Here is a 111,241-nt window from a genome sequence, read left to right on the forward strand (position 1 = left end):
AAATACAAGCTTTCTAAGAAGAGGGTGTTGGACCTCTCTTAGGAAAACAGGGAAGGTGCCCCAGTTTCTTCTGAGGTTGACAGTTTGCTCTGCTCCCCTTGCCTCCAAATGGACACAAATCTGCAGTCTTCTGCACTGGGGTCGTGGACCTCCTCTCTGGCACACACAGCAGACAAGACCTTTCCTCTGAAGCTATTAGCGTTTCCATCCTTCCTCTAGGGTCTACAAGGCCTGGCAGGCCTGGCATCCAATGACCAGGAAGCAAAAAACTCGTGGTTGGGGACCGGAAAAGGGCATCGGGAAAACCGCCATGCAAGAGTTCCGTGTAGGCTGGACAAGATCTGGCAGGGCTGACCCATCACCATGCCGTTATAAGAGAACCTTGTGAGGTTACTGCGGCCCATGCTCTTGGCCACTCGCACATGCTATTACTGCCGAGAGAGAGAGAGAGAGAGAGAGAGAGAGAGAGAGAGAGAGAGAGAGAGAGAGAGAGAGAGAGAGAGAGAGAGAGAGAGAGAGAGAGAGAGAGAGAATGAATGAATATGAATCACAAGCCTCTCTCTCTGCTCTTTGCTCTGATTTCCTCTGGTGACCCCAGCCTCCAACTTCCTTGTTACATACAAAAAGTGAGGAAGCATTTCTGTCCCGCCCTGAGAGGGGATGGTTGTTAGGGCATGCAGAATGCAGCCTGAGCCCTGACACGGACTCTCAACCCTTTCTCTGCCAAGGCCTCTTGGTACCCAGGCTCTCATAGACAGCTTCTTTCCTTCCCAGACTCCATCCTCCCTCAGTCCTACCTGATACGTAGCCTATAAGGAAGGGACTTTGCCTCCCCTGACATATCTCAAAACCAGGTGTAGTGGTGCACACCTGCAATCCCAGCACTTGGGGCATGGAGGCAGGAGGATCAGGGTTTCAAGGTTATCCTCAGCCACAGGATGATTCTAGAGGCCAGCCAGGGATACAAACGGAACAAAGACATGATTAACAGCCTAAGAGATGGCAAAATCTTCATGCTTTGAAACCCACCCTCCGGTAGGGTAGGGCTTTGTGTGCCCAGTCCAGTGTCCCAGGGCTGGGACTGATGGTAGTTGTGCAGTCATCGCTCCGGGTGGGCGACTCTTGAAACAAGCTGCTTCTACCAGGACCACATTCAGTTTGCTAGAAATAGAGACAGAGGGCTCCTCGACTTTGCATACAATTTGCATAATGTCATAGACACACTGTCTATTTTCAGGCAGTTTCCAGGTTCAAGTGTTGCCACTGCTGCCCTGAGGGGTGTCATGTCTGGATGAGTCTCTGTTCTTTCTCACCCACCCACTCTTATTGACCTACATCCCCGGCTGCAGGAGCACACGGAGGGGAGGGCTGCCCGGGGAGATGTGGCGGCGAGAAGCCAGGGCTTACTCGACTATCACCTCTATCATCACCAACAGCCCGACAGGTTGCTCAAGGGCAACTGATAGTGACTGATAAGATGAGGTACCCCAGCTCCCTTCCTGTCTCTGCTACCAGAACTGTGTTCAGTCTTCTGACAGTTTCAAAGAAGGAGAAGGAGGAGCAGGAGGAAAAAGAGGAAGAGGAGGAAGAGGAGGAGGAGGAGGAGGAAGACAGACAGACAGATAAATAGATAAACTTGGGCTTGAGCCAACTAGAAAGGCTTGCTTGCCCCCAGATAATCGCATTAGGGCAGCGGATCTGACCTTCAGTCCACCACTCTCCTGGGAGACCCCCCTCTAAAGCATCAGAATCCTAACTTGATGAATTTTGTTGTAAGACAGAGTTTAGAGCTTACACTGTTCTCCCTAGACTGACCACATTGACCTCAAAGCCTCCACCATCCTGCCCAGCTTCCCAAGTGCTGAGATTGCAAGCACGCGTCACTACGACCAGGCAGCGGGCAACACTTCTAAAGTATCTGATGCTTAGGAAGAACTCGGTCTGTGCCCCCTGCTCCCCTTCAGCATCAAGTCTATGCTGAGCTCCTGGCTGTCCTACAGTTGTGCCCTTCACTAGGACTGGGTGGGCTGACTATCACCGAGTTGCTTATGACATTAGCAGGTCTTTGGCCTCTCCTCTGAGAAGAAGGGGAACTGGTGGTTAAGAGAATTCTCACTTTATAGTGACTTGTCGTTGGTCACTGAGGCTCAGGACTGGACCTCCTCTCTAGGCTCCCTCCTGTAGACACTCTAGCCTGAGGTCCCTGTTGGAGTACACAGTACAGCCTTCGCTGAGTGCCAGAGCAATGCGTCTGGATTCTGGAAACCCTGAGACAGCTCAGTCAGGCTGATCTGCAGCAAGGCGCTACCCAGAATCCCCAGTCTCTGGCATCCAATTCCCCTGGACCTGCCTCATCCCTCCAGGCAGGCGTTTCCTGTTGATAAGGAGCTCAGTTACAAACACTGATAAAGAGATGAAAAAGGAAATCGACAGGCCAGGGTATGGCGGGCATTCGGTCTGCCTTTGCTACCCCTCTTCCTGCTTCAATGCCACCCTCCCCCCTCCCCGCAACAGCTTCCCAGAACTGCACAGAAAACCGGCCCCCACCTCCACTCCTATTTTGGAGGCTCCAGTCATTTGGCCCGAAGTCTTACATAGTTCTCAGAAGCCAGCCCTGGGAAAGGAGCTGTGGGGGCAGGAAGCACTGAGTGCCGGGTTCCCCCAACCCCAAGTCCGGGGGCAAGGGCAGAGGCACAGAAAGTACAGCCCCACAGGTTGGGTTCCATCTGGGCTCTTGCCTGCTTCCCTCATCTCCCTTTTCTCAGAGGCCTGGATCCAAAACTGCTTCAGTGGCCGCTGGCTGGTCTATAATTAGTAGATTTTTTTTCCATCATTTTAATTCTCGGGGTTACTGATGGGAAGTCTCGTTAATTTCCAGTCTACTAATTTGGAACCTATGATCCTTCAGGACAAATGCTTCAGGCAGATGCTTAGAAAAAGAAGTAAAGAGAACAAGCAGGGTTTGGATTTGCAGAGGCTGCTTTCCAAACGCTCTGCCTGCAGTTACCTTGATCCACCACCAGGTGGGTGAGGTGCTTCAGCCGGCCTCTGGGCTTCAAGTTGTCCTTTGGGAAAGAAGGTACCATGGTTTGATGTTGGATAAATGGACTAGATAGTTCTGTGTGCTCAGAGTTTAAAGATGAACGTCAGTAGTCTGGGCATGTGGCACTGTATTGAACAGTTGCCTAGCATACAGGTAGCCCGGGGTTCCATCCTCAGCAACACAAATAAAACAGAGTAAAAGGAGCTGGAAAGACTCACTGGTTAAAAGCATCGACTGCTCAGCCACAGGACCCATGTTCAATCCCCAGCACCCACATGACAGCTTACAACTGTCTGTGGCTCCATTTCCAGGGGACCCAATGCTCTCTTCTGGCCTCTGTAGGTACCAGGCACACTAGTGGTGCACAGACATACATACAGGCAAAACACTCATACATATGAAATAATAATTTTTAGAAATTAAAAATAAAATAAGTTAGGGAACCGGAGGTGGCACAGCCCATAAGGCGTCTGCCTGCAGAGGGCGCGGGTCCGTCCTCGCTCTCTCTCTCTCTGTGCGTGTTCGAATCCCGCTCGCTCCCACCCGCCTCCTCCCGTGTCTCATGGGAAAAAAAAAGTTTAAAAAAAAAATAAAATAAGTTTAAGGGGCTGGAGAGATGGGTCAGCGGTTAAGAACAGTGGCTGCCCTTCCAGAGGTCCTGAGTTCAATTCCCAGCAACCACATGGTGGCTCACAACCATCTGTAATGGGATCCGATGCCTTCTTCTTGTAAGTCTGAAGACAGCTACAGTGTACTCATATATGTAAAATAAATAAATCATATTTTTTAGAAAGTTTAAAAAGAACAACAACAAAATAAATAGCTCCATACAGTTTGGAGACTTTCCTGAAATCTTAACTATTTCTAGTCATGGTTACCGCCCGACAAGGCCCTCATCCTACTTTATGGCTCTCACAGAACTTTGACACTTGGAGGGTGAGTAAAGGCTTTATCCTAACTGAAATCTAGCCGACCAGTTATGAGCACCGGCTGCTCTTGCAGGAGGAGGCTTGGTCCCCAGAACCCACACGGCAGCTCACAACTGTTCATGACTCCTGCTGAAGAGGATCTGATATGCTTTGTTTTGCTTTCTTTTCTTTTCTTTTCTTTTCTTTTCTTTTCTTTTCTCTTCTTTTCTTTCCTTCCCAGGCCACTAGGTGTGCACATGCAGACATACAGGCAGGGAAAACAACTGCTTCAACAGATTTAATTTTCACTCTGAAGGGACTGTCCATACAGGCCCAAGTCACTGTTTCTCTAAGCACTCACTGCTTTCATTTGCAGGGATGAAGTGACGCTCACGGCCTCAGGCATGTTAGGCAATCTCTCTACTACTGAGCAAGAGGCCCAAGCCCCGAGGTTAGTTCTGGAAATGTACGCATCCAATACCCAGCTCTAAAACAGATGTGGATGGTGGGGTGTCAGCTCCCCATCTTTGTTGCTCTTCAGTCAAGGCTCTCAAACCCCCAAAGAAACCACTGACCTTAGTTTTTTATGCTTCTGTTCCTCTAGAATGGCTTTCTATTTGTACAAGTAGATTTGAACATGCATTTTTGTTCCTTGTCCCTTGAAATAATAAGTACGTCGTACACAATACCCCGTACCTTACTCTACCCAGTGAATAACATATCTTTGAGGACTTTATATAGCATAGATAACTTTCATTTTATTTTTAGCACTATGTAGTATTCCATTGTTTGTATCCATTTGTTTGGAAGTTTTGATTATTTCTGAATTTTGGCCCTTATAGCATGTTTAGCCAGTAAACCAAATAGACATCAGTTTGCTCTCTTCCGGTGAATCTGTAAGTTCTGAGAAGTGGAATTCCTGACAGAAGTCATTTACTCACACAACTAGTAAGATAGGAGATGGATTACAGAATAAAAGAATGCGGCCAGGCAGGCTGACAAAGGGAAATGGTGAAGAACTCAGAAGCCATCCCAGACACACCTGTGAACTGCTGTACACACAGGAAGCATCAAAAAAAAAAAAAAAAATCAATGAAGTCAAGCTGGGTGGAGTGGCCCACCCTTTAACCCCAGCTCTTGGAAGGCAGAAACAGGTGGATCTCTGAGTTTGAGACCAGCTTGATCTACAGAGTGATTTCCAGAACAAACACAGCTACACATAGAAATCCTGTCTGTCTGTGAATGTGTATATGTATGTATATATGATTGTGTGTTTGTGTATGTACAGAAATGCATGTATGTATGTATATAGAGTGAAGTGAGGATTTTCAAGGCTGAGGTGGAGGACTGCCTGAACCACAGGGAGTTCTTGTCTGAACAACAAAATGAAAGCATTTACAGAGGTGATGGATGAAAACAAGTGAGGAAAGCGTTCTAGAGCCGGCTGTAGTAACAGTTGTACAGTTGTGTGAGCATTAGAAGCAGTGAGCCAGACATGTCTCTCTGTGTGTGTTTGCAGATGCATGTGTACAGCAGCACGGTGAGACCACAGCCCAGGGCCACACAGTAAGACCTTAAACAAACAAATACACACAAAGAAAAAAAAAAATATATATATATATATGATTGGCAAAAGAAGAGACTGAATTCAATAGCACAATGCCTTTTTATTCAAGTGTAGAATGCATACATATTCAAAACAATGTTACATCCTTAACGAGGATATGCATATATTTCAGGACATGAAGCAGCTCATTAGAGGGTTGTGGGGTGTGGGGAACAGGAGAGATGGAGATTGAAATGGAACTGAAGAAGGAGCTGGAAATTATATTTAAGAAGGAGACCGGTCACCTTACGTAAGATAAGGAGACCATATGACCTCCTGATTTCCCCACCCCCATCCCCCCAGGCCTGTGGGGGGGTTGGGATGTCGGAGAATCCAGGCCACAAAGCTGAGTCTTGAATCAGCCACCCTTGTGCTCATGATCAAACAGGAAACAGAACAGAAGCAGGCATTCCCCGTGTCCTCCCTCACCTTGCTCAGGTGGTTGCTGGTGAAGCATTGTGATCACGCAGGTCAATGGGCTGGCCAGAGATACTCTTAAACAAAGAACCATAGCAGCTGGGCAAGCCTGCAATCTTGATGGTCTTGGCACTTGGAAGGTAGAGGCTGGAAGGTTGGGAGTTCAAAGTCATCCTCAGCTACATAGGGAGAGTGTGAAGCCAGGCTGGACTATAGGAGTGTTGAGACTTTGTAAAGATGATAGATAGAAGATAGATAGATAGATAGATAGATAGATAGATAGATAGATGGTAGATAAATAGATGATTGCTAGATGACTGATAAATAGTAAGACAGACAGACAGACAGATGAATGTAGATAACAAGCCTCCCAGTGGTAGAACATTATTCTTGCCCATAGGATTCCCGGCTTCAGTTTACAATGTTCTGTGCTATTCGGTGTCAGTGGCTCCCCAGTCCCTGGCTTTCTTATCTCCCTGTCCTCCTCTCCCAGGAGCTGCAGCTCAAGGGGAAAACCTAGGGTTACATGTATGTATTTGTATATTTCTCTAGTTCTATTTACTTGAATTTAAAAAGGGCTCTCTATCCTGCATTTACTGGCTGCTCCCTTCGGATCAATACTCTAGTTAGGTCTTTTGAGAAATGAAATTTACATTCACGCCCCCACTGTTCCCTTAGTTACAATCTCGAGCCATCAGATCTGCCTGCGGTGGCAATGGCCTTTGGAAGCACCTGCACCGGAACGGTTTTACCTTGCTGGAAGCTGTTTTCTGATGTAGCCAGTATCTTTAAAAAAAAAAATTTTTTTTTCTAAACTACATTTAAGCAGACTTAACAAGGTCTTAAAATAGATACAAAGTGGTTTTACCCCACAAGGGGATTCTTAAAATACTAACTACTGTTTTTAAGCATAGTCAAGTACTTCAGAACAGGAATTTACATTGCAAACAATTTCTATGATAATTACAAAGTATTCTTTCCCGATCCATAGGTAATAGTTTATGCTTTCATTTGTACCTAAAATGAATGCAATTGATTCTTTTTTTCTTAATGTTCACTCATTCAAAATGGCCTTTCCTTCAGGCCTGGTGGTGCACAGCTTGAAGAAGAGGTAGGAGGAACAAAGGTTGGAGGCCCTCTTCGTCTGCATAGTGAGTTCAGGGCCAATCTAGGTTTCAAGAGAGAAAAAAATGAAAGGAAGGAAGGAGGAAGGGAGGAAGGAAGGAAGGAGGAAGGAAAGAAGGAGGAAGGAAGGAAGGAGGAAGGAAGGAAGGAGGAAGGAAGGAAGGAAGGAGGAAGGAAGGAAGGAAGGAAGGAAGGAAGATGAATCTTTCCACCACACTTCCAGATTTATATTTTTAAAAAAATCCAGGTGTAAATTGAAGAATGTGAGGGAAAACACACAAGCTTGTTACAGTTACTTTGAGAAGGGACGGTGACTCTCAGCACCTTCAATCATTTTTTTTCAAACATTAAAACTTCCCCAACTGAAGCTCCCCTCACCGAAGGCCCAAGCGGTCCTCAAGGGTGGCTTCTCTCTTCCAGGGGCCTCACCCTGCTTTTTACTTTACTTATTTTATTTTATTTTATTTTATTTTATTTTATTTTATTTTATTTTATTTTATTTTTGAGACAGGATCTTGCTACATCTCTTTTACACTGGCCTTGAGCTCAGCGATTCTTTGCCTCAGCCTCCTGGAACACTTCTATTGCCCACCCCACCCCCAGGTTCCCTCCCCCCTCCTGTCCCCTTTATGGTCACATTATTGGAAGAGTGTCTGCCTGCTCACTCCCACTCACACCTCATCTCACTGCCTTCTGATTTTGCCATGGAAACTGATCTTTTGGAGGTTACCACTGGCCTCCTAGTTACTAAATCTAGTGGGCCTTTCTTATTCCTTCCGTCTTTAACACGCTGACCACGCCCGCCTCTGGCTCTCCTAGCACCCACTGCGCGCCGGTCTCTCTGGCACTGCTTTGCCCATTGGCTCAGAGGTTCCAGGTTAGAGGTTCTCGGCTCTCGTGCTGGGTCCTCTTCTTTTGCACAACCTTTCTGGGTCATCTCGATGTAATTTGGTGTTTATGTGTATGACTGGCCTCCAAATCCGTGCTTCTGTTTGTTTCTTAAGACAGGGTCTCATGTGGCTCAAGTTGGCCTCAAGTGCACTATGTAGCAGAGGGATGACCTTGAACTCCCGATTCTCTGGAGAGCTGAGAGACAAGCATGTACCTCTGTGCTTCATCTATTCAGTGCTGGGGATTGAACCCAAGGCTTTGTGTATGCTCAGTAAGCACTTTACAAACTTAGTTACGTCCCTGGGTGTCAAAATCTGTGTCTTGACCCCTCTGCCTTCTGAGCTTGAGGTCTCCAATCTTCTGAACGTTTCTTTGGCACAATCATGTCTGACACAGATCTCCTTCAACCTGTTTCACCCCTTCCTTGGAGTGACCTGCTTTAGCTCAACAAACACAACGTTCATTCATAATTATCTCTTCCCTCCCACCAGCTCCCCGTGCTGAACCTTGCCTACCTGGCTCCCTCTGTCTACCATTCCTCATTTCCCAGCATGCTTGGTTTCTAGTCACCTCACTGGTTCTGGCCCACCCAGTTGGAAAATCCCCCCTCATGTCATTGCCCTGCTCAGACCTGCAAATGTATCAACTCCTTGCTAACAGGCCCCGGAACCGCAGCCTGGGCCCCAGCTCCCTCCACAGTGCCCCTCCCCCATCATCCAGCCGCCTTGAAGTCGTCTCCAGCCCTTAGTTCCTTTTGCCTCCGGGCTTTTACATACTGTCCCCTTTGTCTGGGACACGCCTAGCCTGGCTAGCTGGCACTCATCAGTAAGCATGTGGGAGTCGAGATGGAGTGGACCTTGAAGGGTAGCAGACCTGGGTCTCAATTCCAGCTCTCTTGAGCTACATAACCTTAAGTCTGCCGACTAACTTCCCAGGACTCATCCGTAGGAAGGGGCATAACAAGACCTAGCATTCCTAATGTGTATTGGTTTTTCGGCCATCTGACCTATCTCTACCCATCTGAATTCTAGCCCTTCTTCCTCATTCATGTACAGATATCAGTGAGACCCAGAAAGTACATAGGTAGCACAGCTTGGCACCACCAGCTCCCACAGGCACCCCACAGGCACCCCACAGCCCACCCTCACACCCCACATGTGTCCTCAACGCACCCCACAAGTACCCTGACAAGCACCCCACACGCACCCCACAGTCCACCCCCAATCTCCTAAACTAAATACTGGAGTCCAGGGAGTCTCAGTGCTGGGCAGCAGAGAGGACAGATTTGAGTAACAGACTGGAGCAGAGGAAGCAAGGCCGGGAGAGGAAGAGGCTGCCCATGGGAGGTCTCCTCTGCGCCCTTGTTCCAGTGGCACTCTGAAGCTAACTGAATTGTGAGAAATTCTTTCATTTTTCGACAGGTGGGAGGAAGGGGGTTCCCTGGATTTCAGTGAAGTCTTAAGTGACTTACATATCTTGTGAAACCAACATGGTTGAGGCTAGGGATATGGCTTGTTGTTAGAGCGCAAAGCACACAGAGAGCAGTGGGCTACGTAAAACCAGGCCTGGTGGGTGGGCATGCCTTCAATCCCCGTACTTTAGAAGTAGAGGCAAGAAGATCTGGGGTTCAAGGAAAAACTCAGCTCTGTGGTGAGTCTGAGTCAAGCCTGGGCTACAGGAGACCTTGCCTCAGAAGCAAGCAAGCGAACAAAATTCATCGTGAAAATGAGGAAATGAACCAGGCGTGGTGCTCATGGCTATGACCGCAGAGAAGCGCTGGGAGACCATCGCTGCAGATTTGAAGCAGGCATGGTCTACATCGTGAGTGTGGGATGTCCTGGGACTCAGAATGAGAAAATAAAAATTAAAAAGTTTAAAGAATTAAAACCATAAATGAGGTGTTTACATACATAGTAGCTACTAATAAATGGAACTGTGCACTGAGCTGATTCTCTCCCCCTCTTCCTTCCTTCTCCGCCTCCCTTCTCTCCTTCCCTTTATGCATGTCACACACCCCACACCCTACCGCTCTCTTTCATCTTTCTCTGCCTCCCAGTCTGCTTTTTCATTTCCTTTACACCTTCTTTTACATTTGTCCCATACAATATATTTTGATCATGTTGTCCCCTCCTGCAACACCTCCTGTTGGGCCTTGAACGAGGTAACTCCATTTAACCTGCGACCTTCAGTCAGGTTACACACAGGTAGAGGGCGTGGTTAGCAAGTCTCCACCTCCAGAGACTAAAATATTAATGAGTTATCTAAAGGCCGGGAGGCGTAGCTAATTAAGTTATTCCCTCCCCTTTCCCCCCTGCCTATAAAGCCAGGGGAGCCTGGCTTTTGGCAGGGAACGCATGCCATCTATACCCATTCACCATGCCATGAACAATAAAAGCTTTGGAAAACCGGACTCCACGTGTCGCCTGGGCCTGTCGCCGCCAGGTTCCCAGCCTTTGGAACCTTGTCGCCGCCAGGTTCCCAGCCTTTGGAACCTTGAACTGCAGCCGCCAGCCCTCTGCGGCTGTGTGAATGTGTGAATGTGGGACCCTCCTCCACCGGCGGTGTGGGAAGCCCACCCGGGACCCTGATGCCAGATCGCCATGGGACCCCGCTGCTGGATTCCCCCCCACACCCCCCCCTGCGAAGTTTTTTTTCCCCCACAACCTCCCAGATCCTTCCCACCTCCTACCTACTTGATTTTACTCTCTCTCTTGAAAATAAAGTCTAAAAACAAACCCTACAAAAATTAAAATCAAAAGAACCAATGCAACATATATATGAATATATGATATATATGAGATATATGTATATAGGATATATATGTACATATACATATTTGGTGATATGTATGCATACATACACACACACACACACAAAGCACAATGAAACAAAAAGTCCACAAAAAAAGTGGAGTTTAGTTTGTATTGGCCAACTACTGCTGGGAATGGGGTCTGCCCTAGAGTGTGGTTGATATGCCCAGGGACACTCCGTTCGAGAAAACTGATTTCCTCTTTGGCAGAGAGTATCAACTACAAATAGCTTCTTGGTTCAGGGTGGGACCCCATGTCAACTTCCAGGTCTTGGTTCTGAGACCCTATCTGGTTTGAGTGTGTACTGATCTTGTGGATGCTGCGAGGTCTCTGAGTTCATGTGGGCGTCAGTCCTGTTGTGTCTGGGATACATTGTTTCTTTGGAGTCCTCCAACACCTCTGGCTTTTAAAAATCTTTCCACCTCTTTTTCCAAGTAGATTCCTGAGCCTGGAGGGGAAGGGTTTGATGGAGACATCCCATTTAAGATTGAGTGCTCCCAAGTCTCTCACTCTCCGTACATTGTCTTCTCATGGGTTGTGGTGGTTTGAATGAGGATGGACCCCGTGGGCTCATAGGTTTGAATACATAGTCTTGATTTGGTGGAAGTATTTGGGAAGGATTAGGAGTTGCAGCCTTGTCGGAGGTGTGGGTTGCCATTCCCAGTTAGCTCTCACCACCTCATGCCCGTGGGTCAATATGTAAGGTCCCAGCTACTGCTTAAATGCCAGGTCTTCTTGCTTGTTGCCATGCTCCCCACTATGAGGGTCATGGACTATAGCCCTTGGAAGTCACAAGCCCCCATATAAACACTTTTTTCTATGTTGCCTAGGTCATGGTGTTTTATCATGGCATTAGGAATGTAACTGAGACTGGGTCTCTGTTAATTCCTATCTACAAAGAAGAGGAGTCTCTGATGAGGACAGTGTGAATGTCTGGTCTATGTGTTTAACATATGAGCAGTCATTGCATTGCCATGCTCCTGTAGCAGAACAATAGTAGATTTCCCCCTAGGCCTATGACCCATCTAATCTCAGGTTCTTGCTCATTTTACTAGTGTCAAGTATGGGTTTCAAGTCATGAATGGAGTGGGCCTTAAGTCCAATACAAGAGTGGTTGGCTCTTCCTATAACATCTGTGCCACTATTGCCTAATATATTTTGCAGACACCTGGGTGGTCCTTCTTTCCTCAGGCTCCTGAATGCAGGGACTACAGTCGTGCTCCATTGTGTCTGGGCTGACAAGGTCTTGTATAGCCCAGGATGGCCTGGAACTTTCTATATAGCCCAGGATGATTTTGAACTCCCTCATCCTCCTGTCTCTGCCTTGTGAGTGTCGATATTATGGGAGTAAGCCACTGTGCCCTGCCTGACTGTTTGCTTACTGTTGAACAGGAGAATGACTGTATTTTGAAAATGAGGGAGGAAACTACACAGACTCCAGCCTACTAAATGGAAGCCATTTATGTCATTGCACCTGTACTATGTATACTTACCACTGTGGTACCCATTCTGTTTAGTGTGTCTGGTATTTCCAAGTTAGCAGCTCATGAGTGTTTAAATATTTCTACAGGGTTTGTAACGATTTTAATGATGGTATAATATTTAGGCCGGGCGGTGGTGGCGCACGCCTTTAATCCCAGCACTTGGGAGGCAGAGGCAGGTGGATTTCTGAGTTCGAGGCCAGCCTGGTCTACAGAGTGAGTTCCAGGACAGCCAGGGCTACACAGAGAAACCCTGTCTTGAAAAACCAAATAATAATAATAATAATATTTAAGTTTATCATGTAATTTATAAATACATACACACTCACATGCACATACACATGAACATACACACATATATTTCTTTTTTTTTCCAGCATAATCATGCTTTGTGAGGGTAAAACTATTTTAAATAAGCTTTCAGTTGGGTTGTTTTGTTGTTGTTTGTTTGTTTGTTTTTGTTTTTTGTTTTGAGACAGGGTTTCTCAGAATAGCCACAGCTATCCTGGAACTTGCTCTGTAGACCAGGCTGGCCTCAAACTCAGTGATCTATCTTACCTGCTGGGATTAAAAGCGTGTGGCAACCCACCTAGATAGCTCGGTTTTGTTTTGTTTTGGTTTTGTTTTGATCATAAAAACAGGATATAGTCCTGTTTAGGAATGACATTGCTGGATGTGGTGGTACAGACCTCTGATCCTAGCACTCAGGAGGCAGAGTTAGGTTGATCACTGTGAGTTCCAGGCTAGTCTAGCCTACACGTAGCAAGTTCCAGGACAGCTTGGTCTACAAAGTGAGAACCTGTCTTTTTTTTAAAAAGATGCTGATGATATAGTCAAGAAGAAATTATTTATAATTTCAATGAACTGAGAGGTCTTGTAAACATTTTGCTGTATGTCTTTCTAGCCCTTTTATGTAATAATTTTAGATTATACCATACATATTTTATAACCTGTTTTTCCCAACCCTAATTATATACCATAAACAGACCTTCCTGTCATTATTTTTCGGTGTGGATGTTCTTGAGGTTGTGCCCTGGGTCTTGTGGATACTAAGCATGAGTTCTACTACTGAGCTCCACCAGCTCCTACTAGAATTTTCCACAAGCACTTGTAGGGGTCCCTAACCTTACAGGGAAACTTCTCTCCCTGTGAACACCGACTTGTCCATGGCTTTAGAAACATGTTTGCTCATGGTATTTCTTTGGGGTGAATTTCCACAACTGGAGTTGCTTGGTGAAGAAGCACACGGAGGGGCTGGAGCCATGGCTCTGTAGTTGGGAGGTCCTGGGTTCAAGTTGAGGCATGTATGTGGGGACTCACAACAGTCTGTAGCTCCAACTCCAGGAGATCTGACAGCTGCAGCTTCCACAGGCACCCGCAGTCCTGTGCGCATATCCACATGCAGACATGCACAGCTACACACGATACAAAATAATAATCAAAAAATTTAAAAAGCATGTGGAGAGCCTTAAGACACTTGCTAAGTGTGAAATTAAGAGATGCAAATTTTATGAAATTCACAGAGGTTCCTATTGTATTGCTGTTCTGATGCTCCCAAGTGAGGAAGAGAAGAAGGTGGGGGGAACTGCCTTGCTCTCAGGAGTGGAATTTTAACAGGGGAAGATGGCCTGGCTTTTTGTCCCCTTAGACCAGTGGTTCTCAGTCTGTGGGTCACAACCCCTTTGGGGGTCAATTGACCCTTTCCCAGGGATTTTATATCAGATAACCTGCATATCAGATATTTCTGTTTCATAATAGTAGCTAAATTACAGTTCTGAAGTAGTAACAAAATAATTTTGTATTGGGGGAGGGGTCACCACAACATAAGGAACTGAATTAAAGGGTCACAATGTTAGGAAGGCTGGGGAACCGCTGTCTTGGACTTTCTCCTGCATGGAGAATTAGACGGCATGTTCCTGTTCTTGGTTCCATCCCTCCCCCCTCCCCCTCCCTCCTCCCTCCCTCCCTCTCTCCATTGCTTCTCAGCAGTCCCCAGCCTTTCTAGGCAATGGCACACTTCAAAGGAAGAGGCTTCTATTTTACTAGCTGCATGACTCTGGAAGTCACTTGTGCATCCGAGGCCTCAGTTTGCCCACCTGTCCCACAGAGCCAATTGTATCTGCCTGCATACATGTCATCGTCTTAAAAAGAAAGAAGAGTAGCAAATCAAATCTGAAACCCTGCTCCAAGCCCTGCATTTGTTCAGCCCCACGGCAAAGCAACTGTGATCAGCACTGGCCCCATCTTTGAAAAGAGGAGAAGGTAGCAGAGAAAGCCAGGTGGGGGGCATTTGCCTGTAATCCTGGCACTCAGAAGATGGAAACCAGAATAAAACTTCACAGCCTTATGTAGTTACATAGTGAGCCAGCCTGGGCTACATGAGACCCTGTCTTGAGAAAATCAAAATGTAGGAGGAGGAGGGGGCAGGGAAGGAGAACAAGGGGGAGGAGGGGGGGAGTGAGAAAGAAGGAGGAGGGGGATGGAGGAGGAGGGGAAAGGGGGAGGAGTAAGAGAAGGAGGACTGGGAGGAGGGGAAGGAGGGAAGGCGGAGGAAGACAAAGGAGGAGGAGGAAGAGGAAGAGGAGGAAGAAAGAAATGATTTCAGAGAGGTCTGAATCAAGGGATTTCAGCCACCTAACCACGCTGCTCTCTTAGGGCCCCCTAAGCATTGGGCTCCAGGTGGGGTGTGTGGGAGCCTCTTCAGACAGCCATCCCCCAGTGGCTGGCTCTGTTCTGGAGTTGTGATAGCGAGCCCCCTATTGTAGCGGCTGCAACCGCGGCGGTGGTGGGATTCCTTGGCTTTCATCTACAAGCCCTTTCTCCCCCAGAGCGAGGCTGCCTCTGCAGGTTCCCATGACAACTGCACGCCTGGGAAGGACCAGCTTGGGGAAAAACCAGATTTTACTGTAAGGAAAAAACCTGGCCTGGAGCCACAGACAGGGCAAGCTGGGACAGGGGCTGTGCTGGCACTGGGTCCTGGGACAAGGACCACAGAGGTGTGAACACCGGCTGGCTCCAAGCTAAGTGCCATGGCCCCACAGGTAGCATAAATGTGCCGTGAGCCTATGAATGACTTGGGCCTTATGAGGATCTTGTGAAGTAGTGCCTCTGTTATTCCTGCCTTATGGGTGGGAAGGCTGAGGCACTGTAAAGTTTAAAACTGGCAGCCCGTCTCTGGGACTGGCATTCTTGGCCTCTCAGAAGGCACAACTGTCATTTCTCCAGTCTCTGGCAACTGATAAAGGACAATTTCCCTCTGTTCTCACATACATTTTGCAAAAACAAAAATCATTATTTCACCAAGCCCGGTGGTGCACTCCTTTAGTCACAGCCCTTGGAAGATAGAGGCAGCTGATCTCTGTGAGTTCAGGGCCAGCCTGGTCTATGTCCTGAGTTCCAGGCCAGGCACAGCTACAGAGACCCTGTCTCAAAAGAAAAACAAAAAACAAAAACCCTCATTATTTCTACATTACAGATTAGGAGCCAAAAGGCTAGTGAGATTAAATGGTGGGCCCTAAATTGCATGTCTAACAAATTATAGATCTGGGGTTTGAATCATATCTGTCTACATCCAGAGGCCATGGTCTGTCCTCCACCATGTTTTCTAAAAATAGATCTACACCTTTACACTTTCCCATGGGTGCATTTACTCATAAGCCTTGGCAAAGGCCATGGCTGACTGGGATAGCTTCAGGGGCATGAATAGCTCTGTGCCTTTATCTCTGTTTCAATCCTTCCCCAACCCGTATGTGCTAGCGTATTAGCACACGTCTGTACACACATGCTCGCCCCCACAGGCGTAAATGCAGGCCCTGGCAGGCTGACGCTGTCCCCTCCCAGGAGAAGTGGATCAACCTACCTCACATAGGCCGGCAGGTGCTCCTGCCCACACCTGCTTGCCTCACCTGGGAGAGGCTGTTCCCAGGGCTATCTTCCCCAGCCCAGCTCATTCTGTGTAATCAGGCTGGGGCTTCCCGAGGGAGGAGAATCTTCCGGAGGCATGTGAAGCCAACTGAACTTTTTGAAGTCCTCTTCCTCCTCCTCTTCTTCTTGGTTTATTTATTTAATGTATGTGAATACATTGTAACTATCTTTTAGACACACTAGAAGAGGGTATCAGATCCCATTACAGATGGTTGTGAGCCACCATGTGGTTGCTGGGAATTGAACTCATGACCTCTGGAAGAGCGTCAGTGCTCTTAGCTGCGGAGCCATCTCTCCAGCCCTGGATTCTTCTTTCTAAATAGAGTGAGCATTTTGAGTAGCAGAGCTGGAGGCCTAGGCTACCTGATTGGGGAAGATCGTCATCCTTAAAGGATATTTTCTGTACAGATTTGCCAGTATTCAATGTGTTTTATTATCTGTATTCTGGCCAAGCAGTGGTGACGCATGCCTTTAATCCTAGCACTTGGGAGGCAGAGGCAGGTGGATTTCTGAGTTCAAGGCCAGCCTGGTCTACAGAATGAGCTCCAGGGCAGCCGGGGCTATACAGAGAAACCCTGTTTCAGAAAAAACAAGAAACAAACAAAAATCTGTATTCTGATTTTATTAGTCAGGAAATGGTGTCCTATGTCTTCTAAGGCCCGTGACTCCTATGGCAAGCGGGGTACTCTTAGCAACTGTCTATTGAGTCTACAGCAGATTAGTGAAGCCAGTCCCAAAGCAGGATCGGGACATTTGAGGAAGATGGTCACTGCATGAGGTTGAACAACTGGCATTATTGAAGGCAGGAAACTAAAACAAGTGTGTATGCTTTGTTTTCCTCATAGGGCAGGGATAGAAGCCTCCTGCACATTAGACAACCCGTCTACTTGGAAACTACATGCCTGGTGATCTAAAGACGCCGCTAAGGTCATAACCCTCCAGTCCCACTAAAAACCCTCTCAGTTAGTGGCCCGAAGGCCTGTAGTAACAGGACATTCCAGCACATTGGGCTGGAAGCAGGTCTAACCACTCACCTATGTCCTTGAGACAACCCCAAAGCATCAGAAGAGGGTCGGATACCCTTAACTTCCTCCAAGCCTTTGGCATCCTCTACCACGCATGCCTCAGATCAAAAACTACAGAAGAGCCGAAGAGCGCCCAGCGTACGGGAGAGCCCCGCAAACCTGCCACTTCGGTAGAAACAGCTTTCAGCTTGAATCCCCCGGACATCAAGGATCCCCAAAGTGGAGGAGGCGAAGGTGGAGGGAAGCCTGTAGACTGAGGGGGGGGGGCTAGCAAAGAGGAGGGAGGGAGGTCAGAGTGCGGGACTATGGCCAACTGCTTTCTCTCCTCTCTCTCCTGAGTCCCAGGCTCCTGAGCACAGCCGGAGCTGGGCCTATAGTCAGAGCTGGCTGGAGTGGCGGGTATGCATGCGGGCGAGATGACGGCGGCGCAGCACTCAGTCTGCGAAGTCCAGACTTCTGTCTCTCCCACCCCCTGGGAATTTCATAAATAAACCCCTGGACCTGTTCCAAGAAGAATTTCAAGGCTTCTCGGCGTGTGGTGTGTTTCCAGAAACACAACAATTTTACATGGTGCCTGGTGTGCAGAGTCCTAAGCGGCTGGTGGGGAGAAATGACGGCTGGGCTTGCTGAAGAGGAGGGGGGCCTGTTGGATCGGACCGGGTGGGTGGGGTTGGGTCCGATGGGCAGACAAAGGATGAAGCTGCAGTCAAGGGTGCTAAGCGATCTGAGCCTGGGCTCCCGGCAGCTGGCAGTTGTAAAACCTGGCTTCCCAGACACCCAGCCTGCCCCGGGGTTAGATTGGCCAGCCTCTTCTCTCCCACCCCTGTGCTTTGGCAGGATTCTCCAGCAGGTTTTTGAAAAGTGACGGGGTCCTAAAATAGCATAAAGTAACTCTCTCATTCTCTCTCTGTCTGTCTCTCTCTGTTTCTCCCCTCTTTCTTACTCTCTGTTTCTCATTCATATTCTCTCTCTCTCTCTCTCTCTCTCTCTCTCTCTCTCTCTCTCTCTCTCTCTCTCTCTCTCTCTCCAAAATGAAAATCAGAAAGGGAGAATGAGGAGTGGAGTAGACTCCAGGATCATGGTGGGGAAGGCAATAGAACAATACAAAAGAAGAGGGAAGAGCCTTTATCTGCGTGTTTGTCGACAGGACAGGGCCAGTCGCCATGGTGGGGATCCAAGTAGGTAGCTGGGATCCCAACACTGAAGTTTGGTCAGGGGAACGTAGCTTCCACTCCTGGACTGTGAACTGCCTGAGGGTGAGAGCTACAAGCTTACTCATTCCCAGGACCTAGGCCAAGGCCAGTCTCACAGACTTCAGTATGCACTCCAGGATAAAGAAATGGTGAGTGATAGAACACAGAATAGCACTGGCTAAGCAAGTGGCTTCAAATGTTAAGCTTGATAAGAGGTGACCCAGAGCTGGAGGATTCTCCCACCAAAAGGAACGGAATGACTTCTGCTGTGGTCAGGCTCCGAGTGATCCAGAGAAGGCAGACAGCACACAGTACAGACAGCACACAGACGAGGGGAGGGCTTCCTGGAGGAGGAGTCAGTCCGGAGCTGGGAGAATTATGTGGGCTGGTTTGTTTGCTGGGTCCTAGGCTTCAAGGACAAAGACATTTAAGTGAGGAGACAGGTGGAAATCTCATCAGGGAAAATACCGCCAGGCTGATCTCATGGATCTGAGGACAAGGCTGGATACCACCTGACTATGGGGTGAGGTCGGAGGGGTGTGTACACTGACACACCCATGAGCTCACCCCAGCGAGCCTCACTTTCTTGTCTCCTTCACCTTGAACCTTTGTTCTGAACTTCTTTCCCAGCTCAGTCTGGCTCGCTGCCACTTCCGGGTACCTGCCACAGGCTAGCTAAGTCATTGGCTTGTCTTGCCTTCTTAGTTCAATTACAAGAAAGCCCTTCCGTGGCTCAGCTAGCCTCTATGTTGCTTTTCCTGGGACCAGATAGCCAGCCCTGGTAACATCAGCAGTAACCTTCTGGCTACCATCCAACACCTCCCCCCACTTCCCCTTCACCCCTGCCTCTCACCTTTGCCCCCTCCACTGACACCTGCTTCCTTCCCCTGCCCCTGCTCCTGCCCCTTACTCCCCACCCCTGCATCTCCCCCTTTACCCCCCACCCCTGCCTCCCAACTCCTACCCTTGTCTCCCCTTCCTCTCCCCCTTATCCCCCTCCCCCCCACCCCTTGGAGCAGCAGGAATAGCTCTCTTGCTGGTGAGCATGATAGACCAGCAAGGAAGAAGGAGACTTTCTACCAAGAATCTCAGGGATATGGAAGGATAGGGAAGAGAAATCGGGATTACAGAGGAACTGTAAGACTAGGTATTCTCTGAATGACCTTGGACTGAGGCTCAGTTCCTCTCCTGTACAGGGAGGTGGATGGTAGCACTACTAAATGGTTGTGATCACAATTTGGGCAATCTTCCTGAGCAAGCTAGTGTCCAGTCTCTGGATACCATCTTTAGGTGTAAGGGGTTCGTCTGGATGAGTATAAAGTTCTTACCATATAGAAGTATTAACTACTGATCTGGGCAATGTCTCTGCTGAGACACTTGTCTCTGCTAAGTCTCAAGATTCTCTACTCTAACAGAATCAAAGCTGGGCATGATGGCACATGCCTTTAGTTCCAGCACTCCGGAGGCAGAGGCAGGCAGATTCCTAAGTTCAAGGCCAGCCTGGTCTAAATGGGGAGTTCCAGGATAGCCAAGGCTATCCAGAGAAATCATATCTCAAAAAAGCAATAATAACAATAATAATAAAAACGAAGTAACAGGACCAGACACAATGATTTAAAATTCCCTTTCAGATTTAGAACTTCATGACTCCAAGCAACAAAGATGCCTGTATGTTCTGGAGAAGACAGCTGAAAAGGTGCAGGATGATCTTGTGGGACACAGGTCCATGGTAGTATGACCAGAGCACTGGAAGGGTGATTGGGAGATGAAGACATTATAGCACCAGTAATCCCATGGTACTGTGAACAAGGCATGTAGAACAACAGTGTCACATTGACAGGAAGAAACTGTGAGTTCTCCACAGCAGGAGAATGACCAGGAGAACAATCCTGTTTGGCCAGTGGGCATGCTCAGGTAGAAACTCAAGTATGAATCATCACAGGGCTGAAGGCACAGGGCCTGTTTACCAAGGAAGCACTGAGGTAGAACCAGGTCAGTGTGAGAGCTGAAGGAAGAAATCCCTCCTCAAAAGTCCTGAGGTAGCCTCTGGGGCAGAGAGAGAGCAAGGAAAGCCTGAAGAAGGGTGTTCTTTAGGAATGCCACAGCTCAGCTCCTTCCTGTGGGACCTCTCCTGTACAAACTGCAGGCTGTTGACACCTTTGCTTCCCTTTGATATGCTTGGTTCACCTGTCCGTCCACCCCATAAACCCCCATAGGTCCTCAGCCTTTAGCTCCACCTTTTCTGGCTCTAAGGGATTCATCTGCTCCCACCTCAGGCTGATGAACACTTCCAGACAAGATAATGCTGTCACACAGGGTTCCTGAGAGCTTATCTTTACTTGCTGTGATTCCTGCTGGGCCCCCAGTGCCCCTTGGACATTCTTCCTGGTTTTCTGAGTCCCTGGATACCACTCTCACTTTCTCCATATCATGTTTTTATAAATTTTTTTTTTTTACATTATCAACACTTTCTTCAAGCAGACCCTCCACCGTAAGCCCTTATTACACCAAAGTGACTGTCCCTTGACTGGAAATACTAAGACAAGCTCTTGTGCTTACACATTTTCTCTTTGCTCACCTCCTCTCTGCTGTCTCTGAGATAGTAATACTCTCCTCCAGGCCAAAGCTGGCCCTTGTACCCCTGCATCTCAAGCCTACGTTCTTCGTCTCTTTTACCCCTTCAGCTTCCTGTGCCTTTGAAGTCCTCTTGGCTCCTTCACAAGAGGTGAGCTAGACTCTCTCCACTCTTGGTAGAGCAGCAGAACAAAGTAAGGTCATCCCTTTCACCTTGAGTGTCTGACATCTTTTTTCCCTCTTGTTTAATCTGGAAGTCGTTATTTTTAAATCGGATTATTTGACTCATTTACATTTATTATAGTCATGCATGTATCGGAATCTATTTTTATTATGTTCTATTTACTGCATATTACTGTTGTTATTTTCATTTACTTGTTTACTTCCTTATACTTTTTCAACCTGTTTCCTCTTCTCTTAACCTGGAAGTTATACAATCCTTTTTCGCTAGTGAATGAATATGTAACTCTGTAAAGTTTGTATGAAGTCAGCAATGACTTACACTTTTTGTTTGATTCATTTTTAAAAGGCATTTTCTATGAATAGATAGTTCTAAGTTGATTTATTTTTCTCTAACTTCTATTTGGTCATGCCTTTGGGGGGTGTATACTTATTGTAATGTTAACTAAAGAATCTCCTATAGTCAAGGGTTGATTCCTCTGGAGATGATTTGTTACTTTCTTTTCGGTACCACCATGCATAGGCAAGGTTACCTGAATCGAACTAGTGAGTGATTTCCCAAACTGTCTAGGTAGGGAGAATTTTAAATTAAAAACTACCATGGAGCTGGCTTGCATTTATGAATTCTCCTGAAAGATTTTTGTCCCACTTTCACCCAATGCCAAAGTTCAAGTCAGGTGACTTTTCTGTGGCATCTTGGGGGAATTCTTGGTCCTCAGACTAACTGTATTACCTTCTGTGGGGCAGAGCTTTGTGCAGAGGGTTTCTTGTTTGGATGGACCCGGGCTTTGGCTCCTCCAAGAAAACAGACCTGAAGTTTGTTTGGTGCACAAACACTCCCAAGGTGAAAGGCAGTCACCTGGCGCCCTCTTTCCACTTAGGTGTTTGTTCAATGCTCCCGGGTGTTGCTGTACTTTTCCTACAAAGCTTATTTCTATTCACCACACACACAGCAATGACAGACCACAGGAGAGATTCCAGCCAAGTCTAGCTCAGCGAGCTAATGAATTTAACGGGGCTACTTAAAGGAGCACGGGCCACTCAGAGGCAGATCCATCATGGAACAGTTCCCCGCCCGCTTAGGAGACAGTTCACGATAGCTGCTGTGTTCCTACAGACTCAGCAGCTTCACCGAAGGGGCTCCTCTCACCCGGACTTTGTGTATTCCTTATAGAACCTCAGGCAGGGGCCTCGTGAATCTTCCAGATTTTGCAAGCTTCCAGAGTCCCCTGAGGTTCCTCCCTCCTCCCGGGAGGACATGCTTCAGTTTAGTGCATGCGGCCAGACATGGACCCCAGGGCGCACGGAGCAAGTGCTCTACCACTGAGCCGCAGTCCACCCTATTGTTGGTCTTTTTCCCTTCCTTGCTTGTTTATTGAATATTAGGAGTTATTTTTCATAGCCAGCTTCTTTTAAAGAGAACAATCACCCCGAAGTCTGCCCCCACTCACGGGAAGCCCCTCATTCCACCCTCCAGTTGGCTCAGGCAGAAGTCATCAATAGAGGCTGGGCAGTGGTGGTCCATCCCTTTAATCCCAGCACTTGGGAGGCAGAGGCAGGCGGATTTCTGAGTTCGAGGCCAGCCTGGTCTACAGAGTGAGTTCCAGGACAGCCAGGGCTACACAGAGAAACCCTGTCTCGAAAAACCAAAAACCAAAAAAAAAAAAAAAAAATTATCAATGGGCTTACACCTCAGACCCAGGAGACCCTGGCTCATACCTTATTTTGCATTAGACCCTAGATGCTTGTTTGAAGCCTCTCTTCACTGTTTCCACAACTATGTTCTCTCCATTCTTTTTCCACTTCAGTAAGTCTCTCCTTCTGCCATATTGCTGTGCTCCTGGCTTCCAGTGCTCCCTTGAGCTGTATGAACATCCTATGCTGTGCTCCCGGCTTCCAGTGCTCCCTTGAGCTGTATGAACATCCTATGCTGTGCTCCCGGCTTCCAGAGCCACCTCTTTGTGGCTCACGTCCATGGTGCCTCCAGCTCAGGGTGCCTGATGGGGATTTCATGTCTCTCCTCCCGAACACATCTTTTCTACACTAGGTACCAGTGATCTGTGTCAAGTCACCAGAAGTCTTATCAGGCAATCCTCTCCCTCACATCCCACATCCACCAATCCTGCCTTCACCTCTTTAAGTCAGACTCTCGAGAATCCATTTCCCCATTCGCTGTTGCTGCCTGGAGTCTGCTCTTCTTCCTCTCCTGTGTAGGCTATGGAAACAGTCTCCTCTCTAGCTCCAGTTGTCAAAGTTCCCATGATCCTCTCTGGTTCCTGTTGTCAAAGTTCCCATGATCCTCTCTGGCTCCTGTTGTCAAAGTTCCCATGATTGAAATTCTGTATCAAGTTGTAGTTTATTTGGCTTAGCAAAGTGATCCTCTTTAAAAAAAAAAAAAAAAAAAAAAAAAAGATATATTTTATGTGCAAGTACGAGTGCTTGCATGCATGTGTGTGTATGTATCACATGTATACCTGTTGAAGCCAGAAAAGGCATTAGATCTCCCATAATTATATTACAAGTGGTTTCGAGCTGCCTGATGTGGGTGATGGGAACTGAACCTGGATCCTTTAAGAAAAAAGTGCTCTTAACCACCGAGCCACCTTCCCAGCCCTGCTCCATGCACCGAGACCAAATGTCTGAGGAGCACTGATCCTCAACCCAAGAACCAAGTGTAGCATGGCCTGATCCTGGTCATACCTAACTATTCCGCTGTTTCCTGCAGGGCGGAGTCCCCCAAGTCTGCCCCAATAAGTCTGACTCCGCAGCTTGTGCCACAGTGTCCCCAAGCCATTGTTGTCTTTCTTTCATGCTTGTCTGCATAGGAGGACAAGCTTCATGAAATCCAGGAACCAAGACATAGCAATGTGTATATGTCGTGTCTGGTATACTTTGGCTCTCTATAAGTGCTCATAGAACAGAGGAGTGCCTGCTGTCTTCTTGGGGCTCAGCTCTGTAGGTAAATCGAGGTGTCTTGATGCCTTGTGACCAGGATGGAAGCAGTAACACTATGTGATTTTGTCCCTGGAGCACAGGGTGGTAAAAGGTTTTTTTTCCCCCCTAAGAAAGTGACTTCTAGGAGGTCTGAGGGATTAGGTAACAAAGGGGCACAATAGTGGAGAGGGGAAGTTCATAGTGTGTGGAGGGATCTAGCCTGCAGTTTAAAGAACTTCAGTAGAGAGTTGCTACCAGGGTGTCTTAGGGTTTCACTGCTGGGAACAGATACCATGACCAAGGCAAGTCTTACAAAGGACAACATTTAATTGGGGCTGGCTTACAGGTTCAGAGGTTCAGTCTATTATCATCAAGGTATGAGCGTGGCAGCATCCAGGCAGGCATGGTGCAGAAGAAGCTGAGAGTTCTACGTCTACATCTGAAGGCTGCTAGCAGAATACTGACTTCCAGGCAGCTAGATGAGGGTCTTAAAGCCCACACCCACTCCAACAAGGCCACACCTACTTCAACAGGGTCACACCTTCTAATAGTGCCACTCCCTGGGCTGAGCATATACAAACCATCACACAGGGGCTGTGGAGAGAGGGAAGAAGGAGACACGGAAAGGTTGATACGGTAGAAAGTTACAGCTAGATAAAGAGAAGTTTCAGTGTGCCGCTGCACTAGAAAGTGACTCTAGATAATGAGAATTTCCACAGTTCGGAAAAGCCAGGGAAAAGGTGTCTGAAGGCTACACTGTAAAGATGTGATGTCTAGGAAGTTATGTTTACCCTGAATTGATCATACACAGTATATAGGTATACACAAATGTCACATGACACCACAAAATACAAGCGCTTTTAATTAACAACAAGAAAGCAAAGCCACGCCGGGCAGTGGTGGCGCACGCCTTTAATCCCAGCACTTGGGAGGCAGAGGCAGGCGGATTTCTGAGTTCGAGGCCAGCCTGGTCTACAGAGGGAGTTCCAGGACAGCCCGGGCTACACAGAGAAACCCTGTCTTGAAAAAAACAAAAACAAAAAAAAAACAAAACACAACAAAAAAAACAACACCAAAAAAAAAAAACTAGACTGAAAGAATCAAACAATCAAAGGCCACATGGCTGAGTCTTTAGCTATGATGAGGAGCACTAGAAAGAGGCATTCTTGGGCCTGGTCACAGGAAGGAGCAAAGGATCATGGGTGTGATCCAGACAGTCTGCCTTCTTGAAGCTCAGGGCCTAAGAGGGAAGGTAGATAGATGCCTTACCTGGGAGCTCTGACTGGACAAGATGTCCCACACCCTCACAACAGGGTGTGAGAAACAGAATTATCCCTTCTCCCCACCCCAGCAAATCTCATTTTTCATCTTCAGCTTGGTTCTTGGGAAAGCATGAGATGTCGCCGTTTTGAGCAAAGTGCAAGAGCAGCGGGCTGTGGTTTTAACAACCGATTACGGGCAAGCATGGGCAAGCCGCACCTTCTCTAAGTCTCTTTAGCCTCATCTGCAAGCGGGGCCCACTTGGGCAGGCCTCAGCCACTCTGCAGGGCAGTAGCAGCAGCAAAGCCGTGATAAGCAGAGCAGCTATTCTCTTTACGTTGATACCTTCCGTGCTTTACAATATCCTAACCAGTTCTCGCAGTGTCCCTCTGAGATCCCGTACAAATGGGTGAACTCGGGCTTATGGAGGTTTAAAAACCTCTCCCTCAAAGTTTCAGATGAGCAGACGGTGGGTGTGCTGATCTGGGGACCTAGCATTGAGGTTCTTATTCTCTGTGCTCAGGGTGACCTTCCTGTTCAGAGGTAAAGTAACTCTAGGCTCCCTCTGTAGACCCTGGTCTTGAGGTGGACATGGTAGCAAGGCATAAGAAAGGATGATCTCAGAGGGTGCGCAGTGTCCCCTTCCTTCCCAGCTGCAGGGGTACTGACCACACACAATTAACTAGTATCCCTTCTAAATGTGTGAATGTTCTCTTCCTTGGAAGCCAGGATCTAACAATACAATCAAGTTCTCAGTACTTGAGCAGGTCCACCTGTCACCTCAAACCTCCACAGAGGCAGGGGATCAGGAGTTCAAGGCCATTTTCCTGTATATAGTGAGCTCACAGCCAGCCTGGGCTACATGAAACCCTGCCTCAAAACAAATAAAAGGCCTGGGTAGATAGTGGCACTTCCCTTTAATCCTAGTTCCTAGGAGGCAGAAGCAGGGGGAATCTCTGAGTTCGAGACCAGCTTGGCCGACAGAAAAACTATATTTTGAAAAACAAACAAACAAAAGAGCAGGCAGGAAGGAAGAGGGACAGAAGGACCTGGATTCATACTGGGTCAGGGAGGGTCCTAAATGATGACCATCACTGCTATTCTGACAACAGATAATTTGTATTTATTGAAATTCTGTGAGCACTGTACACATATGTGTGAAGGTGTGCTCACTCACATGTACATACATGGAGACCAGAGGTCAGAGGTCAACAGTGGCCATCTTCCTTTATTGATCTCCTATCCATCCATCTATCTATCTATCATCTATTGTCTATTTATCCATTCATCTATCATCTATCAATCACCTATTGTCTACCTATTATTTATCTATCCATCCATCTCTCCATCTATCATCTATCTATCCATCTGTCCCCTGTCTGTCTGTCATCTATCTGGAGGTAAAGATGTGCGTTCCCCAGTGCATATGTAGAGCTCCAAAGACAACTTGTGGGAGTCTTTTCTCTGTGTCAACTCCAGTCATGAGGTTTGGTGACAAGCGCCTTTACCTGCTGAGCTATCCTGCTGGCCTACCACCTTACTTTGGACAGATCTTTGTTGAACTTGAAGCTTGGTTGGCTAGCGAGACTCTGAGGTTGGCTTGTTCCTGCCCTCCTACTGCTAAGGCTACAGATGTGAGCTGCACACCTGGCTTTTATTTTGGTGCTGTGGATCTGGACTTGGACTTGGTCCTTGTGGTGACATGGCGGGCTCTTTACCAACTGAGCCATCTCCTCAGACTTGGATGTGGGGACACAGGCTGGGAGAGAAGACTGCCATGTGAACATGGAGGTAGGAATTGAAGTCACGCTGCTGGAAGCTGAAGAGCGCCAAGGATTCTGGGAACTACCAGAAGCTCAAAGGGGAGAGGTCATTCCTGAAGAGTTTGATGGAATGTGGCCAAGTCAGCACTATGATTTTGGGTTTCTAAGCTTCAGAGTAGACAGAGAATAAATTTGTTATTTAAAGCCAACTTTAGTCCAGGGACCCTTAGTACTTACTGTTGGATCACAGCTGGGGACCTACGGGAGGACACAGCATAGTCGGGTAGACCAGTTAGACAGACTTGAGGAAGTAAGCTACTTCTTGGGGGGCACATGATTGAGGGTAAAAAGAATAAAAATAGTGGTGTTTACTCACCGAGCTACTCGCTAAGCGCCAGTTTGACTTTCTACTTGTATGTGTGTGGTACCTGGGGAAGGAGACCCAAAGCCCTGTTTTCCTTGGGTTCTTTGTGTTAGAGACAATTATAAGGTAAGGTGAGAATTACATGTCAGAACAGCCCCCCCCCCCCTTTTGTTTGTTTGTTGCATGTTTTTTTTGTTTTTTGGTTGGTTTTTTTGTTTGTTTGTTTGTTTTGTTTTTTGAGACAGGGTTTCTCTGAGTAGTCCTGGCTCTCATGAGACTCGCTCTGTAGACCACACTGGCCCAGGACTCAGATCTGCCTGCCTCTCCTCCCTTCTTTTTGATCATCTTCTCTATCCCTTGGTCTCACACATGAAACTATGCCTTTGAAAGGCTAAGATGTTGCCTGTCTTTTCCTAGTTGCTTGTCAGAAGCAGAATATAGATCCCAAAGTATCTTGTGAGCTCCTCAGAAAGACATGGGATCATTTTATAAATGCCTTTTATAAGCATTTCCTACTAAACTTGAAAGTTATATTTGTCTGGAAATTATTTAGAAATTACTGGGATATTTAAAGGAGAAATAAAAAATTATTTTGGCCTGCCACTGTAGCACACACCTTTAGACCCAGCATTTGAGAGGCAGAAACAGGCAGGTTCTCAGTGAGTTTGAGGCCAGCCTGGGCTACATAATAATAAGACTATGTCTCAAAGAAAAACAAACAGAAAACCCTAGTAGTAATGTTGAGTAATATCGTTTCCTTTTCTCCTATGCATATATGCATACATATCATCCACAAAAATTTATTGTAAAGGTTGGTGTTTGCATTTTTACTTAACATGGAGTAACATTTCCTCGCACCATTGGTTTTTGTAAACCGATTTTTAATCACTAGTGCTCCTTCACATGAGTGAGCCACAGTTTATCTAAGCTTCTATGATTGCTTCTCTAGTTTCCAGCTTTTTCCAATGATAAGTAAGCAAGGGAACATTTTGCGTAAATATTTAGCCTCATTATTTCCTGAAGACAGACAGGAGGAAATGCCGGGCAAATGCGATGCGTTTGGTGAGGCTGTCTGATAGGTGCTGTCACACTGTTTGCCAAAATGGTTCTACCTGCCCAGCACCCTCACCCAGGCTGTCAGCCGGGGCAGCCTAGCTACAATTCGAAAATACAGACGCTCGTACAGGTAGTTGTGTCCAGCGCGCTGCATGGGGGGTGGGGGGGGGGGAAACTCGCGGGGACGCCGGTTAGGAGACCCTGGCGATGAACCCAGCGGGACTCAACCGGTCGGAAGGTCGGGGCTGGAGGATGGAGGGCGGGCGCTGGCTCCGGCTCCGCCACTTAGCGGAGGGAGGAGGGAGACGATCGGTAGGTCGGCGGACCCGGCCTCCCCCGCTCTCGGCTCAGCTCCGCACCGGCACTCGAGGTTGGCCGAGGCGAGAGCCTCCGCCCCTTTAACAGGGACCCTCCCCTTTAAGGCGGGCGCACGCGCGCACCCGGCCCCGCCCTTCGGGGGCGCGCGCGGCGGCGGCCGCACCGGCTCCCGGGAGCTCACGTGCCGGCGCGGAGCGAAGGAGCCGGGCGCGCGCGTGCGGGCGGGAGGAGGGAGGGAGGGAGGGAGGCGCCGGGGGCGCGCGCGCGCGCTGGGCGCTGCTGGGCTGCGGCGGCGGTTACTATGGCGGAGTCGGCCGGAGCCTCCTCCTTCTTCCCCCTTGTTGTCCTCCTGCTCGCCGGCAGCGGCGGGTCCGGGCCCCGGGGGATCCAGGGTGAGTCCGGGGCGGGGGACGGCGCGGGATGCAGAGGGCCAGGCGAGGCCTCGCGCTCGCCGTGGGGCTCGGGCGCGCCCCCTCCCCAGCCGCTCAATATGGCCGGGCGGGGGGCGCGGAGGGCCGGGGTGGCGGTGGGTCAGCCTTGGGGACCCACGCGATTTTCCAGGCGGAGCCCGACCGGGGCGCCCAGGGGGTCGCGCCTGCTGCACCCTCCGCTCACAGCCCAGCTTCCTCGAGATGTGGAGGTCCCTGGCTCCTGCCCTTCAGCACGTCCGTGCGAGGGGGGTTATTCCCTGCCAGCAGATGCTCAGGGGGCGCCTTTTCTCCCGCCAAGATTGTGGGGTTCGGCGATGGGGTCTTGTTTCTCCAGTGTGTTCTGATGCCGAGAGCCTATGCGTACCCTAGGCTAGGAGAGTAGGGGTCTCTAAGGTTCCCTTCTGCTTGAGGTGCCTCCACCCTCTCTCCTTTGCCACCCTGATGGTCTAGGCACCGGAGTCACATTCCCCCTTCCTTCGTTAAGTCCCTTGGGTTCTGCAGGGCACCCCCTCCCACCCACCTCAGATATCCATGCCTGTAGACGCGGTTTGGAGGAAATGGGGCGAACAGGCCCCTAAACCTTTTTGGAGATTGGCCTCAGAACCACTCCAACCCTGTGAAACCCAGCTCCCCGGCTGTTAATCTGAATCTAGGTGTATTTGTATTTGCTTCCCTCCTCACCTCCCCCACCCCGCCCCAGGGGGCCCATTCAGTTAATCACTCCGAGGACGCTTTTCAGGTGAAATCCTGGAACGCTCTTCCAACCCCCCTCCCAGCCTCCCTCACCCCCTATTATTTAAAGACCCCACGATTGGACATTCTCCCTGGCCCTTGCCACATAGTCCCTCCTCCCAGCACCCACCCTCCACACACACCCCTTACCTTCTAACCATAAGGGCCTTGTGCTGGCCAGGTCCACCCCCACCTTTCCCACTACAGAGGTGGAGACATTGCTGTGGGACGCTACACTGGCTGTGTTGTTTATGAGTCTTTTGAGGCTGGGGAGAGCACATGAAACCCTAAAATATTTCATTTGGTAGTATTCTCAAATGTGCTTTGGCATTGGGGTTGCAGAGGAAGGTTATATTTGGCAGTTGCATCTGAGTGATTATTGACCCACAGATGGATATGGTGAGACAATTAGGGTTGTATTTGCTGCTCCCATTGTACAAAGCCTTCTGCTTTGGCTTCTCAGCCGCCCCCAACCTTCCAGCAGTGGAAGTTCAAGTGTGTGTCTGTGTGTCTGTCTATCTGGTGCTCTTCTACACACACACACACACACACACGATGCTCAGGTGTGTCTTGGTTTAGTAATTCAGACCCTCAGTAGAAGACACCACACTACTTTGGAGTCTCAAAGACAAGTTCGTTACCCACTGCTTTGATGTGCTCTCCCACAGTGGTGGAGCTTGTGCTGTCAGGGTCTTTGTTCACTGGCGAGTGTTTCTGTTAGGCACTGTTCTGAGTTCCCCTGTGTTGTGGCTCTGTCACAGGTAACTGAGTGGCGGAGACTGATAAACCCACCGAAGGTGGATGAGCAGCCTTACATTTGTGGGGAAGAGAATGGTTTTCATAAATAAGAATGTTCTCTGGGGCTTATGGCCCATGTTTTGGGATCTGTGACAGTGCTATTTCCCTTGTAGGGTGGTAAAAATAAGGACATTCCGTCTTCAGGTTTGTCGTGTTATGTGTGTATAAATAAATCTCTAAGTCCCTCCAGTGAAATTCATATCCTGCCTCTAACATCTCCAAGATTTTGAAACAGTCAGTTCCCTACTGCTTTGGTGTGTCTGTGGGCTTTTCTTGTTGCTAACATAGTTAAGAATGTTCAATTGATAATCCACCTGGTTCTGAACAGGGTAGAATTTGGTGTTGTTTTTGTATCCTCCCTAAAGTGGATGTTTGTTGGGGTGACGGTGGGTGGGCATAACCAGGAGTTGGGTTCTTTTTTTTTTTTTTTTTTTTTTTTTGGGTAAATGGGAAATTTGGTTGTATGTTCAGCGAACATTCTTCAAGGCCTCCAAACTTCTTGGCCAGACACTGCAGTTTTTTCCGGGATACATCTAGTTGCCAATAGTGCATGCTACACAGACCACTGTTGCAAAAGGCTTAAAGTAAAACGTCACTTCTGGGAAAGTAGAGGCTGGGATAACAAGAAGTTGATCTTTTTTTCCCCTCCCCTGCATTTCCTATACAGAGCTCGTCTGTGGGCTGGAGAAGTGACAGACCAGGGCAGTTCTCAGGCCTGGTGTGTGGACATCATGTGAGGGCAGCAAGAGGGAGGTGTCTACTAATTCATCAAAACTGGGGCTTAGTAAAAAGCCAGGACAAGGAGGAGGATTTTCACCCTGGAAACAGCATCTATTGGGTAGATGATGTGTTTTAAGACCTGTCTTAGGAATTTCCACTAGTATTATAAAATGTAAAATTAAGTTAGTAGCAGGAGAACATGACATTCGTGTTTTAAAGACAACAGCAGCAAGAGAGGCATCTGAGGTTCTGATAGGGACATTCTGCATTTCTGTGAAAAACCTAGAAATGTAACCCCAATCCCAGCCTTATAGCTTGGTTGAGTGGGTAGGGACTTGCAGTGCAGGGGAAGTGAGCTCCTGTAGAGGGACGGGGAGCCTCTGATTAGTTTGTTCAAACAGCTCCTGGGGCAGATGTGATAAAGCACATTAAAATGGCTACTCTGGTTAAAGGTTAGAGCCAGATGGAGGGAGGAGGCTGGTGCTCAGGGAACTTTGTTTAGTACAGGTTGTCCTTGAACAAGTAACTTAACCTGTTACTGCCTCAACTTTCCCTCTAGAAATAAAAAAGTACTGTTTATTGCTCCGATTGGAACATTGGGAGGCTGACTTACTGATAGGCAGTTGGCACGGAGGTATTTTTAGACACGGTTTCTGAGTTCACTGAATAAGCAATGTTGGGTTACTTTTTATCTTATGGGGCAGAATAACATACTTTGATTGATAGATACACCACATGTCAATGTGGCTCATTTCTGATTTTGCTTTTTGGTAGCCAGGGTTCAGATTTCCTCAAGTTAATTTCTGCCCTTGGCAGGCTTTTTTCTCACAGACAGCAGCATACCTGATCTAATGGAAGGCAGGCTGGAGGAGTGACCTGCTTTAGGCTTTATTGGTTGGTAATGTTATGCAACTCTGGGTGTGTTTATGGTACTATGTAAATGTTACATAAGAACATGGAGGCTGAGAGGTGGCCTGAACGAGGCTGTGAACACAGGGAGGTTAGACAGAAGGAAGGCTCCGTCCAGAAAGCCCTTGGGAGTCTGCAGGCAGGGGGAGAAGCTGCACCATATTTCCCTCTAGAAACCCTCTCAGATGGTTGTGCCTTTCAGGGGACTGCTGTGTTATAAATAGGTTTATTCTCCACGGTGAGCTAATTGTAACCTTGCTACCATTTAAGAATCGGCAGAGAGGAGGCTGCGAGGGGAGGGACAGGAGGGACATGCGTTGCTTTGTGCATGTCCTGTTGAGGCTGCTTGTTGCATCTTGGAACATGAGTTAGTTGCTTTGCAGTCTGTTCTCATAAGTACCCAGGAGTACATGGTGCCTTTCGGGAATGGAATTCTCAGCTCAGGGCACTTTAGACTTTATTTATTTATTTATTTATTTATTTATTTATTTATTTATGAATGAAAGGTAAATTAGAATACTGGTATGACTGTTGTGTTTTAGTTTTGAAATCTTTGTTTGTTGCTGAAGTTCAGCTTGGGACAGCAGTCAGCAATTAGTCTGGGGTCCCTCCTCTCTGTGCTGAGTTCTTATGTTGTCTGTTGGGGGGGGGGGCGGCTGTTGTAAGATCAACAAAAAGATCCTCTTCCTCGTCCAGCCTACAGTGCTGGTCCAGCTGCAGGTACTCTCAGCTGTCAGTCCCACCTAGACTAGGCATTCACATCCATAGAGTATCTGCTCTTGGGCCAGTCTAACTGGCATTTCTCTCAGCTTGTGCCATGGTGAGCTGGGTTTGAATACCTGCTTTCTGTTTCTGCCACCTCAGTGACTCTCCCCTGTATGTTACTTACCCTGAGCTTGGACTCCAGAGATACCCTCTCCACTCTTGGCTGCTGTGTACCTGTTGGCTTCCATCAGGATAAAGGGACATGGTGCGCCAGTGGTCCTGCAGAGCAGCTTCCATCCCCTGCCGTAGAGCCGCCAAAGTTTGATTTAGCAGTCAGTTTCCACCCCAGCAGATCCTACCCATGCTGCAGGTCTCAGATCAGGCCATGTGGCCATTTTTCCCTTTTCCTTCTCTCTATCCAGTCTCAAGCCTGCGTTTGCCTTACTGAATCCTTTGGGTTTGACATACTGAGAGTAACAAGTGTCGCATGCCTCTGATATCTACATAGTTACATATAGGAGATGTCTTTATTCATTCAGTTGGGTATGTGCCTAGAACAGCTTCTGGCATGAGGACATAACACTGAATAAGAGGAACAAAAGTTCCCCAAACCCGCTGTTGTGGAACTTAAAATCACAGCGGCTTAAATTCAATGTAAGTAAACACAGTTCCCAGCTGAGGCTTCAAGGAAAGTGGACCAGTGTGTGCCCAGTGCCCCCATCCGCCCTCTGCTTTATACCATGCACTCTGTAAAACCGCAGAGATGGCGTGGTAGTTTGTTCTATAAGGTGGCCACAGACACTGCTGACCAGAATGAGCTGCTGCTCCTCTAGGAGGCACAGGACCAGTTCCTGCAAGCCTCTGATCAGAGGTTTCATTAGATGGTCCATAGATAGCCCTGTTTCTCTATGAAGACGCCTATTTAATACGCAGGGTTGGCTCACACCATGAAACTAAAGCAAGAACAGTACTGTAACTCTTGTCTGAATCAAGCTTACCAAACACACTGTTCTCCCCAAGGCACATCACTGTCTTCTTGTGCTTGGGAACGCCAGACATCACTTCAGCACTCTGCTTGGAGACTGTTTTACATTGCAAAATCATCAACCAAAAGCATGGCACTAAGTGGGCTGCCAAGAGGACGTGTGTTTACCATATGAGAACCTAAATGGGAAGGCATGTCACCTTGACTGACCTCCAGTGGGAATGTGTGTACTGTGCTGCTGGGTCTTACTGTCATTTGCATATCCTCAAATGGCCGGAAAGGATTTCGAGCAATGTGTTTGGGGGTTACAGATAACTTTTAGCAAGCAGGCAAATTCATTTGCATGCAATCTGAATAATGGAGATCAATTTCAGTAGTTAAACATGTCCTAGAGGTAAATTGCATCATGTAGACTTTTAAGGACTCCTTTTTGTGTGTTTGTGTATGGTGTGTGCACATTTGTGAGCAGGCACACTTGGTCATGCCTGTGTGGAGGCCAGGGATCGATGTCAAATGTTTTCCCTAGTCACTGTCCACCGTATTTTTGGAGCGGTCTCTTGGATAGACTAGCTAGCCACCAAGCCCACAGGACCTGGCTGTCTTCCCCGCCACAACCTCTCCCAGTCCTTGGGTTATAGATGAGTGCCTCCACACCTGGCTTGTATGCAGGTGCTGGGGTCTGACCTCAGTCTCTCATGTTCACACAGGGAGCAGTGTGCCTATCTCCCTGGTCCCTAAAGTCCCTAATGGTGCCGCTGCATCTGAACACTTTATTGTTTTTTGGCAGTGCTGGAGTGGAACCCCAGAACTGTAATACACACACCTAGAAGTCCCCTAAGTGGATGTACATATCCATAGATTGTTTTAGCATATACTTAGTGAGCGCCTTCCATACACTGGGCATCAGCATAGCTGCTAGGGATGTAGCTGCCTTTCTTCAGAATGCCCGCCTGCCAAATGAGATGTACAATAGACAGTATACAAGAGGGTTGTGCTTCCGGCAGCCACCCTCTGTTTCCCATGCAGAGCCCTGGGACCTGATGTCAATCCACCTGAAACCAGTTATCAGTCTAACAGTGGTGTAGTTGGTCCTACCGCCTAGGGATTTGACAAAGAGGTCTCAGTCAGTTGGTGTTCAGGTAAGTGGGCTTGATGTAATTGAACTTGCCCTTTAAAGCCTCTTCTCAGTCCACTGCAGAAAGGAAGTCAGAGATGCTCCATCTGGCTTGGAACCCATGTCCTGAGCATCTCGTCCATACATGGCAGACACAGGAAGAGCTGAGAGTGGTCCTCACCTGACAGGAGGAGTAAAACAGTGCCTTGAGTCCTGGTATTCCCTAGGCAGTGGATAAGGAAGGGACCTTATCTTAGGGGAGAAGCCAACCTTAGCTGGCTCCAGTCTTGCTGTGTGTGGACTTGAGACCTGTAGAAACTGAGTAAAGAATAAAGGTCGTGTGTGTGTGTGTGTGTGTGTGTGTGTGTGTGTGTGTGTGTGTGTGTGTGTTGGCCAGATAGCAGTGGGCACAATGGGAGAATGAAGAGACGCAGCCCAGGATGTGGCCAGGAGCTCAGCATCCTGTTGCTAGGCCTTACATATGAAAGTCCTTTCGGTGGCATGGTGGCGTGGGCCATGGACCTGTCCTCCTTGTGGCCAGGAGGCTGTGGCTGGAAGAGCGTCTGGAGGTCAAGGTTGGAAGTTATGTGGAGGAAACAGGAACTGTGTACTTTCCAGATTAGCTTGGGTTAAAATGAACTGAGGTGTTCCTAAGACTTTGTGGAGGAACCCCTTCGCCCCACGTCCTCACGCATTGTCTTAGTATGTGTTTATAGATTGCACTTAACACTCAGACATAAGATTAAATCAGCTCGTTTCTAATGGCCCAGGCATGCCTGGTCCCTTCAGAAGTGAGAGGGATATCCTTGCCCTTGAGCAGTTTACAGGCAAATTGACTTTTCTTCTGCCTGTTGGAATTCCAGTGGAACTGCAGGGGTTCAAACCTTCCCATTCACCGAGTGATGGTAGCAGTAAAAGCCACCAATAAAAGTCTAATCTACTGGAAGTGCGGCTTCCTCCACACAGTGCCTCCAGCCTTTGAGACCTCCTTGTTTCTCAGCCTTAGCACTGAGGGCATAGGAAGCTTAGGCAGTGGCCAGCACCCGGTATTCTAAGTGTCAGGATCTGCTGGCATTGTAACCCTGCATTCGCCTCAGTCTCCCTCCCCTTCAGGGTTTTATTGTGGATGTGCACCTGCTCTGTCCCCCCTGTTCTGGGTCTGCTGCTTTCCTGTGTTTTCAGGGTCAGCTCTAGGCCCCCAAGTTTGCATGGTTAGTCTGATGTGGCCCTGCTTTTGGGCGTCTTGCTGCCCTCGTCTCTGGCTGGGACCTTGGCTCTGTTGCTGGCCTTTCAGTGTGGGCCCAGGGCACCTAGTGTTTTTCATGGCCCCATGCCTTGCCTGTTCTTCCTGGTGAGCTTCCTTTCTCTCTCCTCCTCACTGAGTGCAGTAGTGTCCCAGGGGATTTTATACTTCCGAGTTTCCCCTGGTCAGTGGGGCACCTTCCCTTGTGGAGAATGTTGGAGGCTCACATTGCCTAAGGTTCTGTTCTTCCTTCCTTTAGACAACGGCTGGACATAGAACCTTGTGTATTTTAAGTTCTTAATACATTTGTTTAATTGAATTCATTTTTCCATTCTCTTGGCAAAATTCTAGGCAAATAATTCCAATTCTGTCTTTCTGTGATTTTTTTATATATATATTTACTTTTTAATGTATGAGTGTTTTGACTACATGTGTGTATATGTACTGCATATGTGTTAGAGACCAGAAGAGGTCATCAGATCCATTGGAACCAGAGTAACAGATGGTTGTGAGCTGCCATGTGGGAGCTGGGAAGCAAATGCAGGTCCTCGCTCCTGTGCTGGGCAGCCAGGGCTCCTGTGCTGGGCAGCCAGGGCTCCTGTGCTGGGCAGCCAGGGCTCCTGTGCTGGGCAGCCAGGGCTCCTGTGCTGGGCAGCCAGGGCTCCTGTGCTGTGCCATCTCTCCAGCCTATGCTGTATTCTGTTTTGTTTTATTTTGATCTTTTAAATAAAAATAAATGCTATGGATATTTTTGAGTTTCTTGGACATAGTCTCTCTTTGGTTTCTGTGTGAGCTATTTATTACACTTAACGTTTTACTGCAGCCAGATGAACTGAGGCTCAGCCCCATTAGTCTCTGTATCTTAGTTCATTTGTTTGTCTGTTTATTTCTCCTTCATTACCTGAGTTGCCGGAGACAGTCATCCCTGTTGCTTCTGTCCGGCACCAGTGTGAGGGTCACTGCTATCTGTTGACAGTGTAGTTCCTGGGTCAGGAAGAGAAGACTCCCCCTGCTCTAGTGAACCAGAAGTGTGTCTACATACATGCAGCCAAAACAAACAAACGTCAGCCACTTTCTGTGTTTGTTATATACTAAGTTAAGGATAATAAACCAGATTCCTGAAGGTCTACCTGTGACTGAGCCTGTGTCAGGCCTCGGAGCCTTTGCACACACTCCCTCTTTCCTGGTAATGCCTGCTTGGCTGTCCCTCTGTGATGCGCAGGTGTTTGCCACCAGTCATAAGTTACACTGCAGTGACAGCCCCTTAGCACAAACGTCAAGCATCTCCTGTGAGTGAGAACAAAGCTTTCATTCTCTACACCCCAGGCTTCAGGGTGAACTTGTTTAAACAGCTCTCTGGGGTTGGGTTTGTCTCCAGTTGTATCTCGGACTGCATGGTGTGGGGCCGCTTTCCAGACACCTCTCTCTTGTGCAAGCTCCATTCCAAGATCTTTTCCAAGATTTGGAGTTAAATGCCAAGTTTATCAAACGTCTATTGTTAAGTTGGTGGGTTTGCCCCCAATACAGACACTCCCTTTATTACACCAGTGGCTCCCCTGCCCCGTCACCCCATAAGTGCTTTTCCACCACTGTTGTCTGGATACCACAGAGCATTGTGGCCTCTTACTGGATTGTGTGTAAGCACTCAAAACTGTGTGTCTTGTTTTAAAATTCAATTTTGATGATCATGAAGATGAAATGGGACTTGGGAGGGGGCAGTCAATAGCTTGTAATTACCTCCCTGGTGCAAGAGTTCCTACTTAACTGTAGTTCAAACTTTGGGGTTCAGTATTAGTTCCCAATTACTGCCTTCCCATCTTTTTATCCCTTGAGCAAACCAAACATTTATTTGTGACAGTTCAGGGTCGGATAACTCTGTTTTTATTGTCTAATTCAGATCTCTTTTTTTTATTTTTAAAATTTATTTATTTGTGAGGGATCAGTACACATTCCAGAGCACGTGTGTGTGGAAATCAGAGGACAACTATCTATAGTCACTTCTATTCTTCCCCCATGTGGGTCCTAAGAATTAAACTCAGGTCGTTGTGACTGGCCGGAAGTGCTTTGAATCAGCCGAGTCATCTCGCTGGCCCCCAGTTCATGATTCTCATAAGCATTTTGGCAGATGTCTAATGTGCAGTTACTGTCTCGTTTGAAGCAGTGGGGAAAATGGCAGCCAGGGGCTCTGGGGAGGAGCTCGGCTAACAGAGCCCTTGCTTAACATGGAGACAGCCTGGCACCACTTAAAACTGGATGTCCACTCAGAAGGGGACAGTTGGAAGTTCAAGGCTAGCCTGGGATGTGTGAGATCCTCTCTAAAGTAAAAGGGACAGTAGGGATAGTGCATGTTCTTAATCTGAGTGCTCAGGTGGATTCACTGACTGCTCAGTGCCAGGCCACCTGGTCTAAATAAATATCAAGTTCTGAACCAGACAGGGCTGCACAGTGAGACCCTGCCTGTGTCAGTGTGGGCTAGAGCGATGGCTCAGTGGTTAAGAGCAATTGTTGTTCTTGTAGAGTGGGGTTCAATTCCCAGTGCCCACATGATGGCTCACAACCATCTGTGATTTCAGCCATAGGAGATTCTGACCTCCATGGCCACCAAGCACAAATATGGTACACACACGCGTGCGCACACACACACACACACACATACACACATACACACACGCACATACACACACGCACACACACACACACGCACACACACACACACGCGCGCGCACACACACACACATATGCACGCACACACACGCACACACACACACACACATGCACGCACACACGCACGCGCACACACACACACACACACACACACACACACACGCACGCACACACGCACGCGCACACACACACACACACGCACGCACACACGCGCGCGCATGCAGGTGAAATACTAATAAAATTAATAAATCTAATATAAGTAAATGACAACATTATAATCTAGAAGTGCATGTAATTTACTGGGCTGAGACTTATCTGAGTTGGTCCAGTTCAGTATTCCTGCGTTTATCACACACTGTGCCAGGTAGAGAGAGAACAGAGGAGAAGGGGACAGGACCCGAGCTGCCCTCCGTGTGCGCTCAGAGATTACTGGGACTTGGGACATGGGGGAAGCCTGGAGAACGATTAGAAAAGCACTGTGCCTTTGATTTTTTTTTTTCCTGTACATTTGTTTAGTTTCTGTATTTGAGATTACATTACACAGTTTGCTTTGGGTGTGTGGATTTATGGTAGTTTTAAATTTTAAAAAGTACGTACAGCAGGATTTATTTATTGTAAGCATTAGAAAGTGTATACAGTGGCATTAAAGCCTTCCGAAATATCCAGTCACCACTGTGGGAGTCTCAAAAGTGTTCAGCACTCCGAGAAAAAAACTTTCATACGAAAATTCATTAACCAGCGTCTCTTCTCAACAGCACCTCCAACCACAAATCCGTGTTTGGAAGTGTCATCTCGATTGGGATCACATGACGTGGTTCCTTTTTCTACAGTGTTTTCCGGATCCATCCATATTGTAGTTGTGTAATTGTTTCCTTCCTGCGGCTCAGCAGTGATTCCATTATTTGAATATGCCGCGCTTGCTTACCTATTCATCAGTTGGTCAGCAATTGAGAGTTTTGTGAATTTCAGTTCTTTTCAGTATCAGGCTAGGAATGCACTTCCTGGGTATGTGGAAGTTCTTTTGGACTAAACTACATGGTGACTGTTTTTCATACCAGGGAACAAGCACACGTTTTCTGTGGTGCTATATAACAAACACTTGGATTTTGATTAACTTTGTGTGGGGTAGGAGGAGTGTATTAGTGGGAGTCCGTGTGTCCTTCTGCTGTGAGGGTCCCAGGAGTCAGACCTGGGGCCAGGCCTGCTGTGAGCACTCTTCCTGCTCAGCTGAGCCATCTTACTTCTTTTGTGTTTGTAAGGTGATCTTGTTGTGTAGCCCAAAGTGACCTGGAATTCAGTCCTTCTCTCCAGCCTCCTCCTGCGTACTGCAATACAAGGAGAGTTCATCAATTTTTAAGCCCACCCTCACTGAGTTGATTTGGTGAAGAGACATTTTTTTTTTCTGTAGAATATTCTAAGCCCAACTGTTGAAAAGCATTTGACCAGATGTATGACTTTGTTTCTGGTCTCAATTTCTTTGGTCTATATGCCTGGCTTTATGTGGTGTTTGATAAGTATGACTGTGTAGAGTAGAAAGTTTAAAATTGGGAAATGTGAGTTCTCCAACTTGGTTCTTTTATTTAATTAGGAAATATGAGTTCTCCAACTTGGTTCTTTTATTTCTACCTTCCATGGTTGTCTTGACTCTTCAGGATCCCTTATAATACTATGTGAATTTTATCATCAGCTTTTCCATGGGGGAGAGGCATTGCCACATGATGTCATTGATAGTAATGGTACCACGTCATCTCATATATATGTATGTATATATTTGATTTATTTATTTACTTTATGTAAATGAGTACACTGTAGCTGTCTTCAGACACACCAGAAGAGGATATTGGATCCCATTATAGATGGTTGTGGTTGCTGGGAATTGAACTCTGGACCTCTGGAAGAATAGTCAGTGCTCTTAACCACTGAGCCATCTCCAGCTTTCATATATATTTATAATGCAGGATAATTGGGGCCGGAGGATTGTGTGAAGCAAAAAGTAAAGCAATCTAGTCAATGAAAAATACACTGGGGCTACTGGCATGGCCCTGCAAACCTTATGCCCTGCATACTCACATACATCACAGACACTACACATGCACACTCACATCAGATACACATATCACATACAAACACATCACTCACACATACACACCACACATCATACACATCACACATATCACATATACAGACACATCACACTCAGGTCACACACATACACATCACATACAAACACATCACTCACACATCATGCACACCACACATCACATGCAAACATCATGCAGACACATCATACACTCACACAGCACACATACAGTATACATATCACATACTATTCACACTCACATAACACAGTCACATCATACACACATCAAATGCACATGTGTGCATACACACAAATAAAAATTTTCAAAAGATAAAGTGCATTAAAAGACCAAACCTGCCGGGCGGTGGTGGTGCACGCCTTTAAACCCAGCCCTTGGGAGGCAGAGGCAGGCAGATTTCTGAGTTCAAGACCAGCCTGGTCTACAGAGTGAGTTTCAGGACACCCAGGGCTACACAGAGAAAGAAACCTTGTCTCAAGAAACCAAGAAAAAAACAAAACAAAACAAAACAAAAACAAACAAAAAAAAAAGAAAGAAAGAAAAAGAAAAACCTAGCATACAATGTTTAGAATAGCCTTAGTAATTTTTACAGAGACTGGATATCCTACTGGATAATTCTCCAGTGTGCGTGACTAGAACTGAGAAGATAGTAGCAAGTGGGGGCTTTGATAAACAGCACAGGGTGAGACAGCTCATGGTGTGGAGATGTCAGACTGCAGACCTGTGGGGAGGCACAGCAGAAAGAGTGACCTGGTGGAGACAGGACAACCTGACAGAAGACCACTCACAAGATCTTGCCCTTATATGGAATCATTGGGCTTAGAAGGATATGATGCCAACCTACTGGCCAGGATAATGAGGCCAGACAAGCCACAGGATCAGATCAGACATGAATGATGGCAGACCATAATTATCAAAGCAGAAGCAGAGGAACCTATTTGTAGGGATGGGCATGATGGTTCTTGCCACTGAGTGTGACAACCTGAGTTTGCTCCCCTGAGATCCACATGGCCAAGGGAGAGGTCTGCTGCCTTCAGGTTGTCTTCTCTCTTCCATGTGTGCAGTATAGCATAGCATGAGTGTGCACACACGAACACACACACAGCAGATGGTTTTAAAAGCCCATTCTTAAGTCTTAGAACTAGTAAGGAAATACATTGATCCAGTCTTTAGTTTTGAATGGAATCTAGTGAATGCATGAGAGGCATCTTTGCCAAAGACTGTGCCTGTTGGGCTGGAGGAGGGCAGTGCTGAGGACACAGTACTTGCATTCGGGCCTGTCACAAATGGAGACATCCAGAAGTTATGTGCGTCATAATTTGAACTGACTCTGAGCATGGTGGAACAGACCTGGAGTCCCAGCAGTCAAGAGGATGAGGCAGAAGGAGTTGAAGGCTAGCCTTGGCTACATAGCAAGACCCTGTCTTGAAGAGCCAAAAATGGGAACTGGAGAGTTGGCTCAGAGCTTAAGAGCACTTGCTGTTCTTGCAGAGGACCCAGGTTCAGTTCCTAGCACCCACATTGTGGCTCACAACCATCTACAACTCCAGATTCAGAGGATCTGACACCTTCTGGCCTCTACAAGCACCAGATACCTACATGCTATATATACACCCACACAGGCAAGCACTCATAAAATAACATTTGTAATACATCTTAAAGAGCAGTCACATCTGAAGCTACCCGCCTCCCTAGCACTCAGAGGCAGGAGGATCAGGAATTTAAGGCCAGTCTGGGTGGTGGAAGACCCTATCTCAGAGACAGTAGAAAAAAAAAAAAAAAAGAATAAAATTGAATCGGATGCAAATCAGACCTTCAGATCTGAGTTTATAGAACTGCAAAAAGGCCACCACTAGGCATGAGGAAACCCAGAACACAGAAACTCCAGGATAAGCCACCCGGCTTCCTCAGCAGGTGATTTTCCTGAAAGTAGCAACATGGGTCTGACAAGTTAAAGACTTTTGGCCAAATGCAGTGAAACCGGTTTTTGGTTCAGATTTGAACAAGCCAGTCTTAGGCATCTGTCAGGATGACAGCGCTGACAGGCACGGGGAGGGGAGGACTAGGGACATGCTTGGTTAATTTGAGGAAGTGAGGAAGCCGAGCAGTTTAAGATACAACTTGTAGATGATTCTCAGAGCTAGCCTGGGCCCGGCTGCCCCTGCCTTGCTCTTAGAATCCAGGCACAGACAGCAGACACACGCCAGTCCATTGGCACCCCAGAGTATGTGGAGCAGCGTGGTTTTCCTCTGTCTTGAAGGGCTTTAGCACTAGTGATAAACGGCCACTTGATTTCTTTTGTGTTGGGGAGGGGTTGCCACAGCAAGCGTTCAGATCAGAGGACAACTCTCTGGAGTCAGTCCTGTCCTGAGAGGTGAGGTTCCAGGGACCAGGCTTGGGTCATCAGGTTAGGCAGCAGGCCTGCTTACCTGCTGAGCCACCTCACCAGCCCAGTGGCCATTTTTTGAGTAATGATTGAGTTCTGCTCATTCTATTCTGGAGACAGAGGTGAATGAAAAACAGTCTGATTTTTTGTTTTTGTTTTTAAATAATACTTCAGCTAGAACACTGTTGGTGACCCAATCCCTCTGTTAAATTCCAGAAATCCTGGCTGTTGCACTGAGATCCACAGTGAAGGTTAAGCTACCAAGGAGAGGTGACTGAGGTGGGGTTTCTCTAAGACCAGCAGCCTGCCAGCCTAATTGTTTGAAGGTTTTTAAGGAGGTAAAAGTGTCTGAATAAAGGGAGCGAGGCGACAGAATAGGAACTGTCCAAGGCCAGGGTCTGTGCTGGGGGCTGTCTGGGAAGTGGGAAGATCCGGGTTCCAGGCTGCCGTGTGTGTCACGTGAGTTCTGTCCTACAACTACTACAAGAGGGAACTTTGGCTGCATATGCAGACCTGCCTCTTCAAAACAGGGATGGGCAGCTACATCCGTGTGCGTGGCACGGACCGACTACGCAGAAGGAGGAAGGGCCAGACACTGAGGGAAGCTGCAGGAATACTCGGTGAGGTCTTTGGTCAGAGAACTAAGAGTGGATGTGACCTGCAGGGGTGAGAGTGTGATGGGGCTTTAACTGGGAAGGTGTCTCCAGTGGTTCTGAGAGTTAGGGGCCCTGAGCAGTGTCAGGGATTCTGGAGAACACCGTGGGTGCTCTAGAAACAACTGGGTTTGTAAGGTCCAGATGCTGCCGCCTGCTCACTTACCATTTGCAAGCCCCTTACCTTCTCTGAGGCCTTGTCCCACTACGGCTGCCTCAGAGAACTCGGATCACAGAATAGTGGAGTCAGCCTGTGCTGTGCACTCTATCTAATCTTATCAGCTGAGCATCATAGCGTCTGAGAAAGCCGGCCCCTTGTTTTTGTGTTATCCCTGGTGAACTTACTTAAATGGCTCAGTAGTGAAACTCTTACCTAGCATTCCTGAGGCCCAGGATTCTGAAAATATCAGCCTGTCAGAAAAGCGCGTCTTCCTGATCCAACCCTGAGCGGTGCCCACAACAGACATTGAAAAGCTGTGGGGAGGTTGGGGAGGGCCAGGGGAGCAGCTGCGTCTCCCTGGGACAGTGCTCCAGAAACAGCTTATGAAATGTGTAGTCCCTAAGGAGTTGTGAATAAATTAAGGCTCGTGGTCGCTCCAGCTTTGAGACCGTTGAGGTTGTGTTCATAACCAGTTCTCGACAGAGCAGGCTGCTGTGCAGGGTGCTCCTAACTTTCTGAGGTTGTGAGTGTCCCCTGGCCATGTCTTGTGACACTGTGAGTCTAAGGCTCTGTGGGTTCCTGGGACTTCCCAGCTGAGCACAGCCTTGAGCCTCTGTCCTCCCGAGGCTGTGTAGTACAACACACAGCAGCCAGAGTCAGCCCAAGTTGGGACAACCTTTCTTCTGAATCAGAATTGCATTAACATCCAACCACAAACCACCTCCCAGTCAGACAGACTTTGAACCATGCTGCAGGCCTGTCGAGGTGGCTTTGTCTTAATTTCAGTTCTGGCTAATTAGACTCATTAATAACCGGGAGTCTGTGCTGGGAAGGGAGAGCTCATGTTCTGACAATCCCTCCCCCCACATTTGATTGGCCATTTGATTTGTTTTGATATATTTGAAGTGCCGGGGATCAAGCCTTGCATGTGGTAGACAGGCTTCTGGGCCGCTGACTTGTTCACACAGAGTGAGTTGGTGCCTCTGTGGTGGTCACTGTTTTGCATCATGCTTGCTGGTAGAGTAGGGAGTGTTTTAGGTGATCGTGCTGTTATACACACTTGTGCAGGTGACCTGACCCTGTGGCTATACACATGTGTGCAGGTGACCCTGTGGCTATACACATGTGTGCAGACTTTTGACCTGATGAGTCATGGTGAAACATTACAAGAGGCTGTTGTCATTAGCCCAGATTTAGCTTTTCAGAAAGAATTAAATTTAGGATATGAATTTATAGTAAGTTCAGCATATGCTTGTAATTTTATTATTGCTTCTTCTGTTTCAGTGAAGAGTATTAGCAGATGAGTGGTGAGTGCACGTGTCTTTAAAGGACACAGCAGACTGACTGAGGCGAGTGCTCTGGACCTAGACCAGAGGGAGGAGAGCTTGTAGCTATCGAGAGTGTGATGCCATCTCCTTCACTTCCTTCTTCCAGTCAATCAGGAGGAAAATGAGGTGCAGAGACAGTCAGTGACTTCCTGAAGCCACACAGCCCTGCAGCCATGCAGCGAGCTAGCACTTTCCTCTGAGACTGGAACTTACCTCTTCCTAGTCAGTGTTAAGAGACATTTTTCTTGTTGGGTTTTTTTTTTTTTCTTTCAATTTTTACATTAAAAGGGAGGTTCATATTTATTAAGTACATTATATTTTAAGTCCTTTTAAAGTATATTACTATATGTAATATTTATATGTTTTGTGAGCCAGTTATTAACAGTCCTACTTCATAGCTTCAGCCCCAAAAAAAGACTGTCACAGTTAGGGTCACTGCATGCTCCAGGTCATGTGACCAGTATTGGAACTAGCACTTGAGGTTCAGGTCTCTGTGACCTGTTGCTCCACGATGCCCACTGTCACTCCTGCTGAAGTAGATTCAGATCTTTACAGGGTGTGGGTGTGTTGATGGTTATCTCCACAGTGTGTCTGTTTAGACTTGCCACTCGTGTGTGCCACTCACAGTGGATGGAGTGAGCCCTGCTCAGGGTAGCCACGGCACTTGGCAGGCACTTGGCTAATTTCCCTCTTGTCTCTGTAAGATAAACGGTGTTTACTGGTTGGATAGTTGAGGCCTAGATAGGCTCAGGGACTTGCCCGCTCCTTATCACAAGCCCACATGGCCCACTTCCCAGCTTATCCTGGGCCCTTCCAGCATAGATTTCGCCACTTCTGTTCTTTCCTGCCTTATACCAGGACTGTTTAAGTACTTCCCAAAAATAATGAGCCATGTGTGGGCGTGTTCATTCTCCAGAATGAATCACTGTGAATGAGGCCAGCACCACCGAAAGGGGAATAGCTATCAGGAACCAGAGACTCCGTCTCCTCTGCCCCACTAATTGATGGACTCCGAGGTGACTGCTTTTGAAAGGGTGGCTGTGGGTTTGGCCGTGTGTACCACTCCGCTCAGAATAGTCATCTCTTGAAGTTGTTAATTTTCCCTTTCTTGCTTCCCAAAATAGACCCAATACTGTTGTCTTTGCTGGACGTCACAACACAACACGGTGCTGAGAGGTGTTCCCTGTGGGGAACCCCTAAGGGACACAAAAGGGACTTGTCAAAGTCGCCTTCTTGGACTAGCAGGACTCCAGAGGAAGAAAAGGGGTCTTGCCAAGTTTCCTGAGGCTTGAATAAGTTTTAAGTTCTTAAGAGGAGTAAGACAGAGCCTGGCTTAGTGGCCCAGGCCTGTGATCCCAGCACTGTGGAGACTAAGAGATGGAAGAGGAGTTCAAGGCCAGCTGGCCACTTAGTGAAACCCTGTCTCAAATACACAAACCAATAGGAAAAAAACAAAAACAGAATGAGTGAGAAGTTTCAACCACAAGTTTGGGAGGAAGATTTGAGGTTTTCTAGTCTTGGAACTAGAAGGTAGAGCTGAGATCCAAGGGAAGCTTACTGTGAAAACTCCTTTTACAACTGATCTGCTCACAGTTCCCTGCTTCAGATGCTCTGTCTGTGAGAAATGGTAGAGCCCAAGCTGCTCTCAGGTGGCTGCATGTTTGGGAATTCATCTCAAGAAGATAGAGGTCTCATCAGACACCGCAAGGAATATGGCAGGCCCTGTCTGCATAGGAAGGGTTCCCTCTACCTGCTCTGCTCACAGCACCACTGCTGCCTCCTCCTCCTCTTCCTCCTCTTCCTCCTCCTCCTTCCTTGTGTCCTTGTGTCCCTGTGTCCTTGAGTGGGAACAGCAGAGGAGTTGCCTCATTCATAGACACTCTGAGGTAGCTTGGGGTTGTCTTTGGATATACAAAGCTAAGAGATGACTTTCAGAGAGTAGACGAAGAGATGAGGACAGACTCTTCTAGCCTAGGCTTCTGTTTGGATTGGCCCTAAGCCCTTTTGTTGTATAGGCTTAGTGTGCAGGTCCTCCCATGGAGTGCCACTGAGGCCTTGCACCCTTCCCTCTGACTCCTCTGGCCGAGCACCTCATTCAGCACTATAAGTACCAGCTTCAGTGATAGAGCCAAAGCTGCATTCCTGCCCATCCTGGGAGGTCAGTGCTAGGTTAGGCTTGGGGGAGACAGTAGAGGAGCACCAACTGTCTGTGCTATTCTTGTTAGTCAGATAAATAAAGGATCGCAGATTCCAGGGCTGCTGAGCAGCTTTCGGAGGCGCCAGATTCATTTGCAGTGGTTTCCTGTTGGTGGCACACACTTCTGTGTGATACATATCCAGCAAAAGTTACCAGCCCCAGTGGAGACTGTGTATTCTGCGTAGATGGAAGTGTGAGTGTGTGCGTGTGTATAGCACACGAGTGTACGTAGGCATGCCCAGTGCTGCTCGGGGCCTTTCAGGACGGCTTAAATTTATGAAACACTTTATGTGCATGAGTTCACTTTGTCCTCAGCGTGACTTTGTGAAGCAAGCATTCAGATTCTCTATGGAGAGCGCCCTCCTTAGCCCTCGTGCGGGCGCCAGACATGGACTAACGGGAGTGGGTGATGAACAGGGAGGCAGGGAGCTGGGCGAGGGAAGAGACGACGTTTGAAGGACTGGCAGGAAAAGGTCTGAGTGAAAGGACAGACGAGACCGTGCCTCCCGCATCCTGGAATCGGTGCCTGCTGTCCAAGGAGAGATGTGAGGAGACTGGTTTCCAGGAATTCTGGGTAGTTCTGTATGGGATGTAAGGAGTACCTGCTTTCTGGAAAAAAAAAAAAAAAAAAAAAAAAGCTCCATCCATCCACAGGACCCATTTGGACAGAGTAGATAGTTCATTTGTCCTTTATTGGCATAGACGAGAGCAGTTAGGGATTCTGGGCCTACAGAGATTTTCTGTGAGCTGAATAAGGTGCAGTAGTGCCCGGCCAAGGCTGTCTTTCTGTCCCCTGCTCTATAAAAGCTGCTTATTTGGGAGTATAAAACATGCCAAGGGGCCACTCTGACTCTGGAGAAGGGCCTGGTGGGGACTCCTGCATCACTGTTGATACCTGCCTCTGCTTGTCCTATAGCTCTGCTGTGTGCGTGCACCAGCTGCCTACAGACCAACTACACCTGTGAGACAGATGGGGCTTGCATGGTCTCCATCTTTAACCTAGATGGCATGGAGCACCACGTACGTACCTGCATCCCCAAGGTGGAGCTGGTCCCTGCTGGAAAGCCCTTCTACTGCCTGAGTTCAGAGGATCTGCGCAACACACACTGCTGCTATATTGACTTCTGCAACAAGATTGACCTCAGGGTGCCCAGTGGTGAGTGGGTCCCTCGTGTTGTTACTTCATCTTGGAGGTAGGGCATCTTGTCCTTTTATTCTTGTCTGCTCTTTCCCAGCCCTTGGCTCAGGGATAGCTAGCAGTGGGTTTAGTTGCTCCCTGAGGTGATGACAAAGGATGGGCCTTCTTTCTAGGCAGGCTTATTGTTCAGACGGTGAGTAGAGCAGAGCTCCCAGCTACTTGTGGGGTAGAGGCCTTCGGCAGCCGAGCCATCTGCTCTGGGGACAGGATGAACGGCATGAAGAAGGCTGAAATTAGAAAGGGAAGTAATTACAGTGGAGCAGTGTTAGACACCACCTCGGGCAGGCCCCCCATTCGTCAGATCTTTCTGGGGAAAGACTGAGCAGAGTCTGGAGAGATGGGGCCAAGCTTGCTATTCTGATGTGCTGTGAGCTTCCAGAGTGGGTTTGGTTCCACTGTTGGAGGGGTGCTTCACCGAGGGAAAGGTAGCATTAGAGAGAATCAAGGCACGGGCTAGCACTGGCTAGCATGGGCTAGCCCAGGGCAACCAGAGGAAACTCACAAGTGAGGGTTGTTCACAGATGCTCCAGTTTCGGGGATGAGTTGGGCCCAGCCATCTCTTGTTTTCACTGTTTCTTCCCTTCCCTTACTCATTCCCAGGACACCTCAAGGAGCCTGAGCACCCCTCCATGTGGGGCCCTGTGGAGCTGGTCGGCATCATCGCCGGCCCCGTCTTCCTCCTCTTCCTCATCATCATCATCGTCTTCCTGGTCATCAATTATCACCAGCGTGTCTACCACAACCGCCAGAGGCTGGACATGGAGGACCCTTCATGTGAGATGTGTCTCTCCAAAGACAAGACGCTCCAGGATCTCGTCTACGATCTCTCCACGTCAGGGTCTGGCTCAGGTACCAGGTTGTCCAGGCACTGTATGTGTTGGCCCTCACAACTGCTTCTCAGCAGGAGACCGTGTTTATGAGGAAGGCTGGGCCCTGCTGTGTTGAGTCATTCGGTTTCATAATTCTCGTCATCTGGAGTCTGACATGTAATGCAATATGATAATGGCCTCACCGAAAACCCTTCATGCCCCGAGATTCCAGAGGTCAGGTGCAAAACTATTGCTGAAACCGGCCTCGTTCTAGTTTTTGGAGCTGTGTGTTTATGAAAATTAGTTGGTTCCACCTGAGTGGTGGTGTGCTCAGTTTAAGGGCTCCTTTTGAGAAACAAGAGTGTGCCGGATTCCTGTGAAGTGCTGACAGCTAACCATTGATCCCTGAGCAGCACGAGGGGTGTTTGAGGACACTGAGTGAAGCTTAGACTGTGGCCGTGGTGAATCATTGACTTTACCCCACTGCCATGGGCCTCGGAGAGAGTCATCGGAAAGCCAAGGTGGCTTGGGCTTCCAGCATAGCTTGGTCTCCCCTTCCTGTTCTGCCTCTTGCTGTCCAAGCAAGGCTTTCTGACATGAGGTGTTGGGCTCAACACAGTCTGACAGGACACCACAGCTCAGGATGGAGAGAACTTAGTAGGTTGCTCACATCTCAGGAAATAGCTCAGTTGGCAAAACCAGAAACATACTATATATCTGTGTGTGGTAGAACACGGCTGAAATCATCTATAATCCCAGCAGTAGTACTTGGAAGGCTGAGACAGGAGAATTGCCTCAAGTGCATGGCTAGTACAGACTACCTAGCAAGTGTCAGGCCTCCCAGGACTACATCAGCCTTGTCAGCCCTGTCTCAAAAATTCAGCTCAGTGAACTGTTAGACGTGATGTAACCAAAAAGACCTGCTGTTGTCACCACTACTGCTGCTGCTGTCGCTGCTGTTGTCACTGCTGTTGTCACTGTTGCTGCTGCTGTTGTCACTGTTGTTGCTGCTGCTGTTGTCGCTGCTGTTGTCACTGCAGCTGCTGTTGCTGCTGCTATTGTACTGAAGATGAACGATCACTCTAGAGGTATTCTGCTCTGGAGCAGAGAAGAAATAGTCAGAGGTCATTGTTGCCATGTGAGCTGAAACACACAAGTCTCACTGTGTGTGACTCTGTTTCCCTGCCATAGGTTAGACTGATTACACAAGGAAGTTGTATCATTAGTCATGGCCAGACACCCTCCTGGAACTCGGGGAGCCCTATGAGCTCTGACATCTCAACATCCGTCATTTCGCTTTATGAAGCTTGGAAGTAGAGTGCGCCAACATGAATATATTTAAAAGCTGCACATTTTTAGAAACCTAGGAAATATCCAGCATATGCTTTTCCACCAAAGGTCAGGCAGTGGTTGAAAGAGCCTGAGAAAGGTAGTCTTACTGTCCTGGGAGTTTTCAGGGTTTTCAAACCAGCCGGTGGATACTTTGTTTAGCCTAGAATGGTTAATGACAGTTTTCTGTGGGAAATTCAGTCCATTTTGATACAGAGTGCACAGAGCTCTGGAAGAAGTGTTGTCTTATTGGTTTAATTATGGGGAGCTGAGGGGTCGAGCAGGTATGTGTAGCTGAGTAGGTACCCTTAGAGGCCAGAGATGTCAGATCTACTGAAGCTGGACTTTGTGAACCATGCGATGTAGGTGCTGGGAACTGAACTTGGATCTTCTGGAAGAGCAGTTGGGCGGGCGGTCAGGCGGGCGAGGGGCGAGCTGGCTGGCTGGCTGGCTTGCTTTTTTTGTCAAGGTTTCACTATGTAACCTGGCCTGGAACTTACTATGTAGACTAGGTTAGCCTCAAACTCATGGAAATGCACCTGCCTTTGACTCCTGAGCTCTGTGATTGACAGTGTGCACCGCAGCGCCTGGCCTGGTGTGTGCTCTAACCCCTGAGCCATCTGAGCTCTGTGATTGACAGTGTGCACCACAGCACCCGGTCTGGTGTGTGCTCTAACCCCTGAGCCATCTCTCTGGCCTACATATTGGGTTTTTAAATAATGTTGTCTTTAAAAGTATTTAGTTCGGGCTGGGCGGTGGTGGCGCACGCCTTTAATCCCAGCACTTGGGAGGCAGAGGCAGGCGAATTTCTGAGTTCAAGGCCAGCCTGGTCTACAGAGTGAGTTCCAGGACAGCCAGGGCTACACAGAGAAACCCTGTCTCGAAAAACCAAAAAAAAAAAAAAAAAAAAGTATTTAGTTCATGTTATGTATGTAACTCTGGGCATTCTTAACAAATGAGTACCAAACATCCCCTAGAAACAAAGACTGGAAAGAAGCTGGCCTGTGCTCAGACGGGCTAGCATGGTGGTCGGAATGGCGCAGCCTGCGCACATAGAGGAGCCTTAAGGCACAGGTTGAGGTTTTAAGTAAGGTGAGCAACAGAGAGTGTTCCAGGCCACAAGACAGTCTTCGAATGCAAAGAACAGAAAGCTGTGAAGGTTCACTGTTTAAACACTCAGAAGGAGTCTGGCGTGGTGTGCCTAGAGGGGCAGAGGCAGGCTGGCCAGGCATCAAAGACTCTGGGGCCATACTTTATCTCGCAGGTCAGTGTGGAACTGAAAGTTCTTATGTGGACAGATGACTGGTCATTTTTCCCTTTGGATGTAATGTTGGCAGTGGTGTGGAGGATGGGTCCACTTATTTGCCAGTGTCTTACTAGAAAGGGTGGGGTGAAGCAGGGCTGTATGTGGGCACACCAGGCAAGAGCAGCCTGAGATGAGGTCAGAGACCAGGTGGGAGTCTTTAGGGCAGAGTGGGACAGCTTTTGGGGAAGGATGGAATTTCTGTAAAACCCTTAGCGAAGAGCCACATGCATATTAAGCACACAGTAAATCCAGCAAACCCAGGGTTACTAACAGCTGTTATTTGGCCCACAGGGAGAGAGTGGAAGTCATGATGGTAAGGGGGATTGGATGGAGAGGGAGATAGACACCAGATGAGTCAAAAGGAGCAGTGATGTGCCCTATGAGACAGTAAACAGAGTCATGAGTTAGTGTGGGTAGTTCCCAGTCTACACTGGAGCCTTCTGTGAATAGAGTTCTCTGCAGAGCTGGCTACCCTTTGTGTTTAGACCATGGGTCTGCTTTGTTGGCCACACAGCATCGCCCTCTAGTGGCTAGTGAGCCGGTGACCAGAAAGGCAGGGCCTGCCTCAGGAGCCTGCTCATTCTCCTCCTGTTACCATCATAATAAAACAGACATCAGGGAGTTGGTAAATCTAGTCAAAGATTTATATGCAGGTCTTTCATCCATATAGCCTGGAAGGGGAAGTCCTGGTGAAGGCAGCTAGCATGTGTTTTTCTGTGCTGACTTGTGCTTAGCCTGTTGGCAAACCACCTAGTGTGGCTGCAGCCTTGCTGTAGCTGTTGGACCAGGCAGAGTGAGAGACACCCTGTGGAGGGCCTTTCTGGGGGTGTACTGTGGCAGGCCCAGAATTTAGCAGAATCACAGTGTTAGATTTTTCTCTGTTCTTTGGCCCACAGGGTTACCCCTTTTTGTGCAGCGCACTGTCGCCCGAACCATTGTTTTACAAGAGATTATCGGCAAGGGCCGGTTTGGGGAAGTATGGCGTGGCCGCTGGAGGGGTGGTGACGTGGCGGTGAAAATCTTCTCTTCTCGTGAAGAACGATCTTGGTTCCGGGAAGCAGAAATCTACCAGACCGTCATGCTGCGCCATGAGAACATCCTTGGATTTATTGCTGCTGACAATAAAGGTACAGAGTCTCCCAAAGCTGGTGGCCACTCAGGGGCACTAGAGGCCTGGCTGCTCTGCGGCACACAGGAGGTCTGAATAAGACCACAGTTCCAAACCCACTTTAAATGTGGAACGTTTTATGCCAAGAAGCCCACACGAGAACCTGGGTTATTGCATAGCTAAAAAGGCCCCCAACCTTCACGGACTCTTCTTCCTCTCTGGCTTGATTTGCTCTCAGATCTACAACCAGCAGGGTCCCGCCTGGGCAGGAATGATGGCAGAGACACATACACGTTCTACAACAAACACGACACAACACAAGCATTGCGCACACTGGCCTCTCAGTGTCACCTCATAGCTGTGAGACTGGTTTCTGCCTGTTTTATACTTAGAGCCCCCCCACCCCCCCAGTTACTGCTGCCGATCCTCCCCCTCCTCCTCTTCCCTATTTTCTTCCTTCTTTGTTATGAAGGGTATTGTGAGGCAGAGAGAGTCTCGCCATGCAGGACAGCCTGGCCTCAAACGTACAGTCTTTCTGTCTCAGCCATTTAGTCACATGGGAGAAGCAGGGGAGAGGTAGGCAGAAACCAGCTTCTGCTGGGCTTTTGTGCACACCCATGTCCGTTTGTGTGTGTGTGTGTGTGTGTGTGTGTGTGTGTGTGTGTGTGTGCGCGCGTGCGTGTGCACGCGCATGCACACATGCATATGGAGACCAGCAGTCAATGTCTTGTTCTGCTGTTTTATTTTCTGCCCTATGTTTTGAGGTAGAGTCTCTCACAGAGCACAGAGCTCACTGGTTGGCTGGCCTAGCTACCAGCAAATCCTGTGGTCCTTCTGACTCTACCTCTAGTCCAGTGCTGGTGTTACAGGAACATGTGTTATGCCTGATGTTTACATGAGCACTGGGAATCCAAACTCAGGGCCTCATGCTTGCACAGTAAACATTTGACCAGCTGAAGCCTGAAAGGACCATAGTTGATGCCAAAGACACAGTAGAAATTAGAAAGCTGTTTATTAATTTAATATTACTGCATCTCTTGGTCACTGTGGGCCGGGATCTCTACCTACAGAGACCCTAGGGAAAGGAGGGATGACACCTGGCAGCTGGTACCCCTGGAACACAGAAATTATGAGGGAGGGCACTGGGTTGTGTTTTAGAAGTGTCAGGCAGTTGTGGCACACCTCCCCCTGTAGCACAATGACTGGAGACTAGTGTCCACACAGATCCTATGGGGAATGCCAACTGAGCGCATTCCTCAGAGTGCTGTGGGGCTGCCAGGTCCCTGGCTGCCCACAAGCTGAAGAGCCCTGAGTTTTAATGCAGGGGAAGAAGAGACGGTCTCAGCCCTCTGAGGAGCTGCTGCTATCCTAGACATCTCAGAATCATTAAAAAGCTACAACTGTCCTATGACAACAAGTCATGGCCTCAGAAAGGAGTTGCTGGTTAGAATATGGCCCTCGCTGGGGTCAGACCCTCGCTTGGGGTCTGCCAAGGTTCAGACATTTCCAGAAGCCAGTCTCTATTGATTCTGGAAGCTTGTATGAATTGGGATCTGGCTGGTGGAACCTGAGTTAGGGCCAGGAAAGGAGGGAATCCCACCCCTTTGTTCTTGCCTTGTTACCATGATATAGCCAATGTGAGGCCCTGGGATTAGCACCAGCTTAGAATTTGGGAGCCTTCAAGCCAGTTTCTAATCTTCCTAGCAACAGCAGCAAGCACAGCCTGACCTGATCACTGTCCTTTCTCCTCAACTCGTCCTCCCTCCTGCTCCCTAAGTGAGAGAGAGACTAGCGCTCTTCCCTCCTGCCTTCCATTGCTTTCCTGAACGCAAGATGGCCTTTGAGGAGTGCTCAGAAGTGGGCTGCTCACGCATGGCAGAACATTCTTGGCTCTGTAACAGGGACACACAAATGGGATCTTTCTGCTCTCATCATGGCCCTTGGCCTGAGGACAGCCACCAACTGGAAGGAGACATTTTCAGTGAGACGGGTGCTGCGCTGGGTTATAATCGAGGGAGCAGAGCAGGCTCTCCTCCTAGGCAGTGATGGGTAGAGCACTGTGAGTTTCCTGTCAGGGCAGTAACAAAACTGAACCTGGCGTTTTCCCTCAGCACACGTTCTTTCCCAGCTACCGCACGTTCCAGGTTTGGCAGTAAAGTGGCATGCTGATGAGAATCGTCCTCACTTACTGGGTCACTTGTTTGTTGCTGTGATAAAACACCATGACCAAGTGGCGCACACCTTTAATCCCAGCACTGGGGAGGCAGAGGCAGGTGGATCTCAAGAGTTCCAGGCCAGCCTGGTCTACAGAGTGAGTTCCAGGACAGCCAAGGCTACACAGAGAAACCCTGTCTCAAAAACAAACAAACAAACAACAAGACTGAAGAGATGGTTCAGTGGTTAAAAACACTGGCTGTTCTTCCAGAGGTCCTGAGTTCAGTTCCATGGTGGCTCACAACTGTCTGTAATGGGATCTGATGCTCTTTTCTGGCATGTAGGTGGACATGCAGATAGAGCATTCACACATAAGATAAATACAGAAATCTTAAAAAACAAAACCAAAATAACAATAGTAATGGCAGTAACACATAACACTACCACTACTACTAAAGACACCACGACCGAAGCAACTTGCAGAGCGGTTTACTTTGTGCTCATAGTCCAGATGGTTACAGTCTATGATGGTGAAGCAGAGGCAGGAGCTGAGAGGTCATATCTGGAACTACAAGCAGAAGGATGGCTTGTGGTCTTTAAAACCCCAAAGCCTGCCCCAGTGACATATTTTCTTTAGCAAGGCCCTACCTCCTAGGCTTCCCAAAGAGCCACCAACTGGGGGTCAAGTAGCCAAATCCCAAGACAGTGGTGGGGGAGCATCTTGTTCAAACCACCACACACACTTGGATAAGGAGCAAGCCTAAGAGAGCTGTCCTCTCTGGAGGTCGCTGTGGGGAAGTGGAGTCAAGGGGCAGCCAGAGGTGTAGAGGCAGGAAGTGTAAATCCAGGTCTGCCTGAACCTGGCACTGTGCGTCACGTACCTTCTTTGTTGCATAGTGTTCCTTCTGTGCAGACCTTGTCTGTGTTCTCTGCAGATAATGGCACCTGGACCCAGCTGTGGCTTGTCTCTGACTATCACGAGCATGGCTCACTATTTGATTATCTGAACCGCTACACAGTGACCATTGAGGGAATGATTAAGCTAGCCCTGTCTGCAGCTAGTGGTTTGGCACATCTGCATATGGAGATTGTGGGCACTCAAGGTGAGTAGTGAACTCAGCCAGGGAACAGGAAGCTTGAGACAAAAGGCCCGTCCATCCCTGTGTGGTCCAGGCCCGTCCATGCCTGTGTGGTCCAGGCCCGTCCATGCCTGTGTGGTCCAGGCCCGTCCATGCCTGTGTGGTCCAGGCCCGTCCATGCCTGTGTGGTCCAGGCCCGTCCATCCCTGTGTGGTCCAGGCCCGTCCATGCCTATGTAGTCCAGGCCCGTCCATGCCTGTGTGGTCCAGGCCCGTCCATCCCTGTGTGGTCCAGGCCCGTCCATCCCTGTGTGGTCCAGGCCAGACTATGCCTGTGTGTGTGGTCCTCCTCACTGAGGCAGTTGGGGGCACTCTCTGGGAATGGTAGTTTTGTGTGAGAGCAGAGCTCCTAACTGTGTTTGAGTAAGACCAAAATCTAACTAGGTTTCCTCACTGGCTGTCATTAGCCCTCCCCTAGGGAGAGCTATAGATGGCGATGGCAGCTGTTAATGCATGGCATGAATGTTTCCTAAGGAACAGCATGAAAGAATGAAACTAAGAAGAGAGACCAGCACACCAGGAGCAAGAGTGTAACCATCTCATACCGAGGTTGGGCACTGCCTTGCACAGCCCTTGGTGACGAGATGCAGTGCCCCCTGTCCCTTCTGCATCCCGGATGGGGGCCCAGGCTCTACTCTCAGTTGTACTGTTGCCCCTAGATCCTGGTGTGATCACCTGGCAGCAGCCCTTACCACGTGACTGTGGGGCTGATGGCAGCTCCAGGTGCTCATTTGTCCACCCGGCTGGTCAGGGCTGGTGAATGAATGGTGGCGGTGTTCTGGTGTGAGTCAGTAACCATGTCATTGAGAGGCTGTTAGTTCTGAGAATGCTTTATCCTCTCCATGCTCCCATGAAGAGCAAACTACTATTCTAGTTGTTTAGAGAGAAGACTGAGCTGCTCATGGGGTCACTGGCTTGAGGAATGCAGAGCCAGGGTTGAGCCCAGAGTCCTCTCAGAATCGACACATCTCCTATGCACACATCTGCCTTGAACATGCCTGGTTTTGTGTCTGCCAGGGAAGCCTGGAATTGCTCATCGAGACTTAAAGTCAAAGAACATTCTGGTGAAGAAGAACGGCATGTGTGCCATTGCAGACCTGGGCCTGGCTGTCCGTCATGATGCAGTCACTGACACCATAGACATTGCTCCAAATCAGAGGGTGGGAACCAAACGGTAAGAAGTTTCTAGGCCCCAGCCCTCGCTTGCCACCTTGCCTGCCTGTCCCATGCATGGGTCACATGTACACACAGGAGGAGATATCTCCTTGTCCTTGAATGGCAAATGTTCTGTTCCTCTATGTTCACACTAGAACACTTCACAGCAATGTCCACCAAGCAGAGCTCCATAGGAGGGCAGCCCTGGAGGCAGGCAGTGAAGAAAGAATTTGGAGTAGAAGATCTGGCTTGGTAGTGCACACCTTTAGTCCCAGCACTCAGGAGGCAGAGGTGGGCAGATCTCTGTGAGTTCAAGGCCAGCCAGGAATACATAGTGAGACCCTATCTTTAAAACTTGGGTGAGGGTTACTGTTTCTGACTCAGTGGCTAAGAGCATACACTGCTTTAGCAAAGGACTTTAATTTGGTTCCCAGCACCCACATCAAATTGAATGGCTCACACCCAACCATCTCTAATTCTAGCTCTGAGAGATCCAAAATCCTCTTCTAGCTTCCTTAGACACACACACACAGAGGCACCCCAATACTAATAAAAATAATGAAGATAACTATTTTTTTAAAAGAGCCGGGTGGTGGTGTTGCATGACTTTAATCCCAGCACTTGGGAAGCAGAGGCAGGCGGATCTCTGTAAATTTTTAACCCATCCTGCTCTATAAAGTGAATTCCAGGATAGCCAGAGCTACATAGAAAAGCCCTGTCTTAGAAAACCAAAACAATAATAGTAATAATAATTAAAGAAGCTGGTTGTGGTGGTACACACACAACTTTCATTTCAGCACTCAGGAGGCAGGGGCAGGCAGATCTCTTGAGTTTAAGACTAGACTGGTCTACAGAGCAAGTTCTGGGACAGCCAAGGCTACATAGAGAAACTCTTGCTCAAAAAATGAAAAAGATTTCGAAGCAGGGTTGGTAAGGGTAGACACCAGACCTGGGTGGGGGCCGGGGAAATGCTGTAGTGTGGAGGGTGGGCTTGCAGAGCGAGCCCCTTGAAGGAGGCAGAGAATGTATTCTGTCGGAGCTTACAGACCAGGTGTGCCATCCTAGAGCAGAGCTAGTGCAGGCTGGAACTGGGGCACCTGGAATGGGTGTGGCCTGGAAGGATGTGGCGCTCTCCACGTCACTGAGAAGTGAAGGAACTGTGTAGCTAACATCATAGGATGGAGGTAGGTGGAAGAGTGAGCTAGATGAAGTGAACTGATTATGCTGCTGCGTTTTGTCTGTGTGGCTCCAGAGTGTAGGTAGGCCTCTTATGTCATGTGATCACACAGGAACACTGCTGTTACTAAGTGCGGTTTCCATCACCTGTCTGGAGTCAGGTTAAATTACAAAAGAAATTGAGTATGAAATTTAAGCTCAGCCAGGCATTGGTGGTGCACGCCTTTGATCCCAGCACTTGGGAGGCAGAGGCAGGTGGATTTCTGAGTTTCTGAGTTCAAGGCCAGCCTGATCTACAGAGTGAGTTCCAGGACAGCCAGGGCTACACAGAGAAACCCTGTCTCGAAAAACCAAAAACCAACAAAAAAAAAAAAACAAAACAAAAACAAAAGAACACAAGAAAAAGAAAGAAAGAAATTTAGGCTCACCTCATCACTGTTTCCTCAGTAAAGTGAAGGCTCTAGCAGCATCCTGCTGTCACTGTCACTGTCACTGTGTGGTCTCACAGCAGCCTGTGCTGAGAAATCCAGACAGGCCCCCAAAAGTCATCAGAACTGAAGTGTGTAGATTTCAATCCAGAAAGGCCATGCAGTAGAAGACAAGGCTTGCTTCTGCTCCCTGACAGAGAGCTGTCCTCATGTTCTCTGCCTAACTCTTTCTCTTCTGTTCCAGATACATGGCTCCTGAAGTGTTGGATGAAACCATCAACATGAAGCACTTTGACTCCTTTAAGTGTGCCGATATCTATGCCCTTGGGCTTGTATATTGGGAGATTGCTCGAAGATGCAATTCTGGAGGTAGCTTCCACTTCCCCTCTGGCTTCCAATGTTATGGGTTACCCCGTGGTGCTAGTTTCTTCTTCTCTGCAGCCTGTGGGATGTTTGGTGCTAGTGTCCTGGAGGCTGCTGTGCTGAGAGGCCAGCTTGGTATTGTGTTTGTTTGATCGGGGCTGGGGATGAACTTGGCCTTTGGCCATGCTAAACAAGACTCTTGTATACCTGAGCCCTGGGGCCACATGCTGAATAGTCTTATTCTTTCTGATGACCTATCTGGGGGTCATTAGACCCTCCATCTTCTCTTTTCTTTTTTTTCCACCCTTTCCTCCTTCCCTGCTTCTCTCCTCTCATACACTGTACTATTAACTCACAGTGAAAGAGAATTACCAGGATGCACACAAGCCAGAACCTTGTGAGTCAGAAGCAGGTTGTTTCTGATGTGCTCTCAAATGTTGTGAGGTGTTCTCATGTGCTCTGACATGTTCTCATGTGCTCTGACATATTCTCGTGTGCTCTGACATATTCTCATGTGCTCCTAGCCACATCTCTGGGAGCCCTGCTGTCTCCTCCTTGCACTAAGAGTAGAACTTTTTGGGGAGGCAAGAATGCTAAGACTTTCTTAAAATGTTTTTTTTTTTTCTCATAATTAAAAACCAGATCCTGAAAGTTTCAGTAGCTTGTTCATGCAAGAGCCTGGTGAGGGGTTGATAGCAGGGTTAGCAGGAAACAATTTCATTGTTTTGTTTGTTTGTTTGTTTGTTTGTTTTTGTTGTTGTTTTTGTTTTTTTTTGAGTCAGGGTTTTCCCCTTTTTAATGGCCCTGGCATCTTGGAACTCGCTCTGTAGATCAAGCTGGCCTCTGCTCCCAAATGCTGGGTCAAAGGTGTGTGCCACCACTACCCAGCTATGTTAGTGTTTTATGATGGCCTTCAAATATTCTCCCATGTGATGATGACAGTGGTCCAGAGCCTGTCTAGCCTTCCCATTGACCTTTCCTCTCTGATGAAAGCTTCCAGGGAACTGGAAGTAGCTGAATTAAAAATAGCTGGTAGAGGGGCTGGAGAGATGAGATGGCTCAGTGGTTAAATGCACTGACTGCTCTTCCAGAGGTCCTGAGTTCAATTCCCAGCAACCACATGGTGGCTCACAACCATCTGTAATGGGATCTGATGCCCTCTTCTGTTGTGTCTGAAGATAGCTACAGTGTACTTATATACGTAAAATAAAATTAAAAATATCTTTAAAAAAATAGCTGGTAGATTTTCCAGAGAGACCCCTTTTTCTGTTCCTGCTCTTTTCTGTCCATGATGTTAGACTCAAGTAATGGAGGAGATGCTTGTGTGTGACTAAGTAACGATGACTGGAAATTGTAGAGCTGAGTATAGCTCGGTGGTACTGCTAGAATGCGTATAATATACATTACTATACTATAATATAGTATGTATATATTATTATATATAGTATAAGCACTAGCATCTCTCGTTCTACAGAGAAACTTGCCAAGGATCTTTGTAAAATGAGCTGGTTTTAATATAAATGTAAACAGTAAGTTAATATGGCAGCTGTAGCTCCTGACCTTTGCCATTCCCCAGTCCACACAGAGGAGCCAAGCTTTACTTCAAGCTTCTCCTCAGTACTGGGTAGTTAGATGACGTACGTTAATCCCCTGAGCTAACCTGGCCTCCTCCCGGCCCTATCTCCATGAGACTTCCAGTTGAATATTGGTCTAGCTCTCTGCTTCAGATATTTCTTCTCATGGTGTCTTCTTAGGCCCTCTCCTTGTGACTCCAATCTGAATCTCCCTGTGTCTATCTCTGTTTCTTTGTCTGTCTGTCTCTCTGTCTGCCCCCGCCTTCTCCTCCTGGCTGGTGGATGTCCCACCCTGCTCTCTCTTCTGCCCAGGCATTAGGTGGTGAGCATTTATTGACAAGGCAGAGAATAAATGGTAAGCATTGTTTGCACAAACTTGAGACAGGAGATTCTAGACATAAGCATTACAGTGCTGTGTCCAGATTGAAACAAGAAATAAGGGCAGAGACATCAGCATTTGAATAATAAACACAAGGATAACCTTTACATAGTACACAATAACATTATGCCTACAGGTCTTTTTAAAAATTGCGTGTGCAATGTATGTGCATATGTGTATACATGTGGAGACCAAAGGTTTACCTCATGTTTTTGAGACAGGGCGTCCCAATTGACCCATGAGTCAGACTGGGTGGCTGAGGTGTGCCAGGGGTTCCACAGTAGGCTTGTAGATGTATTCCCAGCTTTCCCATGAATGCTGAAGCTCTGAACTCAGCCCCTCATGCTTACACAGAGGGCACTTCACCCACTGAGCTGTCTCCTCAGCCCTATTATACAACACTAGGGCTAAATGTGTAATGACTATAGCATGACTGTAGCATGTCTTCACCCTGGCTGCATGTGCTCACCTTGCATCTTCACTGCAAATTCACAAAGGTGGATTCTCATATTGTCCTCGTTTTGTCGACGAAGAAAATGACAGAAAGGTTATGTAATTTGTGCAAGGTCATAGAGCTGAGACTCTAACAGGCCAATGTATGGACTTCAGCTCTCAACTTTCCTTAGATAGTTATTGCCAAGTCAAATTCTCGGTTTAAAAACCTCACCTCATAGCGCTGGAGAGATGGCTGAGTAGTACAGTACAGCAGCGGATCCTGTTTGTACAGTGTGGCAGTGGATCCCTCCCATTAGTCCAGTGTGGCAGTGGATCCTATTTGTGTAATGCAGGAGTGGATCCTGTTAGTGCAGTGCAGCAGTGGATCCCATTATTGCAGTGCGACAGTGGATCCTGTTTTGTGCAGTGTGGCAGTGCATCCTGTTTGTGCAGTGCGGCAGTGGGTCCTGTTTGTGCAGTGCAGCAGTGGGTCCCGTTTGTGCAATGTGGCAGTGGATCCTGTTTGTGCAGTGTGGCAGTGGATCCTGTTTGTGCAGTGCAGCAGTGGGTCCTGTTTGTGCAGTGCAGCAGTGGGTCCTGTTTGTGCAGTGCAGCAGTGGGTCCTGTTTGTGCAATGCGGCAGTGGATCCCGTTTGTGCAGTGTGGCAGTGGATCCTGTTTGTGCAGTGCAGCAGTGGGTCCTGTTTGTGCAATGCGGCAGTGGATCCTGTTTGTGCAGTGCAGCAGTGGATCCCGTTTGTGCAATGCGGCAGTGGATCCTGTTTGTGCAGTGTGGCAGTGGATCCCGTTTGTGCAGTGCAGCAGTGGGTCCCGTTTGTGCAGTGCAGCAGTGGGTCCTGTTTGTGCAGTGCAGCAGTGGGTCCTGTTTGTGCAGTGCAGCAGTGGGTCCTGTTTGTGCAGTGCAGCAGTGGATCCTGTTTGTGCAGTGCAGTAGTGGATCCCGTTTGTGCAATGCGGCAGTGGATCCCGTTTGTGCAGTGTGGCAGTGGATCCTGTTTGTGCAGTGCAGCAGTGGATCCCATTAGTCCAGTGCAGCAGCGGATCCTGTTTGTGCAGTGCAGCAGTGGATTGAGACTATTCTTTTGGGATGGGGGTAAAAGTGAGAAAAGTACAGCTCCCACCACACCCCAGACTGACCTAAAATCTTAGTCCTTCTGTCTTGGGCTTCTAAGGACCAGGGTTAAGATAGATCCCATTATTATGCTCAGCTTTGGATTTCTTAACTCTATTATGAGTTCTTTATGTATAAATCTAAAATATATTAGCTGGATGCTGAAGCAAGCGTGTCACAAGGAGAAGGCCCCAGGGAACTCAGTGAGACCGTCAGGAGGCAGAGGGGCTGCTAGGAGACAGGAGGCTGAGACAGGAGGATCGAAAGCTTGAGGCCAACTTGGGTAGATATAACAAGACCCTATCTCAAAAACCAAAGGACACTGGGATGTGACATAGGTCTGTAGCAGAACGCTTGCTTGGGGTGAGCAAGGCTTTGGGTCTGACCACACACACACACACACACACACACACACACACACACACACAGAGTCCAGATGCCACCGTCAGTGACACCCCAAGGCTCTTCAGTCTTAAGTTTCCCTGTACTTTCCCCCTTCCCTTGCTGTATTAGAGAATCCAGTCAAATGTCCTGTAGTTTCCCAGACTACATTTCACAGATTGTGCCCTGTAGAGCCCACATGGGCCCTGGTTCCTGACATTTCCTCTGCATTGGTAGCGTAAGCCTTCAGTTCAGAGTCACATCTGGGTTGGAGAGTTTTTTGTTCATTTGGTGCAAAAATGTTTCTTGGCTTTAGTCTTTTGGGCTTCTAATACAGAGTGCAGAATGTCAGTCTTCCCTTCGTGGCCTGGACAGCCGGGGTGGCCGTTCACACACCCAGGATGACAAGAGCTACCGTACAGCATGCCAGCATTTACTCAAGGTCGTTTACCTTCACTGATTTGGCTGCTCTGGTTCTTGTGAAGGAAGATCTCGCCACAGAGTATGACGGACTGTACCCACCTCAGAGTATGACGGACTGTACCCACCTCAGAGTATGACGGACTGTACCCACCTCAGAGTATGATGAACTGTACCCACCTCAGAGACTGAGGCTGAGGACCATGGGTTCAAGGCCAGCCTAAACTGCATAATGAGACCCTGTCTCAAGCCAAAAAAGGGAAAAATAATAATAATTAAAAAAAAAAAAAAACAAAGCAACTTTACCTATATATCTGTTTGCTTGCCACAGTGTGTGCTTGGAATCGGCAGTAGAGGGCCACTCCCTCCCTCTGGTGCTCAGGGTGCCCGAATGGCAGCTCACTCTCAGCACCCGGCAAAGGGCTGGCGCTTTCTTCTCCTGAATTGCTATGAACCAATGAGTTCCCAGTCAGCAGGGTGGTGCATGCTTGAGGCAGGAGGACCCAAGTTCAAGTCTAGCCTGGTCTACTTAAGGGAGTTCCAGGACAGCCAGGACTATGTAGAGAGACTCTGTCTCAAAATAAAATAATAAAAGAAAAATAGAAAAAAAAAAAAACCTGTTCCTTTCAGATTTCTTAGTCTTACTTAGATTTTATCAGGTTTGGGCAGTTGAAAGATGCTCCAGTGACCTGGGAGTTTTGTTTTGTTTTTTTGGGGGGGGCTATAGTTGCCAAGTTTTGTTTTTGCCTTGTTTCTGTTTGAGATGAGGTTATGAGACGCTCTTGAACCCAGTCCTCCTGCCCTGGCCTCCCGTACACCAGAACAGACTGTTGTGTTGGCTGGGCTCCTGTGCACTTCTTACGTTGTGCCTGGATCAGCCGCCTTCTCCAGAGGAACCAGGGTTATTTTAGTGAAAAATCACCACACAGCTCAGAGCATGGCTGCCTGTTGTCCTTCTGTGCTGACCAGGTGGTTTTCTCCTCTCCTAGGAGTCCATGAAGAGTATCAACTGCCGTATTATGACTTGGTGCCCTCCGACCCTTCCATCGAGGAGATGCGAAAGGTTGTCTGTGACCAGAAGCTGCGGCCCAATGTCCCCAACTGGTGGCAGAGTTATGAGGTAGGAGCTCGCTTGACGTCTGTGGCTTCTTCATCTGCAAAGTTTCTCTGCTAAGAAACAGATATTTTTTAAATGGGCCAACTCCCAGGTTTGACTTTTAATCGTTTATCTATAAATCCAAAATGTCAAACTTTTTTTATCATTAACACAGTGCTACAGCTAGGAAGTTCCATGCCTGCCTTGTGCGGTAGGTCAGTCAGATGCAGCAGACACATTGAAACAGTGTGCACAGTGACGGCCTGTCCTGACATTGCTGACTCTGAGGGCCCCAACCTGCAGCACGGCCTGTCCGGCAGCTCAGGCAGGAGGCACTGAAGGGGGAAGAGAGCTGCCTCTGACTGTGGTCACTCTTCTGGCCATTGTGCAGGTTAACCCTTTGGCGGCGATAGCTGTTGTAGTAATTATTTAAAAGAGGCTACCAGTCAACCGACTATCTAGGATGCTGTGGCTCCGCCTGGCTCAGCCGCCGTGTGCCCACCCTACCCCCTTCTGTCTCTCTCTCTCTCTCTCTCTCTCTCTCTCTCTCTCTCTCTCTCTCTCTCCCTCTCTCCCTCTCTCCCTCTCCCTCTCTCCCTCTCTCCCTCCCTCCCTCCCTCCCTCCCTCCATCTCGTCTCTCTCCTAGCTCCTCCTCTTCCTTCTCCTCTTCTTCCTCCTCCTCTTCCTTTCTTTACTCCTCCCACCTTAGCTCCTCCTACAGTAGCCAAGAAGGTAGTTCCTTGGCTTGTGGACAGACAAGAATAAGCAGAACTGGGGAAGCCTTGGCCTTGGGCAAGCCTGGTGTCCATCTTCAGGGAGGCTCTAACAGGCCTGTCAACTAGAGAAGTGGTCCTGAAGCTGCCAGCTAGGGAGATGGAGCCATGGAGTTCAGACCAGTGCCCCAGAAAGAGGCAGGCCTGAGACAGAGGCCTTTGTAGAAACTGCAGATAGAGGGGTGGGGAGGGAAGAGTGTGGGGCAAAGACTGTGGAAGGGTGTGGGGAGAAGAGTATGGGAAAGGGTGTGGAGGGGTTGGAGTTAGGAGGGAGAACTTGAATTCCAGTTGGAAGGTGCATGGGATGGGGAGGTATTGAAAAGAGTGTTCGATAGTCCTGACTGACTGACTGGGACTCTAGAGTCCTGCAGAGCTGACTTGACATCTAGGTTAGGCTGTGGGAACAAACAGTCAGGTCACTCAGCACATCTCTGTTTACCCACTTGCCTCACGATTGTGCTGAGAGCATTCATCCCAGGTCACCTCTGGACAGATTTCAGCTCTGCTGATTCTGAAAACTATTCAGAGTTAGGGCCTCCTCGTCCAACATCCCTGCCCTCCCATGTAGGAAGAGCACACCTCTACCTTTAAAGAGCCTGGCCACTAGGGGGCGTTTCTGCACCTAGGAACCCAATTGAGGGCCCACGTCTTAGCCAGTGCCTACCAGTTGCTTGTGGTTGCATAAGAGAGCAGCATTTTCTGAAATGCTTGGGCTTTGATTTAGCTGAGCGTGAGATGGGAAAAGCCAGCCTTGCTGCTGCCTGGGCTCCCCTTGCATCTCTGCCCTTTAAGGAAGGGAAAGCCTAGGGAAAAGCTTCAAAGCATCATGGGGTGGATCTGACCTAATGGACAGGCAGGTAGCGGGAGATGTGCCAGTGCCAGCAGCCAAGGCTTCTGCGGGTCTCTGTCTCACTGCGGGTCTCTCTCTCACAGGCCTTGCGAGTGATGGGGAAGATGATGAGGGAGTGCTGGTACGCCAATGGTGCTGCCCGCCTGACAGCTCTGCGCATCAAGAAGACTCTGTCCCAGCTAAGCGTGCAGGAAGATGTGAAGATTTAAACTGTTCCTCTGCCTACACAAAGAACCTGGGCAGTGAGGATGCCTGCAGCCACCGTGCAAGCGATGTGGAGGCCTACCTCTTGTTTCTGCCCAACCCTCTGGCCAGAGCCCTGGCCTGCAAGAGGGACAGAGCCTGGGAGACATGTGCACTCCCATTGGGTTTGAGACAGACACTTTTTATATTTACCTCCTGATGGCATGGAGACTCTGAGAGCAAATCATGTAGACAACTCGATGCCACAACTCAAACTGCTTGCAGTGGGAAGTACAGAAAGCCCAGTGCGTCTGGCATGTTGCCAGGAGTGGTGAAGGGGTGCTGGGCTCGCCCAGGAGCAGCCCCCATACCTTGTGGTCCACTGGGCTGCAGGTTTTCCTCCAGGGACCAGTCAACTGGCACCAAGATATTGAGAGGAACTGGAAGTTCTTTCTCCTCCCCGTAGGCAGTCCTGAGCCACGCCATCCCTTCTCCTCATGGACGTCTGGAGGGACTGCCCCTAGAGACACAACCTGCTGCCTGTCTGTCCAGCCAAGTGCGCATGTGCCGAGGTGTGTCCCACATTGTGCCTGGTCTGTGCCACGCCCGTGTGTGTGTGTGTGTGTGTGTGTGTGTGTGTGTGTGTGTGGTGTACACTTACCTGCTTGAGCTTTCTGTGCATGTGCAGGCCAGGGTGTGGTGGCCATACTGTCTCTGAGTGCTGCTGCCTCCCACAGTGAGCAGCATGTAGTTAACCTGGTGCCCTCCTGAGGTATCTCCTGTCCCCAGCCCCTGTCAGTCTGGGAGGTCCTCTCTTCTCAGCAGGCTGCTTGCCCACCCTGTGTCACAGGCCCTCCTCTTCCGTTTCAGACCAGAACCAAAGCTGGCCCACTTGTCCATGGTAGGAGAGGCTTTTGGGTCAAAATGAGGAAGACTTGATGAGCAGAGAGAGAATGTTGGTGGAAGTCTTGGGTGTTGTGTTTCAGCATCAGCTTTGGGAGATGAGCCAGCCCAAGGGCGTCTTCCTCAGCAGCCGTGAGGAAGGGCCTAGGAATCCAAGCCAGAGCTTGGGACTCAGCTTGGAATGTAACATCTGTTTGTTCCCACCCCAGAGTCTGCAAACTGCAGCATATATTTTTGGTGGTGGTAGCAGTGGTGGGTTTGGGGTGGGGAGGGATGGGCTGCAGGGCGTGGGGAGGAGGGAGGCTAGGGTGGGAGGGTGGCGTCTGCATGGGCTTCTTGTATTGGATTCTCTGATCAGAGCAGTGGGAAGGTGAGAGGCTCGTATCCACTTCAGGTCCCTACTGAGAAGAGTGGTCTGAGCTGAGTATGGTGTTTAACCTAAGTGTAGTATTTACCGACTTCTAGAAGCCTGGCTGTGGGTGGTGATTTGGTCAGCATATCTTAGGTATAATAACTTTGAAGCCATAACTTTTAACTGGAGTGGTTTATTTTAATTCATTTTATTTTATTTTATTTTATTTTATTTTGGGGGAGGTTCAGGATTTTAACTTTAATATTGTTAAGTTTTGTAAAAGGAGAACCATCTCTGCGACAATTACCTCTTAGTCTGTTTGTTTTTCAAGAAATCCCTAAAACAAACAAAACAAAAATTCTCTAGACTCAAACGCACATAGTTCAGTCACTGGAAACGCTTGTCTTTGCACCTGAGCCAGATGCAGGGAGGGCTGCTTTCCCCGTGGAGGCTCGCTGTCTTGTGCTCCCTGCACACCGACCCACCCCATCCCATGAGCACCACGACCTTCTGTGCATTGTCCATCTCGTTGCACCCTTTCCAGACATTTGCTCAGCAAATTTGGGGTGTGTGCCTGCTGAGCGCTGGTCCTTGAAGGATCTCCCGAGAGTGGGACAGGCTCGGGCGCTGCTCCTCGAGCATTGGAGGGAGAACTGAATCATGTGAGAGGGTGAACACCAGCTATTGAGACGGGAACTGCTCGTGGCTGGTCCTGAGAGCCTCTATGGGCGAGAATCGCTGTTCTTAAAAACCACTGAGGAACGAGAAGGGGGTCCTGTATCCCCTTGGGAAGAGAAGCCCCTGGCAAGCGGTGGGGCCTGGAGACTATTCCTCGTGAGCTCTTCCTGTCCTGGGGGAGGCATGAGTATAAGCAGGGAAATTGTCTCTCCAGCGCCTCCTGCCTTGGTCTCCCCATATTCTTAGCCTTTCTATTTATTTTCTGGTGTATAACTTCTTTCCTTGCTTTAAAGGGATCATCTTTTAATTCCTTGGGCCAATTTACTGGCCATTGGACAGTGTCCCTTGAGTCCCAACTGTGTCTTTGGGGAACTTCCTTACCCACCTCTGCTGACCTGCCTCCCACCCTGCAGCTGAGTCTCCGTGATTACAGGTGATTGAACTGTAGAGTCCTCTCTGCCTCTGTTACCTGCCAGCAACAGCCCTACAGCGACTCCCAGGAGACCCTTCTGCCCTCTGTGCAGCTCAGCTCCTCTGCCTCTCAGGAAGACTTGAGCAGGTTTGGGGGAAAACTCCACTCCCACCCCATTGCTCGTTACATTAAGCTGGGAGTTGGGAGAAACTGAAGCTGCTGTTTGGCTCCCTGGGGCCCCTGATCCACGGGGCTGCCTGCAGCTGAGGCTCCCTGATCCACGGGGCTGCCTGCACCCGAGGCCCCTGATCCACGGGGCTGACTGCACCCGAGGCTCTCTGATCCACGGGGCTGCCTGCACCTCTGGATTCTGGATTCACAGACCAAGTCTAAGCCCGTTCTTAAGTGGCCGTCAGGCCCCTGAACGGTATTCTCGGTACTTCTGTTTGTTTTTTGTACAGTTTATTAGAAAGGACTGTAAAATAGACACTTAGACACTTTACCTCTCCAGTATGCAAATGTAAATATGTTGTAATATAGGAAATTTTTGTTTTAATATAAGAACGAGCCTGTCCAGTTTCTGCTGTACATTATTAAAGTTTTATTCACAGAGGTGCTCTGATCCTGTCTGCTCTGATCCCGTCCGCCTTCCATATGTAATGACTGCCCAGGGCTCAGCCGGCGTAAAACATGGGTCCCCTTTGTGCTGCACTGGAGCAGAACACGTTCACTGTGACGTAGACATGTAGGTCTCCTGGGGCATTGGTCTGTTTATAAAAAAGATTTTTGATCTGGTTAGTTGCGTGCCACTTACTCTCCAAGGCAACAGAAGAGACTCTCCAGTTTTACTTCCTTCACCTTGACTGGAGTATGATTCTGAGTTCTGGGGTACTGAGGAGACTGAGGTGAGTCTGCATGGTTTAGCTAGACTCTTCAGAGCGTGGATCTTACTGATCTAGTCGATGGTTGGGCCTAGGAGATCTGAGCCTAAAACCGAGGTGGACTGAAGTCTCAACACAAAAGCCAACGTTATTCATCAGGCAGTTTATACTCCGGGGGTTAAGAAGTGTCACTGAGCCGGGCAGTGGTGGCGCACGCCTTTAATCCCAGCACTTGGGAGGCAGAGGCAGGGGGATTTCTGAGTTCGAGGCCAGCCTGGTCTACCGAGTGAGTTCCAGGACAGCCAATGCTATACAGAGAAACCCTGTCTCGAAAAAAAAAAAAAAAAAAAAAGAAGTGTCACTGGAGCAAAGTTTTCATTAATTCAAACTGCACATGGCAAATCGTTTTCACTGAGGCATATAAACAAGCTGTAGCTGTAATGAATGGTCCAAAGTAGACTCCTGTGCGCCTCACCTGAGAGGCACAACGCACATTCCAAGAACCGTTCTGAGCTTTTGAAGAAACTAAGGTCATTAGACTCTTGTCTTATTTTCTTGGATATTTCTCACAAGCACTCAGAATTCTCCTCAGATGGCTCCATTCTTGGACCATGTTCCAACAGGCTAGGTATAAAAAATGGCGTAGCTCTGGGCTGGGGACCAGAGTAACAAGTGCTAGGATAGGGATCTCAGGTTTGGATGTGTCCCTGAAGATAACTGAAGGTCACATGCACCGTGCACTAACATCCGGGCCCACCACTTCCATTTGTAGACGGCTGTTGTAGAAGTTGTAGGCTTGTAGCTTCTGTATGTCTTCTGCAGGTCTTCCATCTAAATAAAGGCCATAAGAATGTTTGAAGGGAGGAACAGTCATATTGTGCAAGTAATATTAGCAAAGCCTACTGAAAACGTGTGGCCTATGTTAAAGTGTCTGCACTGTGAGAGAGGAGACACAGAATCATCCTCTAATGTCATATACAGACTGTGGCACATGAACACACATATAATTCTAAAGCCTCTATTTTCACTACATTACTGTAGAGCCTGCCCACTGTTCAGGAGTTCTGGTTATTATCCAGGACTTTGTTGTTCTCCCGTCTGCGACTGCTGAGCTAAAAGTCAAGTAACTGATCTCTACAAGTCTGCTTTAAGTTTGCCACATACCCCAATAACCCAGTCAGCCGTTAGTCTGTCCTGTGTTCCAGCCATACTTCTCTTGCTAGAGAGCACAGCAGAAGCTCAAGGCCCTTGCTAAAGTATTATGGTGACTACCGTTAGTCTGACCTGTTAACCCCTTCCTCCTTGAGAGGTTTGTATGACCTCAGTCCTGACCTTGCATACCATCCTCTGGCTTGATTGGCCTTCCGCCCATCCTGGGCCTAGGCATGGTTTGCAGAGTCAGCTTTGCCAAGCTGGAAATCTGAACAGCAGCTATTCTGGCTCCTCTTCACATACTCTTGAAAGTTACTGTGTCACCAAAGACATGGGCTCGTTTGAAGGGTGAATCACTCGCTGTTCTGCTTCACAGAAGTTTGTGACCCCTGAGCCATGTGTTTGGATTTTCACAGACCTAGGAATCTGCTAAACACAAAGCAAAATCAGGAATAATGTGGTTCAAGCCACTGACGGGACACGACTGGGACGTGGCAGAGTGGCTTCAAATTAAGCCAGTGTCGGTATCACTGGGATTGTGCAGAAAAAGTGGGATAATTGGAAGTGTTTAGAGGGAGACAGAGAAAGAGATTTCTTAAAGCATTGAGTCAGTTGTGAGGGCTAGCAAGTCGAAAATTTGAAAAGCGGCCAACAGGCCAGCTCCCCAGGGAGAACTGATGCTGCAGTCTTGCCTGGGTGCCTCAGTTTAAGGCTTTTAGCTGTAGAAAACGCACTCATATTTGCTGTGATTTAGACAGGTGTCCTCTAAGGGTCCATATTAAAGCTCGGTCTCCAGTCCCCAGTGGCACCAGTAGGTGGGAATTCAGGACAGTGCTCAGTGGGAGGACTTTCAGTCATTGGAAATGTGCTCTTGTGTTAGTTACTGTTTCTTGGTTACAGATACTAGCTATAAACCTTGCTGGTGCACACTTGGAAGATGGAGGCAGGCAGGGCTACACAGAGAAACCTTGTCTCAACAAACAAAAGTTACAAAATACTGACAGGAGCAGAGCCAAAGGGAAGGTTGGTTCATGGTTTGAGAATACAGTCTGTCGTGATGTCAGCGCCTGAAGATGCAGCTGCTCACAGTGCTCCAGAATGGCAGCCAGGACTCATGCTCACCTCGGCTTCCCTTCTCCTTTATGCAGTCCTTGAGACCTTAGCCCACAGGGATGGTGCAGCCCATGGAGGGAGGTGTCCCACCTCAGTAGAATCTCATCCCTCAGACATTCGAGCCTAACCTAGTCAGGATAATCCTTCATGTGCAGGCTCAGAATCTTGTTTTCTGGGTGATTCTAGATGCTGTCAAATTTATAGTATTAGCTCGAACAGCCTCCATAACAGACTGTGGGAAAACAGTCTTTTTTGTCTTGTTTTATTTTGGTTTTTTGTTTGTTTGTTTGTTTATTTTTGTTGTTGTTGTTGGTGGTGGTGGTGGTGGTGGTTCGGGATTTTTGTTTGTTTGACAGGTTTTCTCTGTGTAGCTCTAGCTGTCCTGGAACTTGTTCTGTAGACCAGGCTGGCCTCAAACTCAGAGATCCCAGCACCCATATGGCAGCTTACAACTATCTATAACTCTAAGAGCTGACGCCCTCACACAGACATACATGCAGGCAAAATACCAAAGCACTTAAAAACAAACTATTACAAAAAATTACTGTATCAAACAAAACCCTACAGATATAAATGTTAGTTACATCTAGACACTTTCATAGAAAAAATTTGTGTTGATACTTGATCAAACAACTGAGCCCTGTAGTTTGTAAGCTGGTGGGTCCTGGAATCAGGAGGGCAGGAGCCAACAGCAGACCCTTGTAAACCAGTAGGTCCCGGGACCAGCCAACAGAAGACCCTTTTGAGGATGTTCCTTGGAAGCCAAAGATGAGGGTGTGGGCTCTAGAGGTTTCAGGGACAGGTGAGCTTTTGGCTATTTCCTGAGAATCCTTAGGACTTAAAGTACAGGCAGAACACAAAGACATGTAAGCTATGGCCCCTGGCTTCAAGGAATTCCTAATCTAGACAGGTCACAGTTGTACAAATGTAAGGCAGATTAGGACAAGGTCTGTTATAGAGTAATACACCAGGCAGCCCAGAACCGCCTGTGGGGTGTCTAGGGAAGCAAGGAAAGGACCCTCCAGGGGCTTCCCTCCTACAGAGCAAGTGGCTACTAAGGAGGGTAGGTACCATGATCAGGACAGACAGGACACTGGGAGGCAGGGCTCTCCACAAAGGAAAGAGAAAGTTGGGGTAACATTTTGAAACAGAGGGGCTCCAGTAAAAAGAAAAAAGTTACCGTTCAAGAACAAGTGCACAGAAGAGGGTAAGGGGAGGCAGACTGTGTGGCCAGGACCAAAATATACACATGTATGAAGTTGTCAAGATGAAATTTTAAAAAACCCATCTGGAGCACTACCATGCCCAGTGTAATTTCAGCACTTTGGAGGCTGAGAAGATTTGAGGCCAGCCTGAGCTACCTAACAACACCTGCCTCTAAAAACAAGGGTGCCCTGCTGACTGTCAAGTACCTTCAATCCCAGAACTTATTTCTGTGAGTTTGAGGCCAACCTCAGCTACAGTACAGTTGGAAACTGTAACAGCCCATTCCAGGGGCTACAATGTCCCTTCTGGCCTCTGTGGGTGCCAGGCATGCAATTGCATACATTGCAGGCAAAGCACTTACAGAGTAAAAATAAATCTTGACAACAACAAAAATCCAAAGATTTTTGGCCACATTAAGGAAGTCGGCAATATAAGGAGGGGAATAACAGGAGCTTTTCCCAAGCTTAGAAGTCACAACTTCCAGGGTGGGGGCAGGGTACAGAGATGACAACTATGTTACTAATTACCTCTGCTGGGACAATTCCCTCTGTGCTAATCAGTATCTTTCTTTAAACTACTAATAGTCTTTAAACTTTTCTTAATAGCTAGTCTACTGCACCCTAAGTTAAAACGTGCTGGAGCTGAGAATATAGTTGAGTTGGCAGTGCTTAGCTAGCAGGTATAGCGGTTCCCAACTCTGTAAAACTGGGTGTGTGGCATTCTATACATCTCAGCAGAGAGGTGGGAAAATCAGAAGTTCAGGGTTATTCTTGACTATATGCTGATCTCAAGGCCAGCCTATGGTGCATGATACCTTCCTTTAAAAGCCAGAAATCACAGCTGGGGGGGTGATGGTATAGAAGCAAGCAGATCTCTGTGAGTTTAAGGCTAGCCTGGTCTACCGAGTGAGGTCTAGGACGGCCAGGGCTACACAGAGAAACTCTGTCTTAAAATGAAACAAAACAAAAATAAAAACAGGAAGGGGGGGGAGGGAAGGAGGGAAAGAGAAAAAGAGAGAGAGAGCTAGCTAATTAAAAAACCAAAATCACCAAATAGAAACCTTCTCCCTCTTCATACAGGGCAATGCCCTTGAAGGGTGTTTTAGGTTTAGGTTGTTTCTGCTGCCAGTCCAGCTGGGCCAGGTAGCCACACCTTTAATCTCAGAACCTTTTTCCAGACAGAAACAGGCAGATCTCTGAGTTCAAGGCCAGCATGGCTTACATAGTGAATTTCAGGTGAGCCAAGGCTACACAGTGAGACCCTGTCTCAAACAAAACAAACAAGAAAAGTCCAAGCTATGGTAAGAACACTATCCCTAAAACACAACAGAATGTCGGTCCCAGGGTTCAGTCCTTGTGATGGTTTGTATATGCTTGGCCCAGGGAGTGGCACTATTAGGACGTGCAGCCTTGTTGTAGTAGGTGTATTACTGTGAACGTGGGCTTTAAGACCTCACCCTAGCTGCCTGGAGGTCAATCTTCTGCTAGCAGCCTTCAGATGAAGATGTAGAACTCTCAGCTCTGCCTGCACCATGCCTACCTGGACACTGCCATGCTCTTGCCTTGACGATAATGGATTGAACCTCTGAACCTGAAAGCCAGACCCAATTAAATGTTGTCCTTTATAAGACTTGCAAGATCATGGTGTCTGTTCACAGCATTAAAACCCTAAGACAGTCCTCATCATGGTAGGGGTGGGCAGACATCCTTAGCCTGGATTGTTTGTTGTTTGTTTTTTTGAGATAGGGTCTCACTATGTAGCCAAGGCTAGCCTCAACAAACTCATAAAGATCCACCTATCTTGGCTTCCCAAGTGCTGGGATTAAAGGCCTGCACCACCACTCTCATGGATAATTTATAAACACAAACTTTTAGCTAACATTTCTAGAGATCGAAAAACCCCAAGATCAAGAGACCAGCAGCGTCAGTATCAACAGAGATCTTTGTCCTGGAAGATGGCGTCTTACCAGTTCTTGCACGGCCAGAACAGAAACAGGCTCCTGTAAGCCTCTTTTATAAGAGCACATAGGGTTTCTATGGCTGCAATGAAGCACCACGACCAAAGCATGAAGGGGAGGGAAGGCTCATTCTTCGGCTCACACTTGCACAGCACTGGTCATCTTTGAAGGACAGGAACACAAACAGGGCAGGAACCTGAAGGTAGGAGCTAATGCAGAAGCCAAGGAGGGGTGCTACTTACTGGATTGCTCCTGGCTTGCTCAGCCTGCTTTCTTATAGAACCCAGAACCACCAGCCCAAGGATGGCACCACTCATAAAGGGCTGGGGCCTCCCCATCATCCAATAGTTAAGAAAATGCTCTATAGCCAAATCCTATGGAGGCATTGTTTGTTCGCTTGCTTGCTTGTTTTTTTTGAGACAGGGTTTCTCTGTGCAGTCCTGGATGTCCTGGAACTCACTCTGTAGACCAGGCTGGCATCAAACTCAGAAATCCACCTGCCTCTGCCTCCTGAGTGCGGGGACTAAAGGAGTGAACTGCACACCACCACCAGGCTTTGGGGTATTTTCTCAACGGATGCTCCCTTCTTTCGGATAAGTCCAGTCTGTGTCAAGTTGACACAAAACTGTCCAGCACAGTGTCTGCCCCATTCATGAGGACAGAGCCCTCCTGACCAAATTATCTCCTAAACCCTCCACCACTTAGTATCACAGTGAGGGCTGAGTCTGTGGGACACAGGCTTCCAGACCACAGCAGATTGTAAGCCAGGGAGCGACATGGCCCTTCTTGTCTGTAGGGAGGCACTTGCTGTGGTAGCAGACCAGAACTGTGAGGAGAGACAGAGCCAGTGGGTAGGAGACAGGTTCAGGCATGATCAGACACAGCCATGCAGAAAGGGAAAGCTGGCTATTGTCTGAAGTCAGTGGCAGAGAGAGAGCCACTGCCTGGAGGTCTAGCACATGTGTTTTTGGGGTTTGGGTAGCCCGATGCACAATGCTGCCCGCCTCCCCTGCCCCACCCCAGAAGCTGGGGATTCCGATGCTGAACAGGACTCTTAGGAGTCCGGCCCTAAGAGCTCTCAATTTCTGTATTTCTCCTGCTAAAGTGAGAGGCGAGGAAATATGTACTCCATGTCTTATGAGTGACATGTTGCTGCTCTGAGGAAAACCAGACTGAGTGTCCCTTCCTTCTGTCACTCCAACCTGGCCATTCAAGAGGCAGATGGTCCTTGGCCTCTGGATGGGACTAAACCAGGAGATACCCATATCCCCATATCCAACACAAACTGTCCTGACCACCCAGCTCCTACCTGCAGACCTCCTGGGAGTCAGGTCTCTGAGCTGTACTGGATCAGACCTGCTGCTAGAACCTTCCCCCAGTAGGGCCTGAGCGCCAACACACTATACCTCCAACATTGTTAGGCAATAGAAGCCATTGAGAAAACAAGCATTCCCTGCCCAGCCAGCTGCCCACCGGCTGTTCTATACCTCCTGCAAGCAGTGATGTCATGCAGCTGAGGCCCAGCCCGTCATTCCTGGTGTACCAGAGAGCCAGCTGAGCCCCAGCCCCTCTTTTGCTGCCAACCCCTCCCCCTCGCTTATCCCTCCCCTCCCCACCAACCACCCACAGCACAGAAGCAGAGGCGGCATCCACAGAGCTATTTATTCATCCTTGCTAGTTCTGTGCCCTGAAGTAACTGACTCACTGAGACTCTACAGGGTCTGAACTTTCACGGCTCTAGTGCTCCAACTTCCTGAGGGTTCCCCAGAGTTTAAGCAGGTCTATGGGGTCACAGGAGTCACTTCCTCCAGCTTCTCACAGAGGATTGTGGATTGGTGGGAGACTTAGCAAGGGGTTGTCCCTAAAGAAGTGAGAAGGGGCTTTGTCAGTTAGACAGCACCTACTAATCCCACGCTACCCAAGGTTCCCCCTCCCTCTTAAACCCCATCTCAGCTGGGGCAGCTGGAGTCCAAGAACTGGGAAACCTGAACTCCCTGGGAACAAGACACCTGCTTCGACATAAGTTGCAGACAAAGTATCGATTTCTCAGGAGCAGATCCACAGGGGATTTGCTAAGAGGCATAAGTTGGTAAGGGACATTCTGGAGTGGCAGGAGGCCTGGGGAGGGCTCACTGGAGGAGGAGAACAGATGCTAGACAATGGGCGTGGCTTAGGAGGTGGGAGAGAGAAGACCGAGCTCTGGAGCCCTGCTGTGGAGTGCATTTCACCGGCAGCATCTCCCTCCTCACAACTTCCTCACTGTGAACTCAGTGGCCAGCTCACTACAGATCCTCCTGGGAGGAACAAATGCTCCATAGGATCCGAAAATGTGGCAGCGTTTCCAGGTGGCGCCGGGCACTAGCCGGCTGAGTCTGGAGATATTTCCACTACAAGGCTCATGACCAGCAGAGGGCGTCACCATCCCACAGGGAAGCACCCAGGACTACCCATCCCTCCCTGGAGAAGCTGTGGAACCGCAGGGGAATCAGGCAGTCCTCTCCCCCAGCTGCCAGCTGCTGAATTAGCAGTCTTTTGTCAAGAGTCCTGGGTTCCTAAACCCATTCTGGGGCAATCTTTCCCTCTCTGGCTGCTGTCGCAGGCGGGAGGGCTTGGACCACACACGTCTTTTCTAGAACATGAGGCCTTTTCCAGCTCTGAAATCCTAAGGTTTGAGAAAATCATGCCAAGGACTTAGAGAAATTGCCTTTTCCGGGCTCACACTCTCTCTGGGTTTTCTAGCACCTTCTTGCTTAGGTGAGAACTTCAGCTCCCTGTGGTGGCTTCTCACCTGGAGGCCAGAGGCAGCTGGACTTGCACAAATTGGGGTTGTGGGGGAGAGGTGTCTATATCAGCACAAAGGAGGTCTGTCAACAGGGCATTCACTAATCCTCTGGAGTAGGCAGGTGGCTCCTTCATGGACCCAGAGATCCTGAGGTGGCAGGATCCCAGTGGAGGAGGGTCCTTTCTTGGATAAGAAGTAGAATGGATGTAATACAAACTTTTGTGCCTTCTGCCTTTGTAACTCCCCACCCCCTCCCCCGCTACAGATGCCGTCTGTCAGGCAACAGACGGTCCAGGAGTCCATCTGTGTTAATGCTTTCAATAGAGTCCCATGTTTCCCCACGACACTCCCTTGGCCCCTCAACTGATGGCCACTTGGTAGTTAAAGCAGGGAGAGAAGCGTTAAGGGAAACATCTTAGCTAACATAGTCTCTAAGCCACCCCTACCCCCAACCCCACAAGCATCCTGCCATCTGGACTTGTGCAATTTCTAAGGGTGGAAGATCACCCCTCCCATTCATACTTCTTGTGTGGTGAGGGCACAGGGGCCTGGGTGGGAGTGGGGGTCGGCTGGAGGAGGGGAGGCAAGACACAGGGAGAGAGCCAGACTGATGAACAGGTATAAGAAAATCTTTTCTGGCCTCTGAGATATGGCCTCCTGACCTCTGCTCCCCCCACCCCCCCCCCACCCCGTGGTACCAGTCTTACACAGCACATGTACAGCATGCAACCTGCTCCCACACCGAGCACCTCTGTCACACCAGTGCCTAACCAGCTCCTGGCACAGAGCAGGGCTCAAACTCACAATGAAGAATTGAAGTCAGTATCACAGTTAGGCAGAACTTCCAGAATGGGGCTGCCTTGTTTGGACCGGCAGCTTTGTCACTGAGCAACCCCCCCACCCCACCCCCGCAAGGTGCTTTCTGTCTGGGTCTCAGTTTTCTCCTCCTCTGAAAGGGATAATAATATGGTACCTGTCTTGTAAGGTTTGTTATAATGTACGTAAAGCACACACGTAGTGTCTCATGTCCGAATGTGGAGCCCCAGGCTTCCTCTGTGGTGGCTAGACACCGGCTGCTTCCCTCTCTCGCTTCTTATTTAGGCGCTACTGACGACAGACTTGGGCTGTGGGTCATCCCCGCCTCTCCCGCAGCCTGGTAGCCATGGTAACCAAAAGCTTGAGGAATGGTATCTAAGACGGGACTAGAGAAAGTCTCAGTGCCCGGTCATGCCCCAACTCCGAAGACCCACTCTGGGTATATATATTCCAAACCCCACGTGAGGAACGGGAGTCGTAACTCCAGCATCCAGAGAGAAGAGAGATGATTCCATGCTTGGGGGGTAGCTCCAGGAGGGCTCAGAATTAAACCTTCTGCTTCCAGGTTTCCGCGGCGTCCCTTTCTCCTAGCCCTGGGAAAAGTCAGGCTGCTTTAGTTAGTTCTTCTACCGTGCAGGTGGGAAGATGAAACCCTTAGCTCTTCACTCCCCAGGGGCTTCTGCTGGGTAAATTCAGAAGTGTCTCCCAGTTCCTTCTTCAGAAACTACAACCCTGCCCCTGCGCAGCCCCAGCTCCCCTCTCTCCTGTCTGTCCGCTCTGAGTCTGACCCCCTGCTTCCCGGACCTCAAAGCTTCTCTCAGTTTATTTACCACGACTCCTTACTGTGTCCCCATCTCTACGAACCACTAAAGCCATCATCCATTTCCTAACTTCATCCAATGTGCGTTCACAGTTTGCTTCCAGGTAGCAGGTAAATCCCTGCTTGCCCCAGATGTGCTGTCCCTCTCGCTACCGAGGGCAGCTAGGTTTCCCCCAATGAGCGCCCAAGTCCCCCAGAGTTTCCCGGAGCCTGGCTGGTGGCTGCGCACTGTGGGCGGGGCTCGCCATAGCGGTTTCCCCCGGAGGCGGTGCCTGCGTGTCGGGGGGCGAGGCCACTGGAGGCCGCTCCCCACGCCTCTCGGGAGTCTATAAAGCAAGGCTACACGCGGCCCGCTGGACTGGCGTCCCAAAGCCGTCGCCAGCACCATCTAGCAGAGTGAGCGCGGCCTCCGAGGGGCGCCGAACGCCGGAGCCATGACCCTCCGCCGACTCAGGAAGCTGCAGCAGAAGGAGGAGGCGACGGCCGCGCCGGACCCCGCTGGCCGGGCTCCGGACTCCGAAGCCGCTCGCTCCGCGCCGACCCCCTCCGGCCCCCCGGCTGCTGCCGCTCCGCCCGGAGCCCCCGGGGAGGAGCTGTACGCAGCACTGGAGGACTATCACCCTGCCGAGCTATACCGCGCGCTCGCCGTGTCCGGGGGCACCCTGCCCCGCCGAAAGGTGCGTTATTTAACCTGCATCCCCAGATTCGGTACCCTGCCTTCTTCCTTCGGCAGGATACACTCACCCGCAGCAGCGCCGGATGACCGCCACACTCCCCGGCCCTCCGACCCTGGGCCACCGGCTTTGCTCTGCCCTATCCTCAGAAGGCGCAAACCTGCCCACTCGGGTCTCGGAAGGCTGTGGTCTCCGCCATCACAACGCCCCCAGTTCGAGTGGCTCTCCGCTCCATTCCCCACGCGCGGACGCCCCATCTCCTCCCACTCCCTTGCCTTGACTCCGCCCCAGCACCCCCTTTCTCCAGCTTGCTCCATCTGGCTTTCTGCCGCCTCCTGCTCCGCCTGCGGGTGTCCAGAAGTCTAAAAACTCTCAGGACCCTGCCGCCCAAGCACCTTCTCAAGTTGGAGCAGGGCTAGGGAAGGAACCCCTCCGCTTGCCTCCAACAAGTTGAGGGGCCTGGAGCCCTGGGCGGAGAGAGACTAATGGCCCCTTAGAAGTAGTGCTGCGAATTCCCAAGAACACCCCCTGCTCAGGGACACCCGGCTTCCTGGGCTCAGGGCCTCACGCTTTGTCCCGCATCTTAGGTGCGGGGTGCGAAAGCGCCATTCTTGTAACTTCAGCCAGGACCGGACACGGTGGGAGAGTCACAGGGCAGGAAGGATGCGGGCCGCACCCGCCCTCTGCCCTAAGTCTCCCTCTAAGTGAAGCTCTTCCTCTGGCCCGAGAGGACCTGAGTCCTCAGCTGCTGAGCCCCAAGACCCAGGTTAAGGAGAAGGGATGGGTAGCCTTTCCCTACAGGGCGCCCCCTCCTTCTCTCCTGGCCCCTGACTCCCCCCCTACACACAATGAACAGCTTGTTGAGAATTTGCATTTTATGAAAATCGGGTTGAAAAACAAAGGGGTCTCTCTGTACTACACAGTCCTTCCTTCTTGGCCTGTTTGGGTACTGTCCCCACCCTAAGGCTAATCTTTGGTTCTGGAGGAAGAGGGTCCCCTTCTCTTCCTTGCTTTGGGGTAGCTTATGAGGGCAGAGAGTGTTAACAAAAGCACAGACCAGGAAGGCCTCAGGCAGTTTGGCGCTTGGGGAAAGGGTTGGTTCCGGATGAGGCTCCTCTGAGAACTAAAATCTTAGGAGGAATAGAGGTTGTTTTAGGTTATCTGGGGTCCTGAAGAGTTCGAGATCTTCTTTTTAAAAAAGACCCCAGTTTCTTAAGTATAGTGAGACAAGTTTGATTCTGAGATTTACTTACTTTTATTTATTTAGTAATTATTTTGTTCCAGATAACAATTCATGGTAATATCAAGAGACTCAGGTTTGGGGGACATACAGCCAGCTTCACCTGGAATCTACTGCCCTACCTACCCCCAGGAAACCTGTTCTTAGGAGATTTGACACCTCTGCCACATTCAGACTGGCATTGCCAGGCCCTTGACTCTATGCTCTCCCAAAAATACTGGGTCTGCCTGAACCATTACATGGACAGACCCAGCTAGCTGGCAGGAGTCTGTAGAGCAAGAACCCTAAGTCCATGGCTTCCTTCTTCTTCAACTTGGGGAAGCTCCTGCCTCAGCTTTGGGGGCCCGGAAGGTCTGGACCCATCAGACATGATGCCGGTAGTGACATTATTCCAGAGTCACAGTCTTCCCCAAGCTGGTTAGCAGAGGCCGAGTGTACTGGTCTAGAACCCAGGATAGATGTGACCCTGAGGTTCCAGAGGTGGTTTGAACTTTGGGAGTGATAACAGCAGCTGCATTTGGCAAATAGTTGCATTAGCACAGAAGCAGAGGTGCAGCTAGGAAGGAAAAGTTAGGCAGCGGGAAGTGGGGTGTTGGGTTGGAGCTGGGCTCAGGTGAGAGTCCTCCCAGAGAGGGTTCCTCAGCATCTGCCCCAGGATAGCCCCTTCTCAGCATCTGCCCCAGGATAGCCCCCTCTCAGCATCAGCCTCAAGATAGCCCCTTCTTGCCTTTAATCCCAGCACTTGGGAGGCAGAGGCAGGAGGATTTCTGAGTTCGAGGCCAGCCTGGTCTACAGAGTGAGTTCCAGGACAGCCAGGGCTACACAGAGAAACCCTGTCTCAAAAAAAACAAAAAAAAAACAAAAAAAACAAACAAACAAAAAAAACCAAAACCAAACCAAAACAAAAAAGATAGCCCCTTCTCAGCATCTGCCCCAGGATAGCCCCTTCATTGTCTTTTCTGGCTTTTTCCCACCCAGGGCTCAGGATTTCGTTGGAAGAATTTCACTCAGAGTCCTGAACAGCAACGGTGAGTCACCCCCACCCAAAGTCCCTGCTGTGGTCCAGAAAAGTGAGGTGTTGGGGTGGGGGTGGAGCATCTCAGCCCAGCCCCCTAGGAGGACTCTCCCATCCTTGGGCATGACTTTCCTGCTGGGATTGAGGGGCAGGTGGGGGTGTGGGCTGTGTGAAGGGGCGGCAGAAGGGGGGAGCGCCTTTGAGTCATTAGGTGCTCCTTAACCACCCCCAATCAATGCCAGTTGTGTCTTCCTGGAAGAGCTGGATTAGTGAGAGGTTGGGGGTGGGGAGGAGGAGCCGCCATGGGGTGTCCTAACTTGTCCTCCGTGGCTTCCCTGAGCCCACCCATCCTGGCAAGCCCAGACCTTAGACATTCTCTGACCAGCTGTTTGAGTCTGACTGGTTTTATGCCTCAGGCTTTTAGTCCTCCATTGGTGCCATCCCATAGCTGCAGTTTAGGAAAGCCATGAGATCTGGACAGTGGACAGGTGCTCATCCTATGACCTGGAACTCAGGTTCCCTGGTTCCCTTTGTGCCTGTGTTTCAAGCTCAGGACCCTGGCTTCCTCTGAAATGGTCCAGTAAACTGTGACCTCCTGGCCAGGTTGGTCTGTTTGGCCCTTTAACTAAGAATCCAATGATATATGCACACTCATACAATACAAACTGGTTTGTTGTTGTTGTTGCTGTTGTGCTTTTTGAGACAGGGTCTCTCTGCAGAGCCCTAGCTGTCCTGGAACTCAAGAGATAGCCCTGCCTCCGCTTCCCAGGTGCTGGACTTAAAAAAAAGTATGCACCACCATGCCCAGCTTATTTTAATATTTTAAAGGGTTATAAAAACAAAGAATAATATATGACAGAGGCCATATGGGGCCCACAAAACCTTAAATATTTGCCATCTGGCTCTTTGCAGTAGAAGTTCACAGACCCTTCCAGGAACCCAGACAGAGAACTTCCAGGTCTCCCCAGCTCCTGCCCCAGAACATATGGGGCTTCCAAGGAAGAGAAGTGTTTTGCACAGCTTAGGTGGCAGGGCCTGTGACTCAGGATAGAAGCTAGAGGCCTGGTCTCCGGGGCCTTTCTGAGGCTGCCAGACTCAAAGAGGCCTTAGGAGCCACTTTATTCTGCCTCTGGCTGGTGGAAAGGAAGGGGAAGGGGTGGGCAGAGGAAACTCTGGGCTCCCCCATCAGCCTAGGATCTGGAGCAGTTCCAGATCATTGTGTCCAGCAGGCAGCCTTCAGTTCGGGAAGGGGTGGCCCCAGGCTCCCCTCCCCCTGCCCTCACATCTGGTGGGCTGGCCACACCACAGCTGGGAGGAGCAGCTGCGGTCTGCGCCCAGCCTCGTGACTGCCCTTGGGGCTGGGGCTCTGTTTTCCCCAAAGCATCAGACCCAGGATGCTCCAGTCAGGGGGGCCAAACTGGGGCCTTCGGTTAGTGAGTATATGGTCAGACTCACTGGAAGTCTGAGGTGCTGAAAGGCTCACTCCTTTCTTAGGCCAGCCTTTCCTGATTCGCCACCCCCCCCCCCCCATCTCCAGCCCCACATAGGAGGCTGGTTTTATTCTTCTGTGCAGCTCCCTGAGGCCAATTTCAGTTGGGTTTGGGAAGGGCATTCCAAAAATCTGTGAAGAATGAGCTGTCACAGGAGACTCTGGGTCCTTCTGGGATGTTCAAGATCAGACTTCCACATCCCTGGGCACTGAGCTGTGGGACTGTCAAGCTCCTGTTTTTGTTATTGTATTTTAAGACAGGGCTTCATTGTGCAGCTCAGACTCAAATGCAGCATCCTCCTGCCTCAGTCTCTCAAGGGCTAGGATTATAGATGTGGGCCCCACCATAGCCAACTCTAACATTACTTTTCTTAATTTTAGTCATCTTGACCCTTTGTCTTCTGCAGGAAGGTTCTGACTTTGGAGAAGGGAGACAACCAGACCTTTGGCTTCGAGATTCAGGTGTGAAAAACTGGACATAGAGTCAAGAGGTTCAGGAGGACAGTTTGGGAGACAGACAGGTCTGCTTGCCTCTGCTGAGCGTTCGGTCTCTTGTTTACAGACTTATGGCCTTCATCACCGAGAAGAGCAGCGCGTAGAGATGGTGACCTTCGTCTGCCGAGTTCATGAGTCCAGCCCTGCCCAGCTGGCTGGGCTCACGCCAGGTAGGCCTTGAGCCCAGAGTACACAGGGCTCTGGGGGCAGTGCATAACTTTACTCCTAAGCAGAGGCATATTTTTTTTTTCTCCTCTTTCATCTTCCAACTTGGAGAAGGCCAGAGGAATTAACAGAATCCTGAATGTGGATTCAGGCACACTGGCATTTACTGTGGGGTCTCCCATGGTTCTTTTGCAAAAACGGGACAGGCAACAGTGTGGTGCGGCTGCGGCAGTTCCCTGAGCACAAAGTGAAGCCCAGAAAAACGTTGCTGTTTGCAAGCAGCTGCTCTGCCTCCTGACAGCTGTGCCGTCCAGCTGGGCAGAATCCGGTAGAGAAACATTCACCAGGTCTGCCTCAAAGTGGTCCGTGAGGACCTGTCCTTCTCCAGATGGGGCACCTGTGCTGTGTCCTTCATCAAGGAATCAAATGAAGGAGACCCTGAGATTAAGGTCCCAGTCAGCCAGCCTGAGGCTCCCATGAATCCACATCTATTTTGTCAACACAGTTGCCCCTTGGCCCTTACCTTCTTGCCCACTTACCAGCGCCACTTTGTTAGGTAGTTCCTGAGGGCCCTTGATGTAACCACAGCCAGGTTCCAGGCCCCTTACAGATGTCAAACAGGCACTCCCAGCTGTGAGTGAGCATGAAGACTTGCGTGCCTGGAGCCTGGGCCAGCTCCCAGGTGGGCGCTGTTCACCCTATGCCTTATCTGATTCTCATGACAGGTGTGGGTTCAACAGAAACAGCTAACTCCAGGAGGAGCCTGGGAACCTGGGAGGGCTTTGTGATGGGGGGAGAGAGATTCCTGGGGGCACGCATGTGTGATAACTCACTTCTTCTCAGACCCCGGAACCTAGTCTAGGTTGCTATATCTAGACAAGCTGGTGGTTCTGTTCAGGGAGAAATGACTGTGGTTATGTGTATTAGTTGTTGTTGTTGATTTGTTTTGTTCTTTGAAACAGGGTTTCTCTATGTAACAGCCCTGGCTGTCTTGGAACTTGCTATGTAGACCAGACTGGCCTCAAACTCACAGAGATTTGCCTGCCTCTGCCTCCCAGGTGCTGGGAGTACATGAAGACATGACCACCATGCCCCCCTAGGTTTTAGGTTTTGTTGTGTAAAACCCAAATGAAAAGGACCTCACCGATCCGTGGAGAACTGCAGACGCACCCCAAATCACTCACACAACTTGATGCAAATCGCAAGAGGTTTACTGGCTAGCCAGGGCTGTCTTTCCTTCAAGCCCGCGCAGGGGCAGCGGAATTCAGCCAAGAACAAAAGAAGTTTACAGCTTTTAAGGGGGAATCTACAAACCAGGTGGGGGTGGAGTTAGGGAAGGGGGAAGGCTGAGAGTGGAGTTAGGGAAGGGGGAAGGAGGGGGAACAGGTCACTAGGTCATCGATACATTTGATCTCAAATTCTTAAGATGGATGGTGTGTCACTTTATAATTGGCTATTTCGAACTAGTTTCACACTATATATCATGAGCTCCAGTTCAAGGGGGTCAGGCTAATCTCGAACTTTTAGCATCCTGGCACCAACTGTCTCAGGGCTGTTAGTTCAAAGCGCGGCCAGGCTAATCTCGGGCCCATAGCATCCTGACACCATGAATCTTAAGGTTTGTTTAGTTAGGGCCATCTGTTCAAATGGTCAGCTAATTTCCTGGGACTGAGGCAACACAGTGTTTGACTTACAGGTTTTTATGTCTTTGCTTTTAAGAGTAGGGTTCAGGGGATCAACTTATGATTTTTCTATCTTTCAGTTGTTTGTTAGTTTTATTTGTTTGGTGAGACAATGTTTCTGTGTGTGGCCTTGGCTGTCCTGGAATTTGCTCTGTAGACCAGGCTTATCTCAAACTTACAGAGATCTGCTTGCCTCTGCCTCCCAAGTGCTGGAATTAAAGGCATGCGCTGCCACCCTCCCCCAAGTGGTCTTGTGTATTTTGAGTGGAGTAAAAGAGATGCCCATGTCTCCCCACTACTGTGAAAGGGAGTTCAGGAGTGGTTTCTCCAGGTCATTATCCTGCCACATCTGGCTGGAACCCTTCCTCCGTGCCCTGGAAAACAGGTCCTGACTTCTTTTCTTCCTGGCAGGGGATACCATCGCCAGTGTCAATGGTCTCAACGTGGAAGGCATCCGGCACCGGGAGATTGTCGATATCATCAAGGCATCAGGGAACGTACTCAGGTATTCATGTCTAGGTGCAGTGCCTAAGGGTTCCTGAGCTCAGCCTTGTGGTGCTTCCTCCGCCTTCAGGCTCGCTCAGCCTTTGTCCTCCTCCATCCCTCAGACTGGAAACTCTATATGGGACGTCCATTCGGAAGGCAGAACTGGAGGCACGCCTGCAGTACCTTAAGGTGGGGACCAAGAAAATACAGGCTCTGCCTTCCTCTTCCTGGTCCCTGCCCCTCAGGCCCTTTTAAGGATTCCTGCATTTCTCTTAACCTCTGTTAGCCCTGAGGCTTCTGTGCCTTTCCCCCTTTCCCATGTGTCCCCATATCCTGCTTGTCACCTGGTAGTCGTGACAGTTGGCTGCATGTGTCTTACAGCAAACCCTGTACGAGAAGTGGGGAGAATACAGGTCGCTTATGGTACAGGAGCAGCGGCTAGTGCATGGTGAGTAGGTCGGACCGTCCCCATGGACACCCCCCAGCAGCGCTCCGCTCTTAGAACTCGCAGGGATGGCCTGGAGCTTTGGACCCCACTTTTGATACACAGTTTTGTTCTCACAGTCGCCCTCTGGAGGTTAGGGTTGAGTCCTGCTGTTTGGTGCAGGCCTTTAATCCCAAGAGGCAGAGGCAGGCTGATCTCGGAGGCCAGCCTAGTCTACAATAGTATGTTCTGGGACAGCTAGGGCTCTCCAAAAGAAGAAGCGTGTGTGTGCGTGTGCGTCTCAGTCCTTTCTGTGGAAAGACTATATCCAATAGGAGCGCGTGCGTGCGTGCGTGCGTGCGTGTATTAACTCCAGCTTTACAGACAGAAAGACTGGGGCCTATGGCCCTCGTAGGTAACCACAAGGAAAGAACAGGACTTCTGCCCATGCCTTCTGACCCTTAGCCTAGGGCGCTCTGGCCCCTGGATTCAGGAAGCCCCCTGGTCTTTTGTCTCCACAGGCCTGGTGGTGAAGGACCCGAGCATCTATGACACACTGGAGTCCGTGCGCTCCTGCCTCTACGGCGCAGGCCTGCTTCCAGGCTCGCTGCCCTTTGGGCCTCTGCTCGCTGCGCCTGGGGGTGCCCGCGGAGGCGCGCGGCGGGCCGGAGGGGACACCGACGACGCCGTGTACCACACGTGCTTCTTTGGGGGCGCCGAACCGCAGGCGCTGCCACCCCCGCCGCCCCCTGCGCGCGCGCCAGGCCCGAGCTCCGCCGAGACCCCGGCGTCCGTGCTGTGTCCCGCACCCCGCGCCACGCTCAGCCGCAGCGCCAGTGTGCGGTGCGCAGGCCCGGGCGGGGGTGGCGGCGGGGGCGCGCCGGGCGCGCTCTGGACTGAGGCCCGCGAGCAGGCCCTGTGCGGCGCCGGCCTACGCAAGACCAAGTACCGCAGCTTCCGCAGGCGGCTGCTCAAGTTCATCCCCGGACTCAACCGCTCCCTGGAGGAAGAGGAGAGCCAGCTGTAGGGGCGCCGGGGGGGCAGGTGGGAAGTATTTATTTATTTATTCTTCGTAACAGCCAGTGCAAAAAGTCGGGGCGGTAGTGTCGGTCTGAGGACCCCAGGAGCCCAAAGCTGCGGGAGAGGGTCCTTGCTAGCTCTGGCCCTTCTGGTCGGTCCATGGCTTGTCTGTTGAGGAAAAAAGAGGAGCCTAGCTGCTTTCTGTCCTCTCCTAAACCACAGCAGGAGCTCTTTAAGAGGAGAATAGACACTGGGAATTGGGAGAGGTCTGGGGGACCAAAGAGGGCTGTACCAGCCTCAAGTCTGGGTCAGTCGTGCCTTGTGGGGCCCTGTCCCAAGAAACCCCTCTCCTCAGCTTTATTAGCTCCCCAGCCCTTAGCCTTGAGGAGAGGAGATCCACGATGGATCATTCCCCACCCTACAGAGACAGACAGACAGACAGACAGACAGACACACACACACATCAATGGACCAGTGGACCCCAAGGGGGCAAGGTGCTGGTCCCCTCCCTCCAACCTTGACCGCTAAGGGCTTAACCCCTGTCCAGGGGCCTATAACTAAGTGGGGTCCTGCCAGGCAGGGGTCCTGGGTTCTGTGCTCCTTGGGGAACAGAAATGAGTTCATTCAAGTGGGGTGGGGCAGCCTGAACTGTTCCACCGTTTTCTGCATATGTTGCTTCTGAACCACAAACTGTATAAAATTGATGGTTTTTTTTTGCATCTGTGTCAGTGTGGTAACTGCCTGTGGGGGAGGACTGTGCTCAGGCAAGCTCTGACTCCGCCATGCAGCCCCCTCCAAATACACACAGGCTGCACTTCACATCTTTCTTTTAGCCTAAAGGCAGGGAAATTGTCTAGGGAATTTTAATGAACATGTACTGACCTGAACTGAGGCCCCACACCCTCTTTAGAACCCGAGCCTCTCGTTCAGGTGCAATTTTGAAGCTTCCCTCCCCAGATACCCACAACAGACACAGGGTCACTTGTCTAACGTCCCTTCCTGGCTTCCTGGCTAGCCTATCTGAGGTCTGTCTTGAGTAGACGCTAGATCCACAGACTCAGCCGCTGTCCACCCAACCTGTGACAGACAGGTCTGTCTCCTGGCCCTCCTCCCATCCTTCACTCCGGTGCCTCCCTGGCTAAGCCCTGAGCTTCATTTCTGGGTTCCTTAGCTGCTCAGAATGCCGGCTACAGACACATCCCTTCAGGCCTCTGCATTGGCTTTTCCACTAAAGACCCCTTCTGTATTTGATCTCTCTCTAAGGCCTGCCTATTAAGTCAAATGGGGCCATGCCCTCTGTGACAGCCTAGGCTTGTTTGCATCACACTATGAATCGCCATCTGGAACTGTCTTGATGTTCATGGGTTTGGTGGTTGACCAGTCCTCCCCATTCATGAAAGTATGTCCTCCCCACTCAGGAGGGTGTAGTTCCTCCCCACTCATGAAGGTGTATGTCCTCCTCCCCACTCAGGAGGGTGTAAGTGCTCCCCACTTATGAAGGTGTATGTCCTCCTCCCCACTCAGGAGGGTGTATGTCCCTTGCAGCAGGCTCAGGACTTCCTGGCCAATCCTAGCACAGAAGACCCTCAATACAGCATGTTCCCAACCAACCACATCCAGGAAGCAACCTGCTGAGCAACAGGGTAAGGGCAGTCACACAGCAAGCTAGCATCAGAGCAGGGTCTGGCACCTAAGATTGCTGTCCCGTGGCAGTGGCCAGCATTCAATTGTGGCTTTGAGAGAAGTCTAGGTGGAGCCTTCCCTGGGCATACCCCATTCTACAGTCTGTACTTACCTTCCTGGAGTGGGCCCCACCTCTTTCCACAGTCTCACTGTCAGCCTTCCAGCAGTCAGGTGACCCTTTCAAAAGCAAACCCAGAGCTGGCTCCAGACCACTTGGGAGGTGGAAGCAGAAGGGTCAGGAGTTCAAGACTAGCCTCAGCTGACTACACAGCAAGTTTGAGGTTAGCCTGGGCTACAAGAGTAGACCTAGTCTCAAAACAAACAAACAAACAAACAAAAACCAAACAAACAAACAAACAAAAAAAAAAGTCTTGTAAAAAAAAAAAACCGCTTCAGCAGATAAAGCACACCTAATGACGTAAGTCTGATCCCTGGGGTCACAGTGGAAGAAAGAACCAACTCCTGAAGGTCATTCTGTGACACCCCTGTGGAGGCTACAGCACACGTGCAACTGTGTGAAATACAGAAACTGCACATACAATAATAAATACATAATATTTTAATTAAAAAATTTTTTTGAGGCAGGGCTTTCTACGTAGCCCTGGCTATCCTGGAATTCAGTGCTGGGATTAAAGGCATGTACCTTTTGTTTGTTTTGTTTTGTTTTGTTTTCAAGACACAATTTCTCTGTGTAGACTTGGCTGTCCTAGAGCTCACTTTGTAGATCAGCCTGGTCTTGAACTCACAGAGATCTGCCACAATGCCTGGCCTCATCATTTCCCCATTTCTCTGAATAAATCAAACCTCAACCCTCTGCTTCAAACCCAACACGACGTCCTGTGGAATTAAAAACATGAAGCTAAATTTTTTTTACTGCAACCTGTCTATCTGTCGCCTCACTCTAAGCTGCCACATTACAGAAAGCTATGGGCCCAGTCATGCAGCCATTAGAACCCTTGTGTAGGCCACAAACCCAACCACGTGATGTTGGGACGACCTGCATCCGACCCCATGGGATCTTCTTCATATGTCTCTCTGCCATCTCTAACTCTTTCTCCTCTCACGCCACAGATATTTACACCAAACTACCCTTTGTGTTCCAGTTCCTCAGTGACGCCAGGCTTTCTCTGGCTTCTGGCCCTGGAGCCTTTGTCTATGCCACTCTATATGCCTGGAATACTTTTCTGGATCGATTCCTTGTCCTGAGGTCCTGGCTTAACATCACCTCCTCTAAGGTTTTTTTTTTCAGAGCCCACCAGAAACAGTTACCGTTCCCTTATTCTAAATCTCAAGCCCCTTTGTTTATCTTCTTCATGGCTCTTTCTCTGGCTTGGTAATTATATCCACTTCCTGTGTTGATACTCTTGACTCTGTCTTTTGCCATGGTTGGAGTAGGGACAAAGCCTTTTATAAGGTTGCAGCTCCGGGTTGGGGTGTGGCTCAGTGCCAGAGACTTCAAGTGTGTGAGGTCCTGAGTTCAGTCCCCAGCACGGCAAAAATAAAAGAAGATGAGAATCAACTGTGAGCCAGTTAGTAAAGCCCCTGAAGGGGTTCACCCATGCCCCGCCCCCAGCCCATGCCCCGCCCCCCAGCAAGTGCTCAGTAAAAGCTCAAGAGGGTGTGAGTGTTGCGAGCCTCCTGGGCTTACAGCTGGATAGGGGCAAACACAGCCTCTGCACCTGTGAGCCCTGGAGGTGGGGAGAGGCAGCCCCTCTTCTGCTTCACCTGCAGCTGGCATCTAAGAGCTCCTCTTATGATGTCCCCTGGGGCTGGGTGGTGGTTCCCGTTGTGGCACCTGCGGCTTGCCTCTGTGTCTTTTCTGCTTTGGGAGGAAAACAGCTTCTCCAAGCTTTTGTGTTTGAACAGCTGCTCTGCATTGAGGCTCAGCATCCTTAAACTCACATCTAGGGAAAGAGGCCCCTCACACCTTTGTTCTCAGAGCCCAAGGCTGCCAGGAGACCAGCTGCCTGGCACAGGTTAGCCCTTGCAGGGTGTACAGGCTTCCTGGGTCACTCTTGCTTTCTGTTCCCTGGGCAGGTTCCCAACCCCAGCCTGTTCCTAGCGCTCTGCCACGCTCTGACATGCAGCTGGTATGAGAGTGATATCGGTACCCCTTGCCCAGGCTGAAAGGGCTCTTACCCAGTTGGTCTTATACACCCCAAAGAGGGGGAGAGTGGTCCAGGGTGGGGCCGGATCCCACCTCTCAGCTGATGGATGACGGCACCAGCCTCCTGCCGTGTAGGTGGGTGACAGGGAGTGACTAATGTGCCAGCTCTGTTGCTAAAAATTAACCCAGGGATCGTGTTTGGCAGAGGGGGTGGGGGTGTGTGGGAAAGGAGCGGGGACTGCAGTATTTTGTGGTCGGTATTCCCCTGCCCTGACTCCCTCCCCCTCCTAGCCGCCTTCTGCTCTGCCCGGGGCCATGAGGGGCCCCCAGAAATTCTAGGGACGAAAGTGAGCACCACTGCAGGGGTACACACAGTGGGAAAAGACACAACCTTCCATATGGGGTTCTGTCTGAGGTTCCCATAGAGCTAGGCACCATCTCCTGCCCCCCTCACCTTGGGGCAGGGGAGGAAGGGTTCCTGGAGGAGGGGGGTATGAGGTCAGGGTCAAAGAATCGGTGAGGACTGGGTTGAGACCGTAAACCCATAAGCCTCACTTGTGGGAGGAGAATGGGGGTAGGAGAGGTAGACAGAAGGTAGATTTGAAAGAGCAGGCAGCGTCTGAGATGTGCTTGATCACAGAGGAGGCTATTCGGTTAAGGAGATCAAATTTCCCTGTGAATGAAAACATTCCTATCACGGTCTAGGAGAGGAGTAGGCTCTTAAAACTTATTTCTGGGGCACATGAAAGGGTCCTGGGCATGGAAAAGAGCTTTGTCGGTACATTAAAAACATATCTGCTGGAAGAAGTGACTCCACAATACTCTTGGTTCCCTCAGTAAAACCACACCAGAGAACTTAAAGCTGGGTGTCAGCCAGAGAAGTGAGACCTGGGAGGTACTTTCTGTTCACCAGACAGCGGAAAGATGAGAGAGATACCAAATTCCCCAAGGTCAAGAGAGACATCAAGTTGTCTGACTGGGAGGCGGCCCTGGTCCTACGTTGATGAGGAGATGGAAGGACCCAAGGCTCAGAGATAATAGGGCAGAGTGCTGACCTCTGGTGGTGGCCCAGAACATTGCACCTCTAGATCCTGCCCTTTCTGTCCTGCTCCACACTCCAAGAATCTGGAGCCTTCCTTGTCCCCCAGTCTTTTCTCAGAATCACTTCCCATTGCCTTTCCCTATGTCTCATAGCTTACAGGCGATCAAGGGAGGAATCCGTACCTCATTCTCCTCAGCCTGCTAGCTCAGGGCCTGGCATTGAGTGGGAGATTGAAGAGAAACAGATAATAAATCCAAGATATTGGACTCACTTGACTCCCACCAACATAGTCGGAGCCTGAGAGTCCCCAGACTTCACTGGGCAGGGGAGGAGGGGCGCTGGCTAACCTGCTAGACACTGCAATTTCTACCCTAAGGAGAGACCTCAGCCTCAGCCAGTCTTCCCTTCCTGGATGCTGGCCCTTCAAGAGAGAACATGCAAATTTGTACAAAAAGTAAAAGTTACACAAATGTTACCTTTGAGCCTCTTTCCCAACAACTTCTGTTGGGAACTCCTGGTCAGTGTGTATCACCCAGACTCACCCAGATTCTCAGGTTCATTCAAAAAGCTCTTAGGGTGACAACCCTCAACTGTACACAGCAACTAGAGGACAGTCTGGAATTCTCCAGATTCCTCTCTTATGGACCGTCAGCTCCAACCCTATATTCTCTGGTCAAACAAGTATTATCAAGTGCAGCAGAGGATGGCCCCTCCCCTCTCATCCCCCTCGTCATGGCCCAGGTGCTCTGGGCTAGTGCCAGGGCATCTGAGTTTTTCAAAGAACCCTAAAGCTGAGTAGAGTAGTGTGCCCCTGTAGTGCCAGCTACTTCCAAGGCTGGCAAAGGAGGGCTCTGGAGCACAGGAGTCAGCTTGGGCAATGTAGAAAGCGTCCTAATGATAGGGTTGGGGAGGAGAAGGAGAAAGACCAGGGCTGCTTATAATCCCAGCACTTGGGAGGCAGAGGCAGGAGGATTTCTGAGTTCGAGGCCAGCCTGGTCTACAGAGTGAGTTCCAGGACAGCCAGGGATACACAGAGAAACCTGTCTCAAAAAAACCCAAAAAAACAAAAACAAAAAACCCCAAAAAACAAAAAACAAAACCCTCCAGATAGTATGGTAAGGATGTATTGATAGGATTTTGAATATAGATTATTCCAGATCTACATGCTAGATCTAGAATCCATACCCACCAGTACCGTGAACTGCAAGTACTGATAGAGTTATCGAGGTATATCTTCCCTGGGGATTGGGAAACCAGGGAGAACTATGCCTCTCACTGGCCTGGAATCCCTCCATACTGTTGCATGAAATGCTTGTAAGGTGAAGATGCCCTTAGAGACGTCCAGTGTCCAACCAGTGGACACTGGTCACAACTTATACGTAGGACCTGCAGGGGTGCTGGGTGCTGCCAGTGCTCTGGGTTGGGGGAGGAGGTGGACACCGGAGCAGAAGCGGGAAGTACGTTGGGCTCATCCGTAGACCAACAGTTAAGTGTCGGTAGTAGAAAATCAGACTCCAGCTAGTGATGGAGGTTTGCAGCCCAGCAGCCGTGGGAGACACTGCAGGGCTGACATGCAAGTTCGAGGCCTGGTTAAAGTGGGATGGAATGGAGAGGCGACACCCCAGTAGAGTCAGCTGGGCATCGCCCTCACCACCTTCGCCTGCTCTTAAGACTGAGAGTTTGACGGCTGAATTGCAGAGGCAGGCTCTCTCTTGGAGGCGGAGCCGCCACGAGCAGGGTGTGGGTGGACATGAGGACTCTGCCTAGTGTTCCCAAGGGAGCTGGGAGGGAAGCAGGTGGCGGCGCCCAAGTGAGTAACCGCCGTCCCACAGCAACCAAACTCAATGCCTCAAGAAGTCCAGGAGATGCGACAAGGCCCTCTCCTCCTTTGCTGGGCCCTTCTTGCACACCTGGGCCTTCGCACAAGCCAGGCTTTTCTTGCACAGGCTGTGAACACCCAGGACCTTCTTGCCCACCTGGGCCCTTTTTGTCCACGTCTACTCCACCCCACCACTCCAGCGTGGACTCCCACCTCACAGGCATCGTGTTCCCCTGTGGGGATAGCCGCCCTCCCACTTCCAAACTCCAACCTGAAGCATAGGTCTCTTCCTACCCGGGAGTGGGATACAGGCAAGGGTTGTGGTCCCCGCCTCCTGGCAGAGCGGTGTTGCCCTCTGCTGCCACACTCCGACACTGTCACCTGATCACCTTGTCACCCGGGCCCCTAGGGGGCTTCCGGGCTTCAGCCCACTCTTCTCTTCTCTTCTCTTCTCTTCTCTTCTCTTCTCTTCTCTTCTCTCTTTCTTTCTTTCTTTCTTTCTTTCTCTCTCTTTCTTGAGAGCGGGTCCCAGCACACTACCACAGGATATATCAACATCAGTCTATTTTCTTTTAAAATAATTATTATGTTTTATCTGTTTGTTTAGCACGTGGGTCTAGGCCATAGGACAGCCTGTGGAAGTCAATTCTCTTCCCCATGGGTGATCATCTCACCAGTCCCATCAGCCCGTTTTCTAAGCCTGTAAGTAAGGTAAATGGGGAAGTTTTAATTACATGCCATTTTGTGTCCTGACTTTTTCTTTCCCTTTTTCTCTCCAAGAAATGACTTTTGGTTAAAAGCCTGGTGCCCCTCCTCGTGTGCCGTCAAGGAAAGAAAGGACCGGAAGACATTGTCTCTTTGACTGGGCTCTCTTCCCAGCCGTGAGTGGCCTCATTGTTTTTCTGGTGCACCTGGCATTTCCCCGCTGAACCGCACCATCGGCCTGACTCTCCCTCTGTCGCCAACGCCTTTGCCCAGACAGTGGCAAAATCTCTCATTTCACCCAGGTCCTGCTACTCTGCTGCCTCTGCAAGCCATGATGTCCTTGGTCACTGAACTCGCTGATACTCTCTCACCTCTCGTTATTTTCTATGCTCTTGTTACACTTTATGCACACACACACACACACACAGACACACACAAATATATATATTCATACACACACACAAATATATATATTCATATATACACACACATATATGAATATATATAAAGGAATATATATATATATACATATATATATATCTTTAATAGAATAATGTATTTCCATGAAAGACCAGGGCTTTTAAAGACAGGATCTTGCTATGTATCCCAGACTCACCTGGAATTCAATAGATAGCACAGGCTGACTTCAATTTTTTTGTCTTGTTTTTGTTCTGTTCTGAAGAGGTCTCATTATGTAACTCTGGCTGGCCTGGGAACTGATAGGTAGAGCAGGTTAGACTTGAACTTACACAGATCCTCCTGCCTCTCTAGTGCTAGGATTACAGATATGTGTCACCACGCCCAGTGCTTTGTGTGTGTGCTTGTTCATATGTGTACATACATGCCTGTGGGTGCACCTGCGTGTGTGTGTGTGTGTGTGTGTGTGTGTGTGTGTGTGTGTGAATATGTGGAAACCAGAGGTCAATGTTGGGTCTCTTTATCAAGTAGTTGCCCCATGCCCCATGCCCCATGCCCCATGCCCCATGCCCCATGCCCCATGCCCCATGCCCCATGCCCCATGGCCCATGGCCCATGGCCCATGCCCCATGCCCCATGCCCCATGCCCCATACCCCATGGCCCATGCCCCATGCCCTGTGCTTTTTGAGAGTTTCATGTGACCTCTGTGGTTCCTAAGAGAGGACCTGGCACCCCAAAGGCGTTGGGTATTTTGTATGACTATGAGTATATAGTATCACCTTTCTCTCTTCTAAAAGCCAGCAGTACCACTTATGGCCAGTAGAGGACACTGCCACACAGCTCCTGGTAAGCCTCTGGGTGCTATGAGAGAGAATTATAAAGCCCATAGGCTCTTCTCTTCCCACTTGGGAGTGCTCCCAGTTCTGGAACCAGTAGGAGCTCACCTCCCTCCCCCGGCTAATTTGTCCTGGCAGCCTGAAGCTGGCATGCCCAGGGCCATATCATCCAGAAGCAAGCTCCTGGTGCCTGAGGTCAAAATACCCTGCTAGGTGGCTTAGACACACCCCTTAGCAGCTGGTGTCGTTAGACAGATCACACCCTGTCCCTGGCTCTGCAAAATGACAGCAATCGTTTGAATGCGCTGCTAGCTAGCTCCGAGGTTTGCAGTGAGGTCGGAACAGAAGTGTTCTGTAAGTGTAAACATTAGAGAGATGTAACATACACACACTTTCACTGCTGGGAGGCTAAAGGAAGGTGGGTTTATGGAAGGGATTAAGGTAGCGAGGGAGAAGGAAGTTAAAAATAACAAGTGCTTTTCACCAAGTGCTTATTAGAGCCAAGGCCGAGGAAAGCAATCCGAAAATATTGTCTAATTATAGCCAACACTTACACAGTGCTGACCTTGGGCCAGGAGCTGTTTAAGTGCATCGTGCATACAAACTGCTCAGATCCTCATGACTCGGGGGAGAAGGTGGTACCCCTGATATGTTTCTACTCATGAAGATGAGGCATTAAGTAGCTGGTTTGTAGTCTACTCAGGTGGAAGGAACTGGCGTTCAAACCACAGCGATTTGTCCCCTGGAATTGTCTCTGAAGTCACAACCACACCTCAAAGAAGATATTGTTGCAATTCCTTATAGTAAAGCCCATTGGAAGCATACCATGAATGTGTATTTGAGTCCGGACTACCTGCTTCTCACAGCATGCCTCCCGAGCTATACCTCCCATATCCACGGGAGAATGAAGAGCTGTGGGAACTGCCATGGGATTCTCTCAGAGCAGCAGGGTAGATTTGAGCAAGGCAGAGCTTGGGAGAGCGGGTTTAATGCGTGGGAAGGAAGGATGGGCTATCTTCTGGATCCAGAAGTAGGAAGCAGGCTGACAGGTTGTGTAGCTCTCCTCAGTGATTGATCCTCCTTCTAGCCTCGGCTCCTCCTACACTCTGAGGTGCTACTCTGACTGGAGAAGGTGAGAACAGTCCCAAGCCTGCCACAAGCACCTCACCCCTCGACTCATCTTCTAGCTTCTAGTCTGTTATATAATCCGAATTCTATCCACACTTGGAAATAATCATGGCTCAGCAGAATGGGCTTGGGGGCATGATGGATGGACCTTAGGATCATCAGCTGCCGGCCAGCTGCTCCTCAAGTGACCTGAGGGCCTGCCATAGCTCAGGTTCCCCAGCCCTTCCCGGGAAGTGGCCCTGTCTGGGCTACAGGGAAACTCCTACCGTGGCTCGGCTCCGTGTTTGGGCGTTTATGGTGTGAGTGTTCGGTGGCTCATCTTGTTCACAGCCTGCACTCCCAACGCTGCCCACAGCCATTCTGAGCCCACCTGCAGCCCCGTGGGAGGCTGACAGCCAGGGCTTCCTCCACAGCAAACCCTTTATTGTCCTTGGAGAGGCCCATAAGCATGTCTGGGCACTGGGCTCTTCTGGGTCCTCCGCCAAGGGCTCTCAGGTGAAGAGGAAGGGGAGCCAAAGACACTGGGCAAAGGGATGCAGGAAGATATATTAGGGACAGAGGCCTCAGGGCCCAGAACCCCACAGCTGTTCTATCCCATTCACCATAGCCCACCGAGTCACTGGTGTTGTGACCCACCCAACTATCCTCAGGCATAGGGATGTACCCACACACTCTGATGTCCACTGGATTGGGGAGAGCCAAACACACCCTCTAGGCATCAGGCACAAACCTTTATTCCTGAGAGACCCCTGGACACACTTCTGAAGACCAACTGGTTTAAGGTGAGCTGTATTTCATTCCCAGCACTAAAATAAATAAACAAAACAAAACAAACAAACAAATAAATATCATGATTTTGATAAGTATGACCACCCATTTCTGTATCTTTTAATAGCTGTCAAGCCTGGTGATGCCTGCTTGTAATCCCAGTTATTCATGGAGCTGAGGCCGGGGGATTGGAAATTCAAGGCTTGCCTGGGGCAACAGAGTGAGTTCTATACTAGTCTCCAGAACTTGTACAGACTTTGTTTCACTTTGAAACATAAAAAAGGTATGGCTATCGCTTAGCGGCAGAATGCTGACCTACAGTGTGAGCAGCCTTGGGTTACATTCCCAGAACCACAGAAAATAAACAACCGAGTAAGGCTGAGGGTATAGCTCAGCTGGCAGAGCACAGGACCCTCTCCGGCTTTCTGCACCCGCTCACTCCCAGAGCCTGTTCAGGCTCAAGTCCTGCCCAGTAGTCTGCATGTTCCTTGGGAGTTTATGGGTCCTGGATTTTCCAAGAATTGCTCAAGGCTCAGAAGACAGGGGCCCCAAAGGGAACCCAGGTTTCCTAAGGGAAACCACCATGCTGCCTGCACGGGAAAGGACTTGGTCTCCTCTGGCACCCTCTGCCTGCCTGACTCTCCAGGCACTCCTCTGTGGGGCTTGTCAGCAGTAACCAGAGCTGGCTCCGTGGCTGAGAGCAGTAGGAACATCGTTTCTTGGCAACCGGGAACAGCACGTAAGATCCAGTTAGTCACCGGTGCCAGCAGGTCAGTCCTCCCACAGCCTCTTGAGCGTCCCCTGCTGGTCAACGGCATGAATCATTTCTACGCCCGCACACCTAAGGTTCTAGCCTGAGCTAGAGGCTCTTCACCCTTCTGTTTCCTCAAAATAAAATTGGTGCTTATTATGTATAACATATAAAATATAATGTGATATATATGTATATTATATGTATATGTATGTATATGTATATGTATATGTATATGTATGTGTGTGTGTGTGTGATATATGTTCCACATATATACACATGTGTGTGTGCATGCTGATCCTTGCATACCAATGTGCTACGCCTTTATCTTTCTTTTCTTTCAAGTTTTTCATTTTTTTTTGTTTTTCAAGACAGGGTTTCTGTGTGTTGCCCTGGCTGTCCTGGAACTCACTCTGTAGACCAGGGTAGTCTCGAACTCACAGAGATCTGCCTGGTTTTGCCTCCTGAGTGCTGGGGATTAAAGGAATGTACCACCACCATTGGGGCTTTTTTCAAGTTTTAATGTGTGTGTGTGTGTGTGTGTGTGTGTGTGTGTGTGTGTGTTGCCTGAGGTGGTGGCTAGTTTTTATGTCAACTTGACACAGGTTAGAGTCGTTTTGAAAGACAGAACCTCAACTGAGAAAATGCCCCCACCAGATCGGTCTATAGGCAAGCGTGTGGTCTGTCTCCTTCATCAGTGATGCATGTGGGAGGCCAGTGTTTTGTGGGTAATGCCATCCTTGGGCTGGTGGTCCTGGGTATTACAGGAAAAAGCACACTGAGCAAGCAGCGAGGAGCAGCCAGTAAGCAGAACTTCTTCACGGCTTCTGCATCAGCTCTTCCCTCCGGGTTCCTCCTCAAGTTGCTTTCGGTCACAGTGTTTTATCACAATAATAGAAACCCAAGACAGTCTGAGTGTGTGTGTATGCAACTTATGCAGAGTTGGCTGTAGAATCCCTTGGTTCTGAATGTCCATACAGTTGTGAGCTGCTACGTGGGTTCTAGGAATTGAACCTAGGTCCTCTGAAAGAACAACTAGCTCTTATGACTGAGCCATCTCTCTAGCCAGCCAGAGGTCTTGTTTTTTCTTTTTAAGATTTTATTATTTTGTATATGTGAGTACACTGTCGCTGGCTTCAGACACAATGGAAGAGGGCATCAGATCCCATTACAGATAGTTGTGAGGCACCATGTGGTTGCTGGGAATTGAACTCGGGACCTCTGGAAGAGCAGTCAGTGCTCTTAACCACTGAGCCATCTCTCCAGCCCAAGGTCTTGTTTTTATAACATGTTGAAATCTATTAAGCAAAAATTACAATTATCTATTTTTTGCCCCAGCTCTGTAGTAAGACATTCGAGTCAGAAGAAACCACTTCAGCTTCCTCTCTGGGAGGTAACAGGAGCCACAATGTGCCTGTGAGGCCACAGGGGCAGCATGTGAACTCTGTGGCCACAAAGTACCTGTAAGGCCATAGGTCCCGAATGTGAGCCCTGCCTTGTTTCTTCTCAGCCTGTGACAGCTTCTTGGGGCCACAGTTTTCTCTATGCCAAAGCAGTGCTCACCTTACAGGGCTGGAGAAAAAAGAGACAAAGCAAGGAAAGCTGTCAGCACAGAGCCTGGCCCAAGGCCCTGCACTATGCAGCTGGGTCCTCTCCCCCCCACCCCCCAGCAGGTCTTCCACCACACTCCTGTCTAGCCATGTCTCTTATTCTGCTGCATTAAGAAGCCACGTCCTGGCCCAGCTCTGGCTTCCCCATGTACCATTTCTTTTGTTTGGAATCTTTCCCCTCTGTTTAAAAACTCTTTCATGCTGGACACAGTAGTGCATACCTTTAATCCTAGCACCCAGGAGGCAGATCTCTGTGAATTTGAGGCTAGCCTGGTCTATAGAGTGAGTTCCAGGACAGCCAGGGCTACATAGTGATAGTCTGTCTCAAAAACAAAAGCAAAACACTGTTTCAGTAGAGGGACACATTGTATCCCTCTCTAAATTACAACCTCCAGTTAAATGTCTCATGAATCCCCAGAGAGCCCAGGCAGAACAAAAGCATGCAGGGAACTGGAGTTCACTCTCATCTTGAACTGATCATTCATTCCACATGGAGTTCCTGGTCCTTCAGACTCACAGTGAGATGCAAGCCTGGCTTCCCTGGGCAGATTATGGGCATCTTCTGCTCCTCCATTTCCTGAGATACTTCTTTAACCTCTATACTCAGTGATCCTTCTTATCCATTTTGGATACCCCAGGACTCCTCAGAATGCCAGAATCCAAAAATTCAAGTTCGTCATGCAGAACGGTGTAACAGTCACATATAACTTACACATATTATTCTCTATAATTATTTATTTACATTTTAAGATAGTCTTACTGTATAGCTCAGGCTGGCCTCAAATTCAAGATTCTCTTACCCCAGCCTTCTGAGTGCCGGGATTACAAGCATAAGATGTCATACCTGGTTCTTCTCTATATTGGAAAGTTCTGCATTACTGGTAACATCTAGTGTGGTGAACGTTATGTGTGTTGTTGTAAGTCTGAATTATTTAGGCAATAGTGACAAGAACAAAACCTCTAGACAAGTCCAGTGCAGGTATACTTTTCTCTTGTTTTCCTGAGACATTGGAACCCACCCCTGAGAATGACATTTATATTTCTGGAGAAGCCTGGTCAATACAACACCAGGTTCCCTGAGCTCTGACTACCTCCTGGGTAGAGAGATGTCTGCTTCGTTTCTCCGTGGCATTGTCTCTCGGGGTTGGGGGTGGTGGTGGTGGGGGTGACTTGAGCATTCTGGGAAGCATGGTTCAGATTTTTGTACCTTGCCAAAGTTTCTCCCTCCTGCCTCCAAGTGGTCGTATTTTTTGTTACTGCTTAAAAAAACAATCCCCCCCCCAAACCAAACAAATCCAAACCTTAAACATCTACTTATTTTATGTGTGTGAATTTTTGCCTGTGTGCTTGTATGTGCACCACGTGCATGTCGGATGCCCACTGAGGTTAGAAGAGGTCGTTGGATCTCCTGGACTGGAGTTAAGGATGTTTGTGAGGACGCAAATCCGGGTCCTCTTAGAGCAGCTGGAGCTCTGGACAGTTCAACCATTTCTCCAGCCCTTCTGTTTTGCTTTTTTTTTTTTTTTTTTCGGGGCAGGGTTTCTTGTAGCTCAGGCTGGCCAACTCCCAAAAGCTGAGATTACAGGCCTGGGCTACCACGCCCAGCAATTAACTTCATTTTTGCTCCATTGCTTGTGTGGGTCTAACGGAAAAGGGCCTAAGAATTGAGGACATTCACCTTTAATCGCACTCCCTGCCCCTCGGGACTGGCTGGAACAGATTTGGAAGCCAAGTCTCCAAACCAGCCGCGCTACAAGTTTCCACACTCCCCCACCCACCTCCTGCCCGAGCCAGGCCACCCCCACCCGGGCAATGACGTCTATTTGCATACACCAGCGCCAAAGGAAGCATTGGCTCAACGATGATTTGCATGCTCTCACGCCATTGGCTGCGAGGGCGGCGCGGCAGCCAATGGCTGCAGCGGTGTTTACAACGCGGCCTGGGTGATGTAATGGAATCCTGGCTCGGCCGGCGGGCTCCCTGCGGACTGCGCGGTGACGTAGCGGCTTCCCCGACCGCACCCGGCGTGCAGGGCCTGGCGCGGGCAGCAGGGGCATGGCTCGCCCCGGGCTCGGCGCTGCTCCGTGGCCCGCCGCGTTTCTTCCGGCTCAGTGTTCCGGTGGCGGGACCTGGGGAGGGGAGCTCGGGCCAAATCCGGTCTCGGGCGAGGTGACAGAAATTTGGAATCTGACACCGGAGGATGACCGAGCTCCTGCTCCTCTGGGAGTGCAATTAGGGACTTCGCACTTTGTCAGTCACGCAGCTCTGCAGCCTTTGCTGTTGTTGACGGGTGTGTGTGGGGGGGGGGGGGGCGGCGGAGTGATTTTGTAACCCTAAAGTTACAGAGGGGTTTGATGGGTTTTTAATCAGGAGCCCTGGTTTTGATTTGTGGGAAATGTGTTTAACTTCCCCCATTTCCGGCCTAGTGACCTGGGCCACTTTCTCATACTGACCCAGATGCTCCTCAATGACAACAGCAACCAAAAGACAACAGATGTGGAAACACTTGGTGAAGCACCCGGAATGGAAGATGGCCTTTCTCGCCACCTCCAACCAGTGGCCTTCTAGAACCCTGGGATAGTCTTAGGTGACCCCATTTTTTAAAAAATTTTTTTGCCCTTGACTGTATGCTTAAACCTGGGGAGAGGCGGGGGTCCCCAGCCAAGTAGATATTGATCCTGAGGCTGAGGAAGGGACCTATGAAGGGAATCCCCTTTGCAGTCCCAGGCACATTCTGGGTGAGACCAAGTTAGGGGAGTCCCTCTGGGCCCAGTGGGTTAGTTAATCCCTCCACATCCTCTCACCCAGGCAGGGAGGATGTGAGGTAACATGGTGGTTCCTCAACTATGAATCCAGGTCACCAAGTATGCTAGATGACCTTGGGCCTTGTGGCTCAACATGGCTTACTGTTTTTCCACCCTTGGGTCTTCCATCCTGTCCCTGTCTCATACCCTTGAAATCTGGGACAGCCTAATCTTCCTGGGATGTTCTCTGCATTTCTAGGCCTGTCTTTTTCACACTGTAACCCACATCCTCTTCCTCCAGGGTGGCCCCTGGGATTGCCTCTCTTCCTTAGCATCAGGTCAGCTGGAGGCCTCTTCGGCCTCACACTCCTCTCTAGCCCACAGAGTAAAACCAGCTCTTTGCTGCAGGGCTTTTTTTTCTCCCTGTCTTAGGAACCCTCCAGAGTGTGGGTTAGTACTAGTTAGGACTGCCCATCCCTTACTGCTCCTAGAAGTCCAGCCTTACAAGGACTGAGTGGACTACCTGCCCTCTCTGCTCTCCTGTCTGCAGGAGGAGCTGGGAAGTGGTCCTGGGATTTGGGCAGAGAGATGATGGTGTGGAGGAGGGGACACTTGGGGAGTGCCTTCTGTGGGACTGTGTGGCCACTGACTAGCTGAGGAAGCCAGTTAAGGGAACCGAAGTAGGGCTATTTATAGGAGATCTGCTGTGACACTAAGCGGTCACCATGCCCTGTCTGTGCAGCCCCCCTCCCCCAAAGCACCAAATAAACACCAGCTGGGCAAAGCCAGGCTAAGCATTTTTTGCAAGGACAGCTCCAAGACAAGAATCCCAGCCCTGGCTTTCCCTCGGGTTCTCCTGAATAGAAACAGCAGCTCTGCCACTGCCTGTCATCCTCCTGGCACATGATGTATGTGTGCTATCAAAGACACCGTCTTCACGACGCTGCTGTGAGACAGGTATGTTACCACGTGTGTGTCTCCAAGGAGGAGACAGGAGCTCAGAGTAGGGCAGTCACTCTCTCAGAGTCCCACAGCTGGGGAAGAACAAGGAGAGGCAAGAATCTCTGGGTGGTGTCCAGGGTTCCTCTACAGTTGTTCAGATCACCCAGTGACCAGGGTCCATCACATGACATACCACTCGGGCCTCGGGCCCCTCTCCCACCTCAGCCAGTTTCTTCAAGCTGTCCCAGAGTGTTAGCATTTCACATGTTGCTATCTGCTTTATTATAGAGTAGATAATTGAGGCAGATTGGGCTGAGAGTATTTATAGAGAGACCTCTGTGGGCTGGAAGCCTCCATGGAAAAACTGCTAGCGGCATTTTTTTTTTCCATTCCTGTCTAAATAAATGTATTTCTCCTACACAGGCAAATATTTTAGAATGTATTTTCAAGAAGACTCGTGGAAAAATAAAAAGAGGGAGCAGGGCAGTGCGTTCTTTCCGAAGCCCGTTAGGGGAGGCCAGTCTGAGGCTCCATTGCTCCTGGCCGCTGTTGTGTCTCAGTTCCTGCGTCTGTAGATGAATGTACTGTTTGAATGTGGAAAAGAACAGGACTGATTCTGGGATTTTAAAAGACAAACTAGAGGTTCTGGGGTTGGCTGTGAAGCAGCAGAGAAAGGGGTTTTGTACTGTACTGTCAGGCAACTCCAGAGAAGGACTTCTGGGCGTGGGAGAAGAATGTGAATGTTCATCAGGAGTGAGAGCTCTGGAGTGTGGGGCCTCCTGAGGAAACCTCTGGATGCCGAAGGGATTCTTGACCATGTGAGTCCTGGCTAGCTGCTGGTGGAACAGGCACCGGACAGGACCCGTATCAATGGATCCTCACTCCCAAATGGGTTCTCCCTAGCCACCTCCCAGTCTAGCAGGGTATAGAGACACAAAACAAGCTCACCTCTTCATTATCGTTGGCCTGTCCTTCTTGGCCTGGGGCTTTATTGTGTAACTTTTTTTTTTTTCTTTCTGAAATTGCAATGTTTCATCCTGTAGAGAGGCTCCTTAAGCAGGAAGAAAAAGTAACTCAAAATAGCTTCAGGAAGTCCCTGAAACTGACTAGATTCACTAAACCCCTTCCTCCTTCTTAGAAGAAGTGAAACTGAACAGCAAAGGCTATGAGACCAGCCCACTACCTGAAAGAAGCAGAAACCAGCAGAAGGTACCTGGAAAACGTTTAGACCAACAGAGGCACCTGGAAGGACACTTTCCAACATGTCAAGCCTCTTGCAGGCTGTGCAGTGGTCTCCGAGTTCCAAGCTTTGTGAGCTGTTGTCCATGCTAGGATGGGCTTTGATGATGCAGCTGTCTTTGAGTTGTTTCTGCTTCTGCAAGTGATCTGTTGCCCATATTCCTGTAAGAAATCTTTATCAGACTCATTGGTTCAGCTGGGTGGTGGTGGCACACTGGGCGGGGACAGAGGCAGGTTGATCTCCGTGAGTTCGCGGCCACCCTGGTCTACAGAGGGAGTTCCAGGACAGCCAAGGCTACACAGACCCTAAACCCAACTTCCTCCTGCCAAAAACCAAACCAAACAGCATCAACAACAATAATAACAAACCCTCATTGGTTCACAAAGTTGGATTTTGGTGGTATCTGTACTTTGGTCTTTCATGGGTTCTCTATCTGGGATGAATAGACGTGTGTTGTGTCCCCAGAAGTTTTGTTACACAGCGTTTTGGCACCTGAGCAGGACACGACCAAAGACACGTTGTGGAGGAGTGAACGCGTAGTTCTGCAACCCAGGCAACTGAGGCTGAGCAGCCTGAGGAAGGAGCATCTGCAGAGGAAGTCCTGATAGAGTTGTCCACGGAGGAGCCCTTCCTTCCTCCCTCTGTGCGTTAGTGTACCTTTGTGCTGTGACAGCACTTGCGTGTTTCTTGTTGCTTGTTGTGAAATGTGCACCTAAAGCTGAGCCATTGGGAGTGTTTGTGGGAGAAATCCCAGCATGGCAGTCAACATCTGTGTCACATGGCCTGCCTGCTTGATGAGTGGGGTCCACCATGGGAATGTGGAGAGGTCCTGAGAAAGTTAAAGGTTTAGAAAAAAATTTGCCATCTCTGAGACAGCGTACAAGAGTCAAGACTATCGTCAAACAAGGGCGGAAGTTGTGTGTGGTAAGAAATGCATCTGAGCCCGTGACCCGGAAGTTGTACGGCTACGTGACTTTCCATCCCACAATCCCTAGTGCCCTTCCCAAGAAGCGTGCTCCTCAGGCACTCAAAGAAATACAGAAGTTTGCCATGAAGGAAGCGGGGACTCCAGTTGTGTGCATTGACACCAGGTACAATAAAACCGTGTGGGCCAAGGGAATAAGGAATGTTCCATATCGATTGTTCAGAAAACGTAATGAAGATGAGGATTCACCAAACAAGCTCTACACATTGGTAACTTACGTGCCTGTTACCACTTTCAAAAATCTACAGACAGGCCGGGCAGTGGTGGCGCATGCCTGTAATCCTAGCACTTGGGAGAGGCAGAGGCAGGTGGATTTCTGAGTTCGAGGCCAGCCTGGTCTACAGAGTGAGTTCCAGGATAGCCAAGGCTATACAAAGAAACCCTGTCTCGAAAAACAAAAACAAAACAAAACAAAAAATCTACAGACAGTCAATATGGATGAGAACTAACCTGCTGAATGCCAAATAAAGTTGCAGAACTGCCAAAGGGGGGGGGGGAAGAAAAGAAAAAAAGAAAGAAAAAGAAATGCATCTGAGGCCAAGGTGGGAGCCAAGCAGAAGCTTGTTTGTGTGGAGTTGCAACAAGAAAGATCCCTCGAGTTAGCTTTTGATCTGGTAAGTTAGATACACGAGGATGAGAAGGAGCCTCGCAAGTCCAACCTTCAGGAGAAAACAGGGGAAATCTAAGCCAGCACGTGATGGGGCATTAACCGTGGTACAAAGCCAGAAAGGAACTAGTGCGATCAGGAAATACTCAGCCCTTGAACTGTTGGAATTTGGGAAGAATTTTAAGCAAGCAAAGGATGACCTCGCCCCAGCCTGAGTTGTGAGGCTGTGGGAGAGGGGAGCAGATGGACTCAGTCTGACTTGCTGTGGAGGCAGGATAACTGGGTAATGTAATTCCTCAAGCCTCCTTAAGGCAAAGTCTGCATGACCTGAGACAGTGTGAGGGAAGGCAGGCTGTGATGGACTGGCTTATGAAAGCCACTGGGGACACTTGTTTGTCTCCGTCTGAGTTCCCCACAAATCATGGCCTGGAGGATCATGTACAAGGAACAGACACTACTGAAGGGATAGGAGTAAGAGGAGCTGTGTTTGAACCCCGGTTCAGTGGGCTAGACAGAACCGTTCACGGAGGTAAAGGAAAGGCTGATCCAGCAGGGACCTCGAGGCTGGTGTGGAGCTTTAGTGGCTTTGCTGAGTCCCATTGGTGGAGCAAGATCTTTATTAAAAGGAAAGGCTTTGGCAGATCTCAGTGGCTTAGGCCAGCTGGTAAAGAGGGTGTGAAAACAGAGAGCATCCTAGATGAAGCAGAGGACAAGGTTTGTCTGGGTTACCCTGAAGACAGATGTGGCAAGATTTCTGTGGAGCTGGCGTTGCTAAGGAGAAAAGTGATAGGAAGCCAGATTGTGTCTAAGGAGGGTGCGTTTGAGCCTGAGGAGCGGTGCAAAGAAGATGCCCCTGACAGAACAATACAGGTGCAGACGATCAAGCCTGTCCCAGGGGTGAGTAATTATCCCTCCAGACCAAGGAGGGCACATTTACCTCCATCCAAAGGTTATATAGGAGTAGAGATGGTTTGCCCAGTCAGGACCACCCCCAACAACCAGGTATGGTAAATGGAGAGTCAGTATCTACAGCTATATCTGCAGTGCCAACCCAAGGCAGCTCTGTCCCAGGGAGTCAGCAGGGAGAGCAGGGAGAGCATGGCCTTTCTCCTCCTTGGCCCTGAGTATGAACCAATTAACTTCAAGCCCACAGAGTTTATCAGGTGTGAAGAAATGTAGGGAGGCTCCATGGAAGAGCTCTAGGATATGGAAATATAATGGCTCAGAGAGCATGACTAAGGATTACAGAAACTAATTAAACCTTCCATCCGATTTAAGGCCCTCTGTACAATAGAGAGTGTACATTTGATACAAAAGCCAGGACAAATCCTGTGTCTGGGGAGAACAAAAGTCTTAATGGGGAAGCAGCTGGGATGGGCCTGTCAATCTGCCTGTGTGTGTTTGCCTCCTAGGGCATTTGTTATCAGCCTTAATTCAGACACTGGTGAAGCAACTGAGAACAAGGGACTGTTACTGTGGCACACTGGCCTCTTTCTTAGCCATAGGTAGACATCTCTAGTCCTTCCAAGGCTCTAGGATCATCTCAAAAGAGGGGGCAGAAAGAATGTAGGAGCCTTAACTGCTTCTTCTGAGTGAAACATTCTGTCCTTCTGCAAGGAAGCACTTTAAGGGACAGAGCAACTCAACATAATTTCAGGAAGTACCTGAAACCAACCAGATTCACTAGGATCTTCTCTGCCAGAGTGAACAAAGCTGAGCCCCTCTCAGAGAAAGTGACTCTAAGCTCCTGAGAAGATTCACACAAGGTGAACTGTAAAAAAGACTCTGAAACCAGACCAGCTGCCTGGATGCCTAGAAGAGCTTTAGACCTGCAAGACACCGGGTAGGACTCTCTCCAACCAGTTGAGCTGCCTGTGGGCTGTGCAGTGAACTGCAGGCTCCTAGCTTCGTGAGCGCTCATCCATGCTGGGTGGGCTTTGGTCATGGAGCTGTCTTTGAGCCATTTCTGGACCTGTTAACCCCAATAAAACCCATTGGTTCACTACGTTGGACTTTGGTGGTCTCCCTACTTCGGTCTGTCTTGGGGTCTGTATCTGGAGTGAGTAGATGTGTTGTATCTCCCCAGGAAAAGTGTTGTCACACATCAGGCTTCTGGTGCAGCCTGTTGGAATGGGCAGCTGTTGGGGAGAAGGGCTTGCTCAGGACAGTGTGGTCCTCTCATTTTCAGAAGCCTAGGACCACCTTGACCTCTCATCCCAAAGGTCTTGCAGGGAGGACTGCTTAGCCATGGTAGTCATAGGAAGCAGCTACACTATAGATCACAAGGTCCATGGAAGAACAGGACAGCCGGGCGGTGGTGGCGCACGCCTTTAATCCCAGCACTTGGGAGGCAGAGGCAGGCGGATTTCTGAGTTCGAGGTCAGCCTGGTCTACAGAGTGAGTTCCAGGATAGCCAGAGCTACACAGAGAAACCCTGTCTCGAAAAAAACCAACTTCCCCCCCTCCCCCCCAAAAAAAGAAGAATAGGACAAGCTAAGTCTGAGCACCTACTGTGTGCAAGACTACTTCCTGCACAGCTTCTCTGGTCTGGTCACTACAAAAAGCTAAAGATTGCTCAGGGAAAATGCTGAGCCCCAGAGAGGTTAGTTGACTTTCCTTAGGTCACACAGGCCTATGTGAGCAGCCAGATCAGTGAGTACCCCTGCCTCACAAGTTTTTCATCATCTCAGAAGTCTTCTGTTAGGTGTCT

General features: G+C 49.4%; 2 protein-coding genes and 2 long non-coding RNA genes across 6 annotated transcripts; 2 read left to right on the top strand and 2 right to left on the bottom strand.

The window, feature by feature from the left end:
* Positions 1-29,101: 29,101 nt before the first annotated feature.
* Acvr1b (activin A receptor type 1B) lies at positions 29,102-70,341 on the top strand. Its single transcript, XM_034516488.2, has 9 exons — positions 29,102-29,264; positions 48,913-49,152; positions 49,795-50,043; positions 53,535-53,765; positions 56,836-57,003; positions 58,056-58,212; positions 60,042-60,166; positions 65,471-65,601; positions 67,285-70,341. The coding sequence occupies exons 1-9, from the start codon at positions 29,174-29,176 to the stop codon at positions 67,408-67,410; spliced, it is 1,518 nt and encodes a 505-aa protein (XP_034372379.1). The 5' UTR covers positions 29,102-29,173; the 3' UTR covers positions 67,411-70,341.
* Positions 69,123-81,360, bottom strand: LOC143434173 (uncharacterized). Of its 2 annotated transcripts, none has more exons than XR_013103505.1 (2): positions 81,201-81,360; positions 69,123-71,441 (listed from the first exon to the last, which is right to left on the bottom strand). It is a non-coding gene; the product is annotated as an uncharacterized LOC143434173 (long non-coding RNA). The 2 variants fall into 2 exon arrangements; XR_013103506.1 differs by lacking the exon at positions 81,201-81,360 and adding an exon at positions 71,943-72,234.
* On the top strand, positions 70,471-89,861 carry Tamalin (trafficking regulator and scaffold protein tamalin). 2 transcript variants are annotated; one of them, XM_076912125.1, is made up of 8 exons: positions 70,471-70,634; positions 83,349-83,398; positions 85,282-85,336; positions 85,437-85,539; positions 87,628-87,721; positions 87,825-87,891; positions 88,084-88,150; positions 88,648-89,861. In XM_076912125.1, exons 4-8 carry the CDS (start codon positions 85,476-85,478, stop codon positions 89,151-89,153), a joined length of 798 nt encoding a protein of 265 aa, XP_076768240.1. In that variant the 5' UTR covers positions 70,471-70,634; positions 83,349-83,398; positions 85,282-85,336; positions 85,437-85,475; the 3' UTR covers positions 89,154-89,861. The 2 variants fall into 2 exon arrangements, with proteins under 2 accessions (XP_076768240.1, XP_034371853.1); XM_034515962.2 differs by lacking the exon at positions 70,471-70,634 and adding an exon at positions 79,783-81,133.
* Positions 89,862-95,041: 5,180 nt separating this feature from the next.
* On the bottom strand, positions 95,042-100,103 carry LOC143434172 (uncharacterized). Its single transcript, XR_013103504.1, has 5 exons — positions 99,968-100,103; positions 99,615-99,690; positions 99,151-99,405; positions 97,119-97,218; positions 95,042-96,497 (listed from the first exon to the last, which is right to left on the bottom strand). It is a non-coding gene; the product is annotated as an uncharacterized LOC143434172 (long non-coding RNA).
* Between the last annotated feature and the right edge of the window lie 11,138 nt (positions 100,104-111,241).

This window comes from Arvicanthis niloticus, chromosome 13 (assembly GCF_011762505.2).
Source record: "Arvicanthis niloticus isolate mArvNil1 chromosome 13, mArvNil1.pat.X, whole genome shotgun sequence".
Classification (NCBI taxonomy): Eukaryota; Metazoa; Chordata; class Mammalia; order Rodentia; family Muridae; genus Arvicanthis; species Arvicanthis niloticus.

Excerpts from the sequence above, each read along its gene's own strand:
- Tamalin (XM_034515962.2), top strand. The coding sequence starts at position 80,891 with ATGACCCTCCGCCGACTCAGGAAGCTGCAGCAGAAGGAGGAGGCGACG. Across the intron at positions 81,134-83,348 it reads GCACCCTGCCCCGCCGAAAG|GGCTCAGGATTTCGTTGGAA; the intron begins GTGCGTTATTTA and ends TTTCCCACCCAG. Across the intron at positions 87,722-87,824 it reads GCATCAGGGAACGTACTCAG|ACTGGAAACTCTATATGGGA; the intron begins GTATTCATGTCT and ends TCCATCCCTCAG.
- Acvr1b (XM_034516488.2), top strand. The coding sequence starts at position 29,174 with ATGGCGGAGTCGGCCGGAGCCTCCTCCTTCTTCCCCCTTGTTGTCCTC. Across the intron at positions 49,153-49,794 it reads TGACCTCAGGGTGCCCAGTG|GACACCTCAAGGAGCCTGAG; the intron begins GTGAGTGGGTCC and ends ACTCATTCCCAG. Across the intron at positions 57,004-58,055 it reads GGAGATTGTGGGCACTCAAG|GGAAGCCTGGAATTGCTCAT; the intron begins GTGAGTAGTGAA and ends TGTGTCTGCCAG.